General features: G+C 58.6%; 7 protein-coding genes across 12 annotated transcripts; 5 read left to right on the top strand and 2 right to left on the bottom strand.

Annotated features, from left to right (window-relative positions):
• The first annotated feature begins 2,535 nt into the window (after positions 1 to 2,535).
• On the top strand, positions 2,536 to 7,592 carry UPK3B (uroplakin 3B). Of its 2 annotated transcripts, XM_028525967.2 has the most exons (6): positions 2,546 to 3,020; positions 3,121 to 3,270; positions 3,571 to 3,811; positions 4,662 to 4,741; positions 5,536 to 5,665; positions 6,157 to 7,592. In XM_028525967.2, exons 1-6 carry the CDS (start codon positions 2,837 to 2,839, stop codon positions 6,314 to 6,316), a joined length of 945 nt encoding a protein of 314 aa, XP_028381768.2. In that variant the 5' UTR covers positions 2,546 to 2,836; the 3' UTR covers positions 6,317 to 7,592. The 2 variants fall into 2 exon arrangements, with proteins under 2 accessions (XP_035876678.1, XP_028381768.2); XM_036020785.1 differs by lacking the exon at positions 3,121 to 3,270 and having other exon boundaries at positions 2,536 to 3,020.
• Positions 7,593 to 22,026: 14,434 nt separating this feature from the next.
• On the top strand, positions 22,027 to 26,527 carry LOC114512283 (uroplakin-3b-like protein 1). 2 transcript variants are annotated; one of them, XM_036020784.1, is made up of 6 exons: positions 22,027 to 22,201; positions 23,769 to 23,927; positions 24,225 to 24,444; positions 24,944 to 25,020; positions 25,270 to 25,390; positions 26,293 to 26,527. In XM_036020784.1, the coding sequence occupies exons 1-6, from the start codon at positions 22,120 to 22,122 to the stop codon at positions 26,402 to 26,404; spliced, it is 771 nt and encodes a 256-aa protein (XP_035876677.1). In that variant the 5' UTR covers positions 22,027 to 22,119; the 3' UTR covers positions 26,405 to 26,527. The 2 variants fall into 2 exon arrangements, with proteins under 2 accessions (XP_035876677.1, XP_028386967.1); XM_028531166.2 differs by having other exon boundaries at positions 22,028 to 22,201; positions 23,775 to 23,927.
• A 14,409-nt stretch (positions 26,528 to 40,936) lies between these two features.
• Positions 40,937 to 65,465, top strand: LOC114498502 (ras GTPase-activating protein 4). Its single transcript, XM_028514454.2, has 21 exons — positions 40,937 to 41,221; positions 46,013 to 46,069; positions 47,584 to 47,697; positions 48,217 to 48,278; positions 49,500 to 49,629; positions 51,485 to 51,566; positions 52,117 to 52,248; positions 52,487 to 52,575; positions 53,890 to 54,007; positions 54,260 to 54,410; positions 54,706 to 54,770; positions 55,083 to 55,195; positions 55,443 to 55,635; positions 55,895 to 56,032; positions 56,623 to 56,767; positions 57,028 to 57,197; positions 58,941 to 59,078; positions 60,188 to 60,323; positions 61,511 to 61,631; positions 64,655 to 64,719; positions 64,880 to 65,465. Exons 1-21 carry the CDS (start codon positions 40,959 to 40,961, stop codon positions 64,999 to 65,001), a joined length of 2,604 nt encoding a protein of 867 aa, XP_028370255.1. The 5' UTR covers positions 40,937 to 40,958; the 3' UTR covers positions 65,002 to 65,465.
• Positions 65,466 to 71,312: 5,847 nt separating this feature from the next.
• On the top strand, positions 71,313 to 75,294 carry POLR2J (RNA polymerase II subunit J). The gene is made up of 4 exons (XM_028521045.2): positions 71,313 to 71,469; positions 72,629 to 72,718; positions 74,115 to 74,289; positions 75,055 to 75,294. Exons 1-4 carry the CDS (start codon positions 71,417 to 71,419, stop codon positions 75,088 to 75,090), a joined length of 354 nt encoding a protein of 117 aa, XP_028376846.1. The 5' UTR covers positions 71,313 to 71,416; the 3' UTR covers positions 75,091 to 75,294.
• A 329-nt stretch (positions 75,295 to 75,623) lies between these two features.
• LRWD1 (leucine rich repeats and WD repeat domain containing 1) lies at positions 75,624 to 82,694 on the bottom strand. 2 transcript variants are annotated; one of them, XM_028521032.2, is made up of 15 exons: positions 82,463 to 82,693; positions 81,748 to 81,982; positions 81,533 to 81,649; positions 80,906 to 81,046; positions 80,577 to 80,681; positions 80,187 to 80,309; positions 79,992 to 80,106; positions 79,441 to 79,550; positions 79,051 to 79,258; positions 78,490 to 78,562; positions 78,251 to 78,391; positions 76,484 to 76,575; positions 76,144 to 76,299; positions 75,952 to 76,064; positions 75,624 to 75,870 (listed from the first exon to the last, which is right to left on the bottom strand). In XM_028521032.2, exons 1-15 carry the CDS (start codon positions 82,540 to 82,542, stop codon positions 75,730 to 75,732), a joined length of 1,950 nt encoding a protein of 649 aa, XP_028376833.1. In that variant the 5' UTR covers positions 82,543 to 82,693; the 3' UTR covers positions 75,624 to 75,729. The 2 variants fall into 2 exon arrangements, with proteins under 2 accessions (XP_028376833.1, XP_035876674.1); XM_036020781.1 differs by having other exon boundaries at positions 75,624 to 76,064; positions 82,463 to 82,694.
• A 36-nt stretch (positions 82,695 to 82,730) lies between these two features.
• Positions 82,731 to 92,836, top strand: ALKBH4 (alkB homolog 4, lysine demethylase). Its single transcript, XM_028513382.2, has 3 exons — positions 82,731 to 82,908; positions 85,256 to 85,453; positions 88,728 to 92,836. Exons 1-3 carry the CDS (start codon positions 82,786 to 82,788, stop codon positions 89,313 to 89,315), a joined length of 909 nt encoding a protein of 302 aa, XP_028369183.1. The 5' UTR covers positions 82,731 to 82,785; the 3' UTR covers positions 89,316 to 92,836.
• A 1,037-nt stretch (positions 92,837 to 93,873) lies between these two features.
• On the bottom strand, positions 93,874 to 104,626 carry ORAI2 (ORAI calcium release-activated calcium modulator 2). Of its 3 annotated transcripts, none has more exons than XM_028518255.2 (3): positions 104,278 to 104,626; positions 99,693 to 99,930; positions 93,874 to 95,596 (listed from the first exon to the last, which is right to left on the bottom strand). In XM_028518255.2, exons 1-3 carry the CDS (start codon positions 104,373 to 104,375, stop codon positions 95,057 to 95,059), a joined length of 876 nt encoding a protein of 291 aa, XP_028374056.2. In that variant the 5' UTR covers positions 104,376 to 104,626; the 3' UTR covers positions 93,874 to 95,056. The 3 variants fall into 3 exon arrangements, with proteins under 3 accessions (XP_028374056.2, XP_035876675.1, XP_035876676.1); XM_036020782.1 differs by lacking the exon at positions 104,278 to 104,626 and adding an exon at positions 103,390 to 103,597 and having other exon boundaries at positions 99,693 to 99,980; XM_036020783.1 differs by lacking the exon at positions 104,278 to 104,626 and adding an exon at positions 103,390 to 103,594.
• Positions 104,627 to 105,601: the final 975 nt, after the last annotated feature.

Raw genomic sequence — 105,601 nt, 5'->3', positions numbered from 1 at the left:
CTTCCTTTCTCTCTCAAATCAATTTTAAAAATTCAAAACCAAACAAAAAAACAGGCTGCAGGGAGGGCTGGAGAGCCCACAGCACTGACCTGTGCTGTTCCCCAGCCCCCGCTCCAGTTCTCATGGTGTGAAGTCCAGCGACTCAGGGCCCGCCCTCCTGTACTCCCCAGGTTCTGGGACACTGCTCACAGGGGGCAGGTGCTGCTGTCTCCATTTCACAGGTGGGGAAACGGAGGCTCAGGGGTGTGACTGGCCCAAGGTCCCAGCTAGTGGTGGACCCAGAGCTGAAATCTGGACCAGGATTGGTTTGATACCATCCTCAAAGTTGTAATTCTTCGGCATCCTCTCAGAGGGAGCATCAAAGACTCCGTCACTTGCCATCTGCCGGCGGGGTGGGGGCGGGGAGTGCATGGGGCCTGAGACTGGAGGCACACACAGGGCCGTGTTTTGAGTGGGTCTGGGGCACTTTCGCCTTTGCAAGTCCCTTTCTCCATAAGAATGAAAAGGTCAATTCTGGGTCTTACAATGTGACGGTGCAAATATGAACATACGTTAGAGCGTTTTCTCCCATCTAAAAGTTCCCTTTTTTCCTTCTGGTTTTAAAAGAAATCAAGACTTTTCCCAGGCTCCTAAAGGTATCGTGGGCCCTGCGCACTGCTCGCTGAGCCTCCAGGAGGAGCTGGCCCTGGGGTGGGCGGGGCCTGGCGGGCCCACGGCCACTGGGTTCCACGATGAGACTTGCTCGCCGGCTGCCAGAGCACGGGTGTCAGTGGGTGCCCGATGCAGGTGCCCGATGCTGCTGCCCTCTGGACTCCCACATGAAAATGTAATGGGGGTCGGAGTGGAGAAAGTGTAGAATCTACCTGATAAGGGTCTAGTGTCCAGACTGTATAAGGAATTCAACAACTCAGTAAGAAAAAGACAAATACCCAATTTTTTTAAAACAAAGTTCTGGCAGGTGTGACTCCTGCAAACTGAAAACTGTGGGTTTGACCCCCAGTCAGGAGGGCACATGCCTAGGTTGCGGGTTCAGTCCCTGATCGGGGCGTGCAAGAGGCCACCAACTGATGTTTCTCACATCAACATTTCTCTCCCTCTCTCCCTCCTTTCCCTCCTCTCTCAAATCAATGAGCATGTCCTTGGATGAGGATTTTTTTAAAAAGCAAGCAAAGAGAGTTTCTCCAAAGAAGACACACGGACGGCTGACAGGCACGTGAAAATGCTCCACGTCATCGGGGAGACGGAGATCACAACCGCGAAGTGACACCTCTTCGTAGCCACGAGAGTGGTGATCATCAGTAAATAAAAGGAAAATGACAATGTTGATGAGGATGTGGAGAGTCGGAGCTCTTGTCCGCTGCCGGTCAGGGTGTGAAGGCAGCTGCTTAGGAGAACAGCTAGGCAGTCTCTCAAAAAGCGATCACCATGGGACCAAGCAGTTCCACTCCTAGGTTCCTATCCAGGAACTGGAAACATGTCCACACCAAAACAGGAATGTTCATACCAATGTTATTCATGATAGCCCCAAACTGGAAAACCCCAAGTATCCCCCAGCTGACGAGTGGATAAACCAAATGGTCTATCCATACAATGGGGCACTCCCAGCCCTAAAATCAAAGCGCTTCCCCGCCGGTGGCTCGGTCGGCGGGAGCATCGTTCCGAGCACCGGAACCTCGTGGGCTCGCTCCGGTCAGGGCACATGCCTAGGTTGCATGTTCCATCCCCGATCAGGGCACTGTGGTACGGGAGGCAACCAGCGGGTGTTTCTCACATCAATGTTTCTCTCCCTTTCTCTTAAAATCAATAAAAATATGTCCTCAGGTGAGGATTTAAAAAAAATGTACTGCCATACATAGCACGGATCAACCTTGCAAACATCATGCCAAGTGAAAGAAGCCAGACACGACACAGAAGGCCATGCACTGCGTGATCCCCCTGATGTGAAATGTCTGGAACAGGCAAATCCACTCAGGCAGAAAGGTGAGGAGTTCCTAGAGGGAGGAGGGGAGGGGGAATGGCCTTTCATGGGTGCTGTGTTTTTTCTCGGAATGATGAAAAGTCTCTGGGATTGGTGTCGATGGCACGGCCCTGCGAATGTGCTAAAAAACAGTGAACTGTACACTGAAGGGTGAATTGTATGATACATGAATTATATCAGTAAAAATATATATACATATATTCGCAAAGAGAGGCAAAAGTATGTTCGTATGAAAAAATACAAAAATTAAAAATAATATAAGAATAAACTTTCGCTTACAACTGTAAACCCACTTTTGCCCACCCACATATACAGTGAGAACTGAAGGAAATAACTGATGCAAGTGGGGGCTCGCCACCTGTCAAGAGCCCTACAGACCTTTCTCTAAGTTCTTCCCTTGGAGGAGGGAACTGAGGAGCGAGGGAAGGTGTGGCTTTGAGGAGGGAGGGCAGGGCACCAGACGGTGGGCAGGGCCAAGTGCCGACTCAGACAGGTTGTGGGGGGGTCATGATGGGGGTGGGACTGGACTAGTTGGAGCTGCCCCCGGCTTGCTGCTGGGTGGGGATGGAAGGCCAGAGGGAGTCTCCTGGCACATGGGGTGCAGGAATCTCAGGCATGTGGCCCTGGGCCCAAGGTTCCAGATATTTGGTCTTCCCAGGGCTGGGAGAATGGGAGGCTGGGTGGGGCCTAAACTGAGACAGGGGATTCTGGGCTCCAGCGGCCTCCCCCTCAGCCCTGGCCAGACCCACCCTAGAGCCCTGCCCAGTCCCCTCCCTGTGGGGGGCTGGGCTGAGGGGAGGAGTTGGGGTTCGTTCACATTTTCAGGTCTTTCCAGCCCCTGGCCAGCCTGGCAGCCGGATGAACCAGCTCCTCCAGGCCCAAGGCGTTGGGGGAGGGGTGCGGCAGAGGGGCAGCAGGAGCAGCCCCAGGCTGCGGGTGTGGTGGAAGGCGGCCGTCATGGGGCTCTCCCAGAGGCAGCCTCACCCGTGGCTGCTGCTCCTGTTGGAGGCGCTGGTCTGGCCCCAGCCCTGCATGAACCTGGGTGAGTGGGGGCCTGCTGGAGCGATGGGACCCCGGGAGCCCACGTCCTGTGATCGGGAGGGGCAGCCCCCGGACCCTCACGCCTATCTCCGTGGCCGCAGAGCTGATCCCCTACACGCCGCAGATAACAGCCCGGGACCTGGAAGGGAAGGTGACGGCCACCACGTTTTCCTTGGAGCAGCCGCGCTGTGTGCTGGACAGTCACGCCAGTGCTGCCAGCACTGTCTGGTTGGTGGTGGCCTTCAGCAATGGTGTGTCACAGCACAGGCGTGGGGCCTGGGGTGGGGTGGGGGGCTGCAGGAGCTGTAGGTTCTGGGGGCCCCTCCATCCCTGTGACCTTCCACAGCCGGGCGTGGGTTAGGAGTCGGGCTTTACTGAGAGGGTGCTCTGAGAGGGCGACAAAGCCCGTTTTGGGCCGTAGGGGCCCTCTGGGTGCTGAGGCACGGAGGGCCAGGGCTGGGGTCCTCAGCCCCAGACGGGGGTCGTGGCAAAGGAGACCCGGCTGTTCCTGCCACCAGCCCCGTCTGTCTGTCTGTCTCTGCCTCCTGCAGCCTCCAGGGACTTCCAGAACCCGACGACGCTGGCTGCAATCCCAGCCTCTCCTCAGCTGCTGACCACTGATGGCCACTACATGACGCTGCCCTTGTCCCTGGAGCAGCTGCCCTGTGAGGAGGATCCCGTGGGTGACAGCAGCATCCCTGTGCTGCGGGTGGGCAATGACCCCGACTGCCTGGCTGGCCTCCACCAGCCAGCCTACTGCAATGCCCCCCTCCCCGGCCCCGGACCGTACAGGTGGGTCACTCTGCCTGGAGCCTGGGACCAGAGGGTTGCCCTCCCTGGCCTTTCCCCAGCCCCATCCTGGCTGCAGGGGAAACAGGCCCTTCCCATTTGTAAGCCTTGGCTACTTCCTCTGGGGTGGGGGAGGGGGGGTGGGGGTGGGGTAAAGGAACCGAGGCACAGAAGCTCCAAGTGACCTGTCGAGGTCAGGGAAGTGGGGGGTGGGAAAGCAGGGCTGTCCAGACCGGGCTGTGCAGGGCACAGGGTGTGGCCGGGTGCCCTCAGGGAGACCAAGGCCAGCTGGGAGAACCAGTGGGGGCACAGGGCAGGTGGTGTGGTGGGGGCGGGGCCCGCACCTCCACACTGCCTCCCTCTGCCCTCTCACCCAGCCCTGCCAGGTCCACCTCCCCTCAGCCCCAGGCCCACTCCCGGGCTTGACCTCCATCCCCAGCAGCCACCAGAGCCAGCTTCCCTCAGTGCCAGCCTGCCTGGGGCTCTCGATGCTCAGAAACCTTCCAGAGCTCCCCGGCCCCTGCAAAGATACAACCTGAGCTCCTCTGCACGGCCCTCGGTGCCCTCAGTGCCAGTCCCCCACCTTGACCCTGGGCTCTGAGTGCACCCTGAATACACCACTCCCTCCCTAGGCCTTTCCCTGGGGTGCTCGCCTTTACTGGGGGGCTTCCATGGCTTCAGAGACCCCACAGGGCCAGAGGTTCTCCTCTGCGGGGCCCGGAGCCCCCAGCCCATACACCTGCTGAGCCAACGCTCAGAGCCTGGCCCGGAAGAGCGGCCTGGAGCCTGGCTGTGGCCAGCGCCCTGCCTGGGGCGGTTGGGCTCTGAGCCTCATCCTTCCTCTACTCCCCAGGGTGAAGTTCCTCCTGATGGACCCCAGGGGCTCACCCCAGGCCGAGACCCGGTGGTCTGACCCCATCGCTCTCCACCAAGGTAGCACTGGGGAGGGGGCTTTCTGGCTCCAGGCTGTCCCTTGGAGACTCATCACCCTGGGCGAAATGGTCATGCCCAGCTGCCCCCCTCCCGTCACTGCCATGGGATGGGGGCTGGTGGTAGTATTCAAGTCCAGCTGACCCTCCACACAGAACCTTGTGCTGGGGGGTGGGGCACGCGGCAGAGGCACGGGCTCTGTCCATCTCCAAATGCTTGCCAGCTCTCGGGAGCCCAGACCCCAGCCCAGTCGAGGGCAGAAACAGCCCTCCCTCCTACAGGGAGGCAGCCCGGGGCCCAGCACTGCCTCAGGGAGGAGGGTCAGGGCAAGAAGGAGGCCAGAGTCAGCCAGGGCCACAGGTTCTGGGAGGCTTCCCTCAGCAGGACCCCGAGAAGCCAGCATGAATGAATCACCAGGCCAAAGAAACTGCACATGTGAAGGCCAAAATGTCCGGTGTCTGGACTCCTGGGAGACGGGCTGCAGAAGCTGGGGGTGGCGGTGGCGGCTTGTTGTCTGAAGGCCTTGCATGCCAGGCCCCAGGGAGCAGGGCAGACTTGTGGCCAGTCCTGAGGACTGCCACTGCTCTGCCCACCATGGAGCCATGGGTGGGAGCGCTGGTGGGAGTAGCCTAGAAGGTGAGACGAGGGTGGGGGCTACCGGGCACCGGTGCCCATCTGAGATGGGTGGGCTCAGGAGGCTGCAGACGAGAGGGAGCCAGGCCTCGGGGGCGAGCACGGGCAGAGGGTGACTGCCCTGGGGTCCCAGGGCAGCCTCTGAGCAGCCACTGTGTGTGCAGGGAAGTCTCCAGGCTCCATCGACACGTGGCCAGGGCGGCGACATGGTGACATGATTGTCATCACCTCCATCCTCTCCTCTCTGGGCGGCCTGCTGCTCCTGGCCTTCCTGGCAGCCTCCACTGTGCGCTTGTGAGTGGTGACACCCCCAGGGCCCTCTGCCCACCTGGAACCCCCTCTCTGTCTCCGATCCCCGAGCCTGAAAGGCCTCCCTGACCCTGTGTTTTTGAGCTGGGCAGTGTTCCTGGAAGGGCTGTGTGGGGAATTTCCACTGGGGGCACCTCCCCTGGGAGGTCAGAGAGACATGTGGTCCAGCAGCTCCTCCGACCACAGGTTCAGAGGAGGGGCCACCTGCCTCTGCTCCTCTCCGCCAGTGTGCCCTTTGCTTCGGCCTTGTCCTCCTGGGCTGCATTTCTTTCCACAAGCCCTCTGCCATTTCCGTGAATTGACATCAGTGTATTCAGGGTGGCCACGTGGAGGAGGCAGGCCTCCAGCTTGTTCTAGAAGGGAGGAAAGGAAGATGGAGGCTGCGGGAAGAGGAGTGTGGGAGTGGGGACCAGATCCTGCCCAGGCAGCCAGCTCCACCCAGCAAGGCCATAGCTCCTCCTCCTCTCCCCATCTAGCTCCAGCCTGTGGTGGCCTGAGGAAGCCCCTGAGCAGCTTCGGATTGGCTCCTTCAGGGGCAAGCGCTACATGACCCACCACATCCCGCCCAGTGAAGCTGCCACCCTGCCAGTGGGCTGCGAGCCGGGCCTGGACCCCTTTCCCAGCCTCAGCCCTTAGCCTGGCCTGTGTGCCTGGCGCTGGGGCAGGGAAGGGGGGGGAGGGAGAGACAAGGGCAGAGTGCTCCTCCTCAGCCCTTGCGCCCACACGCCCTCCCCCGTCACACTTCCCCCTGCCTGAAATCTCACCGATGGCAGCCCTGACTGGCTTTCCCATCTCCCGCTCTCTCCAGGCAACTGAAGCTGCATGCAGGGGAGTTTGGGTGAGGGCCACGGTCAGGCTGGGCCTCCAGCCCCCACCGCCCTCCCTACCTCTGTTCTGCACGTCCTCCTGTGAGTCAGGATGGAAAGGCCACCCTGACTGGAAGCTTCCAGGCCCTGGGGGAGGCCTAGAGCGGACCTAGGAAGCTGGACTGGGACCACCATGGGAGTGTGGGGCCTGAGCCTCCCCGGTCTCCGTCCCGCCGGCCAGTGGCTGGGGCTGCAGTGAAGCCGTCAGAGGCACCTTCTCTGTCCCCAGGCACAGGCCCTTCCTGAGCGTGGCTAGAAGGTCAGAGTGCAGATGCACCTTATAACCATGTGGCCACTGATTTGGGCCACCACTTCCAACTCCCCTGCGCACACAGAGGGCCCTCGCGCTTACCTACTCACTGTCACTCCACAAACTTGTTGAGTGCCTACTGCATGCCGTCACAGTGTTAGACATGTGGCCTCAGGCAGGCCTTGGGGAGCTCACTCATTGCTCTGGACCTCAGACGGCAATATGTCCAGATGTGACCTGTTACTGTTGAGAGGCTGTCATGCCCTCAGATTGTCACATACACTGGGCCTCACACTCTCTCAGACAATCACCTCAATGGGCTCTCTTGGGTCCACAATCCCCCGCCACCTGCAGTCACTGGAGGACAGGTTTCATTCCCCTAGCATCTGTCCGCCCATAAGGCTGGTGTTACCCTCTGTGGCCACACGAGGGCGACCAGTGCACCACACATCTTGCCGAACAGCCCAGCATGAGCACTGCTATTCGCGGACCTGCAGGGCGCCGCTCCTGCCAGATGACCCGATGTCAAAGAGCAGCACCACTAGCAGGGTCCCTGGAGGTCAGGGCTCCAGGCCCCACTTCGATCACGCCAGAGGGATAAGCAGTTTCTCTCCGCTTGTCCGATCCGCACAGCCTCGCCGTTTTCTAGATGGAGAAACAGGCTCAGTGACTTGCCCACTGCGCTGTCCACTGCTACCCTACCCGCTGGCCCCTGACCCCTCTAGCCTGACTGCAGTGCCTGCAGGTGGAGGCGGGGTTGGGGGGGGAGGTAAATAAATGCTGTCTGCCTTTTCCACCTGAGCAGTTCCTGTGCTGGTTTTGGAAGAAGAGTATTTACACACGGGGCCCAGCCTGGCCTTGCTCTGCCCAGCCCTGCCCGCCACCAGGTCCAAAGGTGCCCTGAGCCTGCCCCCTTGATTGCTAGTCCTAACTGTGTTTCAGGGGTGCCCTCATGTCCTGTCGGGCCCTAGGGAAACCCACCCACGTATTGCAGGGCCATGAAGCCAGCTACTGAGCATTTCTGGACATTTAGTCATACTCCATTCCAAGCAAACTCTTCAGGGGAGTTTGCTTTCAAATCCCATGCACGCCTGGGCCCTAGTGACCTTCCCCTTATCCTGCCTGCATCTCCACCAGCTGCAAGACGCCCTCCAGGTGCAGACAGAAGCAGAGTCAACACACCCAGGAGGTCAGGCCCTGGTGTCCTGGGTAACATCTGGCCATGGGAGCCAGCCCCTTTGGGCAGCCACCTTTGAAACGCTAATGCTTTGGAGCCCAGGTCCCTCTTGACCTCTTGGAATTGCAGGAGGGTTAAAAGCTCCCTGACCTCACCCTCCCCGCTGCCCCCAGCAGACCCCATCTTACACTGTCCTGTTCAGACCTAGTTCCAACGCCAGATGACAGGCCCTCCAGGTCCAGGATGCTCGGGGCCTGCCTGGGAGGGTGCTCTGGGGAGCCGGGGGGGGGGGGGGGGTTGCTGGTGTCTGCTGAGTGAATGTGTGAACGCACCCCACAGAGCAGGAGGGTGAGCCAGGAGGAGAGGTCACTCCAAGCTCTTCCATGTCCCAGGGCCTCTGCTGGCTTGTTCTCAGTACCAGAATCTGACCCCAGGCACAGCCCCACTGACACGCTGGGCATGCCTGGGGTGCCCTTGGTTTCTGAGCAGACCCCCACCCAGCCCTCTGTCGAGCTGCTCTTCCCCCATGTGGCCTCCCAGGCTTGACCAGGCTCTAAACAGGCATCACAACCTATGGGTGAGGACCGAGAAGGGGCTGGAGAGCCCGGGGGAGGCAGCTGACCCCACCAGAGGGTCAAGGGGGCTTCCTAGTGGCAATTTCTGAGCCGAGTCTTGAGAGGCAAATGGAAGTTAGTCAAGTAGAGAGGAAAGGAGGGAGGAAGGAGACCGTCTCACCCTGTGGTGGCTCAGATGGTGCCTGGGTCTGTGGGGGGGGACGACGCCACGGACTGGGGGCTGCGAGGCCAATGAAAGAGGCTGTCCTGGCCTTCCAAGCAGATGAAACGAGCCCTGAACCAGGGCAGACAAAGGGGGTTGGAGAGGAAGAGGTGGATTCTAGAAACATTCAAGAGGTGGCAGGAGGAACTGGGGGCTTCTTAGATGTGGGAGGTGAGGCAGAAGGAGAAGGCTCTGTCGGGGGTTTTGATGTGACGGTGGGTGTGAATGCGAAACGGAGGCCCTCACGCTCTGAGAGTGGCTGCATCAGCCCAGCTCGCTCCAGCAGATCCCCAGAAAAGGGAGGACCAGGGCCCTCATCTTAGCAGCCGGGTGAGTCCACAAACAAATCAACAGATTGTTAATATTTTACAAAGATGGAGGCCGCCCCCCGGCAGCAGGAGCCCGCCCTGTGAGCCTGTGTGACTGTGGCCCCAGGGTGAGCTGGCAAGCACGCCAGAGTGTCACTGAATCCACAACGCCAGGGTCAGTGGGATCGGTCATCCCCTGGCAGGAGCAGTCACGCCGGGCCCCAGACAGCTGTGCCAGGGCATTCTGCCCCAGTCACGCTCCAGAGAGGGGGTCATCAGCTGACCCCAGCGCTTCGTGGGCCAGCTCATGGCTGCCCTGAGCAGAGCACCTAGTGACAGCTGTGTTGTGGAGAATCTTTTATTCAATGGAGTTTTGGAGACTCTTTTATTAAATGGCATTTAAAATTTTCCCCAGGGCTGTATTTGGGGAAGCATCTCCAAATCCATTGGCCCGTAACATAATGGCTCAGCGATGAAAAACAAGTTCACTGTTGAAGAGGGGAAAAAAAAAACAGTGGTGACTGCGGGGGTGATGACTCGAAGGTGACTCATCAGACCTAAAATCAAAGGAACCAGAATGACAGCAGGTGGAAACCAGGCAGCCGGGTCTCTTGCTGGGATGTCAGTGGCTGCCTGTTGCTGGTCTCCCCACCTCCACCCTCCTGCCAGCACCCAGAGGGACCCGATCATAAACCCGGTGGTGTCACACCGCTGCTCACAGCTCTCAGAGACTTCCTACCGTAAGAACAGGGTCTGGATTCACCATTTCAGTCACGGGGCCCCATGGTCCACCCCCTCCCCCTGAGCTCCAGCCACACAGGCCGCAGGGCCTTTGCACTCGCTTCTCTCTCCAACTGGAGCCCTTCTGCCCCACTCCCCACCCCCGCTCGCTCCCTTCTTCAGGGGAGCCCTCCCCCATCACTCAGCTCTCCTAAGCTGTGTTCTTCTCCTCCTCTGCACATTTTCCATTTTGCAATTAGACATTCAAAACGGCGAGCTTTTGCATCTCCCCCACCAAACCGTGACCTTAGGGGGGCAGAAACTGACCACGCCTGGTTTGCTCACCAGGGCATTCCCAGAGCCAGCACAGTGCCCAGCCCCCAAGGGAGCTTAATAAACAATTGTTGACTGAATGCTTTATAAAAGGCACTTTATACTTTTTTAATATCAGTTTTATGGAGATATAATTCAATATACCTATTTAAAGTGTGCAATTCAATGGTTTTTAGTGTTCACAGAGTCATACTGCTACCAACTTCAGAACCATTTAAGCCCTGCACCCACTAACTGGCCACTCCCCATCCCTCTCTGGCCTCCCTCGGTCCCTGGCAACCAACCCCTCACCTACTTTCCAGACGTTTCATAGACGTGTAATCACACAATATGTGATCCTTGGTGACTGGCTTGTTTTCCATGGAGTACAGTTTGGGGGGAGGGGGAGGGAACAGGAGCCCGGGCACTGCCTGTCGTGGGCGGTTCCTCTCACTCGGCTGAATCGTCCGTCACCCTTTCCAACTGGGCAGAACCGCAGCCTGGTGTCCAGTCTCCGGGGAAAGCAGGGTCTCTTTCGCCCAGGGCGCACAGGACATGTATCAGGGGGGCTCAGGGGCCCAAGCCCCGCCCACCGCCCCCTCCTGCCACCACCCGCTGTATGTATTCTCAGCTGCACACAGCAAGAACCAGCCTTGGAGGGCCGGGTGGGATAGGACTATTCGGGAGGAGATCGGGGAGCTCCTGGAGGCCACATCATCTCAGCAATCCTGGCGCAAAAGAATGCTGCATTTCCTAGACCCTCCACACGAGTTTCTGGGAGCTGGCCATGGTGGCCATGGCCCTGGCCACAACGGACTGGCCACGGCGCCCGATTCCTTGTCTGGTGTGGGCGCATGCCTGGTGGGCACCCGCTCTGGCGGCTGCAGCGAGGGATGGGCCGTGCACAGGGGGCTCAGGTGTGGTGAAGGGCCGAGTCCACCTGGAGAAGGGACACCCTGCTGGGACTCCCTCAAAGACATCAGACGGGTAGTGCTGGCTCTGGGGACACGCGTCAGGAAGGCAGTGTCTGCGCAGGAGGAGCGTGTGGCAGGAGCTGAGTGGTCAGAAAGAATGGCGACCGTCCCCCATGCCTGGAGGCATGAGGAGTTCATGCTGGTCGGCAAGTTCCACTATAATGAAAGGATTTTCATTAAATGCTGGGTGTTCTTCAGAGTTCTGCTGGGGTTCGTGACTGCCTGCCTTCTGGGAAGTCCCCACTGCCAGGGTGGGGGAGAGGGAGGGCCCCAAAGATCAGCCCTGGGGCATGTCACACCCCACCCTCCAGCCTCAGTGTTCACATCTGCACGGTGGGCACAGTGACCCTTGGCGCCCACGGCTGCCGTGAGCGGCCCCAGTAGGAGGGGTTGGCAGGGCTGACGTGCAGATGCTCAGTTAGTGAGTTTGTATACCTTCCTTTGAGATATTTTTTGTTATTTCACAGGAAGACGAAGCTGTCACTTTGAACATTGGTGGCTGTCACCTCAGGGCTTCCCATCCCCTCCCCAGCATGGTGACATGAGGACCCCTCTGTGGAGCTAGAAGGAGGCCGGGGCACAGAAAGACCTCTCCGGCTCCTGCCCAGCCCACTGCCTCCCGGGGCGCCTGGAGCCCCCTACCGCACTGGGCCTGTGGTGGAGAGTGAGGCGGGCTCCACCTTCTCAGGAGGGACCAGAATGAAACCGGAGCAGAGGGACACAGCTGCCCCTCACTGCTCACTCTGCAGCCGCCCAGCCCACGCCCCTCCCCAGCAGTGGGGGAGGGGGAGGAATGGGGTGGCGTCGGGGGAGGGGGCACACTCTACCGAGCAGGACAACAGTCCTGGAGACCTGGCCCAGAGACCCCACAGGCCGTGCTGAAGCCCGACCCCAGTCCTCAGGAACTGTCCTGCTCTCCAGGGACACACACCCACTGTTACCAAATCCGGTTCCTCCCAGTTCACGTGTGGAAATCGTAATCCCCGGTGCCTCAGGATGTGCCTTGGAGAGAGGGCCTTTAAAGAGATAACTAAGGCCTTCGAGGTGGGCCCTAATCCAATGACCGCATCTCTATAAGGAAAAATCAGGACACAGAGACACCGGGGGCGGGCACAGAGGCCGTCCTAGGAGGTGGCAAGAGGACCGCTGTCTACAAGCCAAGGAGAGAGGCCTCAGGAGAAACCAGCCTTGCCCACACCTTGAACTTGGACTTCTGGACTTCAGAACAATGAGAAGAAATTCCTGTTGTTTAGGCTGCCAGGTCTGTGGCGAGATGCTATGGCAGTTCAATCAGACCAATCACCCACCAGCTCGGTGTTCTGGGCATGTGCGTTAACAGGGGTGGGGTGCGCAGAGCAGGCGGTCAGCGGTCAGCGCTGAGACCACGTCTCCCTGAGAGCCCACAGGCAGGCAGCAGAAGCCGCTTGCACAGAGGCTTGGAGGTGAGAAAGGGTCTGGGCAGCTTAAGGCCTTCAGAGTGGACTTGGATGAGTGCAGGGGGAGCCGGCCCGCTCTCTGGCCCTGGCCCTGAGCGGCTCACCCTGGACCCTTGGCTCAGCCTTCTGGGCCGCCTTCTCTCTGCCCTGTAACCAGAGAAGCCAGGAGCTGCTGCAGCCATGTGCTGGCCCGCCCCTTCTCTCCCACACACTGGTCCCCCCTGGGGTGTCCCTGACCCCTGGAGACAGCCCCAGGACTGAGACAGGAGCCCGGGGTTCCCCCTTTATGCCTCATTTGCTGTGTGTGAGCCCTGCCCACCTCCCCAGCCTCAGTTTTCCCTGAAAAAATGAGAGAAGCTCTCCAGGCTCCTTTGGCTGAGATACTCCAGTGCCGGCTCCCTGAAACCCCACTCCCTGCGGGTGACGCAGGCTAGAGTTATCCACAGGAAAGAATGTGTTGCTCTTGACAACCATTCTTCTCCTTGACTTCTCCCTCTAAGGGACAGAGAGGAATGTTCCATTAATCATCCTGGCCTCTCCCTTCCCACCTCCAGGCCCTTCCCTCTGCTCCCCCGTGGAGGGGGCCCAAAGCCCACAGGAGAAGTTCGTGAAAACGCCAGGCTCAGCGTTGCCTGCTCAGCCCCGCGCACGAAGCCCTGTCCTTGTCAGAGCCCTAACTCCGTGGGACCAGGGCAGTGGGATAGGGGTGGGGGCTGAGGGTGGGAGGACGGGCGGGGAAGGCAGGAGCTGAGAGTGGGCTTAGGTCATCGGACAGCTGTGGGTGCCTCTTCCACACGGGGTCCTCTGCTGAGCGCAGTGGGGGTGCAGGTAGAACCGTGCACAGAAAGTACAGTACAGAGGGAGGGGACCTGTGGTGGGGACAGCAAGGCAGGTTTAGGATGAGGGTTAGGGGGAGCCCAGGGGAGGCATCTGACCCAGCTTGGGGGGATGGCTGGGAGGACACCAGGGGGACTTCTTGAAGGAGGTGATGTCTGAGCACAGAAGGTTTGTTGAGGGGCTCAGGTGGCTGGGATGAGGGAGTCAAAAGTAGGGAGACATGGCTTGGTGCAAGGCATGTAATACCACCCGGAGGGGGTGAGCAATGCAGGGGACATCCAGGAGAGGAGGGGCAGACTGGGCTTTCGGGAGGTCTTTGATGGCCGGGCTGGAGTGAGCGGCAGGGAGAGGTGAGCAGGGTAGGGAAGTGGCCTAAGCCGGGCCTTGGGGGACAGGGTCTCTTATGAAACCCCCCAGCTTCTCCCAGGGTGAGCACAGGGTCCTGGGGGTGCCCGATAGGACTGGGTTCCACCTTCCACTCCCAGACAGGACCACTGCAGGCAGCGTCCAGCACTGGGTGGCCCGAGCCACCTGGACGCTAATGCAGGGGGCGTCTGAGCTTCAGGGGGCCTCCTGTGCATGTCGGGGTGGAGAGCAAATTTAGAGAGGCTCTCCTTGCTGCCGCCGCGCTTGTCCCTCCCCTGGACCACTCTAGTGGCCTCCTCACTGGCACCCCAAAGCCCTCCCCCCTGTATCAGGTTGAAGAGTGTCCCCCAAACTCGTGTCTATCTGGAACCTATGGATGTGACGTTGTCTGGAGACAGGCTCTTTGCAGTTAAGATGAGACCGTGCTGAGATTCGGGTGGGCCCTAAACCCGACGTGGCTGGTGCCTCTAGAGGAAGAGGGACACTTGATGACAGAGACGGACACACAGAGGAGAACGGCATGTGAAGCAGAGCCAGAGATTAGGGCGCTGCCAAGGAGCCCCAAGGACGGCCTCAGCCGCCAGAAGAAAGAAGAGGCAAGGGAGGGCTCTTCCCCAAGCCCGCAGAGGGAATGGCCCTGTGACACCTTGGCTGTGGACCTCTGGCCTGGGCATTGTGAGAGGATACATTTCTCTTTCTCTGAGCCGCTCGGCGGGTGGTCCTGGGTCACCTCAGCCCCCGAGACGAAGACCCCGCCCCACCGGCCGCAGTCTGCTCTCTCCGCAGCTGCCAGGGCGATCCTGGCCACACCCTTCTTCCACTCCAACCCCACCTTGACTCTCGTCTCTCCCGGGGTCAAAGCCAAAGTCCCGATAGCAACTTGCGTGGCCCCACACCACCTGTGCTACCCCTTGACCTCACTGACCGTTCTCCTACCCTTTTTCTCGCTCCCTAATTAATCCCGCAGCACACTGGCCCCTGCAAACCCACCAGCACTGAGATGCTCCGCACTCGGGCCCACAGGCGACCCTGGCGTTTTCCCCACCCCTGTGCGGATGCTGCACGTCCCTCCTAGTGGCGTGCCCCACCCTTCCCCTTGAGAAGGCTGGCCTGTGGCTCGCTCTGGCCGTGCAGCTTCCAGGCCTAGCCCTTGAACGCTAACGCAGGGGGTGTCTGAGCTTCAGGGGGCCTCCTGTGCATGTCGGGGTGGAGAGCAAATTTAGAGAGGCTCTCCTTGCTGCCGCCGTGCTTGTCCCTCCCCTGGACGACTCTAGTGGCCGCCTCACTGGCACCCCAAAGCCCTTGCCCCCTGTATCGGGTTGAAGAGTGTCCCCCAAACTCCATTTGTGCCCTCTTGGGGTTCTTGCTGCCACGTAAAGAAGCTTGGGCTGGACCACTGAATGCTGAGTGACCGCACGGAGAGAGAAAGAGTAAGGGAGAGAGAGGGGAGGGGACGGGAGAAAAGATGATGTCCAGCCAGCCCTCAGTTGTTCCGGCCCCTCCAGACATGTGAGTTAAGCCAAGCTCCCAGGTGGACATAGCCTCTCAAGCAAGCCCAGTTGATGTGGTGCAGAGCGGAAGAACCACCCCGCTGAGCCCAGCCCTCCTACAGAATTGTTAGTAATGATTAAATGGCTATTTTAACCCTCAGAGCTTTGGGGCATGTGTTACACAGCAAGAGGCAACTGGCCCCAGGGCCTTTGCTCCTGATGACTCTGCTGCCAGCACAGCACTCTCTCAGGGGGTCCCATGGTGCGCCCTCTCCTGGTTCGTTCAGGTTATGTTTGTACGTCACCTTGTCAGCGGTCCATTACCTCCTTACCCAAAACAGCGCCCCCTTCATAACTAACCTCCTGGCTCTCGCTTCCTTGAGGTCCCTATCACTACCTGACATTCTGTTATACCTGTATTTGTCTATTTACCCTCTGTCCCTCCCAACCAGGATGTCAGACTTGGGGTTTATTTTCCCCAAGATACCCCGGAGCCTGGCACAGTGCCTGGTCCGGAGAGGGGCTCCACGGTGGCCGCTGGGGGGGCGAGTGGATAAAATGGGCCGAGGCCCTGTGGCCCGCCCTCTTCCCAACCCCGACTTCTCCTCTAGAGCTTCTGCCTGCAGCCCACGCCCATGGTGGTCCTGTACGGAGCAGAGGCTCACCAAACAGTGTGTCAGTTGCACTGAACGTGACGTGTCCATGTGGCGCAACACAGGCCCAGAGCAGGAAGGGCCCATCCCCCAGGCTCAGCGGATCGTGGAGGAGCCAGGGCCTCGAAATTCTGAGATTTCACTGAGAAGAGGCATTCACCTGCTCAGAGAGTTTCTGGTTTATGATTCCATGTGTATGAGGTTTTAACTAGACGGGGCAGGGAGTGAGCTGCCTGTCGTAAGGGGTGCACACGCAGGCTGGGAAGGGGCCAAGCCATCGGACAGTAGAAAAATTCAGGCCCAGAGCAGGGTTGATGAAGTGTGAGGTTTCTCCCCCTTGACGGTAGCACAGATGGGTCTCTGCTGGGGTCTGGTGGGTGGCCCCAAGGACACTGGGTCGCCCGCAGTTCCCCTCTCTGCCCAGACATAGTCCCAGGCCACAGATCCGGGGCCTCTCTTCGCTGGGGAAGGGTGGCGGAGGGCACTTCTGTGTCTCCCTGTGCACCTCCCAAGGACAGGGTGTGATGGTTGCTAAGGAGCCAAGACCTTGTTTGGTGACACAGGGCTGGGTGGGCCGTAGGGAGGCTGCTCTATGTGAGGGGGTGAGTGGGAACCCCACCCTGTCCCATGAGTCACCCTAAAGGTACACAGGAAGGTAGGTCCTGAGGAGTAGACTATATCGCCCGGGGCTCGGCATGCCCTCCCTCCCCGGCACCTTGGCCCACTCCCTGCGCCTGGGACTCACTGGGGCTGGGGACATCTGGACCAAGCAGAGGGGACACAGTAGGGAAGCTGGCCTCTGCCCAGAAGCCATGACATTCTGGTCATCAGCCTGATGCTGTAGAGCAAGATCGTGTCCATGGGCCGCCTGTCCAGATACACAGAGCAGGAAGGGGTCCACACGAGCAGGGAAAATAGTCATGAGCACAGCTGCTGTGCCGGACCCTGGGCGCAGTGCCGGGGACGAAGCGGGGGCTAAACAGACCTGACGCCTGCCCTCAGGGAGTCACATGGAGCGAAGTGGCCTTCGCCAAAGGATGAGAGAGTGGGCTGGCGGCCCAGGATGGTGAGGGACCCTTCATCTTGTGGGAGCGAGAACCCCAGCGTCAAGGCACAAAGGCCAAAATGGCCCGGTTCTGGTTCACGGAGAGACGGCAGATCCGAGGCGAGAACCGGAGTCTGGAAACTACCTGAACCTGCGCGCGCACACACACACACACACACACACCCCTGGCACGAATGTCTTCCAGCCCCTGGGTCTGTTTCCTAAATCGGAGCAACTCCGGTTTCCGATGTCCGCGCCCCCAGGACAGAGACAGCAACGGTCCCTTGTCACGGCTTCTGTCCCCTCTGAGCACGTGCCAGAGCCCAGGGCTGGTCTGGGCTAGGAAAGAGGCCGTGGGTGGAGGTGGGAGCTTAGGCCTGGGGTCTGCCCTGGTCCCCTTGTCACTGTTGTCATTTCTGCCACCCAGTGGCACTGCTGGGAGCGGCTTTTGTTCTGGCGACATTGTTATCCCCAGTGGGGGCCAGACCCCTGGCCGGCTGACCAGGCCCTTCTCCGGGACTGCGGGAGGGAGCATCCCCTAGCCTGCCCACTGCCTGGCTCCCCTGTTGTCACCCCAGCGGCCCCAGGATCAACGCAACTGCAGGGAGGACTCCTGGAGCCCTGGGGTCTGGGAAGAAGCTCTGGTACCTGAGGAGAGAAATGGAGCCAGCCAGTGCCCCAGCAGGCCGTGGGTGTGAGCACCCCGATACCAATGGGCGAGGGGGCATGGAGGGTCGCCCACACTGTGGCATATGACAAAAATGGCATTTAAAATCAATAGGGAAAGGACCAATTTTTCAGTATTTTAGTTTTTTTCAGTATATATGGTTTTTATGGGGGCCTCACAAAACCATTGACCCTTGGTGATTATTTCAACCTCCAGCCCCTCCCCCCTCCCTGGAGACAGGGGTCAGGGGCAGAAAGTTCCCTCTGCAAGCAGCCCCCATCCTGTGCTCCTCTGGGCGCTTTCCAAATGTCACCTCTTCACAGTGTGTGTGTGTGGGGGGGCTTGTTATGAAAAACAAAAAGCACATATTAGGCCCTGACCGGGTAGCTCAGTTGGTCACCCCAATGCACCAAGGTTTTAATGCCTGGTCAGGGCACATACAAGAATCAACCAATGAGTCCTGGCTGGTGTGGCTCAGTGGACTGAGTACCAACCTCTGAACCAAAGGGTTGCTGGTTCGATTCCCAGTCAGGGCACATGCCTGGGTTGGGGGCCAGGTCCCCGGTAAGGGGTGTGCAAGTGGCAACCACACACTAGTGTTTCTCTTTCTTTCTCGCTCCCTTCCCCTCTGTCTAAAAATAAATAAATAAATATATTTTTTAAAAAGAATCAACCAATGAACACATAAATAAGTGGAACAAGTCCATGTTCCTCTCTCTCTAAAACCAATTTTTTAAGACTATAATTTCAGGGATCACTTCTATAGTTCATTAAATTTTTTTAAAGCACCCATTCCACCTTCGTCACTCTGCAGCCATTTCAGGCAACACAAGCGGACCCTGTGGGAGCTCCGGGCCCGGCAGCGCAGACAAAGGCCTCTCACCGCTGCCTCCAGTGACTGACTGACGCCGTCTGCACCGCAAACTGAGGAGGGGCAAGGGTGGGTGAGAGGCGCGCCGGGTGAGAAAACACATCAGAATAAAAGCCGTGCTCGTGCAGGGCAGCGGCGAAGCCTGTCACTGTCTGAGAAGGACGCTGGGTCGCTTGGCCCACGGGCGCCTGAGTCCCAGAGCCTGATCCCAGAAGCCCCGCAGTGGACTTCCAGCCTCGCTGCTGCCCCCCACAGGAAGTTCCTGTCTGGGTGGAGGCCTGGTTCTCTCATCTGCATAATGAGATTAATAGGAATGCTTGCCCTGCCCACCTCTGGGGACCTGGGGAGATGCTGAGTCAATGAGGAAGAGCATACTTTCAAAAGGATGGAGCAAGCCCTTCCCAGTTTATGATGTCTGCTTTCAACCACTTTCCGAAAGGGGGAGAGAGAGAGGGAAATGTAAATATATATCTATTTATTTATTTATTAATATGTTATAGACAACATGTAATATATAAAAACCTATTGCATAAGCATATTGTGTGTGTGTGTGTGTGTGTGTGTGTGTGTATAGATGTGTTAGTGGTGAAGTGGCACCAGGTGTTACCTTGGTCCTTGAGTTTGGGCTAAGAAAGAATTCAAAGCCTAGACTGAAATATAAGCAAAAGTTGATTTAGAAAGTCACAGGGGGAGAAGTGAGCCAGCTGGTCTGTATGGGCTCTGGAAGCAAGTTACAGAGGAAAAAGAAGGGCCTTCAGAAGTTAGGAGAAAGAAAAGCAAAAAAAAAAAAAAACCGCACAAAAACTTGCTTTGGAAAAAGAGTGGGGAAAGGCAAGGGTTATCGAGAGAGAGAGAGAGAGAGAGAGAGAGAGAACGCGCACGCCTTGCCGAGACCTTTGTCTGGAGGGTCCGTATCTGCAGGTCTCACCGGGAGGGTCTCAATAGAGTGTTCATCAGCTTTCCAGGTGTGTCTCCTCAGGGTCACGGTCTCCACTGACTGGCCCATGCCGGGGAGATGGGTAGTCCTTGCGGCGGGTCCTGATGTCAGGCATGGCATCACCCCGCCTGGCCTTGCTGCCTTTCTGGGCCTGGAGCTGAAACACTACTGAGGCCTGGATGTTAGCTCCAGTTTGACCAAAACTCTGTCTCTGTGGTCAGCAGACCCGAGGCTCTCCTCCCAGCATCCTTCGATGCTGATCAGAAGCTCATTGTCCTGAGGGTTTGATGCTCAAGGAAGTGGCTGTGCAAGGGAGCCGAGTAAGGCCGGCCTTCGGCCGAGTTCCTCCTCTCAGAGGGCCTACCGAGTGACTGGCGACATGCCAGCGATACGGAAGGTCAGGAGGTCTAAACCGCATAACCAGCAACATGCTAAGGGGGAGAAGGTCACCCTGGGGGCAGGGTACCCCCTGCAGTTGCTAGGGGTTTTCCACCCTGGTGACCTTTCATCCTTGGCCTGTGTTCCCTCCGCTGCTCACGCCTAACTGCCTACTACAGATGTACAGAGAAACACAGTACACACACACACACACACACACACACACACAGGGTCCGGCAGAAGCATCGCCTGCTTGAGTGTGGTTGGTAAGGTAACAATGTGGTAATGTGGGCGTAATAATTTATAGTTTTAATTTGGATATTTCACCTAAAATGTCATACAGTGGGTTTGAGTGCGATGTTATTGTGTTACAGAATTCCATGCTTGTGGTTTTGTAATAAAACAGGGAGTTACTTGTGCCGGACCCTGTGCGCGTGGGGGGAGGGGGTGCAGAGCAAACACAGCACAATGTCGATTGTTGGAGGCTAACAGACAGGTATCCACGGCACTGTATACTTTCGGCCTTTCTGTGTGCGTGGCCGTTTCTGCAGAGAGACGCTGGGGTGATAAAGGAAGACTTTGCACGGCTGGGACTGACCACTGGGACTGACCACTGGGACTGACCAGGACTTGCCGGCGGGGCCCCAGTGAGACTCGTTCACGCCCCCTTTCTTCTGCAACTGGGCACAGAAGCTCTGGTGACGCTCTCTCTCCGACGCCCACAAGTCCGCTTACAGTTCCGCCTGTCCGACCTCCGCGTCCTCTGAGTGCTGATTGCAGGGCGACCTGCGTCTGGCACCCAGCAGTGCCGCCGCCGCCTTGGTGCGGAAAGGCTGCTTGTGGAGGACCCTATGCCAGACACTGGGAGCCCCGCCCACCCCGAACCCTCCGCCCGCCTGAGTAAGGAGGGCAGTTTCTGCCTTCAGGGAGCTTTCGGCAGGAGGAGGCCCAGGGGCGCGCAAGGCTGCGAGAGCTGGAACACTGCGCTCTTGCAATGACTAGAGGATGGAGGCAGGTGCCCCGGGAGCAGGCAGGGGCGGTGCCAAGGCCAGGCCGGGCACATTTCTAGCAGTGCCAACCCCAGGACTAAAGTTTGCTGGGCACTGCGAAGTAGTGAGGGCCCTCCCGGGAAAGACTTGTCTAAGCAAAGTCGGAGAGGCGACAGGATGCCTGAGGCCCACCCCCTGCACTGTCAGGACCCCACCCCCCACCGGCCTCCCCCACCCCATCTGCCTCCCCTGAGCCTTTGCTCTGGGTTTGGCCCCCAGTTCCCTTGGGGCTGAGTCAATCACTGATGAAATAGAGTAATTTTATCTTGAGAATTCTGGCACCATCTGCTAGCGTATCTGAGTAAAGCATTGGTCACAAAACCCACCTGGGTGATCACATCACGTCGACAGGAATATTTTCCTTCTCTGAAGTTCACTGTGATAAACAGTTGGCACAGCTTAGGTATTTTTGCAAAGAGAAATGGTGTATGTGGGTGGGCTGGCAGTTAAAGAGAGCGTAAATCATTATAAAAACTAGAGAATATTTGTAATGATCTAAAAAAATGTTTAAGCACCCCCAAACGGAGATTGAGTTTGGGGAGGGTGTCTCTGGCCGGGTGCAGACTGTGGGCCAAAAGGGCTGCTGTGTGAGGCAGGAAGCCCCCTGGGGCTGCTGCTCTGACCCAGCTGGGGTGGGGGGGGGTGGGGGCTCAGGCCGTGCTCTGCCCGCCTGCCAGGGGCCCCATCTGGCCATCTTCTGTGGCGAGGATGGACTGCCGGCCCTGGCAGTGGCCACAGATGGGGGAAGGAGAGAGGGCAGGTCACCTGGATGAGGAGGGGAGCGAGGGTGATGTTGGGGAGCCCCCCAAGCTTGCCTTTGGGTGTGACGCTCTAATTCGGGCTCTGCCCTGGCTGGCGGGTCACTGGGCAAGCCCCCTTCCCCTCCGTGTGCCCCATCTAGGAAATGAGGGTGACCCCCTTCTGCACAGGAGGGCTGGGCAGAGCCCCGGCTGCCCGGTCGGGGCTGTTCTCACGAGAAGGTTCCGCAGGGTGTGACGGGCTGTCCTGGGGCTGCCTGCACCCGGCTGCTTCCTCACCCTGTGGCCCCTCCCGGGCCCGGCCCTCCTAGAGTGGGGGGTGAGGGTGTCTAGGCTTGTTTGGTGCTGATTGTTCCCTTCAGACCCCTCCCTGGCAATGCCAAATCCATGGGGCCAGCACATTCTGCCCCAAAACCTGTCCAACCAGTTGTTGGGGAGGTGGGGGCACTTGGGAGGGGTAGCAGGAGGTGCGAGAAGAGCCTCCCCCAGCCCTGCCCAGATTAAGGAGCTCTGGGGCTCCGGACGTGCAGACAGACCCTCTGACAAACAGCGGCGGCTTGGCCTGGCCATGGAGCTTGGTAGGGGACAGCCGGGGCTGCTGATGCCACCGGTGCTGCTGCTGATCTGCCTGCGCCTGGGAGCCGGCCTAGGTGAGTGAGGGAGGGGCGGGGGCAGGGTGCCCACTGAGCCACCCCGGGCTTCGGGAGGACGGGCCTCTCCTCCACCAGCTCCCAATCTTCATGTCTGGGGGCTGGGTCCTGGGTGGGTCGGGAGAGACTGCCGGCCAAATGGGTTACAAGATGGACACCTATCCCCACCCCAAGACTGGGGAGTGAGCAACGCCACCTCTCTCAGGGCTTCTCATCTCTGTGCACCCTGAGCCCCCACCTGAGTTCTCGCCAGATGGCGCCCCTGCACCCCTCCACGCCCTCCTCCCTGCCCCTGAGCAGAGGTTAAAAGAAATCTATGAGGAGAACCCCCAGAGGAAGCCCTGTGGGGCACTGCAGGCCTTGTTCACTGTGGCTCTTAAACTGGAGGGGCTCAGAGATGCAGCCTCCCCATCTCCGTTGTTCCGTGCCTTTTCCCTCGTTCAGCGAACATTAAGTGCTTGCTGTATGCAGTGTGCACTGGGCCTCGGAGATAGAACTGGCCGCTCAGAGAAAGGAGTGTCCTGGTACTCAGTCTTGGGAGTTAAGTGGAATTACATGGAAATGAATTTGAACTGAATTGAACGGACAGAGGCAGCAGGTTCTGGAGACTTGTGTAACAGCGCACTTCATGTTTCTGCGGCTTTCCGGTGTTTGGAGCTGGAGAGAGAAGGAGCCCCGCTCTCGAGGGGCCCAGGGCCAAGTCAGGGGCTCTGAGTTCCCTGCAGCAGCAGCAGCAGCAGCAGCAGCGCGGGGCGTGGGCATGGGGCCCGGGCTTCTCGTCCTTCCCGGCTCTCCCTGCCGCTTCCCAGATGAGGCTGCGAGGGGCCGAGAGGGAGACGAGTTCCAGAAAGGGAAGCTGCCTCGCAGTGGGGTGGGACGTGGCAGAGCACTGCGTGGGGAGGGGAGGGGTCCAGGCTCTGAGGCAGGACACTGTCCCCCTCTTGGTGACCCACATCCTGGTTTGAGGCCTTGGAGGGGAACTTCCTCTATCACCTCCCAAGCCATTCATTTCTCTCATCAAGCAAAGCAATCTGCACCATGTGGGTGGAGCTGGAGGGGCTTGAGAGGTGGGCACCAAACTGACACCTAGAGAGGCAGAGCTCGAGGCCACTGGGTGCCAGCAGGACTCAGGCCCTCCCATATCTGGGTCTCACCCCAGTGAGGCCTGAGACCCCTCCCCCAGAAGAGCCGTGCCTGCAGCTGGGAGAAGGGGCCCCTGTGCCTCTGGCTGCCCCCTTTCCTGGACTCCGCCCAGCACGTGGAGACCGCAGGTAAGGCAGGGACAGACAGGCCTCCCCCTGACCTCCCACAGTGCCCACCCTCAGTAGGCTCCCAAGGCAGGGGTCGGGCCTGGGCCCAGGCCATCGCGCATGCCCCACGGACACAGTCGCTGGGGAGCGCTCCTGCATAAAGCCTGAACAGAGCTCCCAGGATAAGCCCCAACTGCTCCCTCGGATGAGGGTGCCCAGGGCAGGCCTGTGCCTCTCCCCTCGGGCCAGGCTCCCAGGACCACGTCCAGCCCTGCTCAGGTTTTCCGGCTGAGTCCCTTCTCTCCGACTCTCCCCAGCCCCAGAGCACATCGACTATGTGCCCCAGCTCTCGACTGCCACTCTGGCAGGGGCCCTCACCCAGTCCACCTTCACGCTGGAGCAGCCTCGGGGCCAGTTCAGCCACCTCAGCATCTCCGACTTGGACCCCATCTGGCTGGTGGTGGCCCATAGCAATGGTGGGTACCACTGGGGCAGGCCTCGTCTTCCCTCTGTGAGAGGGGCAGGGGGCATGCGAGGAGCAGCAGGGGTGGGGGGGAGAGGGAGGGAAGTGCTGCCAGGGATGTGGCTGGGGGCTGTCTGGCCTGGTGGGGTGTGCTGGAGCCCTGCCCGTGTGGCCCCCATGCCATGTGGGGCCAGACAAGCAGGTCACACTCTAGGCCTGGAGACTTCTGGGTGCCCCTGAGGACTGGGGTGGGCCAGCCCCTATTGTCGGAGCCACCTTACCCACCGTCTGACCTGGATGCCACCCTCAGCCTTCCGGAACTTCACCGCCCCACAGAGGGTGGAGGACACCCCAGTCCCTGCCGACTTCCCCCAGAGGGGCTACTACCTCACACTGATGGCCAACCGGGCTCTCTATCCGCATAGTCAGCCTGTCAGCCAGCTCCGGGTCCTCCGTGTCGGCAATGACACCAGCTGTTCACCAACCAGAAGGGGCTGCAACGCCCCCCTGCCCGGCCCAGGCCCCTACCGGTGAGCAGCTCTGCCAGGCCCTGCTGCTCCTGCCTGCGCCCAGGCCTGAGCGCAGGCAGCCCCCAGCTGGGCGCCTGGGCTCCCTGCACGTAGGGGGAGGCCTGGGTGAGTTCCCCTGTCTTTCTTGGGCAGAAGACCCCTGACTTGAGCCCCTGCCCCCGTGGGTCATTTGGATCCCACAGATGGGAGATTCTCCCCATCCAGGGAGGAACTGGTCCTTTGAGCCACCTCCTCTCACTGACGGTCGGTGCTGGGGGATCTAGTCCACTCCACACACATTTCCCAAGTGAGAACACCGAGGTCAGAGAGAATGAGGGATGCACCCAAGGCCACACAGCTGGGAAATGTCACAGCTGGGATTGGAGCCCCTTCAGGCCAGTTCCAAGGCTACGCTTTAACCATGGAGCCCTGGGAATCAAGGGGACAGACTGACAGGCACCAGGGCGGAGGGATTCAGGACCCAGGGACCCTCACTCCCAATGCTGGGTCTTCTGTTCAGAGTAAAGTTCCTGGTGATGAGTGACAAAGGACCTGTGGCTGAGACAGAGTGGTCCAATGACACCCGTCTGCTGCAAGGTATGGAGCCAGACGGGCAGGTCTCGCACTCAGGCGAAGGGCCTGGGGAGGTCCCGAGGGCTGGGCGCGGCCAGCCCCTTTGGTCAGAGCCTCCGTTACTGTTTTGTCGCTGCAGGCGCCCCTCCCCCAGCCTGGCTGTGGGCGGTGGATCTGGAGGCTGTTCCAGGTCCCCTCTCTCAGGTCAGATCATGTCTCTCTCCTCCCCACTCGGCCTGCCTGCCTGCCTGGGGGTCTCCTCACGCCCCTCAGCTGAGGCGCTCGAGGCCACCCCAGTGCCCCAGAGCGCAGGTGCGGTGGTCATCATTGCCATCCTGTCCGTCCTGCTGACTGTGCTTCTCGTCACCCTCCTTGCCCTGCTCATCTACACCTGGTAAGTGGACAGGGCCGAGGCCTCCTGGGCCCCTGGCAGGGGACAGTCCCCGACCTGGATCGCCTTTATCCCCTTCTCCCTCCCTCACGTGTTCCTCAGAAGGCCCTGGCCCGAGCCCCCAGCCCAGCTCCCCTCCCCCTTGCTGGCCACACTGGAGTGGCTTTCCCTGAAGGCCAGACATGGGTATCCATTATTGAGCAAGGAACCCCCAAGGTTCCAGAACCTCTAACCTCTCCCTCACTTGTCCCTCTCCCTTCTACCTGCCTCAGGGTCCACAACTGCTGAGTGGGCCCCACTGCTCCCTGGTGACAACTATGGGAATTGTTGGTGGGGCGGGCAGGAGGCGTTCCGGCTGGGAGTCCCCCAGGTGGAGACGAATTGCTTTCAGGCCAAGCACTAAGCTTTGCCTCAAGCCTTTCATCCGGGGCTCAGACACCAGCACCTGGTAGAGCAGGCATGCCCACAAAGCCACCTAAAGGAAAGAGGAACCCTATCCCTGGATAGGGTTTGGGGCGGAGGGAAGGAGGCGGTGCTGGGGCCGAAGGGTTGCTGGCAGCCAGGCAAGGCCTGGTGCTGGTTCCCAGCTGGGGAAAGGGCTGCGTCCTGAAGGCCAGAGGCAGCTGCTGGTGGGTTTTGATTAGGGGAGACAGGCATCCTGGCGTATGGCCAGTGGAAGAGGGGCTGTGGGGGCTAGGTGATGGCCAAGGCCAGGGAGGAGAGAGCTGGCTTCGTGCAGCTTAGAGGAAATGTCGGGTTCCCTTTGGTGAGTCCAGCCTGGCCAGCGGAGCCTCAGTGTCTGCAGGGCTCCGGCGCCTGGGGCTCTGAGCTGCAGGCATAGCCAGGGGCCTGCAAGCCCTGTGTTCATCACTCTCTCTCCCCTCTCCTCCTTGTTCCCACCCGAGCTATGACACTTGTGGAAGCACCTCCATTTCGGGACGAGGGGAGTCAGTGTGCATGAGAAGATACAAACCCCACCACCTGTTCAGCCCTCCTCCAGCTGTGCGGGGCTCCTGAGTGGCTGTGGGACTCCCATCTGCTCCTCAACCCCCTCCCTGGAGCCTGGGCTGGGAGTGCGTCCTGCAGCTTCTGGAGCTCAGGAATGAATATCAGAAATAAACGTGCCAACACCCCCCTGTACATCTGTGCCGTTGTAGAGCTGGCAGCCTCCCCACCTGCTGCCCCCAGATCCTCTGGGGGTGGGGGTGGTCCGCAGGAGGATGTAGCGCCAGGGCTGAGGCCCCGGGAGCCCAGGCCAGCTAAGCCATCTAGAGCAGATCAGGCCTCTCTTTGGGCCTCAGTGTCCCTACCTGTAAAATAAGGATGATCACACTGCCCACTGGGCTGAGGCCAAGGGGCCGACCCTGCCCTGCATGTCTGATGCTCGCTGCTCCCTTACCCCAGCACCCTCCTGGGGCCCCTCTCTCCAGCTGGCCCCGCCTCCTGGCTGGAGGGCTGTAAGCTGTTCATCTCCCCTTTCTCCAGTTCCTGCAGGAGAGGGGTAGCTTCTAAGCTTCACCCGCCCCTGGGCTTACTCTGGGCCATGGGGGAGAGGGGGTTGGCAGGAACTGCATGTGAAACTCAGCTCCTAGGGAAGCCCGGGCGCAGCCCAGAGCAGACGCCAGCCCTGAACCTCTCCCAGGCACCCAGCACTTTCATCATCAGCTCCACTCTGTGTGGGCCTCAAAGGGCTGGAGGTGACTCAGGCAAGGTTCTGCCCTCAAGTTGCCCGCCACTGTGAGGGAGGGGAGAGTTATTACCATGCACAAAGATGGAGGGAACATGGGCGTTGAGGCCTAGAGGAGGTTTCCTAAACAGGTGTGACCTTGGAGAAGGGGCGGCCCTGTGCCAGGTAGACACGGGAAGTGTGCCCAGGGGAGAGCAGCAGCATGTGCAAAGGCCTGGAAGCACCTAGGGAGCGCTGGGTGGGCAGGTTGGGGGCAGCTAGAGGGTTGGGTGGGATGTGGAGGGAATCCAGGAGACACCCCATACCAGGTGGAGGGCCCTACCCGCTGGGGTACGGGGTCAGGGAAGGAGGGCGCTGGCTGGCTTCCCAGGTCCCTATCTCTGGGATGTGCCCACGGCCCTAATCGGTTTATTAGCCCGTGGGCACATCCCGCTCCTGCTGTGCAGGAAGTGCTAACCTGACCCTGGGGGAGCCAGGTGAGGAGAGGCAGGGAGGGGAGGAGGCCGACTCCCAACTTGTCTTGGTCTCCCACAGCCTTTACAGAGCAGCCATGAGCTCTGTCCCCAAGGCTGGGTGACCCTGGACAGGTCATTCACCGTCTTTGGACCCCAGTGTCTCCTTACATAAAAACCAAAGGTTGAACTAGGTGACCCTGAGGCCTTGCACTCCGCAAGGCGTGGGCGTGTGTGGGCTGGCCGGGCCCACAGGAAACAGATGGCATGCCTGCCTCTAGCAGGGCAATCGAGAGTTTACAAAGGTGTGGGCAGTGCTCGGGGAACCGACGGGAGAGGGTGACCTGGGGCACCGAGGGGGCCGTAAGCACTCCAGCACCTGAAGGGCTGATGCGATGGGGAGAGAGCTGTGTCCGGAGCCAGGGAATAGGAGCCATGGGAGGGTCCGCCTGTCAGAGGCAGGGGCTGTGGGTAGAGGGTTGCCACCGCTGGGGGGAGCCAGTGAATAAATAAACACCCCTGCCTCTCTCCTCCAGCCTTCTGATCTCATATTGGTGCCTCCACTAATGACACCTGGCCAGAAGTAAGAGGGCAGAGGGGTCTGGATGGTGTGGTCCGTGGTCCGTGTCCCAGCTTACTGGGTCCACAGCAGGCCAGGGAAGGGCCAAGAATGAACCTGAGGGACATTATAATCTGTTTTGCACCCACAGCACTGCTGACCCCAAATGTGTTGGTTTCCTCACACCAACCAATTCTCCGACTCTCCAGACACCACCTGGGTGTCCCACAGTATAACTCGGTTCTGACACTAACTACCTGGAGTTAGTGCAGACGCTGCAGCGAAAGGGCTGGGGCCCACAAGACTTCCCCTTCTTCCGGCACCAGTCGCAGTAGCACATGCCTGGGGCACCCACACGCTTCCATCCATCCTGGTTAGAAATCAGGGATTCCCATGACCACCTCCTGAATCTAGGCAATTGGCTAAAATGGCCCGCAGAACCCAGGAAAACAGTTTACCGAGTATTGCCGGTTTGCGGCAAAGGATACAGCTCAGGAACAGCAAAATAGGAGATGCACAGGGCTGGGTTTGAGGGCGTGGACCAGAGAGCTTCCGTGCCCTCTCTGGGTGCGCCACCCTCCCAGCACCTCTGTGTCTTCGCCAACCTGGAAGCTCTCTGAACCCCACTGTCTGGGGTTTTTATGGAGGCTCCCCCACCAGGCACGACTGATTAAATCACGGGCCTTTGGTAATGGAGCTCATTCCCTAGCCCTCTCCTCCCTGGGGATTATTGGGGTAGGGAGTTGGGCTGAAAGTTCTCGTGACCAGCCTGCATCCTGAAGCCATCCAGGAGCTCGCCTCATTAAGCTCACCTCACTCCGGTCGGTTGGAAAGGGCTCATTGTGAACAGCAAAAGGTGCTCCTCCCACCCCCACCACTCAGAATCCCGAGGGGTTTAGGAGCTCTGTGCCGGGAACCAGGGACAAAGACCAAATGCACCAGGAGCCCCCCATGTCCACAGAGGACACCAACACTCCCACTGGATGCCTGAAAGGTCAGACACCACCAAACCCTGCGTACACTGTGCTCTTTCCTGGACATAATACTCACGACAAAGTCAAACTTAACAAATCAGGCAGAGCGAAGGACGAACAGCAATGACCAACGATGAAATAGAGCAGCTGATCTGGTAAGTGAGCTGGCTGCCACGCGACAGCGAGTAAAGAGCATGCTCAGTGCGGATTCGTCGGACAAAGGGGGTGACTCAAGTCCCAAGCAGGACGGAGTGGGACTCAATAATGCTATTGAGAACCATGCACAATTTAAAATATATGAATTGCTTATTTCTGGAATTCTCCATTTAATATTTTTGGACCACAGTTGACCACGGGTAACTGAGACCGTGATAAGGGAGAGCGACACGTGTCTTACCGTATCGCAACATCACAGAGGGACACGGATGGGCTTTGTGCCGATCCTGTGGAACTGGACCCTTCCCCACCCTTGTGGTCTCCCGACTGGACACAGGTAGACAGATGACCACACAGTCCTGTCCCAGACAGAGGGCACCCTGAGGCCAGGGAGGGGGCTCTGCAGGAGCTGACCCCAGAGTGCTGGAAGACAGCGGTCCTGGCTGCCTCTGACTGGGTATCCCAGAGTCCCCTCAGACCACCACGCCACCCCCACAGCCCAGCCTAGAGCTGCCCCCGGCCCCACACCTCCTGGTGTGGTGGTCTTCCAGCCCCCAGGCCAGATGCTGGAGAAGACCCCCATGAGCCTGTCTCTCTGACCCACTTGTCCCCACCGGGGACATGTGATAGACCCAGCCTGTCCACAGAAACTGAAGCCACTTTCTTGGGACCTGTCCTGTGCTGAGCCCAGAGCCCAACCTCAGGGGCTGGGGGAGAGCCCGCATGCTATGGGTGGGGCTGTCTCACCCTCAAATTCCCATGGGGACCCCCGCCATGCCTGGGCCTGCTTCTCTGGGCTCTTGGGGGCCTGCAGCGCAAGCTGGCGGGGTAACACTGGCTACACGGTGTCGCTGAGCCAACCCCTCAGCTCTCCATCTCTCCGGGCACATGCCTGGAGCAAACAAACTCAGTGGCAATGGCCTTGAGTCCGTCCAGTAGGCCACATGTCACCTGATGTCGACCTGAAAAATGGACAGATGAATGGGGGGAGGGGACCTACTGCATCCCTCGCTGCCTCTTTCTGTCCCCGTCTCTTCCTTCCCGTCTGTCTGTCTCCCTGTGTCCCCTTCTCTTGTGTTTCTGTGCCCATTTCTCTCTGTCTCATCTCTATTTTTAACTCAGAGGAGCCATGAGAACTCGCTTCCTGAGGGGAAGCCATCTGAGCTGGCCCGGAGAGGGGCACGGCCGGTTCCCGATACACACAAGACAGAACCAGGAAGCTGGCTCCCGGTTTGTGCTCAGCAGGGGCAGGGGCAAAAATAGAGCAGGAAGACGAAGGGAGACGAGAACGCGTGTCAGCGCCAGGACCAGTCACAGCCCGTCAGCCCACACTGGTAGATACAGAGGGGCCCACCCAGGCCCCCCGCCCCTGCTGGCCCTGCCCCGCCCTTTGCAGCCTCTGGTCCTGACGTGCTGTCTCCGTGCCCAGGACCCTTCTCCAGACACTCAGCTGTCCCCTGCAGCGGGTGCCCAGCTGGCCCAAGTGGACTATTGCAGGAAATTAGGCAGCTCCACTCCCCACCGATGTGTGCTTGCAGCCCCCGTTTGGAACGGGACCCGGGGCTCTCCTAGCAATGCTGGCTCATTCAGAGGGGTCTGTGGATTCCAGCAGGGCCGGAAGCCAGGTGGGCAGGAGGGCCCCTGAGGCCGAGGAGAGAGAGGAACCAGCTGGTCCTGGAGTCAGGGGTCTGGGGTACTGCTTCTGGGCCTGACCTCATCAGCCTAAGCTGCCTGGGTGATGTTTCTCCCTCAGGGCACCAAGACGCAAGGGACTCACTCACTCACTCACTGAGCCTGCTGGGAGGCACCTCCCTGGGAAGACGTTCCAGGCCAAGATGCAGGGTACTCTTGGGGTCCCTCTGGGGACTTGCAGAGTGCTGGGGACCTGTGTTGCAGGGGCCGGAATCCCTGCTTGCCGGGCAGTGTGAGCCACCCAGAGTCGGGCCCTTGCCACTGGGGTGATGGCCCTAGGGCTCACATGTGCTGTGCTTGCCCTGCTGCCGCCGTGCCCGCCTTCCATCCCTCGCCTGGAGCCCAGGTCCTCTTGGTCCTTCACGCCCAGCTCACACGTCACCTTCTCCTCGTGGCCACCTGTGACCTCTTCTACTGCAAGCTATCAGTCCCCTGTGGATCCCAAGAACCCTGGAATGTTTCCTGTCTGCCCCCAAAGCCGGCTGCCCTTCCCTCCTGGTGGGGAGAGGAGCTGACAGAGACAGGCAGAGAGCAGCAGAAATGGAGAGGGGGGCTCAGACCCCCCCTGTCAGCCACCCCCGGTCACTCCAGCCCAGAGAAGGCCACACGCAGAAGGACGTGGTGACTCAGAGGAGGGGCTGGCCCCTACACAGCGCTTACTGAACTCCAGGAACTGGGCTGAGCGCCTGCACATGTGAAGCCCCAATCCTTGGGGCAATCCCACGATGAGTCTCATTTTTCAGATGAAAAAACAGGGTCAGAAGTGCCACTAGCACAGAACACACAGGGGATGGGAGCTCAGCTCGGGGAGGCAAGTTGGGGGGGTCCCAGAGCTTGGCTAGAGGGGGGCTGTATGGGGAAGCAGTTCACCCACCCCTGCTCCTGACCTAGGCCGCAGCTCCGGGGGGAGGGGCTCCCTCACCGCCCCCACTCACACTCCCAGCTTCCTCAGTGGGAGGATGAGGCAGGGCATTTCCACTCCTTTCTGGAAGGTTCAGAAGGTTAATGAGGGCAACGCACGCAATTCTATTCAGGGGGTTGAACTTCTGGGAAGAGAGGAACCTGGGTCTGGGCTGAGGGCCAAGGGCGGGGTGGGCGACAGCACCTGTGGCCCCGGAGCCCGATGGCCCACAGCCCCGGGCCACAGCTGGGCCCCCTGGGCAGCCGCCGGCCCCAGAACAGTTTCTGAGGATGTCAGAGACGTCAAGTGGAGGCCTGCCCTGCCTTGACAGGGCAGGGGCCCCCTTGTCTTTCCACAGTGGGCCTGCTCCAGCCTGGCTGCCTGGGGAGGGTGTGGCTGATGTGGCCTTAGATGTCCCCAACCAGCCTGCTTTGAGTCTAGGGTGCAGTGGGCCAGAGTGAAGGGAATGACAGGTTTGGGATCCCACCTAGACCCTAAAGGGACAGCAGGCTCGTGCTGAGGTCCTAGGAAGTTAAAAACTGCTTCCTGGGCATTTAAGGAGCATCCCCAGGCACCCCACACTCAGAGACTGGGCCTTGAGCCTACATCTCCTGGCTCGGTCCCCGAGGTGGGGGCATGTGTCCGTGGCTGTTCTCTCCCACCCCGCCTTTCTGTGAGTCCCCGGCCGCCTGCTGTCCTCCCCGGGCTTCCAGCTGAGCCACGGGGGCAGGGAAGTTTGGCCACCGTCCCTGTCCTACGAGGGGAAGGTGGCTAAGACAGAGGGACATACCCGAGCAGACAGTCCTGAAGTGCCGTGAGGGGAGACCTCAGCCTCCAGGAAGAAAGTTCTGTGTCTTCTTAGACAAAAGGACTCCCTCCTTGTTGACCAACCCAGTGGGCCCTTCTGTGTGAGAGGGGGGCCTGGGCCCACAGAAGGGTAGGGGTGAGGTCAGGACAGCCGCCCTCTTCGGCCAAAGGCTGAGAATCTCCAGTTTCTGCTCCTGGGCTGCTGGAGGGAAGTGAGGGGAGACCTGGTGGGTCCACCGGTGAGCAGGGGGGAGCAGTGTGGAATGCCGGGGAAGGGCGGTAAGAGCCGGCCTGCTCAGGACCCGGAGTTCTCACGTCCACCCGAGGGCTCGCACGTTTTCCTGAGAGGCCCGAGCCCTTCTGTCTGCCGGATGGCGTGCGCACGCAAGGCCGCTCTTGTAGCAGCCTTCTCCCTGACAGCCCCACGCCAGACGCAACACAGACGTCCACCCACCGGCAAGGGAGATGCAAGCTGTGGGGAGAACTGCACCCACAACGTGGGATACGCTCAGCAGTGAAGAGTGGACCATGGCACGTGCAGCTGCGTGGGGACACCCTGGCTGTCGTCCAGCCCAGGAGGAGAAGCCTGGCTCAGAGGGATACACAGGATAACTCGCTCTGTTGCCCCTCGCAGATCTTTGTGCTTTTTGCAGCCTGAAGGTTTGTGGCAACACTGCCCCGGGCAAGCCCATCGGCGCTATTTTCTCAACACGCTCAGGTGACAGTTGGCCTTTTTGGGCAATAAATTATTTTTAAATTAAAGTATGTACATTGTTTTCTTAGACCTAATGCTATTGCACACTTAACAGACTACAGTATAGTGTGAACATACCTTTGATATGCACGGGGAAACCGAAAAGTCTGTGCGACACGCTTTCCAATGATACTCGCTTTTCTTTCGCAGTCACCGGGACCTGAGCCCCCATGTTCCTGAGCTGTGCCTGTGTACCGCACCGTTCCAGCCACACCGAGGTCAAAAGCAGGCCAGACTAACACACGGTGTCCCTCCAGGAGAGGGGTTATCCCTGAGGGTGGCAGTGCGCCAACCAGCCGGGACACAAGGAAGCCTGATGGGGGCTGGGGACCGCCTGGATCCCGATCTAGGTGATGGTTACTCAGGCGTAGGCACGCGTGAAAATGCAACAAGCTGTTTCTGTGTGTTGTACTGGAAGAAACGTAGGCTGCGTTTACTCAGCAAGCATCTATGGGCACCCACTGGAGGCCACGGTGGCCACGCAGGGAAGAGATAGAGGTCCCCCTCCCCCGAGGAGCTGGGAGTGTGAGGAACCGCCTGCCGCCTTGGCACGCCTGGACCACCACACCACTCACACCGTGGGGCTGGCCCCCGCTCAGGCGCCAGCCAGAGAGCTGGGGTGAGGAAGAGACTCTGTGGGGAGGGCAGAGCAGCAGAGAGACCCTAGGAGGGACTGTGTGGGCCCTGCTAGAGGCAGCTAGGGCAGGGGGACCCCAGGAGCTGAGGGCTAGAGGGCCCCCAGAGGCCGGTGCCCTGAGTACCCGCAGGGCACCTGGAGCTGTGGAGCTGAAGAAGGGGTGGCGGCTGTTGGGTATGCAGGGTGCACGAGAGCTGTCTGAGAGGAGTCGGGCTGAGGACCAGCACGCGCCTCCACCTCCTTCCCCCCTACCCCGTGGCTCCAACTTTCACCCAGAGGCTCCTGGTTCCTGTCACCCCAGCCAGGGTTCTGTCTGGAGTGGGAGGCCGTGGCGCCAGAAGCCGGACAGGTTTATGTTCCGGCTGCAGCTGCACTGGCCCCAGGCCAAGTCCCCTGTCTGGCACACACACATCCTTCCCTCCTGGGAGCCAGGAGCCGCTCGGCCTGTGAACGTGCCTCCCCAGCGCCGGTGGCATCAGTGTGCTCTCTTCACAGCTGCTCCGTAGGGGGCAGCCACCATTGCCCCACTTTGCATATCAAGCAAATGAGGCCCAGAGTGACTTGCCTACAGTCATACAGCAGGTTCTGTTGTATTAGAGGAGCCACGATTTAAATTAAACTCATTGCTTTGGGCCCTGCCTGGGGTGGCCCAGTGGACTGAGCACCGGCTGGCCATGGGAACCTAAGATTGCCAGTTTGGTTCCCAGTCAAGGCCAGCCTCCAGCTGGGGGCATGCAAGAGGCAACCAATCGATGTTTCTCTCCCTCTTTCTCCCTCCCTTCCCTTCTCTCTAAAAATAAATAAAAACTTTAAAAAAAAATCCTCAGTGCTTCGGCTCAATGGCTTACACTCTTCACTGCAAGCCTCAGTTTTACTGTTGAAAATTGTATTTAATCCTCTCTGCTGGAGGGGAGCAGGTAGGGGAGTCGAGACAGGCAGGGCAGGGGGAGCCGGCGGAGGAGGCCCGTCTGGCCTGTGAGTGCCTCTCGGCTGCCCCTCCAGGCCTCGCACAATTGACCAGACCAGACTCCTTGGCACACTGCCGCCACTCAGCCGGGAGTCTTCAGGGGCTCCGTGCAGCATCTGGTCAGGCGCCAACTCCGGTGCCTGGCACCCACAGGTCCATCGCTTGGCCCCTCTGACCTTGTGTGGGGGTGCCGTCGAGGCGTGGCTGGCACTGGCAGGGCAGGCGCTGGCTGCCGCATTCTGACAGGGAGGCCGGGAGGATGGCAGGAGAAGGCCTTTCCTCTGGGCGGGGCCCGGCTCCCCCTGGAGGCCCCAGAGGGCCTGGAGCTTCCAGCTCATCAAAATCCCGGGGAAGTGTGAGGCATTGGTTCCAAAATATTAAAACCATAAAACGTTTAAAAATAGTAAATGTTTACTTAAATGTCTTCCAAATGTGACACCACGTCAGCTGCACCCACTGCTAGATTTAGTGTCAAAGCGCGTCACCGCAGGAAAACAATCTGCTGGTCACAGGGCAAGAGACCTAAGTTCCCAGGAGCGCACGACGTCCGTGGAGAAACCAAGGCCGGCAGTAAATCAGGCCAGTGACTTGTATCCAACTTGCATAACTTAGCTTCAAAAGCGAAGTTATAAAAATATTTTCAAATATTTTTACATATAAAAATCACATATAGAGTTGGGATATATTTGCGATTTCGTGGTAAAACACATAGCATAAAATTTACCATCTTCACCATTTTCGAGTGTACAGTTCAGTGGCGCCGCCCACATGCGCACTGCTGTGCAGCCAGCCTCCGGAACTTCTTCCTTCCGCAGAGCTGAAGCCCTGGACTCAGTGAATAGCAACACTCCATCCCCCTCCCTCAGGGAACCTCCCGGCCAGGCAACCACCGCTCTGTGAGTTTTGCTGCCCTCGGTGCCGCACGAACAGCAATTGGGCAGCACTTGTCTGTGGTGCCTGAGCCGTTTCACTTGGGACGGACCATGTCCTCACATTCAGGCCACGCTGCGGCGAGGACCAAGGCTTCCTCCTGTGGTAGAGCCGAGCAGTATTCCGCTGTGTGTGGGTTTCACACTTTCTTCACATATCCTGCCTCTTGGCAACTGTGGACATGAGTGTGCAAATATCTCATCAAGACCCTGTTTTCAGTTCTTTTGCATATATGCTCAGAAGTGGGATTGATAATTCTATTTTAAATATTTTGAGGAAACTGATATGGGTGTATTCTTATTTATTTCCAGTGTTGTTGAGATATAATTTATACATGACAGTGTGTTAGTTTCAGTGTACAATATAATGGTTTGGTGTGTGTGTGTACATTGGGAAATGACCCCCACGACCAGTTTAGTTAAGTCTGTGACCTCATGTAGTTAAACTTTTTTCCTTGTGATGAGAACTTTTGATATCCACTCTTTTAGCAACTTTCAAATACACAGTACAGTCTTTTGCACTCTTTCCACTCTGGTGTGCTGTGTATCACACCCCCAGGACTTCCTTACCTTGTAACTGGAAACTTGTAACTTTGGACCACCTTCGCTCATTTCACCCCCACCCCCAGCACTTTTAAATGTCAGTTGGGGTGTGAAGTGGAGCCCCAGCTGATGGGCAAGGGGTGCAGCGCACAAGCACAGGGGTTCCGGGACTGAAACTTTGTTTTTCTATCATTCATTGTAATCTTGTTTGAACCTTCACTTCTCATCTCAGGCAGTTTGGCCTCTGACCCCCCTGCCTGGGGTAGCACCCAGGGGACTCCCCCTTCTCTAAGCGTCTCTCCCTGCCCCTGGTGGAGGCGGAGGGGAGAGATGACTGGTCCTTCCCAAGCTCCTCCAGGGCTCAAAGACGTGACTCTGCAGCCCAAACACTGTTTTCTTTCAGCAGTTCGATTCTGCTGGGAAGTTCAAAGGCTCACATTGAACCTCAGGAGCTGCTTCTGTCCTGTATGATTTTCATGAGTGCTGGGCACTTTATTTTTATCCTCACCCGAGGACATTTAGAGAGGAAGGGAGACAAGCAGGGCAAGACAGAAACATGGACCAGTTGCCTCTCACAGGTGCTTGGACTGGTGATGGTCTGTACCTGGACTGGAAATTGGACCCACAACCCAGGTATGTGCCCAACCAGGGATCAAACCCACAGCCCCTCGGTGATGGGATGATGCTCCAACCATCTGGGCCGCACTGACCAGGGTGAGCCCCAGGCACTTTTGACTGGTGTGAATCAAAATATTAAATTTATATTTTATGCCTACTTTGATATAAAGATGAATGAATGCAATCCAGGATGGATGCATGGTTACATATTCATTACTATTATATCCATTTTCCCTTCTGCTTCTAAAATAAATGAAAACATATTTGTGGGCCCCTAAATATATCCTATGAGAAAGGACATTCCAGACTGTTGACCACGTGGGTGAGGCACGTGGAAGGAGACCCACACGCCGACACTTGGAAACGTCAGTCCACTGCACTGCAGCCCCACCCACCGTGTCTCTCCCGCCCCCCCCCCCACCACCACCCTTCAGCCCCGCACAGGAAAACATCCGAGCTCTTCCCTGGCGGCCAGGGTCCTTCCTTGGCTGGTTCCTGCCTGTTTTTCCAGCCTCACGTACCTTCAGCTTTCGACACCTCCTTCTTGGATGTCTCCAGAACACCCAGCCTTCCTCACATTTGCACACCTTTGCTCAGGCTCCTCCCACCTCGACCACATCACGCACAGCTGCATCCTTCCAGATCCAGCTCGAATATCACTTTGGCCGTAAAGATCCCAAGCCCCTCTCTCCTCTATAGTCCACACTTACGCTCCCTGCCACTTCCGTCCCTTCCCTTCAACTTCCAACCCCTCAAGGGCAGGAACTCTGGCTGGCTTTTCCCTGGATACCCAGTGCCCATTGCGGGGCTGGCGCACAACAGGAACTCAGTGAGTGCAAAACACGCAAGCAGATGATGCGTGAATGGATGAATGAGGAGACAGAAAAGGAGGGCGGTGGTCTGCTCAGCAAAGGGGTCCCCCAAACGGCTGTAGGGGCTAAGTCGATGGTGGAGCCAGAGCCAAGCTTCCCTCCCAGACCTGCCCTCTGAGTCACCCTCTCCCCAGGGGCTGGTTTCTGGGAACGTGCTGGAAGCTTGGCTCGCCTGCCTGGCTGGATCCTCCGTGTTGATCACGTTCTGCCCTGGGCGTCCTCGTGCTTCGAGGCTGCGCTTCCAGGCCACAGGCCGGGGATGGGCAATGCAGAGGTCAAGGACCTTGTGTGTCAGCGGGGATGGAATGGAGCAGCAGCTGGCACCCACTGCAGTCCCCAGGAAGCCTCCTCTCTTTCTTCTAAAGTGGAGTTTGACGTCGGATGCTGGGTACCTCACGGGAATACCAGGAAATGGGGGTGCCCACACCTACCTCACAGGTTCTCATGAGAGAGAACCCGTGAGAAGGCTTTGTGGGTTCCTGGAGTCCAGGTGGTGTGTAACGGGTGCTCACGAATGTCACCTGGGGTGCAACACGGACAAGTTCAGGGCCCTGAAGTGAATGCTGTCATTCTGGAGTGCCCGGCACCCAAACCCCTTTCTCTGCCTAGGTCCCCTCCACCCCCACCCCCTGCCCAGTCTTCTGAGGTCAACCCCTCCCACACAGGTGCTGACACACTGCCCCAGCCTGCAGCTGATGAGGGGCTGCAGAAACCCAGCGGTCGCAGAGGCAGCTCCTGGTGTCCAGCGTCGGTGTGACATGAGGGGTCTGAGGCCAGGCTGGCGCCAAGCCACAAATGGCATGTGATCTGGGGCATCGTTCCTGGCCAGGGGTGGCCTTTGGGCCTGGTTCTTCAGCCAGCTCAGAGAATCTGAGACACAATCCACAGGCTTCTGATGAACCCCTTTCTGTTTAAATTAGTTGGAGCTGGTTGCTGTTGTTCAGGACCAGAGACCAGGGAAGTGTGGCCCGGCAATGCTAAGGGGATGTGGTGGCATCATTAAAGGGTTGGTGCCCAGAAGAAGAAAGGGTTTTATCTGCTCACGTGTGCCCAGCACAGTGGAACATGGTGCAGAGGCCCAGCCTTATTCTGGAAGCTACTACATTCCTGAAGGGAACGTGAGAAAGTGGAGCCTCTCTAGGGGACAATGACCCGGTCAGTGTGGGGTCTAGAACTCATGGCAGGGCAGGGCAAAGGGACATGGAGCTTGGAGCTGAGTGGGCTGAAGGCTCTGGGAAGAACAGCCACAGTTTAGCAGCCACCCCGGCAGCTCAGTGGGGTGGGGGTGCAGGTTTTGCTCATAGCTGGAACAGCTTGAAGATAAACGAAGTTGACTTCAGAGGAGGTAATCTGCCCAGCACTGGAGGCGGGCAAGGACTGTGTCCTAAGTGGACAAAGAAGCCCAGGCTGGGCCATCCCTGGTTTGGCCAACCAACCACCAACCAGGCCTCATGAGCAGGGGTCACAGGGGCCGTGCTGGTTTGGGTCAAAAACTGCTGAGCACTCAGCACAGTGCAGTCAGGTACACTCGTAAATCACCCATCATGAAATGGGCAAACGTATTGAAAGAGTCTTCAAAAAAATTCACTGAAGCTGAATGCAGCCTCTCACTACAACACCAGCTGGCACACTGATACAGATGGGTTCCTAGAACACCCACCTAGTGGGGGAAGACTGTCCTGCAAGGGGCCGGCCCTGCAGAGGGTGATTCCAGTTTTTTGGCCACCCCCACCCTCTGCCCCAGGTATGCTTACTGAGTCAGGGTGGACAGTCTGCTTCCAGGAGGGCCAGGAACGAGGAACAGTGGATGCCTCAGGGGAGGGAATTTGTGTGGCTGGGAGAGAAGAGAGACTCAACTTTTCATTTTTCATTGTAAACCTTCAGCACCTTTTGAATCTGGTAAACTGTGCATGCAGTGTATACATAACAAAATAGGAAAAGAAAACAGAATGTAACAGAAAACAGAACTTGTGCTGGCCCCCACCGCCATGCCTGCTGAGTGTCTTGGACAGGCATCAGCGCTCCCCCTTTGCAGGTGATGGAACGGAAGCAGCTCCTTGAAGTTCGGAAAGCTTCCCAGCGTCACTCAGCAAAGCAGAGGTGGACCTCAGTCTGAGACCCAAGTCTGCAGTCATGCTCTGGGCAATGTCCTCCTGGGAAGCCAGCCACCCAGCTTCAGTTACCCCCGTGCCAGGCCTAGGTCTGTGACCTCTCTGTGTGGGAGGGAACCACAAAGGGGTACAATTCTAGAGACTCAGCTCTGGGCACAGTCTGGGAGAAGAGTCGTGCCCCAGTTGGAAAGGCTGCAGTCCTGGAGTCCTGGGGAGGCAGGGGCTGGGGCCCACTGTGTGATCTCCAGCAAGTAATTTTCCCTCTAAACCTGAATGCCCCCTCCAGGTTCTCCCTGCGGGGGATGTAGGAGGTGTAAATGAGTGATAACTGAGAAAGCCCCCACCTCCCAGGGAGGCTCTCAAAAATAATCTAGGTCTTTTAGGCTCAAATGCTTGGTCCTCAAACCTCTGGGCTGCCTTTGCTCTCGTAGCCTTCTTCTGGGTCCAGGCGTCCCTAACGCACACACTCATACCGTTTGTAAAATTCGTCTGATTGTTCATTCAGTGGACACCTAGGCAGGGCCTCCCACGCGCCAGCCTAGGGCAGCCAGGGCAGTCTTCCTTGCACGCCACAGCCCAACGTGTCCCCGTATATGCCCACGTCTCCGGACACACACACAAGCCCACAGCCCCCGCGCGCCTGGGTACTGGCACTCAGACCACGCCCGCCGCCCACTCGTACCCGTGGCTCAGGCCGCTCAACGGAGATCATCCCCACTAGCCTGGAGGGGTACCCCTGGCTCCACCGCGCCCGCAGGGCGTCAACTCCTCCCCACCGGCCCCTCCTACCCTACCATAGGCGGCCAATAAGCGCCTCAGCTCAAGCCGACCCAGCCCACCCTTGGGAGCCCCGGGCGACGATTGGCCAGCCTGGGTGCAGTGTCCCCCGCACGTGGGCCGGGGGCGGGGTGAATGAAGTGGAAGCGATTCCTCCGCCCCTGCGTTTACCTCCCGCACCCGGCGCGGACCGCCCCCTTCCCCTGCCCGGGCGCCCAGTCCAGCGCGTGGGCACCCAGTCCAGCGCTTGCCCGCCCGCTGGAAGGCTGCTCTCTGCACCCGACGCTGGCGTCTGACTCTCCCGGGGCCAGGACCCAGCGTCGCGGACCCACGATGGCCAAGCGCAGCTCGCTGTCCATCCGCATCGTAGAGGGGAAGAACCTGCCCGCCAAGGACATGTGAGCGCTGCCAGGGGTGGGAACCTCAACTTTCCCGGGAGGGGCGCTGCCCCTTACACCTGACCTTTCCGGGGTCCACACTGCCCTCCCACAAGTAGAGCAGAGGTGAGGGTGTGGTGAGTGTGTCCGCAGTAGGAGACAGGCAGAGAAATGGGGACACTGAGATTTGTTGCAAGCGCCTGACAGGGTGACTGAGTAGGACCGTGGACTGGGGAGGGGGCGGGAATCTCTAAGGGGCTCACAGCAGCTCAAGAGGGGAAGGGACTTTGATAGGACTGGAGCTGGAGATAGGACGTGGAGGTGACACCGCAGGGGAGACCTTTCTGTCAACTACCGAGGCATCAGTGGATTGCTGGGGGTGTGGCTGGAGAGGGCGGCGGTGCCCCTCCTAAAAATCAGGAGCCTTCCTTCGTAGTTCCTGAACACTTTGTATCGGCGAGGGTGCACCTGAAGCACGCCAGTGACCCAGGGCCTGTCCTGGAGCTTCCTGCCCTGCACTTGGGACGGGAGGTACTGGCATGAAGAGCTGACCTGGGGGCCAGGAGCGCAGGACCAGTGCAAGATGGAGTGGCTCGGGAATAGCTTTTGCTTGTGCCCTGCGCTTCTCGGGAGCCATCGCCTTTAGTCCTCACAGGCGCCCAGCAAGGCAGTTCCCATCCCGACAGCTCACAGAGGAAACCCAGGCTCAGAGACGGGAGACGCTGGCTCCCAGTGCAGAGCCAGGTGTTGAGTCGAGGGCTCCTGGCAGGCGCTGGTGTCGAGGGCTGTCCCTGGTGCCTGGCCGGGTTTGGAAGCTTTCAGCGACCCCTTGCCCTACCTTTCTCAGTAGGTCCCAGAGCTGAGCTGCCTCACTTGATCCCTGACTCCCTTGTGTGCGGCCTTAGGTTGCTCCCTGTCCCCTAAGCCTCAGTTTCCCCGTCTGCAAACTGGGGGAAGGAATCTCAGATGTGAATGGTGGAAAGCACAAAGCTCCAGGGGCTCTGGCGGCCTGGAGGTGGGGGTGGAGAAAGGGGAGCCCTGAGGCAGTGTAGGGTCCAAAGTCTGCTGGGCCGGAGTCTCCCCACACCCAGGCTCTTCACTGAGCTCCTGGATGCAGAAAGGCAGCGAGGCGACGGGGTGGGCAGGGCAGGAGGAAGGGGTCAGGGTGCCTCTCCTACATGAACCGTGGCCCCTATGAGTTTCCCAGCACACTCAGTGCCAGTTCAAGGCCCCCTGGGCCTGATGAGGCTGGGCTTCTGTTGCCATGGCAGTGGGTGAGGGAGAGTGGTGGAAGACCATCTCAGGGTGGGTTTCTGTTGGCGGGGGAGGTGGGGTGGGAGCTGGGAGTGTGGTTTCTAGGGCAGGGGCGAGGCAGACGGGCTCTGAGAAGGGTCTCAGCCTTCAGGCCAGGCCCCTGAGCACCCCACCCCCACCCCCTGTGCGGGCACTGATAAACTAGGTCAGCTCGGCCTCCTCTGGCTCTTGGCGGCTGGGAAGAGCAGCTGGGAGGAGCGGCCCCTCTGTCTGCTGCCTCCCTCCCCATCCCTGAGGCGCTCGCCCTCATGCCTGGCTTCAGGCTCTCACCAGCCCAGGGCGGTGAAGCCTCGGACTGCGCCTACCTGGGAGCCAAGGTACCCGGTTTCCCCTCACAGCCCTGCCCCCCGAGGCCAAGGGACACCAGGCAAGGTGCCTTCGTTCCCAGGGGTGGAGTCATCCCTGGTTCTGCCTTCAAAATATCTTTTCCTTGCCCTGCCCCACGTCCTGCTCTGCTCACCTCCCCTCGCCTCCTTTCCTCTGCCTTTCCTATAGTGGCTGGTATGCACAGTTCTAACCTGTCAACGCTCTCTCCAGTCCAGCTGCGCCCTCCTCCCTCCGCCCCTCACATCTGGGCTACTGCCCTCAAGAGCTCTGCTTCTGCTCCTACTGGGGGCCTTCTGCTTCCAAGCACTCCCCTTCAGAGTCCTCTCGAAAAACTCCTCTTCATCCTTCAGGGCCCCTCTCAAACTTCTCTCCAGGGTTTTCACGGGCACCCTGTGCAGAGTTCATTGCCCCCGTTCTGCACCCTGTAGCACTTTGGGTCAGCTGGAGTGAAGACGGAGCCCTTGGCAGCGCCCGCTCCTTCCTGGGCTGCCTGTGCCTCATGACTGGGAGGGTAGGGACCGTGACTCATTCGTCCTGACATTCCAGGCGCCCCGAGGGACGCCTGGACAGTAAGGAGTGTTGAGGATCTTCTCACTTAATCTTCTCATTAGCCCTATGAGGTAGATATGCTCAGTTTGAAGATGGGGAAACTGAGGCTCAGGATGTGGAACTCGTTTGCCAAGGCCATGTAGGTAGGTGGAGCAGCCAGGACTCAGACCCATTCTGCTGCTGCAGGCCAGGAACCCTAGCAGGGCAGAGGCTACTGCGGGCTCAGTGGGGAGAACCTCTCAAACGCCAGGCAGAGCATTTGGCTCTGGGATGGCAGGGGTTTGGAGGTTACAGGAAGCCCTCACTGAGTGCCGGAGGCAGAGGTGCTGGGGAGCCTGCCTCGTTGTGCTTCATCAGCCTTCAGCCCGTCTCCTGAGCAGCATCCCTCCAGCCAGGGCTTACATACTTCTGAGGACAGGGAGCTCACCACCTGTCATAGTGGCCCATCTTGACTGAGACAGCTCTGTGGAGGGAAGTCCTCTGAGCACAGCTGCCACCTGTCTCCCTGCCACTCCCACTCGTGGTGTTTGAGTTCTCGAAGGGCACAGCCCTTAGAGCCCTTCTGTTCCTGTCATGCTCCCTCCCGCTGTCTCCCATCCTTGGGGGCCTGGGTCGGACAGACAGGAGCGGAGTCTCATGGTGACCGCTGACCCACTGGCTCCCATGCCCAGTGACCCTGGGGACAGGCCCGGGGCTATTTCAGGGTTTGCCCTGATCCTTCTCTTCCACAGCCTGGGAACTGCCAAGGCCCTAAATATAGAGGCCCCACAAGTAGCCAGGCTGGCCCGAGCCGGCAGGTGGTTCGGGGAAGGAGAAATGGGAGAGGGGGGTCAGGCCAGGGGCCTCATCAGGGCAGAGGACATGGGGCCGGGCGCAGGTCCCAACAGCTGGCTAGGGACCACGACTGGGCCCCGGCCCTTCAGTCTGACCTTCGCCCACTCCTGACACTGTCCCTTTCACATCCCTTCGTCCAGCCTCCTCGTGCACCACTGCCCCTGCACACGGGGTCTGCCCCTGCCCCTGGCCTTGCCCACCTCCCCTGCCTACAACCGGGGCCCCGAACCTCACTGGGCATTCGAAATTCATCCACTGAGCGAGAGCTGAGCGGTGGGTGATGCTGGGCTCACAAGGCTACACCAGAGGTTCCCGCCCGCCCCGGGAGGAAAAGCCCCAGGGCCCCCAGGGCAGGAGGCAGAAGCAGGGCAGAGGGGGACCCGAGTGGGGGCAGCCCGCAGAGCTCTTAGCCCACATGACCTCTCTCAGGTTCCACCGAACTTCTCGTTCGAACACTTGAGCAGCTCCTGGGCCCTGGGCCCTGGGCCCACTCCGGCCCCCTGGTGCACAGGCGTCTGTCACGTGAGGGTGCCTCAAGGATAGCTTGCACCCCACCACCCATTGCCTTGGGGTGGGGGGATGCAAACCAGGGTGTTCCCAAGGGGCTCTCTGGAGGCGGAGGCTCTTGAATTAGGGCGGAGAGGTTGCGGGCAGAGAGGCAAGGAGCCCAGGGCAGGGCTCACACTGATTGAACACCTCCCAGGGCCTGGCCCTCGCCTATGGGGGCACCAGGGCAGCTCCCCAGGAGCTGGCATGACACGTCCCACTCTAGGGGGAAGCTGAGTCTTGGCGACCGCTCTCCGTTGGCATCGCGAGCCTTCGGAGATGTTTGTGTCAGGTGGTTTCCTGTAGAAAAGAGCTCTTTTGAGAAGGGAAATAGGGCTCGGAATTCCCCAGCCTCCAACATGAAAATACACTTCCTTTTTTTGGACACCAGGCCTGAAGCACATTTCTGGAAATAGTCCTCCCCCCTCCCCTTGCCCACTACCAGCCCTGGGCCTGGCTGGGGCGGCCCGCAACCCCAGAAACCCCCACCAGTGGGACAGGTGGGGCTGGGCAGTCCCAGGCGCACCTTCCCTGACCCTTCTTCATTCCCAGATGGCTGGAGGCGCGGGGCAGGCTTTGTATTTGTTCATTCATTCACCCATTCATTCGGCAAACACTCACAGGACCCTGTCTTGTGCTTAGCCTTGTCCAGGCCCTGGGGACACAGAAGTGGTCCCTACCCTCAGGTCCCTCAGTCAGGTGGGGGAGGAAACTGACAGGATGTCATGAGCTTTCCTGGGATACAGGGAAACGTACTGAGGAAGGGCAGGTGGCGGGGTCACAGGGGGGACCTTACCCCCCCTTCTGGAGAGGGCTCTTAGAGGAGGAGCTGAGGCTGGGAGGCTGGGAGGGCAGGAGGGCAGGAGGAACAGCGAAAGCGAAGGCTCAGAGGACCGAGGAAAGGCTGCCTGTGGTGGTGAGGGTAGGGGTGTCGGGAGCTGGCCTGGGGCTGCTGTGGCTGGCGGCTGCTGTTTCTGTTCTCCCTGAGGTGGGGCTGTGGTGGGGTCAAGAGCCTTGGTGTGGGTCCCTGCCTTCCCTAGCCACCCCTCCCAGACAGAGGGCGAGGACACCAGTTTTGGCCTGAGGACCGTTTGGGCCCCAGCCCAGGGACCTGGTGCCTCAGTCTTGACTGTCTTTCTCCTGGGGTCACTGAGGACCCCTGGCGGGGGGAGCGGAGCTGTCTGGGAGGCCCTGCCCACAGCGTCTCCCCTCAGTGCCCTCACTCCTCTGTCTGTCTTGCAGCAACGGCAGCAGTGACCCCTACTGCATCGTGAAGGTGGACAATGAGCCCATCATCAGGTACCGCCCCCACCCCCAGGACTGAGGCCAAGTGTGGTGGGCTCCCTCCCCCAGTGTCCCCCCTAGTCTGTTTCACCCCCCCCCAGAGGGTTGTGAAGTCTGTGTGGAGATGGGCATCTCACCCCCTCGACCCCCACCACACCGGGACACCCCTAGGAGGAGGTGCGGAAGACCGGCCTGTAACTCATCCTGCTGACTCCTGACTTGAACCCCACCCCGGATTATCTGCTGGGGGGCCCGCTGGGCCCAGGTCCTCTGGGGCGGTTCTTCTGTAGTCTTTACAGCCCCTCGGGAGTGACAGGGGATGATGATGATTGGTAACAGGAGCTGTCGCTTACGGAGCGCTGTCTCTGCACCCTGCACTAAAGAAGGCCAGGCCATTTAATTCTTGCAGTGAGCTACACTTTAAGTATCATTAAACCCCATTTACGTGTGAGGAAACTGAGGCTCTGAGAGACAAATAAGTCGCCTAAAGTCACAAATTTAGTAAGTGGCAAAGCCAGACTGGAGCCCAAGTCTGGCTCACCCCAGAGCCTGAGCTCCCTCTCCCCTCCCCGGTCCCTGCTCTGCCTTGGGCCCCTCTCCCCATGTGAGCAGAAAAACTGCCCCTCTCCGGGATGACGGTCCCCAGTCTGCACCCAGGAAGCCCAGTCCCCCCCGGGCCTCCCTTTCTCCGTGGGCTTTACAGTTCCGGGCAGTGTCTATGCCGTGCTGTCCCCTCCCTCACCCAGGCCTCTGCCTCAGAGCTCGCGGCCAGAGCCGCCCTGCTGTGCTGCCCAGCTGAGTGCATGCCCACCGCTCACAGCGAGCCAAGGCCGCCTGGTCCACAGTCCTTCCTGCCTGCAAGCCAGCCCGTCCTCTTTCCAGATTCGCTTCCTAACCACGGGCCCCACCTGAAGAGAGGGAATGGTGGCTCTGTTTTGGAGACACCCAGGGAGACTGATGCCCCAGAGTTCCAGGGGCATCTCTGAGAAGCGGTTGGGGGAAGGTTGTCCTCTGAGCCTTCCTCAGCTCCCCCTAACCCACCCACCTTGCGAGTCCAGTGAGTCGAGGACTTTGATCCGGGGGTTTGGCCAGAGCTAGGGAGGCCCTGTCCAGCGGAGCTGTCTCCGGGTCAGGCCCTGGACTTTGGCTCCCGGGCCCCCAGGAGGACGGCCTGGCGCCAGAGTCAGCTCGGCCGGTGCCCTGCCTCCACCCTCAGCGAGTCTGTTTGGCATCAGGAGCCGGGGAGCCCTGCTGGGTTACTATGCAGCTGCTAACTGTGGCCTCAGTTTCTCTGAGTGTAAAATGGCCTGAAAGACGAGTCCTGTGCCCCACCCAGGGCAGAGAGGAAGATGGGCGGGGTGTGACCGAGGGTGGGCGGGGGTCTGGGAATGGAAGTGATCGGACGGAAGAGCGGTGGTTCTCAGGGTGGGAGGGGTGTGGGAAGCGTGGAGTCAAGTTGCACAGCCCTGCCCGCCTCAGTCTGGGGCCTGCAGGCGCCCTGGGCAGGCGCTGAGCATCCTCTCCTGCAGGACAGCCACCGTGTGGAAGACCCTGTGCCCCTTCTGGGGGGAGGAGTACCAGGTGCACCTGCCGCCCGCCTTCCATGCGGTGGCCTTCTACGTCCTGGACGAGGACGCCCTCAGGTGCGTGGGCCCCTCCGCCCAGCTGGGGCCCGGGCCCCACCCTCCGCCCCTCCCTGGCCCGTTTCACTGCAGGAAACTGCTGGTCACTCTGCAGACCCTTTATAGCCTGGAGGGAGAGGGAGCCCGGGGGGCTCCAGAAGGGTGCAGGGTGTGAGCGTGTGCGTGCCTGTGTGTGGCTGCACCCTGCACACACACTGCGTCATAGGTGTGCACGTGTGGGAACACAGGTGCACTGTGTGAGGGCAGGGATGTGAGGTAGGAATGGGGCACCCAGAGAGCCTGAGCTCAGCACTTGTGTGGACACACGCTCAGCCCATGTGCAGAAATACATCACGTGCAGAAATACATCACGTGCAGAAATGCATCACGTGCAGAAAGGCCATGGTCCTTCCTGCTCAGAGAGGGCCCTGTGACTGGGGTGTCACCCTCCCTGCTCCCTACAGGGGCCCTACACTGGGAGGGAGGGGGGCTCCCGGGCCCCCTGCAGAGCCCAGCTCTGGCTCCCTCTCCACTCTGCAGCCGAGATGACGTTATCGGGAAGGTCTGCCTTACCAGGGACACCCTGGCTGCTCACCCTAAGGGTAAGGTCCCCAGGAGGAAGCCCACAGCCCACTCTTGCTCCCCCCACCGGGCCCCTGGCCCCTCGCTGATCTGCCCAGTCCATAGCCTCCCCCCTACTCAGAGACCTTCTCCTAGGCTCCCTCAGGCCCCGTGCTCAGGGAGAGCCATTTCTACCCTCCCAGAAGGGCCAGGTCCTACACACCCACCTCCGTGCCCTGGGCCCTCTTCTGCCTCCGGGTTGGTACCACATCCCCCAGAGCTAAAGGGCTGCTAGTGGTGGGATCCGAGGCCTGTGTCAGCACCCAAAGGGGCTACCTCAGGCTCCTGAAAGAGAGAGAGCGCTGAATGCTAACCACTAGACCACCAGGAAACCCATCCTCAGGCTCCTGAGATGTAGGGACCTCTCTGCCCAATCCTCCTGGCCCCTCTGTACCCCTGCAGCCCCCTCAGCCTCAGCCCCAGTGCCACCGTGTCCTAAGTCTGAGGGGTTGGCCTGGAGCTGGGCTAGGCTGGAGAGCCCCTCGCATGGTTTCTGGGCTGCTGACATTGCTTTGAGGGGTCAGCCCTGCCCCAGCCTTGCTGTGTGACCTGGGGCAGGTGTTGCCTTCTCTGGGCTGAGTCTCCACCTGCCCAGACCGGAAGCTCTTAGATGCTTCAGGCTCTGCCGGCCGAGCCCCTGAGAGTCTCAGAGGCCTCCTAGGCGCACACCTGCTCCTGTCCGTGAGGCTGGGGCAGGCGTGTGTGGGCCGGTGTGACTCGCTGACTCATGGAGCCTGTTGGCCCCTTCCAGGCCAGAGGCCTCTCCTGCCAGAGGCCCAGCCAGCCCCTCGGGGCCCCGAGGCCCCCATGATGCCATTCTCGTGTCACTCTCCCTTCTGGGCTTAGGCCCCCGCCCAGCATCCCTCAGCGAGAGCCCTTCTCCCCCTGTGTGAAGATGGGGAAACTGAGGAAGAGGGCAGTGCTGTGAAGAGTTAGGGCCCGGGCCACCAAGTGCAGCATGGCACAGCAGTGAGGACACAGGGGTCGCACGTCTTTGATCCTAATCTGGGCTCTTTCAACGGCTGTTTCGCAGTCTCTGAGCCTCAGTTTCCCCATCTGTCACTGGGGACCACAGCCTCTGCCTCGCAGGAGCTTGAGGGTTCCGAGGGGATTAGGGAGGGGCCACGTGGCTCCTGATGGCCGGAGGGTGAAGGGTGTGGGGAGAAAGGAGCCAGGCCGCTGGCTCAACCGCAGCCTCGCAGGTTTCAGTGGGTGGGTCCACCTGGCGGAGATCGACCCCAATGAGGAGGTGCAGGGCGAGATCCACCTGAGGCTGGAGGTGCTGCCGGGGACCCCGGCCGGCCGGCTGCGCTGCTCCGTGCTGGAGGCCAGGTAAGATGTGAGGGGCTGGGGCTCGGGGCAGCGGGCCCCCTGGACCTAGAGAAACCCACTGTGGGTGCTGGGCCTCCTCTCTCCGCCCACCCCCTGTCCCCGTGCCTCCCCCCTCAAGGTCTGCTCTTGCGCAGACTAGAGCGGTTTCCCTGGCCTGAGGATGTGTCCTGGATGGGATGGCCCCACTCGGGAGATGTGGCTCTTAGGGGAAGGGCTGATGTGCTAATGGCAGAACTTCAGGCCTCACAGAGCAGTGGGAGGGGACCCCGAACTAGGACTACACAGCCCCATAGCCAAGACTGGGCTTTCCCTGGGCTTAACATTGGTACAAACTTGGCCTGCTCTGTGGTGGTGGGAGGGTCCTCGGCATGTAGTCACTGGGGGAGGTGAAAGAAGGTGCTGAACACCTCCAGTGGGAAGAGGGGGGTTCTCCTCAGGAGGAGCAGTGACTTGGGTGGGGAGGTGGGCCTGAGTCACCTATGCCAGGGACTCGCCCCTCCCCCAAGAGTATTTTTAGCTGCAGGCCTGAGTGTGAGTCACACACACACACTCCACGAGAAGTGCCTTCCTTTCTGGATCCAGCCGCTTCCTCGGGGTCCTTGCCCCCTCTGGGGCGGGTGGGCGGCCCCCGGCCTCTGCCTGCGGCCCGTGGAGGGACACCCACGGTGTCACACCAGCGCCTACGGGAGCACGCCTGCACTGCGGAGTTGTCGACCTCTCTGGGAGGGAGACCTTCTTTCCTGAAAATGAAAACTGTGGCTTCCCTGGCTTTGTTTTCTGCCCTGGGGCTGGAATGTGGAAGGGGCACAGCCGGATGGAAAATGGTCGGCCTTGGCCAGAGCCACGGTCACGCCTCCCATTCGAAGTCACTCTCTCACACGCCACTCGTCCCTTTCCTCACCCACCCAGCAGTGCACATGCGTGCACACACGCTCACACTCACGCACGCTGCCCAGACTGCTGGGGACACAGTGGCCAGGCAGCCTGGCCTCCTTTTAGCAAGTCCCCTGAGGGGGGACTGGTCCGTCAGGTCACTCTTTAGAGTCAGGGTGTGTCTCATCACTTGTTATCCTCAACTCAGACCCCTGCTGGAGTTCTGAGACCGCCCAACATGCTGCCTTTGCTGTAGAGACAGAAAGAACATTTTCTCCTTATCTTTCTGGGCAGCGTCTCAAGACCAGCCTCTGGAATTCTATTAGATGATTTGGAGGAAGAAAAAGAAAAGCAGGCATGAGAGGCTTCGAACTTAAAATACGGAAAAGAGCAGGAAATAGTAGTGCTAGCAAACGGAAGCGGGGGTGGGCTTCGCTCTCCCACAAAGCTTCCATGCTGCCACCGCTGTGGCCGGGCCTGGGCTTTGGAAGGGACCCTCTACGCAGAGAGGACAATCAATCAACCAGACCCGCACCCCAGACCCCTCAGTAGGGGTCTGCCAGGGCAAGCCTTCTAAGAGCTCATTGCATCAGTAATGGGGTTTGTCTTCTTCATTTTACTGATAAGGAAACCGGGGCTCAGAGAAGCAGCAGCTCCCGCCCAGGGCTGCCCTGGGAACAGAGGTCAGGGGCCCGAGGCCCGGGCTGCCACACAACCGTAGCTGCTTCCTCTCCCACCATAGCAGGGGCAGCAGCCTCATCAGAAGGAGCTGTGGCTTCCACCTGGGGGGTCCTGGGCCTGGTGTGGGGCCCATGCGGTGACCGTTGTGGGGACAAAGGCCCAGAAAAGGGAGGGATGCTGTCCACAGTCACCCAGCGTGCCAGGGGCCAGATGAGCTCAGGCCTTTCTGGCTTGGTGTGGTTATCCCACCACGGGGGCAGCTTAGGTGACAGTGGACGTTTTACTACCTTTCCTCCCCCAGGGATCTGGCCCCCAAGGACCGGAATGGTGCATCTGACCCCTTTGTCCGTGTGCGCTACAATGGCCGGACACAGGAGACCTCGGTGAGAAGGCCTGTGGGCTAGGGAAGGGGCAGGGAGGCTGAGGGTCCCATGAGGGCCCCTCACTGCCTCACCGCCTCCTCACCGTCACCTGGGAGGTCAGGCTAGAGCTGCCCTCTTACAGAGGAGGCCCAGCAAACCAGGGTGACCTCTGAGGGTGCTTAGCTGGTTCCAGCCCTTCTGGCACCAACCGCTGTGGCCTCAGCCCAGACAAGCTGCCTCCAGTGCTGTGCTCACATCTGGGAACAGCCGGGGTGGGGCGCTCAGCCCTGCAGGGGAGGACGTGGAGACCCGGGGCCTCAGTGCAATCTAGTGTTTTTTGTTGTGTGCCAGTGGACAAGTCCTCACTCCAGACTTCAGTTCCCCACTGGAGAGGTGGGCGGGGCTTGGACAGGAAGTTTTTGCCTCTGCTGTTGCAGGGCCTCTGCCTGGACCCAGGAGAGGAGGCTGCTTCAGTGGCCCTTGCAGGGAACCCAAGGGAGCTGTTTGGGGTGGCTCTACCCTTGGCTGGGCCTGGGGAGCCCATGGAGACAGCCGCCCGCTTTCTGGGCAGGTCGTTAAAAAATCATGCTATCCACGGTGGAACGAGACATTCGAGTTCGAGCTGGAGGAGGGGGCCACAGAGGCCCTGTGCGTGGAGGCCTGGGACTGGGACCTCGTCAGCCGCAACGACTTCCTGGGCAGAGTGAGCACCCCACCCCTCCAGGCTGCCCCTGCTGCCTTCTGCACCCACCATCCCGTCCCACCCCTCCAGCTTCCCCAGAGAGGGGCACTCAGGAGACCCAGGATCCCCAGAACCAGCAACTACCCCGCCCCCAACTGCCCCTGGTGCTCAGGGACCTTCCAAAGGTCCACTAGTTGGCTAGGAAAAGACCTGAGTGCATCCAGTGCGGCCCAGTGTCCTGCCTCTGCCCTGCCTCCAGGTGGTGGTCAATGTCCAGAGACTGTGGGCCGCCCAGCAGGAGGGCTGGTTCCGGCTGCAACCCGACCAGCCTAAGAGTCGGAGGGAAGAGTGAGTGCTGGGAACTTGGTGGCTGGGGCGGTGGGCTCTGGGCCTGGGGGTGGCTGAGGGCGGCTCCCGCAGGCAGGCGGGTGAACTGGGGGGGGGGGGGGGCAGTGCCACAAGCCACAGGTTTCTTTTGGCTCCTGCCCACGAGGCTGGGACCCCACTCCCTCCAGGCTGGGTCCCACCACCTCTCCCTACAGTCCTGGACTCAGCTCGGTCCTCTGAGGTCCGAGGCAAGACGGGTCTCTTGCTTTCCTTCTGGAAGTTTCTGGGACAAGACTTCAGACCCTTTCCCTTTAAGAGTTTTGCTACAGTCTCAGACTAGAGTTCAAGTCCCCAGAGCTCTGTGTCAGGGTCCCTGACCCATAGCTCTTGCTTGACTCCAAATTCCCTGGGAATAAGGTTGCCAGATAAAATACAAGATGTCCAGTTAAAGCCGAACTTCAGATAAACAAGTAATTTTTTAGTATAAGTATGTCCATGAAATATTTGAGACAAACTTATACTAGACTTTTCAGATTTAACTGGGTGCCTTGTATTTTTACCTTGCTGAATCTGGCAGCCCTATCTAGGAAGCCCTCTGGCCTCCTTGCCCACCCCTCAACCCGGAAACGGAGGCTCAGCAGTGCCCCCCCACCTTGGGTGGTCTGTCTCTCTGCAGCAGGCCCCAGACCCCCAACCCCACACTCAGCAGGACAGGGCAGATTGCTGTACCCAGCACCAGGGCGTTTTCGCCTTGCCGGCTTTTGCACGTGAAGCCGTGTGCTGAGCAGCACCGCTCCCTGTGCTGCGCTGTGCTGTGCTGTGGGCAGCGGGGCCTCAGAGACTGTTGAGCTTTGGTTGGTGCCCACACCAGGAGTGGTCAGCACAGGGGAGCATGGAAGTGGAAGTTAGATCGTGTGGCAAGTTGCTTATGTGCTGGAACCTCAGTTCCCTAGGCAGATTGTTCTAAGGGTTAGGGATTTGCTTCCAGTGCGAAGTCTGTAGGTGAAGGAGCTCTTGTCTGGGGGTTTACAGACATGAGGCTGGAGAGCCTAACATGCACATGGGTCAAGTTCAGAGTCCACAGGAGTCTAAAGGTGGCAGGGAGCAAGGCCTTGAGAACAGATGGAGTTTCCATGAGTATGGAGGCAGGAAGGGCGTTCCAAACAGAGAAAACAGCTTGGGCAAAGAGTGGGAGGTGGGGCAGTGCAGGGGAGCAAGGCGGAGGGTGTCAGCGGAGAGGCGGTGAGGCTGGCCCCAAGCAGGGAAGAGGGAGGCAGTGGGGAGGGGTGTGGCCCGGGGATCACTGGTGGGGAGGTCACATGCTTCTGCTTCCAGGGGCAACCTGGGCTCCTTGCAGCTAGAGGTGCGACTGCGGGACGAGATGGTGCTCCCCTCCAGCTGCTACCAGCCCCTGGTGCAGCTGCTGTGCCGGGAGGTGAAGCTGGGCACCCAGGTGAGAGGGACCACCAGGGAAGGAGGAAGGGTCCAGGGATGGTAGGCCTGTCCTTCCTGGCCATCCAAACCCACTCTGAAGAACAAAACACAGTTCTCAGGATGGTAAGGAACTAGCCAGTATCCAGGGACCCTTGCCATCACTCGGGAAAGCTCGCTTTCCCTCCGCGTGGCCCTCTGAGGTCCTCAGAGTGAAGGGTTTGGGTTCCCTTGTGTGTCCTGCAGCCCTGCCTCTCCTTGCTGCCCCCTGCAGGGCCCAGGACAGCTGATGCCACTCATTGAGGAGATGACCAGCACAGAGTGCCGCCAGGAAGTGGCCACCAACCTGCTCAAGCTCTTCCTGGGGCAGGGACTGGCCAAAGACTTTCTGGACCTGCTCTTTCAGCTGGAGCTGAGTCGTACCAGTGAGGCCTGGGAAGGAGTAGCCTGTCTGAGGGTGTTATGGAGAGTGGCACAGGGAGCCAAGGACTCTAGACATACTGAGATGGGAGAGATCCAGGAGGCCCTCCTGTAGGAGGTTGATGAATCCAATTAGGAGGAAAAGGATCAGGTTGGGAAGCAAGGGAAAAAGCAAATGGGTTGGAGTGGCAAGGAGGCTTTTTACTGAAGGGCCAGCTTAGAACTCTAGGGTCCTCTGTCCTCTTCCCCAAAGCCTTGCTCCTCTCCCAGCCCTCTACCCACTGGAACCTCTGATTATAGGTGAGACCAACACCCTGTTCCGAAGCAACTCTCTGGCCTCAAAGTCCATGGAGTCTTTTCTGAAGGTGAGGTTGCAGGGTATTTTGTTTTCATAGATGTGGAGACTAAGGTTCAGAGAGGCCAAGAGACAGAACTTAAATTCAAGTCTTCTGTCTCTGTGTCCAGGTCTCTTTAAGGCTAAGCATTTTTTCTGTTCCTTCGTTCATTCATTCATTCATTCATTCATTCATGTGGCAGCAGTTTGAGCAGTATTCCTTGTGTGCCTGGCTAGTCTTGAGGGGACACAGCAGGTAGATGGTGCACAGGGTGGCTGGGAAGCCAGCTGCGGGGACATGGAGGTGGGAGACAGGACCAATGCTGCTTGCGGTGGCCCTCAGGTGGCTGGGATGCGGTATCTGCATGGTGTCCTGGGCCCCATCATCGACAGGGTATTTGAGGAGAAGAAGTACGTGGAGCTGGATCCCAGCAAAGTGGAGGTCAAGGATGTAGGGTGAGATCAGGGGCGATCCCTGGGGGAACAGGAGGTTGGGGTGGACGGGGACAGCCATGTCTGCAAGTATATGTTTATGATTCTTTCTGCCCGGGCCTACCTTTCGTCTACCTGTTCACCCGTGTGCTGTCTCTGTGCCCTTATCTCGGCTGATGCCTTTTTGCACCTGTGTCTCTGGGAGCCCTTGCCCAAGTCGTGCGGACACTGACTGCGACCCTCTCTGACTGTCCGCCTCCCGCCCACGCAGGTGCTCCGGGCTACACCGCCCACAGACCGAGGCGGAGGTGCTGGAGCAGAGCGCACAGACCCTGCGCGCCTACTTGGGGGCGCTTCTGAGTGCGCTCTGTCGCTCTGTTCGCGCATGCCCAGCGGTGGTCCGAGCCACCTTCCGCCAGCTCTTTCGGCGCGTGCGAGAGCGCTTCCCCAGCGCCCAGCACGAGGTGCGCCCTCTGCAGGCCGGGCTGGGAGAGGGAAGAAAGCGGGAGGAAAAGGGAAGCATTGGGGCTCCCAGCCCAGTGGAGAGGGGCGGCGGGGCGGCGGGGCGCGGGCGGGGGTGGGTGTGGCGGAATTAGTAGCCGAGGGCGGGAAGAGGGGCAGGGTCTTGGGGAGAGACAGGGACAGTGCCAAAGGGGAAAGGGCTGTCCGGAGCTCCCTCGGGCCTGGGGGAATCCAGCCCTCCGCCCTCCCGCTCTCCTCCAGAATGTGCCATTCATCGCTGTCACCAGCTTCCTGTGCTTGCGCTTCTTCTCTCCTGCCATCATGGCGCCCAAGCTCTTCCACCTGCGGGAGCGACACGCAGACGCCCGCACCAGTCGCACTCTGCTCCTACTGGCCAAGGTGTGGCTGCAGACTCGGGCGGGGATGCCCAGGTGGGAGCTGAACAGGGCTCCTTGCCTGGACTGCATCGTGTACCCAACTGGCTTCAGAAAGGCTTGTGACTAGGCCACTGATACTCTCACGTGGCACTGCACTTCACAGTTTACAAAGCTTTTTCACGGTCACCACATCTGATGGATAAGGGAACAGGTCCGCGAGAGGAAGCAGGTTGCCCAAGGCTGCACAGCGTGTTGGTGGTGAATCCTGGGCCTTTCAACCCCAGATCTACTTAATCACAGGCTGTGCTTCTCTGCCCAGCACTGGGCTGGGGCTGGCATACCTCGTCAGGCAGAGTCTGATATAAGACCTGCAGTGGAAGGGCAATAGGCTGGGCCTAGGCAGTCTCAACTCTCAGGTCCTCAGATGCCTCAAACTCCATGATCTGTTGATGTTTGGTCCCTGGTGGGGATGGAGTGGACCTGTGAATAGCATCTGTGCTGCCTCTGCCTCTATTTCTACTGTGTGAGGAGCACAGACTTGTTGGTGGAGGGCAGGCTTCAGTGCCTGGGCCCCTACCCAGCAGAGCCTGGCCCTTCCTGCTGTCATTCCAGGCAGTCCAGAATGTGGGCAACATGGACACGCTGGCTTCCAGGGCCAAGGAGGCTTGGATGGAGCCACTGCAGCCCACTGTGCGCCAGGGCGTGGCCCAGCTGAAGGACTTCATCACCAAGCTGGTGGACATTGAAGAGAAAGAGGGTGAGCACTTCCTGGGAGGCCCCGCCCACAGTTTCCTGTCTGTGCCTGTCTTGCCTCCTGTCCGATGGCCCTGTCTACCTGGGTGCCTCTTTGGCTGCACCCACAGTTCCTAATCACAGTTGCTCCTCCCTGTCCCATGGCCCCGCCATCTGCATGTGCCTCTGGAAGCTCTGCCTACAGCGTGCTGCTGATGTTTGCCCTGCCCCCACCTCAGGCTCACCACTGAGCTCACTTTTTGCCCTCCCTCCCTGGCCTGGCAGAACTGGACTTGCAGAGGGCGCTAAGCTTGCAGACCCCGCCAGTGAAGGAGGGGCCACTCTTCATCCACAGGACCAAGGGAAAGGGCCCCCTCATATCCTCCTCTTTCAAGAAGCTCTACTTCTCCCTCACCGCTGAGGCCCTCAGCTTCGCCAAGACACCCAGCTCCAAGGTGGGTAAGGAGAGAGGCCGCCAAGTAGGATTCTGAGGGATTTGTAACATCCTGGAGGCACCTGTCCCTTCCTCAAAGCCTATCCCAGGGTCCGCCAGGGTCAGAGAAGAAAGCCAGGAAGGACTAGCCTTCTGACGTCAGCTACACGTCACTTAAGACCCCTGAGGAGAGCGACCCTGCGAAGGGGGTGTGGCAGCCGCTGTGGTGTCCAGCTCTGGCTTCTCTGTCAGTTGCAGGAGTAGGGTAGGGGTCGACGGGTGCTCCTGGGAGAGCAGGGAGGCTGAGAGGGGCTAAAAGAAGTCCCGGGTTCCAACCCTGTGTACCTAGGGGAAGTGTCTCAACCTGTCTGGGCCTTGGTGTCTTGGCTTGTAAATTAGAGATAGTAGCCCCTACTTAAGGGGTTGTTGAGGATTAGATGAGATGACCTTTCTCAGGGGCCAGAGCCAGGATCTTGCCCAGAGCAGGACCTAAACCAGTGGTGTAACTAAAGACACCATGTCCCCTGGGCTGGCCTCCTCTGTGTGCTCTTCTCCCAAGGAAGGCTTAGTGCATACTTTCTGGGTGGGCCTGTGGACTCCTAGTGGGGTCAACCTGACCCCTAGTCAGCCAGGCTCTGGGGGTGGTCTGCCAGGGGCACCCAGTCCAGCCCTGAGCTGCCGAGGGATACTGAGGGCATGAAGGGGCTCCTTGGGGTGGCCCCGCAGCTTAGGCGTCACCCTTTCCCACTTCTTTTGCTCTGGGCAACTGCCCAGCACTCAGGTCCTCTCAGCGCTTGCTGCAGCCTCAGCAAAGCCTGGCTCCCTGGCAGTGCTCTCTCACCCTGCTCTGGGCCCCTTTCTGGTCCTTGGCATTGAGCTCACCTCTCTGTGGGCACATCCATGTACCCCCCCCCATGCGGTGCCACCACCACTGCCTCCTTTGTGCTGTCTCTCTAGCAAGCATACCCCAGCATGGGCAGCGCACCCTCTGGGATGTGCCCTCTGCCCTTTTGGAGGCCCCACCCTGAGATGGCTCAGCTCATGCGTCCCCAGGGCTCTGCTCCAGGTTTCTCCACTCCTCCAAGACATGGCTCTGCCCCTCTCTGCTTGTCATTGAGGCCAGTGGGGGTGGTGGGCTTAGGTGCCAGGCTGGGGAGTGTGGGCATTACCCCAAGGGCCAGGGGACTGGCCCATTTGGGTGAGGAGAGGCCCTGGTGAGTTCTCATGGGAGAGGATGCAAGAGGCAAGGGGAGCAGGGTCTGGGGGTGGTAGCATAGATTCATCTTGAGCAGACTGGAGTTGTCTCAGGGATGTCAATATTTACAGCCAGAGCTTCTCTGTGTCCCTTTTGTATCTCATTAGATTCGATGATGTGGAAGTGGGGGAGGGGTTGGGAGGTGGGATATGACTGTTAGAGCCTGGGAAAATAAAAGTGAGCTGGGAAATTAATAACTGCAGAGGCACACGGCCTGGTCCACGGCAGGCATTACCTTCCAGCCCCGGGGAATGCTGAGTGTCCAAAGACTTCTCCCAAATTCAGACCTCCCAGGACTGCAGGGAGCCCCTGAGAGTCCAGGCACTTGGGCACCATCTGTCTGCATTCTGCCCTGGCTGAGGTCACTTACAGAGCAGGCTCCTGGAGGGACAGGCACTCTGAGTCCCCACGCCAGTCCCCTGGTTTTGTAGGAGGGGAGGCTGAGGCCCCCAGGCAGGAAGTGATGTGGCTTTGGTTGAGACCCTGAGCCTCCCTTCCTGCCCTTCCCAGAAAAGTGCCTTGATCAAGCTAGCTAACATCCGCGCAGCAGAAAAGGTGGAAGAGAAGAGCTTTGGCAGCTCACACGTCATGCAGGTCATCTACACGGACGACGCGGGAAGGCCCCAGACCGCCTACCTGCAGTGCAAGGTGCGGCAGTGTGGTGGGGGCGCCCTCAGGGAGGGGTGCTGTGGGAGCCCCCGGGGGGGCTGGGATGAGGAGCGGGTGTCTTACCCCCTTGCTGGCCACATCGGGCACAGCAAGATACGTGAGATTTGATGTGCATGTGATGTGTGTGTGCACACGCGTGTGTCTCCGTGGGCCTGCCTCGGCACCCCCAGCTGGGTCTGTGCTTTGCGTGGAACACATTTGTGGGAACTGTGTTTCCAAGGGTGTGAGCTGGTTTGTGTCTGTGCGTATCAACAAGTAACACTCATGTTTATGCGTGCCACTCATGTGTGGCTGTGGGAGCGTGCTGTCACATCCCTCCTCTGTTCGTGTACTGACTCATTCATTCATTCCCTGAGCACCTGCCAGGTTCCAGGCACTGCTCGAGGTGGGGGGGGCACGGCCCCAGGCAAAATGGAGTCGCTGCCCTAGTGGGCCTTATGCTCCAGGGAATAGGATGGACTGATAAATAATAAATATTTACAATGTCACATGGCAAATAGTGCCTTGAAGGAAACCAAAGGAGACTAAGAGAGAGGGGGAGGGGACAAATGGGGACAGCACGGAGGGGTGCTGCTTTATAAAGGGTGGTCAGGAGGGCCTCTGAAAGGCAGCATTTGAGCAGGGGGACAAGCTGAGGAGTGGAGCCTCGAGGGGGAGATCACAAGCAGGAAGTCTGGAGGGGGCCTGGTTTGACCCCGGGAGGGGTGACTATCCTGGAGAGGTGTCAGGAGGTCACAGACTTGTCCCATTGGGCCCTGCCCTCTACGGGCTCCCTGTTGGGTCAGAGTGCAGAGCCACGGGGGAAGGTGGTGACAGCAGGGCCACAGCACATGGTCGGCAGGTGGTGGACTGCCCAAGGGCAAGGCCACAGGGACCCGTGGCAGCTGGAATCCAGCCCAGCTGGGTGCCCAGGCGTGGGCTGTGTCCATGGGAGAAAGGGCAGTCTTTCCTAATGCACTGAAAGCTTCTGAGTGTGCCAGTGGGGGGTGTGTCATCCCGAGAGTGGCACAGGAGCTCCAGGGAGGGAGGACTTCCTGGAGGGGGTGGCTTCTGATCAGCCCATCCCCCTGACCCTCTGGTCCCCTCAGTGCGTGAACGAGCTGAACCAGTGGCTGTCTGCACTGCGGAAGGTGAGCATCAACAACACGGGCCTGCTGGGCTCCTACCATCCTGGCATCTTCCGCGGGGACAAGTGGAGCTGCTGCCACCAGAGGGACAAGACAGGTGGGAGTGAAGGCCTGGGCCCTGCCGGGCTGCATCTGTCCACGACAGGCAGCCTGGTACTGGAGCGGGCGGGGGGACTCTGGGCCTCAGGCCCTAGAGGGGTGGCACAGAGAAGCTTCTATGAGAATTTCCAGTGATGACGGAAATGGTGCATATCTGGTCCCTAGCCATGGGCACAGGCAGCTGCTGAGCACTTGGAGTGTGGCTAGTGCAGCCAAGGAGCTGAATTTTAAGTATTTTTAAATTTTATTTTATTTTATTTATTTATTTTTTAAGATTTTATTTATTTATTTTTAGAGAGTGGGGAAGGGAAGGAGGAAGAGAGGGAATGAAACATCAATGTGTGGTTGCCTCTCACACTCCCCTACTGGGGACCTGGCCCGCAACCCAGGCACGTGCCCTGGCTGGGAATTGAATCGGTGACACTTTGGTTCACAGGCCCAACCTCAATCCACTGAGCTACAACAGCCAGGGCTAAGTTTTATTTTAATTAAATTTAAATCAGCTTACTTAAGTGTGGCTGGAGGCCGTTGGAACATGGTCCACCCGCTCTCGCCCAGCCCTGGATGTGAGGGTGAGCCGTGGGCGAAGACTGGTGGCCCAGTGCAAGGGTGCTGTGGCTGGCCGGCCTTCCTGAAGCTTCCAACTGTACCCGGCACAGCGGGAGCCCTCATCACGGGTGAAGGGGGGCTCCCCAGGGCACTGTGAGGCAGAGCCTGGCAGCCCCATTTCATGGAGGAGGAAACTGAGGCTTAGTGAGGGCAGATGCCTCTGCCGAGGCGGTAAAGCCAGCCAGTGGTAGGGCCAGCCCACTCCAGGCACAAACGCCCCCTTGGTGCCCGCACCGTGATACCGCATGCCGGGACACGCTCCGCTTCCTTCTAGGCGGGCACTTCTAGAAAGTCGTCTGGCTCCCTAAGCTGTACCCTGTGCAATTCCCAGGCTCCACAGTTGTGTATCCCACGGCACAGGAGTGAACCCGGGAGAGGAGCTGCTGTCCCCAGAGTGTGGGGAGCCATAGGCAGCCCTGGGCCAGCTTTCCAGGCTGGGCCTCTAGCACGGCTCCATGCTGGAGAAGGGGAAAGGACCACCCCTTTCCCTCTCCAGGCCTCGGTTTTCCCATCTGAACCACCAGGAAGTTGGACATGAGCTCTCACAGTGCCTCTCTGCCTTCTCTCTGCCCCCAGATCTGGGCTGTGATAAGACCCGGTCACGGGTGATGCTGCAGGAATGGAATGACCCTCTCGACCATGACCTGGAGGCCCAGCTCATCTACCGGCACCTGCTGGGCATGGAGGCTGCACTGCGGTGAGGAGGCCTGTGCAGGGGCAGTGAGTCCCACTCGGGGGCAGTGAGTTCCACAGGGAGAGTTCATGCAGCCCGGGAAACGTGCCAGGTGGGGGCCAGAGCAGGGGTTCGGGCTTAGGGTTGCTCCCAGGTTCTAATCAGGCCCAGTGCCTCTTGGCCTTTGGCAGCCACACGTGGGGAGGGGCGCCTGGATCTCTGCAACACAAGGCCAGCTCATGTTGGGATGAAGGCCCCGAGGGCTGCAGAAGCCCAGGGTCAGGGCTGTGGCTGCCTCCTGCCCCAGGCTGACGCAGGCTCCCCATCTGCCCAGCCTTCTCGTGGTGCCTTCAGAGCGCAGGGGTGGTCCTCAGCCAACTCCCCAAGTTCCTCAGCCATCTCCAGGATCTCAGCGGTTCTCAGCCTTGACTCCAGGGTAGAAGAAGACAGGATGCTTTCGAAAACAACTTTAAAAAGCAGGATGCCCAGGCCCTATCCCATTGACTAGAATCTCTGGGGTGGGGCCCGCATAGGAATGCTATAAAGAGATCCAGTGCTTCCCAAGAGCACTGCGGCCCTGGGCAGCTTCGGCCCCGCACTCCCACACCGGGGCCTGGAGGGGCCCTGCCTGGCCTCCTCTCCCTGAGCTGCTCTTCCAGGGTGTATCTCATCAAACTCCTTCAGAGTGCACGCTATCAGACTCGGACCACTCATCTCCCTGAGATCTGTAGTCTCCAGTGGCCTCCGGGTCACTCTGCAGCCACCTCCTTCCTGACAGTGTGGCTCTGTGGCTGTCACCACCTTTGTCTTCACCCTGACTCCGCCCCCTTGCTCTGAGACTTCATGGTCCTCCACCCAGAGACGCAGCCAGCACCCTGCTGCGGTTTAAGAACTCCACACTTCCAGAGACTCACTCTTTCACCCACCTGGACCCTCACTCCCACAGCCGTACCCTCAAACCTCCCATTCCTCCTCCTCATCATCATCGTTTTCTAGGCTCCACTTGAATTTCACTTCACGTATAAACACATTTAACAGGACATCCACTGAACCAAGCAGGTACTCTTATTCTCCCCATGAAGCCAGGAGGCAGTGGAGCCAGGATTCAAACCCAAGCTGACTTGGGTTGAGGTGGGTCCCGCCACAGGACCAGTGCCCGTGGTTCTAAGCACAAGTGCCTTAAGGGCCTCCCCACCTCCAGGACCCCTCCGCCGCCCCTCCCTCATCCCAGCTCACCTCCTCTGGTATCCAGTGCCCACAGACCTCCCGCCCAGCAGGGCCTCGGGCCCCCGCCCCCGGCCCAGCCACCTGCTGCATCAGCTTCCTGTGGCTGCTGTGACATTCCTGCTCCTTGGTAGCCTAAAACAGCCCAGGTTTAGTCTCTCAGTTCTAGAGGTCAGAAGTCAGTCTCAGTGGGCTAAAAGCCAGAGGGGCTCGTGGCCCCTTCCTCCATCATCAAAGTGCATCACTGTAGTCTCTGCGTCCGCCATTACAGCATCACCATCCGCCTTCGACCTTCTTGCCTCCCTCTTACAAGGAACCTGTGATTATACTGGGCCCCCTTTCCTCGCCTTCCCTCACCTGCCCAGCCCCACATCCAGCCCTTCCGCCAGTCCAGCCCTCGGCGATACATTCAGAATAAGGCCACATCCGACCGCTTCACACATTACACTGTGACTCTCCCTGGCTGAGCCTCTCACGTCCTCCGCTGTGGGGGTGACGCAGGAGCCTCCTAACCTGCCACTCTGCTTCCACCCCCGCGGCGTCCCAGGGTCTGTTCTCCACACAGCCCTCGGAGTGATCTTCTCAAACAAAACAGATTGCACCACACCCCTGCTTAAAACCCCTAATGGCTTCCTACACCCTTGATGCCCAAAGCCTTTGTCCGGGCCACAGTACCCGAGTGCCCTGGTGGACCTGCTTCTCAGCCGCATCTGCCGCCAGAGGCCCTCTGAGCTAAGCTGGCTGAAGCTGTCCTTGCCTTCTTGCTGCCTCTGGGCGTCTCCACCACCGGACCTTTGCACTTGCTGTGTCCTTCACTGGAAGGTTCATACTCAGGGGTTCACATGGCTTGTTCTCTCACCCGATTCAGGCCCCTGCTCAAATGCCACTTGTCCAAGAGCCCTTCCCTGACCACTGTTACTCCAGAATGTTAGGAACCCATCAGTGTGTGCTTTTACTCACTTGCCTGTCGCAGCCACACCTCACTGGGCTTCTGCAGGCAGGGCGGTGTCATCCCTGCTCCAACCCAGTGCTGACAACAGTGCCTGTCACATTCCAGCCTCTCAGTGATTGGAGTAAGAGCCCGAGGGGAGGAGTAAGGGAAGGATGTTTGAACTGGTCTGTGAGATGCGACAGGACCTCGCAGAGGGTGACGCAGGGCAGGGCACTCTGGGCCGTGGAGACAGCGTGGGAAAAAGGCCGAAGTGACCATACCGGGGAAGCAGGGAAGCAGGCAAGGTGACCCCACGGGGCCCAGGTGGTGTCTGAGGAGGGGGAGGAGCCAGTTAGACATTAGTAAAGGGAAGCGTCTCTCCCTAAGTAGATCAGGGAGACTGTCAAAAAGGCTGAGCCAGAAGAATTCCCGAATAAGGAACTTCCGCGGACTGGGTCCATGCGCTGCTCCCCTCCCCCCACGTAGGCACACGGGGTCAGACCCGAGGGGACCGGGACCTTCGGTGGACCCAGTCAGGAATGGTGCTTCAAAGGCCCCTGGCTCCATGGCCAGTTAATACCAGAGGATTTTCAGGCCCCGTTGGCCCTTTTCCCAAAGGCCCTCCAGAACAGGAGTGGCGTGGTTCCGGCCTGGTGCCCAGGGTGCCGTCCGAGGAGGCACAGTTGGGAGGGTGGGGAGGACCAGAGGAGGAGGCTGGAAGAGGGAAAGCAGGCAGTAAGCAGGAGCCAAGCCCTGGGCCCACGTTCTTTCCCTGCGGACCAAGAGGGTCAGCCCTGGATCCCCAGAAGGCCCTCCAGGGCAGGAGGCCCCGCTGCGCCACCCAGCCGTCCCAGCAGGGGCAACAGGAGTCCTCTCTCTGCCTTCCACACAGGGAGAAGCAGCGGGAGCTGCATGCAGGCACAGAGGCGGGCTCCGGGCTCACAGGCCCTGGTGAAGGTAGGTCCTTCCCACCCGGACTCTCTAGGTGGTCTGAGCCCCTTCAGGGATGCTGTGGGTGGGGCTCCCAAGGCCTGCTTCCGGGGCCCCCAGACTTTCCGGACAGGCACTGGCAGCAGAGGCCCAGCCTGCTCTGCCTTCAGTCTGCACCTGCTTTCAGCCCCAGAGGACCCGCTGGCCCAGCTGCTGCAGGTGCTGCAGGACCTCCAGGAGGCACACAGCTGCAGCCCCGCCAGCTCCCCACCATCAGAGCCCAACTGCCTCCTGGAGCTGCAGACGTGAGGCCTGCCCTACACTCCACCATCGAGCCCCTGCTTGGTGCTTGGATACCCTGGTGCACTCTCATTGGGGTGCAGGGCCTGGGTCTCTCCTGCACTGGGTAATTGGGACCAGGGGATCCAGAGCTGACAGGCTTTGCCCCATCACTGCCCACATGAAGTCTCTCGGGGAATCTGGGGGCTCCCTGTGGTCCCTGCAGCCATCACCGACACTAGCCCAGACTCTCCACGGACCTTCCCCTCCTGCCTGGGGCAGGCCCCCTGGATGGTCCGTACCCAAGCAGACTGACACTTCCTTGGACCCAGAGAGGCAGGAGGGAGCACAGGGCCCAGGAGACCAAGTCTTGACCTCGGCACCCACTGTGCTCTCAGCCACCACTCTGCCCTCTCTCCTCACAGCCACTGGCTGTGCCCCTGGGAGAGCGTTGCAGTGCTCTGCTGACAACAATAAACCTGCGGTGACTGCTGCTCTGGGGTCTCATGATGGGGGGGTGAGGAGAGGGGATGGGCCCCGGGGACCCCAGCAGCTGCTGGTGGGGGTGGCCAGGGATGGAGCAGTGTAACCTCTGCACCCCCATCCCCGCTTTGCTTTCCCCACTCCCGGGGGGGGGGGAAGGCGGGGGCTCCTTTCTCCTGTGAGCCGCTGTCCCCACCATGCCCTCGGGTCCCACTGCCCCATCTCCCACAGGCTGTTGAGCCTGACCTGGCTCGCTAGCTGTCCTCTGCTCGCAGCCCCCAAACAGGCTCCGAGTGTCTGGAAGGCTGCACAGCAGGGGTGGGTTCAGAGCCTTGAATCATGAGGCTGGGCGCTGGCAGAGTTTCTGTCACCAGCCCCTTCCGTCAAAGCAAGGCTCCCTCTGGTCATCACCTCCCTGCCCTCGTTCCAGTCCATCCCTGGGTGTACGGTGGCCTCCAGCATAACAAACAAGGTGGAAGAGGAGCAGGGGCTTCCAGCACATTCTTTAAAACACCCAACCAAGGTCAGAGCCAGGCCTGTGAATCCTAGGCCTAGGACAGTCCCCAAGGGTGGGGTCACAGGTAGGACCCCTAACCCGGCTGACCGGACAGGTCCTGGGGCAGGGCCATCTGGGCAGGCCGCATAGTGGCTTCTTTGAGGAATGGCCGAGGAGGCAAAGGGGAGATGAAGGAACAGGGGCTGCGCCCTTCCCTTTGCTCTGTAGCTTTGGGGGGCTATGTTGACCTTTTTTTCCTGGCAGTGTGCCCCCACAAGAAGCCCACCAACCTGACCCCTTGGATGCTCATCGCTGCTTGGTTGCAGGGCTATACGACCCCTCTCCCTTCCTGGTCCACGGCTGGGGGCTGGGGTGCCTGCCCTGCACCTGCCCACTCAGGAACACCTGGTTCTCTGGCTGCCACCTTGGAGCCCACACAGATCCTCACGCCTGTTGGATCTTCTCGGGTTTCAAGGACCTCAGGATCAGGAAGTGTGGGCCCCAGGGTCTCCTGCGCCCTAGTGCTGGGAAGGGAGGGGAAAGAGAGGTGTGCGCTCGTTGGGGCTGCAACAAGTAGAGTTCTGGGCTTTACTTGCACAAACAGCCGCCCGCTGGCAACGCCCGCCACCGTCCTCAGTGGATCCCGGTGTGGACATGGCTGCTGCAGCCAGAGGGGAGTTCAAATGAGTAAGTGTCTGGCACTGCCCCCATCCCACGGTCTCCTCTCTGGCTCTGAGCAGAGCTGCCAACAGCCCTGGAGGCTGCGTTCTTTTCGGAAGCCACCTGGGAAAAAGGAGAGGGACAGACACGACTCCTGTCCTGCCAGTGGCACAGGGGAGCACCAGAGGTCGCACTTTCCACTGCCTGGGGATTCTCTGCCAACACCATACCCTCAGGATCGCCAGGCCTGTGGTGGACCCAGGCTCTGGGGCAGGGCCCCCAGATGTCCCGAGGCCTGCAGCCCCGGGGCCTGGCCCTCGGCCCAGGCAGACCCCTGGGAAGCCGAGCGGGTCCTGCTCACACAGTACGTGCATCTCTCATTCTCTGGGCCTGTCCCTGGGAAACCCGGGCAAATTCCCACCCACCTGCTTCTGGAAATTCCTGTCAAAGTGTAATTTTCAAATATATTTTTAAATGACTTATACAAATATGGAATGAACCAGGCACCAAAAACCATTACACATCAAGAGAGAATGAGTGTGTGGCCAAGCTGGTGACAGAAGGTTTTGACAGGCCGGGCATTGGTGCGCATTCTGAGAAGCGAACACTGGGATGAGACTGTGACGTTCTCTACGGGGTGGAATGTGCACGTTCATAAGTAGCTGCAACGTCTGGATTCAATAGAAGAATAAATATCAAAGTCAAACACAGGTCTACTCCCCAAGATCAGGAATTGGCAAACTTTCTTTTCCTTCTCTTTTTTTATTTTTATTTTTTAAATATTTCATTTATTGTCAGAAGGGAAAGGAGGGAGAAAAAGAGGGAGAGAAACATTGACATGTGACAGAAACATCAGCTGGTTGTCTTCTGCACGCCCCCAGCTGGGGACCTGGCCCGCAACCCAGGCTTGTGCCCTGACTGGGAATCTAGCCGGTGACCTTTCTGTTCACGGTCCCGCGTTCAGTCCACTGAGCCACAGCAGCCAGGGCAAACTTTCTCTTTTAAAAATTTTATCTATTTTTAGAGAGAGGAGAAGGGAAGGAGGAAGAGGGAGAGAAACATCGATGTGAGAAACACTGATTGGTCGTCTCCTGCACGCACCCCCACCAGGGACTGGGCCCTGACAAGGAACCAAACGGGGAATGTTTCGGTTGGTGGGATGAAGCCCAACCGACTGAGCCATGCCTGTCAGGGCAGACTAGCCAACTTTCGGAAAAGGTCCAGGCATGCAAGTATTGGTCACAATTACTCTCAGAGCACAGAAGCAGCCATAGGCAATGAGTATGTTTACTAGGCTTGGCTTATTCCAATAAAACTTTATTTGCAAAAACAGATGGCAGGCTTGGTCTGCAAGCCTGCACAGTTGGAGGCGCTCTGCCCTAGACAATTAAACAACCCTCGGTCTGGCCGGCTCAACAGTGCCCCAGCAGGGCGCTGGCAGAGCACACTGCACCACGCCCCCCACCCCTGCACCTATTTCCAAGGCTGAGCCATTTATTTTCCTTTTTACCAAATGTATTGGGGTGACAGTGGTGAACAAAATTATACAGGTTTCAGATGTAGAATTCTACAACACATCATCTGTACATGGTGTTGTGCGTTCACCACCCCAAGTCACATCTCTGTCCATCTCCATTTATTCTCCCTGTACCCGCCTCCACCTCCCTCTCCCCTCCCTCCCTCCCCACCCACCCCAGAAATCACCGTTTTGTCCACATCCATGAGTTTGTTTTCTTTTTTGCCCAATCCCTCCACCCCCACCCTAGTACCCCGCCTCTGCCCCCAACAGCTGTCAGCCTGCTCTCTATGAATCTGTTCCTATTTTTAAATATTTTTAAAAGATTTATTTATTTATTTTTAGAGAGGGCAGGGAGGGAGAGAGAAAGAGAGAGAGAGAGAGAGAGAGAAACATCAATGTGCAGTTGCTGGGGGTCGTGGCCTGCAACCCAGGCATGTGCCCTGACTGGGAATCGAACCTACGATGCTTTGGTTCACAGCCCGCGCTCAATCCACTGAGCTACGCCAGCCAGGGCTGAAGCTGTTCCTATTTGGACAATGTTTTATCCCAGCAGCCCCTTTCCCAGTTGTGACAGGCAGGCCTATCTTATCAGAAGATGGGAACGGCCACTTGGCCTCTTCTTGGGGCACATTAATATCGAGCCTCTGAAGACTCTTTGGGGATCTCATGTTGGTTTGGGAATCAAAATGTTACAGAACAACAAGGGGGGGCCAAGGGCAATGTACTATTACCCGAAAGGAACCCCCAGGTTCGTTATGTCTACCGCCTTATAGGAAAGACATTTCTCAATGCCAGAGATTCATGAAAAGGAAAGGAAATGTTTATTTAATGCTATACAGACTTAAAGTAGTGACCTAATGTCTTCATCAAAATCCCAAAGTCCCTTAAAACACCCACAAACACACACAGTCCTTCCTTCCCCCTTTGCCCAGTCTGGGGTACTGTATCTCAGGAACAGAAATAGAAGTCCATGGTTCAGGCAGGCCTCGGTTCTTCTCAGTAATCCATGCTCGGCTGATAGGCCTCCCTCGGTTCCCAGCACCATCGGCTGTGTCGCCAGGATCTCTGCTAAAGCTGAGAGGTGGTTCCCCTTTCTAAAGCTGCGGGGGTCCCCACTCTGGCAAAGCTGTGTGGCTCTTTCTATTGCCACAGCCAAGTGATCCTCTCTGCACAAGGGCCTCGGGAGTCCCCACTCTGGCAAAGCCGCATGGTTCTCCCTCCTATTGCCACAGCCACATGGTTCTCTGCAGTACCGCAGCCGTGTGGTCCTCTCTCCAATGGCTGCTACCTCTGGGTTTAAATCCCCAAGCCAATCTTCCTCTGCAGCCCCATTTCCGACTCCTCCCACAATTGGCTACACTTGCCAGCCCTCTCATATCCTTCCAGCTTTACTTGGCTGTCGTGGTGAGTCTGGGCAGGCGTGGCCCCATGTCCTGGAGCCAATCTTCTCCAAGCTCCCACGCAGGCGCTGTAACTCGGGGACCTGCCCCCAGTTCCCCTGGCTCAGAGCTTGGCCACAGCTATTCAACTTATCTATGCAACCAGTTAAAGGTTATAGATATGTTAAATGACCACACCTGAGGTTAGCTGCAAAGCTGTTGCTATGCAAAACAGCTCTCAATGGCCCTGCTCCATTTGTCCCTTCCTCCAACTCACACCTGGAGGGTGAGGGGGTGAGGACATCCTAATATTTCCTAGACACCCTGAGTTCTGGGCTCCATTCCAAATCCCTATTTGGAGCTCCCCCTCTTGGCTGCACCCTGTTACAAAAAGGCAAGTGTGACCAGAACTCCCCAAGAGAGGGCACATCTACAGCGGCAAGGAGGGTGAAGGACCTGCTGGGTGAAAGTTACCCCCCTACCTTAGCCCAGTTAAGGTCAGCCAGTGGAGACTGGCACATCCAGGCACATGCAATCCTGGCAAAGGTCGCATCCTTGACCCAAACTTTTCCAGGATGACTCAGAAGGGTGGGAGTTACAGCCTCAGGGCATCATTACCTTCATTGCCTTCTATTCCTTAGCAGTTAAAGAGGTGCCTAGCAGCTGGACCTGGTGGGTCAGGGTTGGTGTGGGCCTCCTGTAAGTGACACTTCCCCTCCCCAGGGTTCAAGGCTCCCATAGGAAATGGCCCTTCCCAGGAAATGGTAGTGGAAGCTCAGATTTCTTTGGGGGCTCCTTGGCTGCTGCCCAGACCTAAAGAAACAGGCTGGGCTCTGGCTGGTGTGGCTCAGTGGATTGAGCGCCGGCCTAAGAACCAAGGGGTCACTGGTTTGATTCCCAGTCAGGGCACATGCCTGGGTTTTGGGACAGGTCCCCAGTAGGGGGCATGCGAGAAGCAACCACACATTGATGTTTCTCTCCCTCTCTTTTTCCTCCCTCCCCCTCTCCCTAAAAATAAATAAATAAAACCTTTTAAAAAGAAAGAAAGAAACAGCAAGGAAGCTGTTAGTACTCCAGTAGCTAATCTGAGACTCCAGTCCCATTGTTTCTAACTTGGGTAGGGTCTTTATACTCAGCTGTAGTCTGCATAAGATCAACCAATCAAAACTGGGATTGATGCACTCATCCCTCCCAGAGCCTCTTTCACACCCGTATACATACCTGCCTCCTGCCTCCGCCCTCACACAATTGTCTCCATAACAAGAAGCTCATGAGGGCACAAGCCCACTTGGTAAACTAGTACAATACAGCAAAGGGTCTTGTAGCAAATTGCCGGGGCAGCCTTGGCAGAGGGCTGATCCTTACCCAGCCGTCTACTTCAGGGAATGGACGCCCATGAGCCCTGAAGTTTCTTCTGCCCCCGCCGCCCACCCCTGCCCCCACACCCCATGGCTCCATTCTCCGTTCTCGGTTCAGGGGCTTCTTATGCCAAGAGCACATTTCCAAAGATACAAGGGATGTAACGAGCAGAGAGAGGCCGAGTTCTGGGTTGCCGCTTAGTCTGGGCGAGGCTATCTCACTATGTAGAGCAGCTCCCAGCTCTCCCAACACGCGACAAAGAGCACCCAAGAAGGGACCTTCTGGACTCACACATGCGCATCTACGAAAGGATGGTCTGGACTCAAGCCTGCGTGCGAAGAGCCACCAGCCTCCCTCGGTCCCTGCCTTGGGTTCCAGCGCCTGCGCAAGATCCTCCAGTCCGGTAGGGGGCAGTGGGCCAGTCCTCACACGGGTTTGGCGCCGTCGGCAAAAGCTGACGCGGGCGCTAACCCGGAAGAGGTTGAGTTAAAAAGTTCTGGAGGTGCTGGTGTTGGCAGCCGAGACTTTGTCCGCGGCTGGGACGCTAGGATGAACGCCCCTCCTGCTTTTGAGTCGTTCTTGTTGTTCGAAGGCGAGAAGAAGTAAGTGGAGCCGGCCGGCGAGGGGGTCGAGGGCCGTCGGCCCCTGCAGGTTGTGGGGCTTTTGCCCTCCTCTGCCGCGGCGGGGAGAGGGGCGGGCGGGGAAGCAGCTTTTGCCTGAACGCCCGCTCGCGAAGCGTTTCGCACCTGCGCCTGCCAAACTTAAGATAGCCTTGCGAGCGGGGACGGGTCTCCCTTTTGCAGATGAGGACACCGAGACTCAGAGATTCCCCGGGCACAGGGAAAGTGGTGGGTCTGTTTTGGAACCCGGAATGTGTGGCTCCAAATGCCATTTCCTTTGGATCTGGCAGTCTTCTCACTCGTCTCCTGGCCCGGCACCGTTATTCTCCTTGCTGCAACCAGAGTGATGGCTCTTAGACTCATATCCAACTTCCAAACGCCTGTGTAAAACCTTCAGTGACTCCTCATTGCTTGCAGGGTGAAGGAAAATGCAGCCTAATAGTCAGACAGCCTGGGCTTGGCTCCTGCATCCCCCACTTAAGGACTCTATCTTTGAGCCAGTGACTTAATCTGCCTGAGGCCTACTTTCCTCATCTGGAAAACTGGCTTATTACTGTATTAAACCACCATACGTAAATCTGGGGGGAGATTAAATGACGTAATTTATGTAACGTGTTTGTAGTCCAGGGCTCAGCACCTAAAGACCCAGTTAAAGATCAGCTTTGCAAACTTCTCTTTACAGACTGGTTATGCAGGGCACTATGGTCTAGCCCTTTGCCAGCCACTTCATTCTCCCTTGAGAGCAGCGTTTCTCAACTGGCCCCTGGCCCCAGGGGATGTTGGCCATGTCTGCAGACAGTTTTGGTTGTCATAAAGAGGGTGCTGCTGGCATCTAGTGGGTAGAGGCCAGGGAATTACCCAGCCTAAAATGTCAGCAGTGCCAAGGCTGAGACACTCTGCTTTAGGAAAAAGGAGCAATCCAAGTAGGCGGGGGTCCCACGGAATTGACCCCCAGAAACTAGGGTCAGGGTGTAGACACACTGCTGCTGAGTCAGGGAGGTCTTTCCAGAATGAAGAGATGGAGAAAGGCTTCCAGGAGTAGGTGGGACCTAAGCCTATCTTAAAGGGTAGGGTTTAGACTCAGGGAGAAGGGGATCCCCTGCCCCTCCACCCCCCATCTCTTATTTCTGCCTCTTCCTAGGATCACCATTAACAAGGACACCAAGGTACCCAATGCCTGTTTGTTCACCATCAACAAAGAAGATCATACACTAGGGAACATTATTAAGTCGTAAGTTTCAAGTCAAAGGCTTTCAAGTGCTATGTTTAATGGGGCTCTTTGAGGCAAAGTACAATTCCAGAAGATTTTCTTAAGGGTCCCTGAGCTACATGAAATCCTTCTGTATTTGCTCTGGCAGTGCACTCATTCCACTACCTTTTGTTGAAAATGGCACTAATATCTCTTCCCTTAATGTATTTCTGTATTGGCTCATTTATCTAACATAAGTGAATATGCAGGAAGCCACAGAAAAGTAAGCCTACTTGTGTTTTTGTGCTAATGCGCATGAAGTAGCAGAGGTTAGCCCCCACCCACCCTGCCTGTTTGTGCAGTGACCTCAGCGACACCTGGCATTCTAAGGTGTGTATGCCAGAGATTGTAACTGAGAGAAATAAGGGGAAGAGGTAAAGGGGGCCTGAGGGGTCTTCCGGTGCCTGGTGGGTACCCGGCTTTGGTTGGTTGGTGCTTGTTTACACCAGTGAAGTCCTGGCCAGGGAGGCGGTTGGCAGTGTGACTGATGCTCTGGCCCAGGGGTTTGTCCTTTCACGGCTGAAAAGCACCGTCAGTGAAATGGGCTCTTCCCAGGTTTGTGTGTTGGAGACTAGGCTGAGGCCTGCCTGGTCTCCTGGTGTAAGTAGAGGGTGGTGTTGCCCATCTTTGGTTTGGATGACTCCCACCCTGAACCAAGCCAGTGGTGTACCCAGGCTCTTTGGGGGCCCTGCTCTTCCATTGCTGTGTGAGCTGTGCCCCCACCTATGCACAGGCCCCTCCTCTAGGAGCTCAGGCCCGTCTGAGCTGCTCTGGAGAAAAGCCCAGCAAACAACACTGGCTTCACTTCACCACAGCCAAGTAGAGCAGGGCGCTGTGGGGCGAACAGCAGCAGCCAGGGTGTTGCCTAAAGGACTTCCGTTTCCCTAACTGCTCAGAGCCTGGGGCCTTGCACCCCTGCTGCCTTTATCTGCGGTGCCAGATGCTTTTTGGGCCGGGAATGGGGCTTTTGTGGTCTGGTTCACTGAATGTTGGCTGGATTTTTACTGCCTTGGGAGGTCTCTTTCAGGGCATTGCAGGTCCCTGACTTCCCCTAAGGGAAGAGGTGATTGGAAACCTTTTTTACCATGATCCTCATGGATAGTGAGGGTGGGGGGGGAACGGGAAGAGTCCCCATATGGCATATCTTCTCCAAAATACCTGTTTTACACGAAGCTTGTGTGTTTTGTTGTTGTTGTTGTTTTTGTTTCTGTGGCGGGGGTGGGGGGGTAACAACTAAAAATTAAGAGCAGGGAACCACCTGGTGCCAGCTGCCAGCTGCATTTGCTTATAGACAACAGGAAGACCCCTTGGCTAGAAGGCCTGGTAAGCTCCAAGGGCACTCGCCAGCCCACTTACTCGGCTTGTCCCTGTATCTCAGACAGCTGTTGAAGGACCCACAGGTGCTGTTTGCTGGCTACAAAGTCCCCCACCCCTTGGAGCACAAGATCATCATCCGTGTGCAGACCACGCCAGACTACAGCCCGCAGGAGGCCTTCACCAATGCCATCACAGACCTCATTAGTGAGCTGTCCCTGCTGGAAGAGCGATTCCGGGTGAGGAGCCAGCTATGCGGGGGTGGGGTGGGGTGGTCTGGGCACCACCCTGTATGTCTCAGAGATGCAGGTTATCATGCCCAGACCTAGGACAACCCAAGTTGTTTTCTCTGATTTATTTGGGGGAGGGACGGAGGTGATGAGAGAGCAGGGACTTCCACCACAGCCTCCAAGGAGCATGGATGAGGTTATGGCGTTGCAGCCTGGGGCCTGCTGTCTGCATCCACGGGTAGGAGCCTCGCCTAGCGCTCTAGGGTCTCCTCGAGCACTTTCATGGTCCCTGAGGAAGCACAGGGCCCACTACCTCTTAGTACTGCTCCTCCAAGTCTGTATGCAGGTGCTGGCTGCTCTGGTTTGCAAGGCCTGGCTGTGTCCAGGGTGTTTGTCTAGAGGGCAGCTCATCCTAAGGTGGGATCACACCTGTTCAGGCAGGGAGCCTCAAAATCTAGACAACCTAGAGTGGGAAAGACCCACAGTCTCAGATTTGTCACAGCTTGCCATATACTCACCAGGAGGCACCTCTGCTCCATCTGATTCCTGTCCTGGGCAACAACAGTGATGGGGTGGGCGGGGCTGGCCCAGAGAGACCCTGGGTTGCTGGCTGCCCGGCCCTCTGGAACTGTTCAGGGCCTGGTTTACTGCTTCTCTCCAGTTCATGGCTGCACCCTGGAGGCTTAGAAGCAGTTTCCTGGCGGGCCTGGGGCTGAGTTCCCACACCCTCACCCAGCCCCTCCAGCTAAGCGCACTGTCTTTCCTTCCCCTCAGGTGGCCATCAAAGACAAGCAAGAAGGAATTGAGTAGCGGGCTGGAAGCAGTCTGGGTTGGCCAGTTCCTACCCTGCATCAGCCCTTCTCCTGGCACCAAGTAGAAGACCGCAGCTTCTCACAGCTGTGGTTCTCTTTGGAGCTGTCCCAGAGAACCCCTCACCCTGACACTGATGTGTCCTGTACATAGATTCTGTTTCACCTTCCTAATAAAGTATGGCTGGCAAAGCCCAGGATGTGAGCTGAAGCAGAGGCAACTTCACAGCAAATGGACTGTCAGGCTCAGTGGACGTAGCTGACCTGTTAAGACAGGGCTACTCTGGGGCCACACTGCAGAGTGGACTGGCCCAGAGGTCCAGATTTCTGCCTGCAGGGGCGGCAGGAACAAACGCATTCTGCACCAACTGGGAACCCGGGGGGGCTGCAGGGAAGGCGGGCTTGAACAGGAGGGGACCGCTCAAACCCCTGTACTCCCATGAGTCTCCACTGTGGAGGCCCTGATGCCAGCTCAGCCTGACTTACTCCTACCAGCACCACCAGATGGGGCCCACAAACAGCTCCCCAGGCTTCTCCATAGTAGAGCATTTAATAAAAATATTCACTCATAGAAAGATTCCCATCCTCTGCCCAAAAGTTGAATAAGTTAAGCTGTATCCCTGGCACTCTGAGCTGGAGGCTAGTGTCTCTTCCAGATGGCTACAATGTTGGAGTCCGTCAGAGCAGTGAGGTAGGTAAAGGTGGGGTTGGCCACCACCGTGTTCACCATAGTCTTGGTCACTGTCTGGTTGAGGGCCCGGGGTTGGGGCCACTTCAGGATCTGGTGGGAAGAGAGAGGGGGGCTGGGCTCCTTCCTGGATACCAGGCCCCCGCAAGGAGGAGTGGGCTGAGCTGTGGGTACCTGCGTGGGGGCCTGCGGCACCGCTGGCAATGGAGGCTGCTGGGTTAGCATGTGCCTGACGTCGTAGATCCACACGCTGCCTTCCTCATCCCCGCAGAGCACAATCCCCTCATCTGCAGGGGGGGCCAGAGATTGGAATCTGAGGTGGGGCAGAGCTCCAGGAGGTGGGGTGGGGTGTGTAGGTGGGCTTACCAGGACAGGTGCTGAGTGAAAAATAGGCCAACTCCGTGGGTGACCACTGCAGCCGAGCCAGGACCACCACCGGCACTGTGGACCGGCTGCCCCGGCCCAGCCACGTCTGGCTCCAGCTCCACAGGCAGATGGTGCCCAGGGCACTCCCCTTGGAGGCTGTGAGGGAGAATGAAGAACTGCCTGGGAGGGCCTCTCCAGGCATTTCTTGTTCCACGGTGGGGACCCCCCCAGAAGCTCTTGGACCTAACACCTGGCCCAGGGAGAAGCAATTCACAAAGGCATTGTCGGGGCCTTAGCAGGGTCCCAGGAGGCCAGACTGCCCCAAGCAGGGCTTGCTCACCCACGACGTCCTCATTCACAAACGCCAGCCCGTCCACTCTCTGGCCAGATGCCTCTGAGCCCTCAGAGAAGACGAACTCCACTTCACACACCCTGTGGGGCCACAGAAGATGCTGGTTAACCTTCAAATATATACAGTTTCTCATTCATTCAATGAGAACCACTCACTGGGCCCCTACTCTGGGCCCTGCCCTGTATGGAGGCCAGAAGATACAACCGAGGATATCTGCTCCGGGCCCTGGAGGGATTGAGTCTCACCCTGGAAGTGGGAGCCAGCAACTGTACACTGCATCACAGGTGGTGGGAGCTCAGAGGCATTAGGGGCTGGTTCTTCCAGCATGGGGGGTGCGGTGGCCAGGGCGGGTTCTGGAGAGAGGCAGCACCTCTGGGACTGGGAGACGAGGAAGAAGGCATTTCTAGCTGAGTGCTGAGGGCCTGAGAAGGGGAACTGGGAAGGGGGTGGCTGTGACCTTGAGGACAGTGGAGAGTGGCTACTGAATGTTTCTAAGTTGAAAGTGTGTGTAGCGTCACACTGCTTGGAAAGGCCACCCGGCAGCTGCCCAGAGTTCTGGAGAGAACGAGAGGACACTTGGAAGCAGAGAAGCAGGCAAGTACAGCAAGTACTGAGGAGGAGCAGACACATCTAGGATGTGGGAAAGAAATGCCACAGGACTTGGGGACCAGGCAGATGTGAGTGGACAGGGAGGAAGGAGACAGGCCTGGGCCTGACTCCAGGGGTGGCACGGGGCCACCACCAACACTTGGCTGGACGAGCACCAGAGCCTGCCGGGGCTTCTACTACTTCCCTCCCTGGAGCAGCTCTTTCACCAGTGCCACCAGTCCTAAAGTTCTTTCTAGGCTATTTGCTGTACTTAAGGAAAACCCAGAATCGTACCATGGCCAACAAAGCCAGTGTACTCAGGCCCAAGCAACCATACCACCTCGTCTTACAGCAAGCCGCGGCCAGGCTTCCCTGGTCAGCCAGTTCCTCCTACCACTGGCCCTTTGCACATGCTGTTCCCCCTGGGGATGTGCTGTTCCCTCTTTCTAGCTACCCGACTCCCTCACAGGGCTCACGTGGAGAGCATGAACCTGCAAACTTATGCATCTGCCACTGGTCACTTCTTTGAGTCCTTTGGCCTTCCTGTTCCCCTTTCAAAGTGCTGGATTCTCTTTCCTTCATAGCTGACATGACACTTTGTGGGGTTTTAATTGGCTGCATTAAACATGTCTCTGCCACTACGTTTGTGGGCCCCAAGAGAGCTGGGACCCCATGCTGTCTTGGGCCTTCCAGGTGGCATTAAAGAGCCACAAGCCTCGACCTGGCCTTCTAGGTCACTGTCCCTGCCCAGACACCATCCCCTTTATCCTCCACTGGGCCTGGCATGCAGGTGACTCTCCCAGCTCTATGGATGAGGAAATTATGCTAGGACAGGAATGTCACATTGCTAGTAAGTGGCAGGACATGGGCACAGTGAAGCCCCAGCTTGACAGTGAGGTGATCACAGCCCAGAGAGGAAACTGACCCAGCTCAAATCCCACAGCCAAACACTAGGGAAGGAACGGGTCACAGGGACCTTTACTCAAAAGGCATCAGGAGGTACGGACAGGCCAGTTCTGTGAAGAGGACCCTGAAGACAATCTCTGGCTGCCAGGGCATCGCACATGGTTTTGGCACCACCTCTGGCAGGTGGGCCTGGGTCAGACACCTGCATTGGCAGCTGCCCAGCTCTGAGGCTTGGCCTTCAAGGCACCCCAACCACCTCACCTCCTCTTCTGAGGCTGGTCCAGCCGCACGTCCCAGCAGCAGCAGCCACCCTCGCAGCCAGCCAGCAGATAGGCGTCCGGACAGGAGGCCACAGGGCAGAGGCGCAGGGGGGTGGAGGTGGTATCGAGTGTGAGCAGCTGGCTGCCAGCAGGGGAAAGGGAGAGCATGAGGCCACGGGCTCGGGTGTCCACGCCCCCGGCAGCCAGCTCTCCTCACACCAGCCCTGCCCAGATCCTCACCTGGCCTGGAAATTGTAGTCTTGGTCAGGAACCCCGATGTCCCAGAGGATGATCTTCTTGTCATAAGAGGCCGCTGAGCAAGAGATAGGAGGGGAGAGGCAGCTCTGAGGAGGCCTTGCGCCCTCCTGAAAGGCCCAGACTGCAGCTCCAAAGCCAACTTCTCTCCAGCACAGAGGGAGGGCTGTGGCCCCAGTCGCTATCTTCCCCTAACCTAGTGAGTGCCACACCCGGCAGCTACCCTTTGTAAGGCGCTGCTCACACATCACCCTCACCACAACTGAAGGGTCAGGGGTGTTTGCCCCGGTTGAGAACAGAGTGGCCCAGGTTGTCGGAAAGCCCCAAGGCCACAGAGCAGATTGTGGGAAAAGCCAGGGTCTGAAGCCCAATCATTTGTCCACAAAGTCGCACCGCTTCTGTCAAGGCCGGAGCCAGCCCTGGCAGCCCGGAGTGAGAGTGCCAGCCGCAGCAGTCCCCTAACATCCCAGGGAGGGAGTGCTGAGGCATCAGGCTGCAGGACAGGGGTGCTGGGGAACCTCCGGGGGTGTGCGGAGAGGGTCTTACTGAAGAGGTGGGTCTCGTGGGTGGGGCTGAAGCAGAGGGTGGCGATGGCCTTCTTGTGGGCGCGGATGACCCCGCAGCAGAAGCCAGCACGCACGTGCAGCAGCCGGACCTGGCCCCGCAGGCCTGCAGCCGCCAGTATGCTCCAGCGCCTCTTGTGGCCTGCCTGTGTGACCACGGTCAGGGCTGTCCAGGCCACTGAGAAGAACTCCTGTGGGAGTCAGGGGTGGGGCAGTCACCAAGGGACAGAACCACATGTGTGCACATGCATGCAGGATCAGATCTGGGAAACTGAGGCCCAGCATCAAAGAAAAAGGTCACCTGGGGAATAGGTGGCACTCCCACCCCCAGGGCTCTGCCACTGCCCTGCAGGAGCAGGGCCCTGGCACTCACCTCACCAGGTACCTTGTACTTGTGCAACACAATGCCCGTCTGGCAGTCTATCACACACACAGCCTCCCCGCCGCATGTGGCCACGGTCTGGGACGTGGCCCTCGTGTGCTCTGTTTTGGGGGGATAGCCTAGTGAGAACATTTTCTGTAAAGTTTCCCCCCTGCAGTGCCCTCCACCTGGCCTTGATGATGTTTTATTTTTTCCTTTTAAGATTTTTTTTTAATTATTTTTAGAGGGGAAGAGAGAAAGAAAGAGAGAGAAAGAAAAACTGATGTGAGACAGAAACTGATCGTCCACCTCTGGCACGCTCCCCGACTGGGGTTCCAACCCAGGCATGTTCCCTGACCAGGAAGTGAACCTGTGAACTTTTGCTTTGTGGGATGACACCCAACTGAGCCACACTGGTCAGGGTGCCGGGACATTTTTAAGCTCTCTGCCCCTCCTGATTTCCCCATCACCCAGGCCACCCCCCGCAGGTGGCACCCCTGTCTAGGAAGCTGGTTCTGAGTGTTCCCTGAGGCCCTTGCTCTTACTGCCCGCCAAGGGTGTACTCTCGTTCCAGGCTGGCTCGAAGGCGCAGGCCCAGAGCTGGGTCTCCAGGTCCTGAGGACTGTTGTTCTTGCTGTGGCACTGCAGGAAGTGCAGGGGCTCCAACTTCGGGGCAGGCTGTGGGGGCAGAAGCGGGTCACACCTGCCTCAACCCTCGCTCCCAGCCACACACTCCCTGCCACCTTGCTAGAGCTTACCTGGCTGCCACCAGAGCCCACAAGGCGGCCCTCCGCCTGGGCCGGTGGGGAGGCGCACACCCGCTTGCTGGGGGAGAGGCTGAGTGGGATGTCATCCAGCCGTTTTGAGGCCACTGGCCTGGCCTGCATGGGGGAAGGGGTGGCTGAGAGCTGGTGACCATGGGACCATCTACCCAGGGGTTCCTTCCTCCCTCTCACAGGCTGACCTGCGCCCTCCCCGGGGGTGTTAGCAGGTGGGAACTGGCCCCAGGTCAGAGGGAGTTAGCTCAGGTATTGCAGGCTGTCTCCTGGGCTCATTCCCAGGACCCTCTGCTTCCCTGTAGCCTCCCTAGGTAGGAAGGGCCAAGGCAGGCTCTCAGAGCCCTGGGAACCACACAGAACCACACTCACCCTGGGCTCCTGGGCAGCCGTGGCTTTTAGGGACTTTTCCGGGATGTCAGCCTCGTGCATTTGGGTCCCACTAGAGGCCAACAGCTCCTCAGAGATCATCCGCACCTGGGTGGGGCCAGGCCATCAAGAAGCTGGGCACAGTCCTGGGGCCCCTCAGCCCTTCCTCAGACACCCAGTCAGAGGGAGCTTGCGCTTCCTGAGTTGAGAAAGGGCCTGTCCAACCAATAGTGGTGCCTTTCCTGAGCAGAGACCTCCAGGGCAGCTCAGGGCATGGGAGCCAGCAAGGAGCTGGGGAAACAGACTCTCAGTACAGTCGGGTGAAGACATACCCGCCACTGGGTGAACTCGCTGAGGGACTCGGGCCCATAGTGGACATCCCTGATGGCAGACCTCACAAAGTCCTCCTGGGCCTTTTCAGTTCCCTCCTCAGGGCTCAGTGAGGCCATGAACTTCTCCCAGTGAGCTGTGACCTGGAACAAGAGGGGCCAGATCCAGACCCAGTGCACCCCTGGACCCTCCATAGCCCCTCTGCCCCCAATCTCATGGCCACAGGTGCCTCAACCTCACTGCCTCCTAGAAGCCTCCCTAAACCACAGCCTTCTTAGCTGCATGTGGCACAGATGGGAGCAACATACACATACACACACATACACGGGTAACAGCCCCAGATGGGAGAAGGTAGTCTGTCCCGGGTAAAGTTGCTGTGAAAGTGCCTCAGCCTCCCCTGCTGGGCCCTGCACACATGGAGGCCAGGACACTGCCCAAGGACCAGAGGCCTCACACCACAACCAGGCTCAGAGTAACACCAAGTCAGGCTAAGGGCTAAGGGTCACTAGGTGTCAGGGAAGAGGCCCTTGTAACCTCCCTCAGTGTCCTCCAAGTGTCCAAGCCTGCTGCACACTCCTCAGGGCTCCCGACTGTTTCCACACCCCAGAGATACCTCCCAGCCCCCTTACCCTGCTGGTCAGCTCCCGGTTCAGATTCTCCACCTGAGAGGAAGTGGAGGAAGCATCTTTGCCATTGACCTTACGCAGCTTGGGCAGGAGAAAGGAGACCTTCAGGTTGTCATTGACCTGGAGAACAAGAGAAGAATGCTTCCGGGGTTGCTGAGAGCCCGAGCCCAACAGAATGCCGGCCCCAGGCATGGGGGCCACTAGGCGAACCCACTTACTGTCAGGAAGGGGTTGCCCTCCAGGCTGAGCTCCTCCAGCTGCGGAAACTGGCACAAGGCAGTAACGTCCCCCAGCTGGTTATTGGCGCAGCGAAGGATGCGCAGGTGGGACAGGCCCAGGTTGGCAGGCAGTGTCTCCAGCTGGTTGTTGGAGAGGTCCAGCTCCTGCAGCTTCGTCAGACGGCTCAGGAGCTTGGGGTCCAAGTGCTCTGTGAGCAGCTTCAGCCCTGACAGGCTGGGGTGGGGACAGAGGGGAGTCTCGGAGGGCAGGCAGGCCTCAGGCCCCACACCTATGGCAGCCCAGGGTGCCTCCAAAGGCTTTTTCACCTGGCATTTCTTGGGCATGCACACCTCTCCCCAACACCCTACTTTTTAAAATTACTACTTTGTAACTAATTTAGAACTCCCAGCAGCTGGTCCTCTCCAGGATGCTTTTCCCCATCCTCTGGAGGGAGACCTCTGTGCTCCCCAGGTCCTCTGTAATTATCTCAACAGGCTGCTCAATTCTCTTTCTGCACCACTGTCCTCAGCAGCCCGGGCCCTCTTCAGGGGTGAGGCCACTCGGAGCCAACCCTGCCCATCTCCTGACGAGAGGACGGCGTTTGGCCCGAGTGATTGGAGACTCTGCCCAACAGACTGGGAGATAACCCGGCCAGGCAAGGGTCCCAGTCTCGCTCCCGAACCCCTCCCTCGTCGCCCCCGGCCCTCCTCTTACTCCAGGCTCCGGATCTTCCCCAGTCGGTCGGTCTTGGGTCGCCCCCGCTCCATCAGCAGCCGCGCCGAGAGGGGACCCATGGCGAGGAAGCCCGGCCCGCGCTGGCCGTATCGGGGACACCAGCGTCCTGCAGAGCCCGCGACTCCCGGAGTCCGCTGCTGGTGCCCGCGACTAGCGGAGCCCAGGAGGTGGCGTCCCGCAAGTCCCTCGCTGATGATGACCGGAAGGAAGCGGCTCCGCGGGCCTCGTGCCCCGAGTGCGGACTACAAATCCCATTGGTTCCCGCGACCCCGCGCCTGCGCGCTGGCCGCCAGGACACAGCGATGGCGGCTGCGGCGGTGGCGGCCCCCGAGGTCCTTCGGGAATGTGGCTGCAAGGGCATCCGGACCTGTCTAATCTGCGAACGGCAACGCGGAGGTGACCCACCCTGGCAGCACTCCCCACAGGTAAGGGCTGGGTGAGGAGGCGCGCCCTCAACTTTATTCTTCATATGAGGAAACTGAGGCCCAGACTGACCATGTATACGGTCCTGGATCAAACCGTGTTAGGGGGCCCTCTCCGTGAGGACGTTGCGGGGGCGAGGAGAGCGGGCTCTGAGGAGTGGGCTTGGAGTGGAGAAGGGGTTGGGACGTGGGTGCAGTCCGACCCTGGCTCATCTCCGGGACCTGGGGGGAGTCTTAACAGCAAACCTCTACATAACAATCTCCACGCCCACCCCGCACCGTGTGGGCCTGGGAGCCTTACGGGCATGTGGGGAGACGATATGGAAAGGGTAGAGGGTGCTGAAAACCAAGGCAAAAGTGCCCAGAGGCCTTGGATGGAAATGAGCAAGGAGAAAATGAATTCCAATTAATTAACGAAAAACGACTCTGCCTTTGAACTGGGCCTGGAAGAATTTAATTGGTTGAAAGGGCGTTCCAGCAGGGAAAACTGCTTGAGTGTAGGCCTGGGCCAGAGGCGTGTGGTTGGAAGACGGGCGATGCCAGAGGAGGGATATGAGGGCCCTGGGCCCCGTCCACAGAGGGCTGGGCGTGTGGCCACTGGGCAGGCTGGAACTTGTCCTGGGGCATGGAGGGCTAGGGAAGGGTTTTAAAGGAAATTACATGTGGACCCTAGAGCAGTTCTGGGAGCTGGTAGGACGGTGTGAAGGCTGGGAAGCCATTGAAGAAACTGTTGGTGTCCTTGGTAAAAGTGTGGAAGATCCTCTGGAAAACAGTGTGAAGGTGTCTCAAAAAATTAAAAGTAGAGTTACCATATGACCCAACAATTCTGGGGATATACCCAAAAGAATTGAAAGCAGGGTCTTGAAGGCCCATGGTGGAAGCAACCGGAGTGTCCACTGATGAATAAATGGGTACATAAAAGCAGTACATACAATAGAATATTATCCAGCCTTAAAAAGGAAGGACATTTTGATGTATGCTACAGTGTGGATGAACCTTGAAAATACTTTGCTAAGTAGGATAAGCCAGTCACAAAAGGACAAATGCCATTGGACCCCACTTACACCAGCTGAAGTAGCCAACATCACAGAGACAGGAAGTAGGACAGTAGCATTGGGGGCGGGGGCCGGGAAGAAGGGGAGTTGTTGTTTAAAAGGCAGGCGGCTTCGGTTTTGCAGGGTGAGAACGTTCTGACGGTTGGTTGCACAACAGAGTGAACGTACTAACACCCTGAACTGTACACAGAAATAATTATTAAAGATGGTAAATTTTATGTTGTGTATATTTTACCACAAACACTTTTGGTAAAAAGCGCCAAAAGTCTGAACTGTGTCCATGGCTGGGGGTGTGCAGACACAGGACACTCTGGGGATAGCGCCTTCCCGGTCTGATGGCTGAGGGATGAGCAAAATGTCCAGGATGACTCCCACTTTTAACGTGTCCTTTGTGAGGTGCCAGAGACAGGGTGCGGTGGTTCTAGGATGGGGTGGTAGCAGCGCCTGTGGAACGCGAAGGGGGAAGAAGCAGAATTAATTGGTCAGGGACGACCTCAGACTGCCATGTAAGAGTCATGGCCAACCCAGTGAGAGCTCCAGGGCAAACGCTGCCCGTAGAGGAGCTCCAGACCGTGCAGAAATGGCCTGGTCCATGCTGAGTCACTGGCAGGGAGCTGCCCCGGGGCGAGGATGGCCTCCAGTCAAAGCCTGAGGCAGGTCCTGGCGGCGCTGCAGCAGGAGACTTTCGGCCCAGGTCTCCTCTCAGTGACCAGCAAGTTCTGCTCTTTTCTGAAGGGAGATTCTGGCAGTGCCTCTGGCTGCCACCGGAGGGGCAGGGCCCGGGGACGTCCCCAGCTGGACTGGAGAGGGCCTCCTTCCTCTGGCCCTCTAACACTTGCTGCTCATGCTCTGGGTAGCCCTAGGGTCTCAGCTTTAGGGCTAGCCTGTTTCTCAGACTTCTGGTCCAGCTGGATGTTTTTACACCCGTCTCCTCTAATTTTCACAAGGCAGAGAACAGAAGATACCTTATGGTGACACAGAAACTGGGCTAGCAGGCTATTCGCCAGCTGCGCAGCCTCTGGCTCTTTCCTTATCTTTGCTGAGCCTTGGCCACCTCAGCTATAAAGGGGAGAACGAAAAATGGTTATGCAGATGCTCTTCCCTTTAGTGGACGAGGAAAATGAGAGTCTTCTCCAGGAGGCAGCCCCAGGCAGGGGTGTGGGCTCTCTCTAGACTCGAGCTGCCCTTACAAAGTGGCTTCAAGGGTGGGTGAGCCACTGGGCAGGGGCCACTGCTGGGAGCACCTCCAGACGGCAGGCTCCCGTGGTTCTGGGACCCCTGTCTTTCTTTTCCAGAAAACGCATCGTTTTGTTTACTACTCGGACACTGGCTGGGCTGTGGGGGCCGAGGAGTCTGACTTTGAAGGCTGGGCCTTCCCCTTCCCTGGTGTGACGCTGATAGAGGACTTCGTCACCCAGGAGGAGGAAGCTGAGATGGTGCAGCTTATGGACCGGGAGCCTTGGAGGCTCTCACAGTCTGGACGGAGGAAGCAGGTAAGGGCCTAGAGCTGGGGAGGAGTGGTGGGGCTGTCAGAGAGGGCGGTCACATCACTGGGCCCCTTTGCTCGCCTCCGCTCAGCGCCCTCCTCTGCATGCGCACCAGGGTGTACCTGGCCCACTTGGCTGCTCACTGCCCCCACAGGACGCCCGTGAGCCAGGCCTCTGAGGCAGATGGCCCGCAGCTCTCTCTGCCCTCGCCTGGCTGGCCCAGTCCCGGTGACTGTCCCGGAGGGCTTCCTGAAGCCTGCCCGATGCCTTCCTGCCCGAAGTTTGCTTCTGGTCGGTCTCACGTATTTCCAGGCCTCCAAGCCCTGGACCTCCTCTCTGTCCAGAGTCACGGCCAGACAGAGTCCCGCTCCTCCCCGTCTAGGTCCCTCCTTCCATTCCTCAGCTCCAGCAGTCCTTGCCGCCACTGGAACCTGTGACCTGTGAGCCATCCAACCGGCCACCCTTCCACTGTCTCTCCTGTTCCTGGTGTCTTTCCTTACCCTGCACCACAGCCCACTGTTACTATAGGGACTTCCTCGGGTGCCCCCTCCGCCTTTTGTCCTTCATGCTCCGCTCACCCACAGCCCTGGCCATGTGCAGCTTCCCCTCCCTCGCACCCATGTGCAGCCCGCTATCAGGTCTCCCCAGCTCTGGGCCCTTCCTGCTCCCACAGCCGTGGGACCCCCTCCCCCCTAAGGTCACCACTTTGCTGCTGTCTTTCCAAACCTCTTTCCCCCCTCACTCCCGACTCACGACCTGCCTGTCTGAGAAAACAGAGACGCACCGGCCCACCCGCCTGCTGAGAGTGGGTGCTCCTGCCTTCTGGCCCCTCCAGCTGCGTGCTGGCCCCTTCTACTCAGGCGACCTTGTCCAGCATCGCTCCCCTCTCTCCCCAGGATGGATTTTGCCTCAACTGGATCTTTTCTCCCAGCCTCCCAGTAGGGTCCATCTCCTTGTCTCTGCAGTGGAATTCCTCAGAGAGTTTAGTCTCACTGTCTTCAGTCCCTGTCCTCCCCTTCCTGCCTAACCCACTCAAAAACTCCACCCAGCGGCCGGTTCTCAGGCTCAGCCCCTGGGCCTCTCCCGGGTCCTGCTTCAGACACCCGCTGCTGACTTCGTGAGTCAGGGCCCTCTGCACCGGCACTGTGTGGGCTCCCGTGTTCCCACCTTCCGCCCAGGCTCCTGGTCGGCAGACCCCAAACTGCGCAGGCTGGAAACACACGTCTGTCCAGGTTTCTCTGTCTCTTCGCCTCCACTCCTGTCAGCTCTTTCTTTCAAAAACCATCTGAATCTGAGAACACCCTCCCTGCCACCACCACTGCTGGCCCAGGTTTCCTCCCTGGGGTTCTTTCAGGGGCTTCCTGGGGCAGCCCTCACCCCTCTTCAGTCAGTTTTCAATGAGAGGAAAGGGACTACAGAGAAGCCTCATTAGACTCGGTCACTCTCTGCTACGCACCCTCCTGGGCTCCCAGCCTGGCTTAGTCACAGCGTCCTCACAGTGCTTGGGAGGGCCCTGCATGGCGTCAGCCTGGCCTTTGTTTTCCCGGCTGCTCCCTGGTGCCCCTCACAGCAGCCACAGCAGCCTCCTCTGTGTTCCTCAAGGGCCCAGCTCCTGGGCCCTCTGCCGGCCGCACTCCCTTCTCAGTTTTGCTGCCTAGCATTGTCCTGCAGGAGGCACTCACCCATGCACTGTGAGACATGCCTGGAAGGAGAAGGACCCACCAGATGGAGCCACCCTTTATTAGAGGGGGGCCCGAGAGGGTAGGAGTCGGCAGATAAATGGCCCCCTTTTTCATACCTCAGGCCAAAAATCTGGGGTATATTCTAGAGGGCACCTCCTTGTTTTGTTTTGTTTTTTTTAGATAGAAGCCACATACCGTGAAATTCATCCATTTAGAATGTAGATTCAGCCCTGGCTGGTGTGACTCACTCTCAGCTGATGACTTTGCTGAGAGTACCAGCCTGCAAACCAAAGAGTCGTTGGTTCAATTCCCAGTCAGGACTCGTGCCTGGGTTGCGAGCCAGGTTCCTGGTGGGGGGCACATGAAAGTCAACCACACATTGGTGTTTCTCTTCCTCTCTTTCTCCCTCCCTTCTCCTCTAAAAATAAATAAAATCTTTTAAAAAGTAAAATGTATAATTCAGTGAATTGGCTTTTAGTATAGTCACAATGCAGTCCGACCATTACCACTATTTAGTTTTGGAACTTTTTTTTTCCCCCAAGACTTTATTTATTTACTTTAGAGAGGGGGAGGGGAGAGAAACGTTGGTGAGAGAGACATTGACTGTCTGCCTCTCACACCCACCCTGACTGGGGCTGAACCCACAACCCCGGCGTGCGTCCCCCCGGGAATCAAACCAGTGGTCTTGCGCCTTGTGGGACAAGACCCGGCCAACCGAGCCACACCGGTCAGGGCCGGTTCTGCAGCATTCTGTCACCCCAAAGGACACCCGCACTGCCTCGCAGTACCCTCGTTCCCCCAGGTGACCACTGATCTACTCTGTCTGTCCCTGTGGATCGGGCTATTCCGGACGTTTCCTGTCAATGGGCTTACACAGCACGTGACCTTCTGTGTCTGGTGTCTTTCACTCAGGCGTCCTCAGGTCCGTCAGTCCACAGCCCATGTCGATGCTCCTCGGCTTTTCGGGACGGCTCACGTTCCGTCATGTGGCCGGCTGTGCCATTTGTTTATCCCTCCCCCTGCTGGTGGCCGCCTGGGCTGTCTCCACTTTTTGGCTGTTGTGAATAGTGCTGCTGCAACGTTCATGTGCGTGCGTCTGTGCGGGCTTGTTTCTGTTTCTCTCGGGTGTATGTGTGCTCGGCAGGACCGCTGGGTGGTGTGGTAACTGTTGTCCCTGTTGGTCCCGCACCCCCACCGTGCCCAGTGCCGCCCACCGGGGCAGCGCCACCTCGGATTGGCCTTCACTCCCTCACCGCGCGTCCTTCCCAGGGCCCCGCTCCTCAGCACCCTGTCCGGGACGCACTGCCTACCCATGGGCCTCCTGTCTCTAGCTCTGCCTTCTGGGGTGCTGAGGCTGAGACACCCCCAATGCCATGTGCGCCCACTTCCCTACCTAACTATTCTCCCTAGCGTCTGCTGCCCTCTGTGGTGTGCTCCTCTTGTCTCGGTGCCGTCGGCCTCTCCCCCCGGAACGTCACACCCACGAGTCAGAAATGTCTGCTCTCTGGTCACTGTGACCGAATCCCTGAGGCCTGGTATGCAGCAACACTTCCGTGAACTCAGTCACTTCTCCACTTCTCTCTGTCCTCTTCCTTCAGGACTACGGTCCCAAAGTCAACTTTCGGAAACAAAAGCTCAAGACCACTGGCTTCCAAGGCCTCCCCAGCTTCAGCCGGGAGGTGGTGCGGAGAATGGGCCTCTACCCCATCCTGGAGGACTTCCGGCCCGTGGAGCAGTGTAACCTGGACTACTGCCCAGAGCGGGGCTCAGCCATCGACCCCCACCTGGACGACACCTGGCTGTGGGGGGAGCGGCTGGTGAGCCTCAACCTCCTGTCTCCCACCGTGCTGTCCATGTCCCGGGAGGCGCCCGGCAGCCTGCTGCTCTGCCTGGCCCCATCCGGCTTCCCAGAAGCCTTGGTGGAAGGCGTGATGGCCCCCAGCAGGTCCGTCCTGTGCCAGGAGGTGGAGGTGGCCGTGCCCTTACCCCGCCGCTCTCTGCTCGTGCTCACCGGGGCCGCACGGCACCAGTGGAAGCACGCCATCCACCGCAGACACATCGAGGCCCGCCGTGTGTGCGCCACCTTCAGGGAGCTGTCAGCTGAGTTCTGTGCTGGGGGGAGGCAGCAAGAGCTTGGGCAGGAGCTCCTGCAAATCTCCCTCTCCTTTCAGGGGAAGCCCTTGTGAGCTGCCTCCCCGGGAACGGCAGGTGGCGCCAGGCCCGGCCTGGGGTGCCGGCCTGGAGTCGACTCTTTGTCAGGATCGAAGTGGGGAGCCCGGCACAAGGGTCTCCCTTCACAGCTCATCAGGTGTTCGGAGAAGACTGCTGGCCCCCGGCGCAGGGCAGTGCAAGCCCTGCTGGGAACTGTTTTGATGGGCATGTGCCTCGGGTCAGCCCCTTGGAGCCACACCATGGCCACTCATTTGGGTTAATTTGTCACAGTTTGAGGGAAGTGGCATAATTTGAGTTTAAAAAATATCGGCATCACTTAAAGCCATTTTCTCCTTTATCCATCTCTCTCAGGAGGTTTCCTGATACCCCTCTGTGAAGCACCTCCATCTGGGTAGCGTGTGGGATTGGAGAATGGAATTGGTAGAAGATTTGAACTTATTACTGTTCCAAGTTTCAGAGCTGGTGACAGCTTCTGAGTCAGACTCTGCCTGGGTTATACTTAATCCAACCTTGGGGCGCAGGATGCAGTGAGGACAGGGAAATCCGAGAGTCTGATGCACACACAGCCCACCCCACCCCTGCCCCACACAATGGTGTTAAAAAGTGAGGGGGGAATTCTCTTCAGCTCCCAGGACAGCACGAGGTGGTGCTGCGTGCGGCGCTCACCTGTGTGGGTGGCCGCACCTGTGCATCTGCGGCCAGGTGTGCAGGCCGTGGAAGTAGAGGGGATGGCAGCGTTCCCTGGGCCTGCAGGGCCGGCCCTCTCCTGCTGCTTACGTGACCAAGTACTCTGTTCACCCGCCACATGCTGAGAGCCAAACTTGAGTGACCAGTGCTCCGTCACAGCCTGGAAAGTTCATGGTCAGCACTAGTCTTAATAATCACTCTGGGACTCTAAGAGCTGGGAGGTTGGGGGCTAAGAGCTGGGAGGTTGGGGGAGCCACAGGCCACTGCACTGCCGGTGAAGTCGCATCCAGGTGCTGAGCCACTGGCTTGGACAGGAGAACACTGGGAAGACCCAATGGAGAGGCTGCTGGAGCCTTTAGTGACTGCCTGAGCCCAGCTGCTGGGTGGGGACTGGTGGGCTCCCAGATGCCTTAAGTGCCACTGAGTCAGCTCCCTTGGAGTAGGAGGGTGGAGGACAGGTTCTTCCCAGGTCTTGTAACCTCCACACAAGCCCTGAGAGACCCTGCTCTGGGTCCTTAATACCAGGCATTCTTCCAGCCAGTCCTGTTGCACCTGAGCAGCTACAGACGTGCAGGTGTGGTGATCCGCTCCACAGGGTGCAGTGGGGGCTGGGCCCTAGAGCAGCTCACCCCTGGGTGGGGCCTGCAAGATGCTCAGCCAGTAAAGGTGGGAATGGGTGTTCAGGAAATGCTGTACCCCAAGATCTGTCTGGGAGACCTGTTAAGGCTGGGGAATCACTCACAGAGAAGCTGCTTCTCCTGGAATCTCCTAGTGCTGGTCAGGTGTTTGATTTCTGGCCTTTCCCATAATCCTACAGGGCACATGCTAGAGAATGCTCTCTCACTAGTACAGTTGGTGATCCCGGGCCCAGTTGTCCTTGAAGCTGCTGCATGAAGAAGGTCAGGCTCCAGGTGGCCAGTGTCTCACTTCAGCTACCCGCTAGGATGGGGCTGGGGAGTCTCCTCCAGAGCCGCTCCTAGGCACCACTGCAGCCACTGCCTGGGGTACAGTGTCTGCCTCACACCCGTACTTCAGGGAGCAGTTCCTGCTCTCCTTACACGCCAGACGTCTGTGGTGCCGACTGCTTGGTCTGTGCCAGTGCTCTCGGGCCTCAGACTAGAAGACAGGAGCCTGTGGGAACGTGCTGACAGAAGCATCCTCTTCCCGAGCAAGTTGGGGGGACTCTGCTGGCGTTCCCCAGCCCGCCCAGCTTTGGAAAGATGTTGAGGAAGTCTGGGGCCAGTTAGTTGTTCACAGGGTTGGTGAGGCCGAAGCTGGTGTAATGGGCTGAGCTCAGTCCAGGGAGGACCCTCTGGGTTAATTCTGCCGAGATGTGCAGAAACTGCCTGTGCTGTGTCCCCAGCACCTCGGGGAAGCAGGGGCGGGAAAGGGTTCAGCATGTTCTAAAGGGGCCTAAAGAGTAAGCTCAGTCCCGTCCCACTTCACTCTGCTGGGCCCTCCCCCTCAACCTAGGAGCATGAGTCAGAATGAGTCCTCAGCAGGTCAGCTGGGTGGTAAGTGGGCCTGGCCACTGTAGGTTTGCTAGACGAACTGGAGAATCGGTCCACGGAGCCAGTTTGCTGGCCTGGCACTCTGTGCTGAGCCCAGGCCCTTGGTGCCTCTAGGGTCTGGGGAGTCCCCTCTGGGCTGTAGAGGCAGTCAGGCCCCTCCCTGTATTGGCAGAACTATTCCATGTAGTGGTGCCGGCTGCTTTGCACACCTAATTCCTAGGGGCGTCCAGGTTGAAGTGCCAGAAAATTACTAATGGATAGAAACTCCTAGAAGGGGGCTTTAGTGGGCAGCTGTTACAAAACAGCTCTGGGAGTTTCCTCCTGAGTGCCAGGGCAACGAGAGGGACCTGCATTACCGCCACCCAGCTGGACACTGGCCTCTCCAGAGCTCCAGGTTCCTGGGGTTGGAGGGAGCCCAGTGGGGCCAGAGCTTCCATGGCTCAGCTCTGCTCCTGGAGGACCACGAGTTGCCTGTCCAGGCGGCCCTGTCGGCACTTGGCTGTACTAGGCGCCGCCCCTTGCTGTGGCTCTGGAAAGGGGAGCCCTGCTTGGGAAGAAAAGCTGCAGGAAGGGGACTCCCATTTGTCAGGTGCCTCGTGGCATGTGTGGACCCTAGTGCCCTGCCCGAGAAGTCCTTCACCCGGGAAGCCTGTTAGGACACTGACAGGTGACCAAAATTAGGAGGAGGCAGGAGGAACTTAACCCAGGATGCAGCAGACACCGGGGAAGGAACAGGGACTACCCACAGCATTCCACCAAGGACAGAGTTCATTTATTCAATCCAGACCAACTTTTAGAAACCTGTACACAGGACAGTGGTTCCGCACCCCGTACATGGTCTGCACAGTGTCATGCATAACGAACTGACGAGCACGAGACGGGTGAGACTGCAGGTGAACCTCCTCCACCCGGGCTCCGCGGCTTCATCCCCGAGACCTTCCTGGAAGACATGGACTACCTTCTGCCCTCACCGTCTCTAAAATGGAAGCACTTGAGTTTTGGAGCTTCTGGTCAGTACTGAAGGGAGACTGCGCCCCACTCTGGAATGGGCCCCCAGTCCTTGCAGGCAGTCGTTGGGAGCACCAGAAGGTCTGTTCAGAGGGAATCGGGCAAGGCCACACCAGCCCCTGGGTGGCCCTCAGCACCTCGCCACAGAACGGCCGCCGTACCAGAACACTCGCAGTCACATTAAACTTCCCAAATCCACATTTCTAGCCTGTCATTTGCCAGCCCCTTCCCCACACTGCCCAGCTGAGCTGTTGTTCCTGCAGCTCCAACAGAAATTCTCTGGAAGGCTGGAGCGGGAAAGCACTCTGGATGAGAGAATGAGGAATTACGAGAAGACCATTCTCCCGGTGTTTAAACATGGTGTGTGGCATCTTTCCTACTCCCGTGGCACCGTCACTGGGCACCGAGCACCTGACCCTGTTGCAGTCAAAACTGCCCACAGGTCCGGCATAACGATGGGCCCCTGCTGACACTGGGGGTGTGCTTCCCAGTCTAGGGGGTGTGGCACTTCAGGGGGCTGGCATCCTTGGGGCAGGGGTACCAGATGCCTGGGGAAGGGCAGCAGGAGTGAGCCCGGCACAGCCCCTCCCAAAAGGCTCCGGCCAGAGAGAGGGCTTGCTGCCTGCTCCCGGCCTCGGGGAAAGCCAGCTGTCTTGTCACTGCCGGGACCCAAGTGGCTGTCTTGCTGTGATGCTGACATTCCTTCGCACAGCAGGCACATCAGACCAGGTGAGCCTTCTCGACAAGGCCGTGGGAAAGAGGAAACATGCATGCACTGGAGAGCAAGCAAGTCAGAAAAGACGTCTGCAGAAGCTGCAAGAGCAACAAGCCCCTTAGAAGAGGCCGGGCGGGACATTGTCCAGGACACCTGGAAGTGTCACCAATGACACTGGTGACTCTCAGCACAGCTCCCAGGGGGCCCCTCAGCATTCCCGAGTCACAGGCTAAGGTTTATGTTTTCACCAGTAGGTCACATCCCCAGAAACCTCCGCCAGGCCAGTCAGGATTTCTTGACACAGGCGACCCAGACCCCACAGAGATACAGGGCTGTTGACAGAAATGCCATCACAGCATGAGACTCCGTGACAATTTGTGAAAACAAAGTTTCCTCCTCCAGGTGGCTGCTGGCCAGTGTGGTAAACATGGTTTTTAAAAGCAGCTCAGATAACCAGAGACAATGAAATTAAGAACAAATGGACAGTAACCAGAGGGCAGGTGGGAGGGGATAATGGGGGGAAGGGTTTTCAGGAACAACTATAAAGGACACATGGACAAAACCAAGGGGGGCTGGAATTGGGAGAGAGGCGGGGATGGCTTGGGTGGGGGGGAGAGGTGCAGGGATGAGGCAGAAAACTGTACTTGAACAATAAAATTAAAATGGAAAAATAAAAGCAGCTCAGGGTGCAGCACGCTCACACAGAAGCTGAGCTGCAGCCGCATGTGAACAGTCGAGAACACGGGCTCAGGTGGCCCCACCCCTGTGAAGAGCAGTGGCGAGAACACCAGCCCCCCATGCTGCGAAGGCAGCGAGAGTGTGAGCTGGGCCCCGGTGTGCTGCTGAGGGGCCCGGGGCCCGGGGGGGGCACTGTGTAAGGGCGTGCCTTCCCTGTAGTTGTTTCATGTCATAAGTGAGACCTGCATGTGGCCAGGGTTGGCCCCTGGTGCCACCACCCACAGGCAGGAAGTCCCCAAGCTGCCCCTTCCTCTGCCTGGCACCAGGGGCAGCAGGGGGTTTGGCAGGCGAGGCCACCTGAGCAAGTGCCCCTGGCCTTCTGTGGCCACCGCCTGGATGATCGACTGACTCAGGCTCAGAGGGCATCCTGGGACCAAGAGTTGGAGGGCTCTGGACTGTGGCCCTTCCCAGCCTGGTGGCCTTGCTGGGTCAGTCGGCCAGGGCTCCAGGCAGGCCGGGAAGAAAGAATTTGAGCCTGGCATGCTTCAGAGCACTTCTCCATTAACAGCCTCCTCGAGGGGGCTGCTCCCAGACGTGCCTCCCCGACCCTGCCAGACCCCCACCCTTGGGAGTCTGCCCCAGGCTCTGACAAGTCTACCACCTCCTGGAGCACCCAGCACACCTGCTGGGCTGACACATACCCCGGGTGCTGGCCTTCCCCACAAGCCAGGCCACCCAGCGCCCCCCAGGGCAGGGGAGGGAAGCACCAGGCCCAGCGTGGTCCTGGGCCCATCCGATCACCACAGCCCCCACCCGACCACAGCAGGCCGGCACTGCCACGTGTGCCACCCGGCTGCCACACAGCCCCTTGGCCACGGGGCGACCCTTCTGTGGCTCCTGTCTCAGGATTCCCCAGGGCCGAGCACTCGGCCTTTCTCTGCCCTAAGCTCTTAGCAACAGAGTCTCCCATTTAAGGATTCCCACTTCCTGAGGGAAAATGATCCAGCTTTTACAGCATGAAGACAGGAGTAAAACTTTGGTCTTGAACTAGCTGGCAGTGTCCAGGCAGCCTCACGGCAGTCTACATCTCTGAAACGCCCTCACCTGCAGGCTGCTCCCGCCAGCCCCCACCCCCGCCCCGGCCCCGGCCCGGCCCTCACACAGCCTGCAGGCTGCGCTCGTGCCCGTCCAGCTGCACCTTCAGCTTGTGCAGCTCCTCGATCTCTCGGTTGTGCCGCTCTGTTTTGTGGCGCACCAACGAGCGGTAGAAGTGGAGGGTGAAGACGACGAAGATGAGACCCACGGGTACCATGATGATGGTGGACACGAGGGCAGCGTGCCAGCCCGTGTGGCTGCCGGGGCCAGGTGCGGGGCCGGGCTGGTGACGTGCGTCCACGGGCAGGAACTTGATCCAGCAGAGCATCACCACCTCGGCCAGGAAGAGCAGGATGCCGAGAACAGTGGAGAAGCCCCAGGCCAGCTCAATGTAGGGGTGCATGCGCTCGTGCGGCGACTCGCTGATGGAGTTGAGGTTGTGGATGTTGCTCACGGCCTCCACGTTGGGCAGGATGCACGTGCTGATGAGCAGGGCAAAGAGGTGCACGGCCACCAGCACCGTGGTGCAGGCGCTGAAGGCGATGAGCAGGGGCCTTGGGTACTGGTATTGCGTCTCCAGCTGCACCTCCACCATGGCTACCTGCAAGGCAGACAGGGTGCTGTTGGGCTGGGCCCCCAGTTCCAGGCCCTTACAGAGCACAGAGCATCCTCCTTGCTGTTCAACTATTTTGGCCCTGGCTGGTGTGGCTCAGTGGATTGAGTGCCGGCCTGCTAACCAAAAGGTCGCTGGTCTGATTCCCAGTCAGGACACATGCCTGGGTGGTGGGCCAGGTCCCCAGTAGGGGGTGTGTGAGAGGCAACCAATTGATGCATCTTTCACACATAAATGTTTCTCTCCCACTTTTCCCCCTTCCTGTCATTCTAAAAATAAGTAAATAAAATCTTTTTTAAAGTTAAAAAAAGAGAAATTCGGTTAAAAAAACTATTTTGAGCTTTCCTTTTTTCTGACTAGCCAAAGAAGATCTCACAGAGGAAAAAAATCTCGGAGTACAGAAGAGACTGGAGAAGCGCAGGATGGGGCGGGACCACACCCCAGACACCTCCACAACACAGAACACAGCGGGTGCTGAGGTGCTGAGGTGCTGAGGTGCGGGCCAGGGCAGAGGCCACCCTCCCCTGGGAACGTGTGGCTTCACTGTTGGTGTCACACCCAGGCTGCAGTGGGGCTTAGCTGCAAAAAAAACTGTTTAAAAAATAAAAACTGAACTTTCAAAAGGTAAAAAAAGTGAAAACAGAGGTTCCGGAGGGTGCCCAGACTCAGAGCCGCACACCGAGCCAGACTCGCCGAGCCCACGGGTGCATCTCCCCGCTGATGCCAACAGCTGGTGAGGGCACCTGCGTGTCTGAGGGCCAGGGAGGTGGTGGCCTCAAGGACTGTGGGCAGGAGGCACGGCCGTGGGGAGGAGGCTGGGCGGGGACAGCGAGCTGAGCCACTGACCACAGTCACAGGATGCCAGCAGGTGACGTCTAAACGCACAAACCAAGAAACAGCAGTCTCCTGACGGGCTTCCTGGGAACGTGGAGACCGAGAAAGCTGCAAGCGGCTGCCCCTGGGCAGTGGGGACAGGGCCCCGCTGGGGCTGCTACAGGTCTTGTCCCGGTGCACTGGGCCCCTGAGCAGCGCGGGAGCGCTGGGGCACAGGGCACGAGTGAGTGGGCTCGTGTAGCTCGAACCGATGCTGTTCAAGAGTCACCTGTACTTAATTTTTAAACCCTGAACATATAATAACTGACAAAATAAAAATTATTTTTAAATGAAAGGGCAGGGAAAACCCATAAGGGGGACCAGAAGAAACCCCAGCTTAGCTGGAGCAGTGAATGCCTACAGCCATTCACGCCGTGCCTGCTCACCCCAGGCCTAAGGGGCTTTCAAACCACAGACTGAGCACTGTGCCCCTGCCCCTTGGTCAGGTGCCGCTCATCCAGAATAGCTCCCTGGGAGGCCCAGCCCCCACCACCCCCTCCATCCCAGCTCTCAGCACTGTGGACCTGCCAGTGGAGGGTTTAGTCCAGGCCCAGCAAGGGCTCTGGGCTCGCCAAGGGAAGGCCTCCTCCCAGGCAAACACCACACCAGCAAAGAGGCAGGAGGCAGAAAGAAGCTGGAGAAGGCTCCCTGCTCCCATCCCCCGCTGTTTGCCTCCCAGATCTGCGCCATCCCTATTTTTTAAAACTACCAAGAAAGATTTCACAACTTCTAGCAACTGCCCCCTCTTCCAGCGAGCACCTCGCCCCCTCAGAGGAGACGGAAGGCTGGGCGGTAACAGGGAAGAGATGGCAGCCCCAGGGGCCTCGCCGGAATGAACCAGCAGCGATCACTGCCCTGCAGGACGGCAGCCAACGGCCGGAGTTGAGGGGTCTCTTCTTGGTGCCCCTGTGGCCTGGGTGGGCTCTTGTTGCTACCAAGGATAAGGCCCCCAAGAGGATGTTGTAAACCACAGAGGGCACCAAGATAAGAAGCAAAGATGATCGAAACGCCTACGAGGAAGCAGTTTTGTTCCGCCTCAGGAGGGGAAAAGGCTGAAAGGCCACTTTCCCTTGTGTTTGTGTGAAGATTTTAAGAGGGGGCCTCAGCTCTCTGGTTCAGTGCGTCAGAAGAAGGCTAACGCGAAGAAGTAAGCCGCGGGTTGGGCACAAGTCCTCACCCTGGACAAGGAAACAGCTCCGCGGTCCTAACGAGGGAGCACACGCTATAAAGAGGGCCCTTCTCAGAGCAGCCCGCCTCCCTCCTCCGGGTCCCAGCCCTTATCTGGCCAGGGTTCCTGCGGCCTAAGTGCCGGCTGACAGTCGTCCCGGTCGCCTCCTTCTCCCGGGCTGCTCCGCCCGCGGTCTGAGCAGCGGCCTGACTCACTGGTGGTCTGCTGAACTCATCGAGCGTTGCCGCTGCTTGCCCCACCCCATCCTGGCTCCATGCTGTTTCCCTGGCTTCCCAGTTCTCACTGTCACGTGGAGTCTCTGGTGCAAGTGAGGCTGGGGCAGCCTCCCTGAGAGGGACCTCCTAGAAGAGAAGGCAAAGACACTGCGCGGCTTCTAAAAGGTGCCCCCGGCTGCTGACTGAGGCCCTTGCCGGCACACAGGCGACTCCCCGTCAGGGCTGCAGAAGCGACGCACTCCTGGGGGGCGTGACTGCCCCTGCCACGCTGAGGACGGCAGGCACTCCGGGGCCCGCGTCCGGGGTCTTCATCTCTCAGTGGCCACTATTCTCATTCTAAGACCCCTTCAGACCCCTGGAGGCGGCCAGTACATCTCAATTACTCCTCTGGAGCTCACTCGTTGTTTGATAACTTCATTCAAGAGCTTGTTTTCAAATTTTGAACAAGTGGTTTTAAAGCCTTCAACTTGGATGAGCATTTTGTTGGCTGGAAAGCAGAGACGTCGCCCTAGGTTTGGAAACCCCAAGGTCTGGAAGGCCAGGGTGGAAAAGACAGGCACAGACAGGAAGTGACCCCAAGGTCGGGCCCCACGCGGGCAGGGTGTCCTCGCCGCACCGTGCCAGGGGCTCCACGGAGCCCGTGTTTCTCGAGTTGAAAAGAACGCAGCACAGGCCAGCACAGCGTAATGCCGCACCACAACTCTCCTGTGGCGTGGAAAACAAGTGCTAATCTTGATAGTGATGTGTAAACTCACACACATCCCTTAAGATTAAGCTCGAGAAAACTGTCTTTTCCACATGGCAGGAGCCACAGGAAGAAAGTCGCTATGAGCCAGAGTCGGACACCATGGGATTGTACACTTTTGCAACAGTGCTTTAAAAACAGAACATGCGAGGCCTAGTTAAGCCTTTGTTTTAACTAGACCTAAACCCAAATTTACTGCCTCTCAGTTGGGTGACCTCCGCTGCACCCTGGATGTCATTTTTCCAAGGGTGGCCCCACCAACGACCAAGCAGGCCCTTGTCAGAGTGGCCACAGGGGCTCACTCCCACAGCCTTGTCTTTTCCCCACGAGCAATCTGACAGCTGAGGCTCTGGACTACGGTGAAACAACAACTGCTTTTGCATTTCAGAAAAACCCACTTCCGGCCCAAAAGGACCTCTAAGCATACAAGAGAGACAAGTGGCTGCAGCCCCAGGAATTCTGACTCCTGACATGTGTGCCCCCAGGGGATAATTCCCTAAAGGGATGAGGGCTGAGGGCTTTAAAGTCAACAGTGCCTGAGCAGGACTCTTGTCTTGGAGGATGACTCAGAAGGAAAGTCACAGCTGGGCGACTGGGAAGGAGGCCAGAGGCTCTGCTTAGTCACCGGAGGCCACATCTGAGGGCATCTGTCCCCCGGTGGGCTACACTATGCAAACCCCAAGCAAGCCCACAGTTCCTGCTCAAGCCCTTGAGATTTCTAGACTCTTGGGTGGTGCCTGAGATGGGCAGATGTGGGTACTTTTCTCCAGGAAACCCTATACCCTGAAGCTATTTTAATTACTGCCCTAACTTCTTTGCCAAACATTTGATGTAGATGTGAGAGCAGTGCTTCCTGTGGGCTCTGAGGCTCGAGAACTCCCCCGTATCTCCCAGCAAGCCCTCTGGGTGACAGGGCAGTCGCTGTGGAGGAAACCTCCTCAAGGTCCATCCTGGCTGCCGATGGGGCCCAGAGGGACTGCTTTGCTCCCTGAAGCATCGCAGGATACTGATTAGCCAGAGCCCATTTTGCAGGCTCCATTCCCACCAAGTGTTTGCACTTACCATGGCAAAGCCCGAGAGGAGGGCGGATGTTCGGCTGGAGGCTTTCAGTTTGGCCCTGCTCAGGTAGAGCTTCCTCCAGGAGAGGGCCTGCACGGAGTGGTGGTTGGAGGTGACCAGCTCCAGGTAGCTGCGGCGCACCCAGTCTCGGTAATCCATGCCCTTGTGGGCCGGCTCTGAGCAGACGGGAGTGGAGGGGTCCACGGGCACGCTGAGCTCAGCACTCATGACAGCGGCCAGGCTGGGGGGCAGGGCAGGAACACAGTCAGGCATCCCGAACGGTTCCAGGGCCTGGAAAATCCAGAATCCAAGCCCAGTTCATCTTCTCTGCGGCCCACCGTATGCACCTTACACTGCAGCTGCGGGGGCCCGGGGTGTGTGCGTGGGGGGCCTGCTCTCTGACACAGTCCCCACGCTGGAACATGGGGATCATCTAGGACCAGAGGGTCGGGTGCAGTTCCAAGAACTGCCACAGCATCCAACATTGTTCTTCTGCAAAGCAGGAATTCGGCCTCCCATCCCGAGCTCTCGGCTGAATGGAATTCCAAGGTGGGTCAGGAGCACCTAAGACAATCCTCCCATTTGTACTTATCACCAGGGACTAGTGCGCTGTGGCATTTAGAAAGATCCTAGGACCTCAAGTTACCAAGTGTGGCTTTTACCCCGACTGTGTGAGGCTTGGTGCCACACCTGACCTTGCTGACCTCACTCATCTTCAAATGAGGACATCCCCACCCCATAGGGCTCTTAAACAAGATAATGGACTCAGAACTGTTTTTCAATGTTCAAGTATCAACAGTGAAATATACCTTTCCAAGCAGCTGCTAGTTTCTCAAACCCAACTTAAATTTTAATCAGCATGGTTCACCCTAAAAAATACTTGGTTATAAACCTAAAGTACAGCCACATCCAGGCTGAGATGGAAACATTTAGCAAAATGAAAAATTAGCCCTGGTGGCATGGCTCAGTGGACTGAGCGCTGGCCTGCAAACAGAAATATCGCCAGTTTGATTCCCAGTCAGGGCACATGCCTGGGCTATGCGCCAGGTCCCCAGGTGGGGGCGTGCAAGAGGCAACCAATTGATGTATCTCTCACACATTGCTGTTTCTCTCCTTCTCTTTCTCCCTCCCTTCCCCTCTCTCTAAAAGTAAATAAACAAAATCTTTAAAAAGAATTAAATCCACCAACTGACATGAGAATGTTTATGAAGAGTGGAGACTGGAGACCCCTGGAGTTATCCCAGGGAGACATCTGGTGTGACAATAACACGAATAAAGACCGCAAAGACTGACCTGTTCAGATTTGTGAATCTGAACCCGAATCTCCCCTAATGCAGACAGGGACTGGTGGTCTCATGTGGCCCCAGGGCTGGCTGTGTGGTTGCACACAGGGATCGGCTCTAATTAATCTGCAGGGCAAGCTTCCAGGGCATAGGCCTCACAGCTCAGCTAGCATCAGGCATGAACCTCACAGCTCAGCTGGCATCAGGCATGAACTTGTGCATTTAGGGCCCCCAAAAGGCCCCATGAAAAGCCTACTTAAAGCTCTTACAAACAGACCAAGGAGCGTGGCTGGGGATGGGTGGGTGGGGTCAGGGGTGTTCGCCAGGGCCAGCAGCTGACAACATGCCCCACACCTGATCCATCCAGGCCACTCTCTAAAACGGCTCTATGGGAAGGTCCTGGAATTGGGAAGGGCTCTGTTCCGGTGTGCTTTCCTCTTTGTTCACTGCCAGGCTGTGGAGGCACAGCTTTTACTGGCCAACAGGACCCCGGGGAACAGTTCTGTGCTCTCCTATTTCTGCTAGGGATGTCAATTACTGGGTCAGCCTTGGTCACTGTCCCCTTGCCCATGTCTGCAGTCAGCGGCACTGCTTTCTCAATCACCAGCAGGTCCCTTCCCTGGGGGAGAATTCAGAGTAATGTTGCTCACCAACCAAGCCCTTGGTTAGCTCCAAATAATTTAGAATGGCATCATTTGGAAACGTACTTTTTCTTTCTTTTTTCTGTATGTAAAGAAGTGGGTCTACAGGCATGACAAAGACAGTGTACTGCATGTGGAGGGCTGAAGGCAAACCCTTTGCCCCCTTGGAGCACATGTCTCTCCATCCAACATCCTGTCCCAAAGCGACACTTACTGGCCCTGAAGTAAGACAGCACTTGGTATCTAGGCATCAAAGATGAAAAAGGTGAGGGCTCTGTGAGCTCATGCGCCCACTGTGGCAGCAAGATAAGGGGGTGATTCCCATCCAACGACCTAAATGCTTCAGCGGAGCAGGTGTGAGGGCCGAGGGAGCAGAGGAGGTGCTGGCTGCCTCAGTTTTGGACAGGGAGAAGGTCGCTTTTAGGGAGCAAAGATAGGGCACAAGGCATAGGTAGTGAAGGCAACATTGGCAAAGAGGGAACCTCCCTCAGAGACAAGAAGCTCCCCAGTGAGAGGGTTCTGAGAGGTAGGGGACATGGCAGGAAGGCTGTCTGCAGAGGGGGTCATGGAAATGGGGGGTGGGGAGCACAGAATACAGGGACTGCTGGACTCTAGCGCAGCCTGGGCAGTGTGACTGCGCCGGACTTTGTCTGGCAGTGCATGGTGTGAGTCAGGAAAGGAGTTAATGAAGGGAGGGGAAGAATCTGGGGCCAGCCTAGTCTGTATGCCCAGTTAAATGGCAGGAAGGCCTGGTGGCCTCCCAAAAGAAAGGCATGCATGTGGTGAAGGAGAGGAAAGGCCTGGGGCCATCATTGAGCAGGGGGCTGGGCTCAAGCTCTGAAGTGGAGATGGAGAGTTTTCAGGGCAGTGAGGTCTGCCAGTGACCTCCTGGGAGTGTCCAGGGCAGTCCTAGAAGCCCTGTAAACATCCTCAGAATGGCAGGGATGGGAAGGAAGGAGGGCTGTCTGTCTGCTTGGAGCCTGGGTCCTGAAGATAGAAAAGCCACTTCCTGAAGAGGGAGCAGACTAGACCTGATTCAAATTCACCCTATCCCTGCCAGTCCCACTGCCCTCCCTTGTGCCAGGCGTCTCCTGGCCGAGGAGGAGCAGAGTCTGGTTCTCACACTCAACTCAGGATGCGGGTAGGGAGGGGCAAGATGGAGCCCGGCATTTCAGTCAGGTGGCAGAGGCTCCAAAGGATGCTCTCCTGGCGGAATCTGGAAGGGTTTTCGTGTTTCTATTTACGGGAAGTCAGAGAAAGGAGGTCTGGTACACTAACAGGGACTCCCTCCGCATTAGTTACTCTCCTTGGCAGGCCTGCTTGAAACATACAGGGGGTGGGTTTGGCTGTCTTAACTTCGTTTAAGCATCTGGGGCATGAGCAATGGCGAGTGTCCCGCAGAAACGCCTGTTTCCCATTCTCTTTGTCATAGCCGTGGTGGGCGGGGGCCCAGCAGCCCCCACAGGGGTCTCCCAGAGGCATCCATCTGCATCTCCGTTCCTCCTCCAGGGAAACCCCAGCGGCCGCAGGACCCCGACTCAGCCCACGCCACCAACCTCCCAGTCCTCCCGGCGCTGCACCCCGCCCGAGGATCTAGTGGGATTGGGTCACCTGGCCGCCCCCGCACCCCACAGCCGTCCCATTCTGAGCCTGCCCAAGGGAAAGCGCGTCCCCTCCCCAGCCGAGTCTCCTGGTGCAATTGGGGTTCCGCCGTTGAGGCGGGGACCCAGCTGTCTCCTCCGGACCCCCAGCGACGCACACTCACCGCGCACTCACCGAGCTGCTCTGCCCATCCGGCCCTCTCGGTTCCGGCGGCTACAGGGCTGCCCCGCGTCCCGGCCAGGGTGCAGAGCACATATACCTCTCTTCCGCCGGTCCCGCGGAATACCCCTCGGCCCCGCCTCCACCAGCTGCCCCGTCCAGTGGGCAGGCCCCAGCCGCTGCCAAGGCAACGGCGCGCTACCGTCACGTGACCCGCCTGCGGGGGCGCTGCAGGCCACGTGACCCGGTGGGCGGGGAGGGGCGGCGCTTGCGGCCCTCCCTGGGGGTCCGGAGACCCCCTGCCTGGTGGCGGTGATCCCTCCTAGGTGCAAAAACCCTCAAAAGGTGCTCATCTCTCCTGTCCCCGGGCGCGCCTCAGGTAGCACGGGACAGATACTGGCGCAGTGGGTGCCAGATGAGCCGGAAGCCCAGGCATCTCTCGTTCTCTCGCTCAGTGGCCGGCCGCGCGGCAGTCCTAGGCCCAGTAACAGAACTATGAAGCTGCACTGTCCCACCCTAGGTCTGGGAGGCAAGTCCAGGAAAGGGTAGGCCCTGCCCGACCCGAGGTGTGAGAGTCTAAGACTAGAACGGGGTTTTCAGGGTGAGTTCCAGAAGATGCCCAGGACCGATCATTGGCTGTGTGGAGGGGTGGAGAGAGACCAAAAGTGCGCACCCTGCAAAGAGAGGGAACAGGGATCCCATTATCTGACTACAGGGCGGGTGGGGTGAGGTAGGGAACGTGGGGAAACGGGTGGAGGGCAGACTCTTTGGGAAGGGCCGAGGCAACCACGCGCGAATTTAGGTGGACTGTGACACTGCGCAGATCGCTAGCTGGAGCTGTCAGGTGGTCGCCCAAAGCACGCTCCCCTCTCCCAGGCCCTTTGAAATCCGCGGGGACCTAACCTGGGTACCGCACTCTCGGAATTCCAACCCTGGTGAACGCGCGCGGAGAGCTGGCACCTGGGGTGAACGTGTCTCTTCGGTGCCCCTGCGCCTTCCATCCGCTGCTGCAGGGAACCTCTCGTCCGCAACCGTCAACTCCGCGGTGTTACAACCGAGATATTCGAACAAGAACGTTCTTTTCAGGAAGTGCACACGCATGATTCACTACGAGGCGAGACCAGACAGCCCCTCAGAGTCTTTCCTGCATGCCCTACATAGGATTTTTCCATCTATCACACTGCACTGCACCGTGACACATTTCTCCAGAATGATGCCTTTTGATCCAGGAGGACACTTACAAAGCAGACTAAGCCAGTCCCCCTCTGGTTACTGCCCTAACAAAGGTTATAGGAGAATCGGGGTCTGATTACTGCCCCGCCTCTGGGGCTACAGGAAAGGGGTCATCTGAGTTTCAGAGGGCAAAACCCTCAGAAAGCAACCATACTGTGGCTTTCACACCTCAAAGCCCTGCATTAGATGACCTGGAAAACAAGAAAAACATTGTAAACTACAGTACTACAGTAGTTGTGTCATAGATGAGAATTCTTTCAGCAATGAGACCATTTGCCTGACGAGTTCTCAGCCTTGCAGCCTGAGCGCACATCCCCCACAAAATCCTGTGCTAGTGGACCCCCCCCCCCCCGCCCCCGGCACACTTACCCTGCACGCGCGAGCAGAAGCCACACGTGTCACAGTCACCAGTGCTTTTCAGGGCTAGTTTCCCACCGCAGAGAAACTGCTTCCCCCCACCCCCAGCAGGTTCAGGAAGGTGATGGCGCCCTGTTGAGAGAGATGCACAGATCACAGTGCTAATGGTTGGAGGCGCCAGGGCAGTTGAGTGAGAGCTGCATGAGGGGCTAGGAGGTTCAAATGAAGGTCCACAAGTACCGGTCCCCCAGCATACGCCTGCGCTACAGTTTGGGCTGTTATTTTCCTAGTTGGTTGACCTTGGCAAGTGGCTTCCTCCCCCAAGGCCTAAGCTACCCCACACTTGAAAAAGAACAGTTCTTTGAGGCATGCCCGCCGTGGTCAACCACCCGCTAGTCTTCCTCATGCACAGATGCCCTCCCTTCAGTGAAGACTGTGGTCCCTGCTTTCCTCTCCACCCCAGATCTCAGCATCCAGCATGCCCACCCCGCTGGTGTGAACAACGTATCCAGTCCCCTGACACATCAGGTGTCCCCTCGGCCATTCACTCTTATGGCCTAGCCCTTGTCATTACCCTCTGTGAAATCTTCAACTCAAATACCCTGCTTTCTGACCCTTTCTCACTTAGTTCTCTGCC

Source organism: Phyllostomus discolor, chromosome 3 (assembly GCF_004126475.2).
Source record: "Phyllostomus discolor isolate MPI-MPIP mPhyDis1 chromosome 3, mPhyDis1.pri.v3, whole genome shotgun sequence".
In the NCBI taxonomy this organism is placed as follows: domain Eukaryota; kingdom Metazoa; phylum Chordata; class Mammalia; order Chiroptera; family Phyllostomidae; genus Phyllostomus; species Phyllostomus discolor.
Note: the sequence above shows the minus strand (reverse complement) of the source record. Positions and strands in the feature narration are given on the sequence as shown.

Excerpts from the sequence above, each read along its gene's own strand:
- POLR2J (XM_028521045.2), top strand. The coding sequence starts at position 71,417 with ATGAACGCCCCTCCTGCTTTTGAGTCGTTCTTGTTGTTCGAAGGCGAG. Across the intron at positions 71,470-72,628 it reads TTGTTCGAAGGCGAGAAGAA|GATCACCATTAACAAGGACA; the intron begins GTAAGTGGAGCC and ends GCCTCTTCCTAG. Across the intron at positions 74,290-75,054 it reads TGCTGGAAGAGCGATTCCGG|GTGGCCATCAAAGACAAGCA; the intron begins GTGAGGAGCCAG and ends CCTTCCCCTCAG.
- ORAI2 (XM_028518255.2), bottom strand. The coding sequence starts at position 104,375 with ATGGAAGGCGCAGGGGCACCGAAGAGACACGTTCACCCCAGGTGCCAG. Across the intron at positions 99,931-104,277 it reads TCCGAGAGTGCGGTACCCAG|CCTGGCCGCTGTCATGAGTG; the intron begins GTTAGGTCCCCG and ends CCTGCCCCCCAG. Across the intron at positions 95,597-99,692 it reads TCCTCTCGGGCTTTGCCATG|GTAGCCATGGTGGAGGTGCA; the intron begins GTAAGTGCAAAC and ends TCTGCCTTGCAG.
- ALKBH4 (XM_028513382.2), top strand. The coding sequence starts at position 82,786 with ATGGCGGCTGCGGCGGTGGCGGCCCCCGAGGTCCTTCGGGAATGTGGC. Across the intron at positions 82,909-85,255 it reads CCTGGCAGCACTCCCCACAG|AAAACGCATCGTTTTGTTTA; the intron begins GTAAGGGCTGGG and ends TTTCTTTTCCAG. Across the intron at positions 85,454-88,727 it reads AGTCTGGACGGAGGAAGCAG|GACTACGGTCCCAAAGTCAA; the intron begins GTAAGGGCCTAG and ends CTCTTCCTTCAG.
- UPK3B (XM_028525967.2), top strand. The coding sequence starts at position 2,837 with ATGAACCAGCTCCTCCAGGCCCAAGGCGTTGGGGGAGGGGTGCGGCAG. Across the intron at positions 3,021-3,120 it reads CCAGCCCTGCATGAACCTGG|AGCTGATCCCCTACACGCCG; the intron begins GTGAGTGGGGGC and ends CCGTGGCCGCAG. Across the intron at positions 5,666-6,156 it reads GCAGCCTCCACTGTGCGCTT|CTCCAGCCTGTGGTGGCCTG; the intron begins GTGAGTGGTGAC and ends CTCCCCATCTAG.
- LOC114512283 (XM_036020784.1), top strand. The coding sequence starts at position 22,120 with ATGGAGCTTGGTAGGGGACAGCCGGGGCTGCTGATGCCACCGGTGCTG. Across the intron at positions 22,202-23,768 it reads GCGCCTGGGAGCCGGCCTAG|CCCCAGAGCACATCGACTAT; the intron begins GTGAGTGAGGGA and ends GACTCTCCCCAG. Across the intron at positions 25,021-25,269 it reads TGACACCCGTCTGCTGCAAG|CTGAGGCGCTCGAGGCCACC; the intron begins GTATGGAGCCAG and ends CACGCCCCTCAG.
- LOC114498502 (XM_028514454.2), top strand. The coding sequence starts at position 40,959 with ATGAAGTGGAAGCGATTCCTCCGCCCCTGCGTTTACCTCCCGCACCCG. Across the intron at positions 52,249-52,486 it reads GCAACGACTTCCTGGGCAGA|GTGGTGGTCAATGTCCAGAG; the intron begins GTGAGCACCCCA and ends CCCTGCCTCCAG. Across the intron at positions 57,198-58,940 it reads CCAAGACACCCAGCTCCAAG|AAAAGTGCCTTGATCAAGCT; the intron begins GTGGGTAAGGAG and ends TGCCCTTCCCAG.
- LRWD1 (XM_036020781.1), bottom strand. The coding sequence starts at position 82,542 with ATGGGTCCCCTCTCGGCGCGGCTGCTGATGGAGCGGGGGCGACCCAAG. Across the intron at positions 79,551-79,991 it reads CGAGCCAGCCTGGAACGAGA|AGCACACGAGGGCCACGTCC; the intron begins GTACACCCTTGG and ends CCCCCAAAACAG. Across the intron at positions 76,300-76,483 it reads TGTGAATGAGGACGTCGTGG|CCTCCAAGGGGAGTGCCCTG; the intron begins GTGAGCAAGCCC and ends TCTCCCTCACAG.